Source organism: Vanessa cardui, chromosome 11 (genome assembly GCF_905220365.1).
Source record: "Vanessa cardui chromosome 11, ilVanCard2.1, whole genome shotgun sequence".
Taxonomy (NCBI): domain Eukaryota; kingdom Metazoa; phylum Arthropoda; class Insecta; order Lepidoptera; family Nymphalidae; genus Vanessa; species Vanessa cardui.
The window spans coordinates 9,571,872-9,716,050 of NC_061133.1; the positions used below are offsets into that span (position 1 = coordinate 9,571,872).

Here is a 144,179-nt window from a genome sequence, read left to right on the forward strand (position 1 = left end):
ATTGAAAAGATGATCATCGTAATGTGTTTCTTGTCGAGTATTTCTGTAAAAAAACCCGAGAGGTGTCGTGGGACAACCATTTGGAATGCTTGCTTTTGCTGTATATTATATATTACCAAGCAGACACAATGAAACAATTATATTATTAGACGAAAGCAATTGTTATTAAAATCCCATGTGAATTTAACTCATTTAAAGGATATTATATAAAACCGTGTATTATAGAAAGAGACAGACAGTAATACAATAAGTATATTTTTACACCAGCTGTGCCCGCAATTTTCTATCTTCATGCCTGTTTGAAGTAAAGAAAAAAACTATTGTTGTAGTCTTATTACATCAACTATCTGTCAGTGAAAGTAACGTCATAATCGGTTCAGCCATTACAGAGATTTACCGAAACAATCAAACAGGCAGAGAGACAGGCAAAAATTATAAAAAATGTTTTTTTGGTAACTTGTACAGAGTATGTACGATTACAATTGTACATAATTCAAACAGATATTCCAATTATATCACATAGGTATATAGAAGAAGATTTCAGCTAGTTTACTGTAGGTAGGCCAGCTACAAAATCTTTGTTTTGAACATTAATCGATAGCGATATATTCGAGTATTGGTTACAAATTCCGTGTATTAAAAAATAATAAGTAATTTATGTATCTTGTAGTAGTGAAATACTCCGTCATTTGGAAAGCATGTTAAGTGTAGTTCTACTTTAGATCTCTCTCTAGTCGCATCGTGATGTTATTACATCGATTTATGACTACTTAACCGACCTGGCTTCACACTGATACTTTAATCTTGAAAAGCAAACAAAATGTAACTATGTCAAAGGATTTTATTGTCGTAGTAACTTATTCGAGACCATTCTAGAATACAAGTAAACTGTGTCAAACGAAAAATAACAAAAATCTATATAGCCAGTAAACATTATTAAAGACCTAATTATTATTTTATTGTCATTTTGTAAGACCCAAGTTTATATTAGACAGCTCTAATATACCCGGCTACAATAAGGGACTAATACAACTTTTAGATTAATTGATAAATATAAAAAGAAAAGGTCTTATTCCTATCCGACCACTATTATAATATACATGTGTTATAAGTATTAGATATTAGATAATATATATAGATCTTCAATAGCTCTGTTTATTAGTGCCATTATTAAAATCCGTTGACTAATTTGAAAGATCCAAGAATACAAACAGCGGGAAATGACTTTATTATATACTACGAAGTGAAGATATATATAAATATAGCTCTACATATGCATTAACTCTCTTATGCCTCGAGAATGCTTATTTTTTTGTCCTTATCAACTGGGGAGCTACCACCCACTCATCAGTTATTCTACCGCCAAACTACAGTACTCAGTATTATTGTGTTCCAGTTTGAAGGGTGAGTGAGCCAGTGTAACTACAGGCACAAGGGACATAATATCTTAGTCCCAAGGAGGCGCATTGACGATTTAAGGAATAGTTAATATTTCTTCCAGCGTCATTGTCTATGGGTAATGGTGGCCACTTACCATCAGGTGGCCCATATTGTCCTCCGCCATATATAACCTATACCATAAAATAGTCACATAGAGCAACTTGATGTGTTTCGAAAAATTATATATTAATTAAATAACTTAAAAATATATTTTCCCTCCAATCTCGAGAGTCGTGACTACTTGATATAATAAAACTAATTCAAATTAAAAAGAAACGTTTTATAACAGATTTCAAAAAGGAGGAGTTTATCAAATCGTTTGTATTGTTTTTGGTAATTATATAATTTTGCTCGTTAATTAAATCATATCCAAACTCAAAATCGATTACCTAACCTTTGTCTTTGAAGGAATCTCCATACCTCAAACAAAATATAATTAAATATTAAATAATATAAAGAATATATAAAGTCTCACATTATCAATTTAATTTATATTTTATTAATTTTCCATTAATTAGTAACAAGTAGTACTACTAATATGTAAAGTTGCCACAGAGAAATGCTGGCGGGTTTTACGCGGAGCGAGATCGTGCTTCGTTCGGATTTTCCTTTACTTTCACTGTATACATTGCATATGCGTCACACTGCGCATGCGCTTGCAATGCGAATGATCTGGTAATACAGATTATTATAAAATAAAATATAAAAGAGGTTTTATATTTTTTTTTACGTATTGTCTTTTCATAAAGAGTACATTTGGATAACATGGCTTTGGAGCATTTAGATCTGAGATTAAGCGATGCATACGATGAAACTAACCGTACAATTGTAGCCTTATCGGTGACATCATTTAAAACCGCATTTCTTAATGGTCTGTGGTTTAATAAAAATAAGAAAACGTTACTTATACGTTGCAACCACTTGTATTTCGTAGAAAGATTAATATAATTACGCTATTAACTAAGATATCATAATATATGAAAGTAAGAAATTGCCGTTTCTATTTTAAAAATCGAATGTGAAAAAATGATGTCTAAAAATTTTGTAATTACATTTATAATCTGTATCTGTCCTGATAATTTGTAAAATACTTTTTACTAAATTTATTATTAGTATTGCCATTATATTGTAATTTATAATGTGTGTTGGAAGATTGACATTATAAGAAAGTTCTATACAATTTACAGCGATATTATATATCTATATTATAGGTCATTCGTTTATTATGATACGTGATTATCGTTCTCAATGTAAAGTTGGTCAAAACGCAAATAACAGAACCGCACATTACAATTTCATATTCCTCAAGATTAACATTACTGTGAGGTAAATGTATAAACTGTTTTGAAATGGATAGACGTTTTGTAGATGTCGTTAGCTGTCATAGTACCTACGATTAAATGTTTAAGATTTATGTAACAAAAAAAACTCAGGTCAAATTTGTTATAATACGTTTCAAAATTCAGCAATGTTGAATTCCACTGACATTAACATGTGATCATCTTGGCTGTATAAAAAGTTGTGTATAAGACGAATTGAAAAAATTCTCGTTCTAAAAATTAAAAAAAAAAACACAAATATTATGACGTCATCGAAATTTCGCACGAATATTTCGTTACAAAATTTCTTAAGCTGTGCGATGATTTTGTCGCTAGCATCCGCCTACTATACTCCGAAGACTATGATGTAACGTTATAATGTATAATAATCTTGGAATTATCATGTCAGATGCGCCCGGAAACCAGTAATAAGAGAATAACTAAACCAATGGGATACAACACGGAACATAGAATTGCTAGAAGAAGACAATTCTTTTACACAATATTATTTAAAATAATTAAAAGATATATATTTCCTAAAAGAGCCCAATAAAAGTAACTCAAACTGTCAATATCCCACTCTCCAAAAAAGATGTCCGTTTCTGTTTGAGGATAATTGAAAGATAAAGATCACTTGGTGTTAGGGCTTTGTGCAAGCCCGCCTGGGTAGGTACCACCCACTCATCAGATACTCTACCGCTAAACAACAGTACGCTGTATTGTCGTGTTCCGGTTTGAAGGGTGAGTAAGCCAGTGCAACTACGGGCACAACGGGACATAGCATCTTAGTTCCCAATGATGGTGGCGCAATGACGATGTTAGGAATAGTTAATATTTCTTACAGCATCCTTGTCTATAGGCGATGGTGACCACTTACCATCAGGTGGCCCATATGCTCGACAGCCAATCAATTCCATAAAAAAAAATGACAACTGGCATATTTACATCCGCTAGATACAGTTTTTCTTATGATGTCTTCTTTCACCACCGAGCATGGTATGAAATATTCTACATATATAATATAAGTAAATTACGAGAAAACACCCGTTGCTTGCCAGCGTCTCAAGTTTTGAACGCGTAACCATCGGTTAAGATTATAGTATGCAACCGATAGACCAACACGTTTAAATCAATTTCATATATGAATGAACTACTATTTTTTAAAGTAGAAACTAAAAAAAACAAGTGGCTAATCTGGATTAATGAATTTATGAACACCAGTATAGTTTTATGATTTAATTAAGTATGATAAATCATTAGTGTTAAGCTCGATTTCAACGACCGGTCTGTTCTTGAAATAGACCCGTATTCTATACAACAACCTTAGTTTCTATGTGATCCATCCCTATTCAGTGCGCTAAGTAATACAGAGGGCCTGGTCTAAATCTTCAAATTTATATCACACCCAATTCAATCTATTGCTATACGTGTACAGGAAACATCGTAAGTATCCATCAATGCTCGTAACTTTTACTCAAATATCACAAATAAAAAGATAATGCTTACAAGGTCCCAATAACACAATCGATCACGCAATCCGCGCTGCTGTCATCGAAAATGTGGAGCGGAAGCGTTCCGTTCGTTGCTCATCGAATATTAATATATTTTCTACAAATACAAATGTATTTTTACCAATATCTTTTCAAATATTACTACTACATATTTATTATAGCATATTTTTTCGAGTAGATTTTTTCTATTATTTTTGGGTTAATAAACTACAGACCTCTTCAGCTTTTACTACTATAAATATAATCTAGTTTTGTTTACGTGATATATTTTGGGGATAGATCTGAATCCAGTGGCGGATTTACAAATTTGCCGCTAGTAGGCTATTAAATTTTCGCCCCTGACTTTTCAAATTTATCCTGAAATTGCAACTTTTTTATTTGTGTTCTATGGTCCTCATTACATCGGCTATTTCCCGTTACTGGTATGATTATGAATTAGGTGATATTTCTATTAGTTCATAGATTATTTTTCCAACCCGCTATGTAGTGACGAAAATACGGATTACGTACGTAATGTGTATACATATAATTATAATTTTTTTTAGTTAACTTAGAGAAGTTATAAAAATGGGCTAAATTTGCCGCCCCTCTAAATCTGCCGCCCTAGGCTCCAGCCTACTTAGCCTATTGGTAAATCTGCCACTATCTAAACTACTATCTAATCATAAACTATTAAAGAAATTATGATTTCCTTATTGACAGGTTTTTATATTATATTCGAAACCTTATCGAAACCTATCCAAAATTATATATTTGTATTTATAATATTAAGTATCAGTATTGCACCCGTGCGAAGACTGGGCGGGTCGCTAGTATATAATAAAATAAATGTACGAATAATAAAGATATAAGTATCAATTATGGCCAATAATATAATTATACATTTATGTAGATTTTTAAATATAGTATTGTATGTGACCTCAGTATTTTTAAAGACTTACACATTACTTTATATTATGTCCATTTTTACGTTTAAAGTTCAAGCACATTAACCACATACAATGACATTTAAGAACATTTATTTTATCGTTAATAAAAACTGTCATTCAATTTTACTTACACACTATATTTTTTTGACAATCAAATATACTAATGTTGGAATAAACAAGCAACATCAGCGTCAAGTAACACAACTTCGCTTTAAAAAAAAAAAAAGGCGGGAAATTCGTAGTTGACACATTGAGAATTGCAGTTATAATTATTACGGTGTAATGTGATTATTGATGGTTATTTGTGTTGTAGACTAAATGTTTTTCTTTTGTGGTAGATTGATTGTAAATTAAAGATAATTGTTTAGTTATCGACGACCACTTTTTGCTGACATAATAGTATTACTTATTTTGCATCTCTCCAGCTTGTGACAATAAGTCAGTGTACAACATACATAAGATGCATCCTCGCTGGCGATGCTTTAAGACTGGCTAATACTTGCCAGTGGCTACGACGAAGATAAAGCTTTCAGAGTCCAAATAAAACAGAAGAACAGGGTGGAAATACACAATATTGCAAATGGAAAAGTCTATGCAATACGCAAAGGATAATCTTCTCTAAAATAGGTAGGTGTAAATTGTAGAATGTTTTAAATAGATACTCAACTAGAAAAATAAATATTTTAATTACTTATAAGGATTTTTGTTCGGTCATGGCAACCCAGCTTAAGACAAATCAGTCAACTAGGACATATCATAATGCAAAAGTGCGAGTAGGTACAGATGCACTCTTCACATCACTCTTATAAGCCGACGCGCCGGCAAATAGAACATGACTAGAAATAGTTCAGGCGCAGGAACAATGTCTTTGTATACTTTTCAAGGCAATAAATAAAATTTTAACAAAAAGAAAAACCGACTTCAAACAAAACAGTATTTTAAAACAAATTAAAATGCACTAAAAACAAATAAAAATAATTGCATATTTAACACATTTTTGAGAGTCCTCCTAGGTAAAATGAAATGAAAAATATTAGACTACTTAAAAGTCGATTTACGATTATATAACGTAGTTATAGTTATTGTTATATTTGGAGCCGGTGTCAGCCACAGGCACACGCTTCAACAATCAAAAGAAAGAAGCGATACGAGCCTCTTGATTGACCCAGTATAATATCGTATAAAAGGTAATTTGTAAGAAACATTTCTTAAAGTATTCTCGTATGGTTTTTTGATAGGTATAGTATAGGGTTGGCTGACACCGACTCCAAATATAGCAATAATTATAACTACATTATATAATCGTAAATCGACTTTTAAGTAGTCTAATATTTTTCATTTCATTTTACCTAGGAGGACTCTCAAAAATGTGTTAAATATGCAATTATTTTTATTTGTTTTTAGTGCATTTTAATTTGTTTTAAAATACTGTTTTGTTTGAAGTCGGTTTTTCTTTTTGTTAAAATTTTATTTATTTTTTGATTTTAAGTGAAGCTGATGTAGACTAACATTATTTTATTAATATGGATAGATTAAGCGTGCCTTTTATATGAATCAGAAACTACTTCAGAGACAATTTTAAAAGAAACTTTCGAATAAAGCAAAAATAGACTTTCGAAAATGCGGCTTTAAAACGTCATGCGGCATAAACTACAAGGTACCACCCTCGAATGAGCTGTAATCGACCTCAGTAAAAAAACTTTGCAAAAGAGCTATTTGTATGCTATGTCGTACATCATATGACATCACATCATATACACAAAATTTGATTAAAGACAGAAAGAAATTCTGCCCCAAATCGCACCCTAACTGTAAGCCGTTTAGGAGTTCCGTCAATACATAGTATAAAACAAAGTCGCTTTCTCTGTCCCTATATCTTTAAAACTACGCAACGGATTTTGATGTAGTTTTTTTTAATAGATAGTGTAATTCAAGGGGAAGGTTTCTGTATATAATAAATGAACAATATAGTAAAGAAACACTGACAATTTTAGAAGTTTGCAATGTGATGTCGTAAATAAACAAATTCTTTAGTATATTTAGTATCAGTATTGCACCCGTGAGAAGTCGGGGCGGGTCGCTAGTTGATTATAATATTCGATTATGACAATTACATGAACATAACCACCTTCCAGAAGGTGATTCAAATATCCAAGTAACCCATAAATAAAAGATTCGACCGAGTATTGCTAACGTGCTCCTCAGAATTGTTCCGTTCCCTCCCGTTCCCTTAATTTGTCATGGATCCTGTGCTCAGAACCTTACCAAACTTTCACCAAACTACCCTTAAAGTATATCCTTTATAATAAAAAAAGAATAATCAAAATTGGTTAACGTGATTTTGAGTTATTCACCTATTTGTCGCGCATATACATAATGCAAATTTAAGACTTATGTCGTTTTCATACGGATACCATCATCGGAAAAAAATAAAAAAAAATGGGACCCCACGGGAAGCACTACCTTTCAAACAAAAAAAAATTATCAAAATCGGTCCACCCAGTAAAAAGTTATGAGGTAACAAACATAAAAAAAAAAAAAAAAAAAAAAAAAAAAAAAAAAAAAAAAAAATACAGACGAATTGATAACCTCCTCCTTTTGGAAGTCGGTTGAAAATGACCAATTCCAAATTTTTTATCGGCTCCTTTTTGTACCTATGATCTTGGAATCCGTGACCTATCTTGCCACTAGATCAACTAGGCAGTCAAATTATATTAATTATGATAGATACATAAAAACAACCTACAAAGGAAAAAAATCTACTTTTTTTGTTAATACTAGCAATTAAAAATTAAAAAGAATATTAATTTATCAAATTACTCTACGACATAATTTTCATTATTCTGCATTTTTAATTTTAAAATATATAAAGTACATTTATTCATATTTTCTATCAAGTACCCAGATTTTTTTGTTCACTTTGACTCTGATCAAATGTGGGAGTGACCCCGCGTGCCGAATGCTGTAGGTAATCCTGCCCCTAACCACAGACAAGGACAGCGATCTTGTCTCCAAGCTGTTTGAACACATCTAAGGCCGAGAGTTAGTGCGACTAGGGATTGTTCCTGGGCTTGCTGAATCTTATGTTAATATTAGTGACAACCTTGTCAGAAAAAAAATCCCTTTTTGAGTGCAATTATCAGTAATATATAACAGATTTAAATTGCCATCATTATTATTTTATAGTCTAAATGCTTACTTCAATTGCTCCAGCTTGTTACAATAAGTATTGTTATGTTATATTATGTAATAAAATATTTCGTCTTCTATATCAGAAACAATGCAACCTTTTTCTTCGGATAAAGGTTTGTAATCAGTGATAGATTTAAACAATTTTTAATACCTACATTAAATATTTAGAAATAATAATCATTTTATACATACGAGTAGATGTGCGAACATTATCCGCAATAACAAATTAGGATATCATCTTATGAATGAAAGGAATTTAAATGGCTACCGGTCAGTAAGTGGAACGTCTCAGATTAGCGACAGCTCCATGACCTAACATTGGCAACATGGCCTATATAAATTTAAGTGAATTTGGCACTAATAGTAATTAATGTACAAAAAATTAAACATTTTTTTTTCGTTTCAACTGAATCATTTATGCAGAAAATATTTAACATTATTACTAGGCACATACTTATTAATATATTATCTGATTTATTATATATAAGCCTATGCCCAGGGTAGGGCGCATACATGGTGGTCTGACTCGATTAAGAAGGCAGCAAGCGGGAGCATGTACCGTGCGGTCCACTCCGCATATGACCGCACCAAATGGAAACGATTCATACGTGGTCAGCAGTGAGGGAACGATCAACAAGAAGAATCTGATTTAATTTAATAATTACGCAACGGATTTTGATGCTTTTTTTTTAATAGATAGAGAGATTCGAGAGAAAGGTTTTTGTATATATTACATGAACAATTCAGTAAAGAAACACTGATAAATTTTGAAGTTTCTACTGTGATATCATAGCAATCCATCCGTGCGTATCCGGGGAGGATCGAGTTAGTAAATATTAGTAATAATCCTAGAATCAGACTAAAAATATTTTTGAAAACTCGTAAAATAGAGTCAAGATAATTTACTAGAGTTTTGTGCATTATTTATTGATTTGGCGTTTACAGAAAAACGTTACTGTGCGTTACAAGGGCAGGTTAAAAAGTCTTCAAAAATTGCATAACATAATACTTGAACGCTCCCTTTGTAACGGTAACCCATTTTCACCCACAAGAACAATATCATTTTTTATGACATATGGCAAACGGACAGGAGGCTCATTTGATGGAAAGTGACTACCACCGCCCATGGACATCTGCAACACCAGAGGGCTTACCAGGGCAACGTTGCCGGCCTTTAATACGCTAATCATCAATTAACTATTTTCCCTTAATCCCATTGAATGCCTTACTGGTCTCCAAAGACATCTACGGCTTGAGATGGCGGCTATTGTACTCTAATATGGAGCAGTATAGTTTAGTCCTAAGTAGTAATTGAACTCCAAAAGCATTCAAAGATCAATATTATTAGCAGTTTTATAATTCCTTTATGCAACGACTTACGACAATAATGCTTAAAGAGTATACAAAAAAAATATTTAAAAAAAAATGTAACTTATTTTTATTCGTAACTATTTGTTTGTACCTTTTAACATTTTCTGGCGTATATTTGAATGTATTTTTAATCATTACGACATTTACTTTTTTACTTCGACATTGACAAGGCAATGAAATAATTTATTCAGCCTAACTTATAAACTTAACATATATTAAAAAAAATAGTAATAATATCATTCAATTTTCTCATAAACAAACTTACGTATGTATGTCGCAAGCTACTGAACTGGCTTACCTTGCTGTAATGAGGTAACTTTAAAATGGATCAATGTTCTTACTATCGTTATGGATTACTTGAAACAATTTAATACATTTCTGCTTTTATACAATAAATCTGAACACTATGATAGCGTGACTATTATCCATTTTTTTTTAATATAAAAAGTAATATAACGAGTCTACGTGCCAGTAGACAGCGTTAATAATTGCTATTTATATTTTAAAAAGTATCACAAAGAAAGATCTTTATCGTTTTATTTTAAACTATTTTTATTACTTACATAAAATCGTTCGACTCTTGTAAAAGTGCACCGTACTTTTTTCCATAGGGAAATCGTGAAGTGCATTTTAAGTAAATCATTGCGTGCCAGCTGTAATAACTTACTCATACCTTACTCCTAACTTGATACAATGTAAGTGTCCTTAAAAATTTTCTTATTGCATCTAAGTATACAAGTTATTTCACGTCGTATTCAATTTAAATATATAAGTACTTAGTATGTACTGAAAATATGTTTACAAATTAAATTATAAGGTACTAATCACACACTTATTGATAAATTATGTGATTTAATTTAATAATAAGTGTAATATTCATCGATATTTAACTAATACAATCGCGTTTTCTTAAGGCCTTCGTGTATTTGAAAGTACATTGTAAATAAATCGTAAAAAGAACAAAAACTCACATTTATGTATGTATGTATATTAAATTATATCATTAATAAATATTTACAATGACTGTACTAAGCAAGATTCGACGTCATGAAATCTTATCCTCATAAACAGCTGTTAAATGTTGGATATCCCCTTGATAGATGTTATTTTTGAAATCGCATCATAGATAAAACCTATAATGCCACAAATGTATTTTTCTTTCATATTTTCTAATAGCTTCTAACTACAGGTACCGGTGACTTAAAGATTTTTTACACCCGGTTTCATTTGTAAAGTTTTCAGCTAACATGCATAAAATCATAGTATTCAATAATAATAAATAACTATTAGACGTAATGTTATTTTAGCTCTTCCATGTACTTAAAACTATTTATTTGGTGGTAGGGCTTTGTGCAAACCGGCCTGGGTAGGTACCACCCACGCATCAGATATTCTACCGCTAAACAACAGTACGCAGTACTGTTGTGGTCCGGTTTGAAGGGTGAGTGAGCCAGTGTAACTAAAGGCACAAAGGGCATAGCATTTAAGTTCCCAAGGTTGGTGGCGCATTGACGATGTAAGGAATAGTTAATTTTTCTTACAGCGTCATTGTCTATGGGTGATGGTGACCTCTTACCATCAGGTGGCCCATATGCTCGTCCGACAACCAATTCCATAAAAAAAATCCTTTTTGATGTAATAAAATATGTTATACTAAGTCGTTTGTAAAAGTCCATAAATAAACGGACTACCTTTTTGAAGTGTATTCCTTAAGTTTAACTATTTATTATATTGTAACATATAAAATAAAATTGTTTGTATGTACTGTGCAACGATGCAGAATTATGTTCCATTATATGTTTTTAATTAATGTCATAATAAATGACTAATGCATTCAAGCTTACAGATATTTTAAGTAATTAACTCACAATATGTTTTTTTTTTTAATGACTCATAATACATTAGGCTTTTTAGTATCTTGGGACATATTAATTATATTGAGTTTTCTCAGTAATTGTAATTAATTTTATTTATTTTAGCAGTTAAATACATAAAAAAACTTGTAGAACATTTTATATTGTTTTACACAGGCATATTTAGGCGTTGCTAATGGCGAAATGGCTCTATGGATGGAATTTACGGATAGCCAAGGCCGTATTTAGGGGAGGGCAACCGGGGCAACTGCCCTGGGGCCTCCACATGAGAGGGGGCCACAGTTTTCAGCAAGTTAACAAATACTGAGATATAGTCAAATTATAATAATGTTACTATTTAATATTTTAAAAGTTACCGATACGAAACAATTCATAGCTTACTGATTGAAATAAAAAAAAACTACCTAATTAAATCATAATAATATAATTATTAGGGTGTTCACGCTTCTGTTTGTCTAGGGCCCTCACTGCTTTGTGGCCCCGGGGCCTCCACACCTTTAAGTCCGACTCTGCGGATAGCGAACTAAAATCAAGTACTTCTGAGTTTTCACATGCTTGTTTTACGTCTATATAGACTTCCGCAGCAGATATCTACACTAATACCAAGAAGAGTAGGATTGTTATAACACCCAAATCTTCTCTTTCAGAGGAGATAAACACAATGTGGGGTAAATTATTTAAACCAAAACTTCTATTACTCTGAACCACCGCCCACCCAGTTCACGTATCGAACAATACCGTATCTGGTAACCATCAACGACACTCTTAATCACGCTCCCTTTCGAGGGTCTTTGTCATGAAAACACATGCTTATAAGTATATAATATACACAATGCCAGAACACGTGTCTTATATACAAGTAAATGTACATAAATCCATTGAAATTTCTATAAACGCACATGCATGCATTGCAATTACGTCGACTGCGAAAATAGAAAATCTATTTCAATGTTGCCGCTCGTGAATAATCATTCATCTTGCACTGCGGTTGTTAAATAGTGTTTCTTTAGAAACTAAGTAGAATACCAAACAAAAATATCCACGGTAAACAGGTTATCTCAGAGATGTGACTACGCAGTGACAATAAACATTGTGTTGAAGATCGGAATCCAGTACTGTGACGCGACAAAAAGTCCATAGACTCGTAAGGATTAGGGTCTCGACGGGAAGCCACGAGTGGAGGTGGTCCTTATCAAAAGTTTCAACAGCGTTCGGAGTGGGGCAAGCGTACCAGTCGCACACTTCGCGCTCAACCGCAGCTGACTGGCCGCGCCGCGCACGCGCAACTCGTACCAAGTTCAAAATATGTTTACCGTTTCAGTGCTGAGGTGAAAACTATATTGTGACAGTGAGTTCTGTGTACGTTAAGGATACGAGGATTTATTCTGTGAAGTGATCGAGACCCATATGTCAAGGTATTTTTTAAAAATATATATAATTTTTTATATTTTTATAACTTATGCATTGACCTATTGCGACGTGCGGTTTCGTTTTGCGGGTATACATTTCAACACGCTCATGTCCGGCGTAAGTGTACTTTCACAGAGAATGGCTAACTACGTAATATTTAATTGTTGTGATTAAATAATACTGTTTATTAAAATATAATAAACAATTATATTGCATTCATAAAGAAAGGTAAAAGTTGCCGCACTCATTGGCGTTAAGTATCTACAAATAAACAAATTCGTCCATACTTAAAACCATCGTTAGAGTTATCTAAAAACTTACTATTATTTAATTTAGTAATTATTAATAATAATATTTATTTTGATGGCTAATAAAACAATTTTATAACTTAGATATGAAACTATAGAGTTCGAAATAATGTAATTTTAATAGCATATTACGTCCTTCGATATATTTTTAATAAACGCCATTTTATTCTTATTCTGTCATTAATAAATACAATTTAAATTTTATTATCCGATGTGATTACTCTGATACAGTTAATTCGCTGCGATTTTTTTTTTTGTAAACGACCTTTACCAGTAATATTTTAGCCGTTTCAAAGTCGAATTACATTCTATTTCAAGTTGAACAAGATTAAAAATATACAATTAATTTAAAATAATGAACATTCAATTATCGATTCAATGCATTAGACATTGAAATTCGATTTCATAATTTCAAAAAAAAAAAACAATACATTACGTTTTTGTAGGGTTAGCAGAACATATTTTTTTATAGAATTAATTATAGAGTAATTTTCTTGTCCTGTTATAATACGTTGTGTGAAGCCTCGTTATATCTCAGTGGTTATTAGTAACAGAGAAAGTACGTAACGTTTTCCATCCATAAAATAACTTGACATACAATGTATATACATATCGTGCAAAATTAATGGAATCCATCATAATGGACTGAATGAAAAGTCAAGACAGTTTGTTTTCAAAATAAAATTAAAAGTACAAGACAAGTATTTCATATTATTTTTTTAAACTGGCAACTATTTTTGTAAGCTTTCAAGATGTTTATTAGTAAAATTATCTAAGGTAATTATCAATTTTTTTTGTTATCTATATATATATATAATCGTATATCTTGTTCTGGCTGGTTTATTGAGGAAGGTTTTAGGCTAATCGCTTGTTACTTAACTTTCCGACCCTTATGTGTGCTGTAACCATAAATGTAAATCAATATGACAATCTGTAATCAATCATCACGTACTACATACGCAGACCAAAGCTCGTATAATTAATTATAATAGTACCACTTATTTTGATATACATATTTAATCTATCAAAAATATAACCATCCTTTTTTAAACTATCACACTAAAAAGAGATAGCATTTAAAATATGCACTAGTATTCGCATTACATTGATACTACATCGGATAGGCGAGTAATCGGAGCTTAGGAGTAATTTAGCTTCGAGCTATTAAAGATAATTTCGACCGGCACGCGACTCATTGCTAAACAAAGTTAAGTTTCACCCATAACATGTTAAAACATAATAATAATAATTTTTATTTAATTACAGTTCTTTATAAGGTTTTTTTTATTAAATATTAGTGAAAGGCTAGTTAAAGAAGATATATCATCAGGTATGATTGAAGTCAAGTATAAGACTATTGCAATAAAAAATGTACTTAACACAACGTTGATGTCCTTCTTCTAGATTATTCTGTTTATTATTATTATTTAGTGTAATATCAAAGTCGAAATTATAAAAAGTGTCAAAATATTTATATTCCTAAGTAGACATAAGTGATAGAAAATGCAAGCAAACAAAAAATAATTTAATATAGTTGCATCAAAGTTACGACGTACCTACATATTTGTGGAGATACTAATCTAACCAAAAAAAAGTACTAGAAAGAAGCGTCTTAATAATCTACGTATAAATATACGTTAATTTATCTGATCACTGATATTTGATTGAAATGTATGGGATTGTTCATTTAATCATCATCATTAACGTTTATAGATACAACCGTCAATACCCGCATTAAAACAAACAATATCATAACAATAAGGCATTTCTAGACTTTCATTTTATTCAACCGTTCTTGCGTACATAGCGTCTTTATATTAATGTCATCCTGACTTTCTTGGATGCAGAAATGACTTAACGCTGGTCGTAAAACTGTATGCAACACTTGAGTCAGGTAGTTTTGGGATAGTAGATGGTTTCCACTGGGTATAAAGTGACTCTTTGTTGGGAACAATAGCGGCAAAAGTCGATACCCATTCCGTGTCAGGTGTCCGATTCTTTTGTTAACAGATACACTTGCCAAAATCTCGAACAATGTACGTTACCACGTGTGCTTATAATTTATAAGATAATAAATCTTAATTCCTTTTTTATACGGCTCAAATTCTTTCTATTTCAAATTCGAAAATTTAAAATACGTCCTATAAAAAATATTTGTCGTGAGTACTAATTTTATACCACAAAGACAACGTAGTATATAATATATGGTAAAATATATTACAATTTCTACCTTTATATTGGATAAATCATAAATCGTTTCTACTAGCTGGATCAAAGTCAAAATATACTTTATTTAAGCAGTTATGAATCGTCATTTAACTATATAAAGGAAAGCCTCACAAGTCATCACGAGCTTTGTATAATTTAGCATAATTACTCCTGTCATGACGTAGCTGCTCACTAAGAAAGGATTATTGTAGTTGCAAACTTAAATGGAGAGGGCAATGTGGTAGGGTTGAAATTATATAACACACACCCACATATACACAATATACATGTTCACATAAACTAATTAGTAAAACTCAATTTTAAATTAGCTTATAATTAGCGTATAATTCTATAATTCGTTTAATGCCATTGGATATTCAATCAACGAATTATTGCGTAATTATATTACTCAGGTTGCTAATTAAAATATGCACAAATGATCCTACACATAGTTATCAAATTACAATAATATAATTTTGTTAATTAAACATGATTGACCAGAAGAGGATATTAAGTCCGATTCAGGATTCTCTAGACAAACTTACCTATTAATTTTAGAGAAATAAAAATATATACACTATTAACGAAAAATCCATTACCATAATATTTGAGATATGGTTTCAAAGTTTTATTAAGGTAGGCTGACTAGCAAATAGGCTACCTAATGGTAAGTAGTCATCATCGCCTATAGGCATTGGCAATATATGAAATATTAATCATCCCTTAAAGTGCATGCGCTATCAACCTTAGGAATTAAAATATTTCCCGTAGGTTACACTAGCTCACTCGTCCTTCAAACTACAAAACAAATAATAACACAAAAACTAAGTATTCCTGTTTTAAGGTAGAGCATGTGATGAGATGGTGCTTAGGAAGGCAAGACGGACGGAAAATCAACTAACTACTTGGTCTACCACCAAGTAGTTAGTTGATTTTCCGTCCGTGACTTTGTGCATATTTACAAGTTCGTTAAAATGAATTTATAATAAAACCTTATTTTGCTTCTCCTGACGTCAAATTGAATTATTTACCTTTTAATGTGTCAAGTGAAACTCAACGTCAAAGATTTACATTAGCGAAACCCTTGACACAAAAAATGAACCCTTGTCGTGTACCTGTTCAAAAAAAAACTTAAAAGCGTAGAACGGCAGGCAAGTAACGATTATACGATAATTCGTTAAATCAATATATATTATGATAATTTTAAAAGATATCCAAGTTGGACTTGGTCATTATTTTTAAGAAAATAAAAATTAAATGAGTAAAAATAATTAATTTACGATGAAAGTTTTGCAAATATCCTTAGTGAACTACTGCTACATACAACTTTATTTGATTAAGTACGATGAAAACGGCGAAAGAAAAATTATTTTTATGTACTGCGACATTAATAAATACGAAATGTGTGTGTTTTTTTAAGTTTGCTAAAAAAAGTGCAAAAGACAGTGAGTTATTTTTGCTTATAACTTAACAATATCGTTGGTTGTGGACAACTAAATAAAGTCATTAGCATAATAACTCTTATGTCCTTACGTAATTTGAAATGTGTCCGTAATACCATACCAACACTGGTATTATGCATTTTCTTACATTTTAATTTAGGAAATATCTTTTTTAAATATAAATACAAAGACCGAAATCTTCGAAAACTTTTGAAAGATCCATCCCGAAAAATCCCGGGGAAAGACATATTATCCTACTTATTGAATTTGGTTTCATAAATTTCGTGAGTTTAAATGCGCATGTTTAACTAGTATCGTCATAAATATATAAACGTAACTTGCACATATTTTAGTATTTTCTACAAAATAATTCATCCGTCGATAGGCCGTCGATAAGCAACATTTCTAGGCCCGTAGCACATACAAACATAATGGAAAATGTGTTTCTATACCATATACACTACTACATCGATAAATATATCTCTCCTAAATAGGGTGTGAAACAATACATTATATCAGAACTCGTGTCACGTATTTTATATTTTATTGACGTTACATAGTTAAGAATTAAAACACATCGATCGCGTGTCAATCTGATGGATTTATTTCGAAAACCAATGACTTAATCAAGGTTAAAATTTCGAGAGTCATTGACACGTTTTATTGCAAATTAGGGTTTAACGTCACCATTGAAATAGGTTTACTAATAATGAGTTGATTTATTGAGAAATTGAGCTGTTATGTTTAAACTATGTAACTAAAACGCACGTCAAAAAATAAGATTTCCCCTCTAGCATTTAATTAAATAAAATTACCCAAGGTTGATTCATTTTATATGTGTGAGAGTGTTAATTTTCTCTAGTCTTTTGGAAATTAAATTCACTTTTAAAATTCTGGCTACTTTTAAAAAGCTAAAAAGTCAACGGATGACATATGAAATAACTCTTTCTATTTACCATTGTCATATTTTAAATGAGTTGTATTTTTTTTTAAATATAATTTTTATAACAATTAAAAAAGACAGTAGGTATGTTTATTTATATTTTAAAATGTCAAACGTACAACATTCAAGTCTTGTCTTTCTGAACGATTTAAAATAATTATCACTTATAGACAAAAAGAAAAATTTTCTCTTATATTGATAGATAGATACCATATTTTAGGTAACTTTATTATGTTGGTCATAATAAAGTACACGGAGCTTCACATACAAATATCCCGTAGGATTACAAAGATATCTAGAAACGTATCATGATTGAATTTAGGTAATTTGTACAACATGCTAAATTTCCACATGCTGCCTAGCTGTGTCTAAATAGTAACATAATCGTAACATAATTTTTCTACCATTCAATTTTGAACAATCGTGACCTATATATGAGTTTATTGAAAAAAAAATTAAATTATAATTTTATCTGTACAAGACTTTTTTTTAATTTCAAATAAAGAATTATATCTTCATGACAACAGTCGTAATTGCGAGAAGACATGCTCGTATATAAAATACATACAATTACCATGCTTTACATATTTTGACCAAATATGAAAATGATAAATAAACAGTATATTCACCGACATGTTTTTGACGGAAGCTCTTGAACTAGGAAGTAGTTGAGATTATTGGGTTGGTTGGGTTTATACCATATTATACAAACTACCGTAGGTATACGAACTTTGAAGGATAACGCCTTTCAGTATTTGCGTAACAAAAAACGTGAAACTTTATTGGCACGTACGAATTAAATTCGGGTATAATTTCTTTTGTAATCAAATGCTATGTATATACTATCTTGTTTTATATAGAATAAATATTTCCATTTCATTTTATAATTATTTTCAACAATGCAAAATTTTAAATTATAATTAATACATTCTGGAAATGAAAATCAAAACAAAACATATTTAAAGTTATCCAAATAGATTTGTTTAAAGGTAAAAAAATGATTTGATCAAACATAATTTTTAATGAATTACCTTTCTCCATAATAAAGGATTTATAAATGGATTTATAAATAAATGCGGAACAACACTGACAACAATAAATGCCTTAATTATACGCTCGCCTGCACTGAAAGATCTGCGACGTACTCAGCATAGTGAACCACAGATTAGTAAAAAAAACATATATTGTATTTAAGCATTTATGTTCAATATAATAACAATGAGAACCATATCTACATATAGTTATTATTTTTTATCATTATCATTTTCCATTATATTTGCAAATAGATTTATCTAATTACATTGTAACGATAGTGCTTACTTTGTTTATTAATTTTATGGCGTCGTGCAATTTGTGAACGCATCCATTTCGAATGCTTTGACGTTTGTATATTCGCGCCAAGATTGTTTTCTTTTCGCGCCAATGACCGAGTGACGTATCTCGTAAGTACTTTCTGATTTTGTAATTCGTACGCACAGTTTGTATGAGTTCAATGTAAAGTGTCATTGAAGATGTATTTTGATATATATAGGTATACCATATATATATTAAATATACATATATATGTATATAAATTCATAAGTTGAATTTTTTTTATAATATGTGATATAAGTATGCCTTGTGTATTATTAAACACTGTATTTTATTCCTTATTAAAATTGTATATGGACGATACACCCATATATTGTAACACTTTACATTCAATAATAAAGAATATTTATTATTTTATTTATGATAATTAACAATTAAAATTTATTTTAGTATATGATAAATTTAATTTACAAATACATAATTATAAAAGTGATCTGACATAGCTCAAAAATAGTTTCTAGCCAGGGTAGCATAGTGTGCTTAATTGGGGTTAAAAAATCATCTAATGTTTGGTGGGGTAGGATAAGAATGAGCATATTGCACGTATTAGATAAAATTCCGCCTAACATATATTCCGCAACCTATATTTACGGTGTGGTGGATTAAACCTTAAACGCTCTCCACGGGATGTGTTAATAAGCAGCAGTATTACAGGTTATACTTTTATTAAAAAAAAGAAAATACACGAATTGAAAGAGGTTAACGAACCATGCAGTTTCTAGTATTGGAGACAGGAAAAATTCTCGCGCGTGCAAACCATCGAAATTGTAATCGATATTTGATTAAAGCCTTATTTCGTATCACAAAGGCCAAGTAAGGTGAATGGTGTAACGCTCCGCGCTTCCGGAACGATTACATGAATTAATTTACCGTAAAAATGTTTGTATCTAAATCTCCTGAAATTGTAATGAGTCTACATTATAATTTCAGCACGGTTTTCGGTTTGTTCTGATTTATTTTCCAAAGCGCTTGATCGATTACTTGAGAAGATTCTATTGTTATTTTTTTTTATAATAACGTTGATTTTGAAATTTATATAGAAAAGAAAACAAAGAATTTAAATAAACGGTCGCATATGTCTGTGGACTAAAAACAAATAAAAAATTCTTAAAATTTTATAAACACGACTCAATTCAATGAATTAATAAATTTATTTATATCCATTGTAACTCGAGATCGTGTAAGAATTCTAATGATATCTATGTTCAAATCAGTGCAGGCAGGCTAAAAGTCATGGTGGAACAAAAAACTCACATATATATATATATATATATATATATATATATATATATATATATATATATATATATATCTGTATAATAACTTGAAAACATTACACTTATTTTATTATTCAAACACTTACATTTATTTTTTGGGCAATTGTGTAAAAGGTTAACATTTATGTTAGTCACGGCGTAATTAAATTTTATATAAGCACTTGACACTATAAGTCAGCAGTTAAAAATTAAAACGACAATAAACTCGAACAGCCCAATTATACCGATGAGAATAAAAATCAATGTTAAATCGGGTGACGCAATATCAGTTTCACCGCGATTAATATACTTGAATTAAAGAACCTTGACAAAATAACCGTGAAACCACTTTGCAGGCAAGATCGAATTCTTGTAACATATGATAATAGTTTTATTATTTTTTATTACACAAGTGTAACTTCAGTAGTTCGGTATGGCAAAATAAAATTAAGTTTTACAATGATGCTCCAATCTCTCTATCTTTTGTTACAATGCCCCGCAGTCATCCAATTGTTTTATAATGACAGCTCATTCGTTTAAAATAAGAAATAGTGTTGCATACCAGTATTCAATGCTATGCCATATAAAATAATATTAATTACAGTTTTACAAATTATTGAACAATCAATTTCAATAATAATTGTATACAACAAAATAAATTCAATAGCCCCTGCTATATTCATAATACGCAACAACAATGTACAGTCAGAGTAAGAAAACCTTCGTCGGTTTTCAAATTAATTCCCTTATCAACCTTAAACGCTTAGTACCTTTTGAATCTAAACATCGAATCATTGCAACGCAATACGTCATTCTCGATCGGAAAAGCTGAATATCGCTCATACTGAGCACACGAAAATAGATCTTAAGGTGACGAACCTTTTCTTACCCCGACTGTTCAATATAATCAATAATACAGAACCAGATGACAACACCGTATTGGAGGCTAGGGTAACTCTCTGACCACATATTTCATATAGATTATCTGCACATAATTGAATGCACTAGCTTTGTTAACTAAGATGTCCCTTGTGTAGTTACAATATCTCACTCACTCAACTGACACACAATTAACAGTATTATTGTGTAGCAGCAAATTATCTAATTAGTGGATAAATCCGAAGCATTGACATTAAGCTTTGTTCTAAACTAGAGTCCCGCCCCGGCTTCGCATGGGAGCAATGATATAACATCACAGTAGAGACTTCTAAAATTGACAGTGTTTCTTTACTACAACAATCCGTGTATTATATAAAAACCTTCTTATCGAATATATCTATTAAAAAAAGCGATCATAATCCGCTGCGAAAGATCTAAGCATACATAGGGATATAGGGACAGAGAAAGTGACTTAGTTTTATACTATGTAGTGATGAGCTTTATCGTTCGAAAATTATAGTAAAAATTTCAACACAAGTTGACTTAATTTATTATTAATTAAGCGATGCATGTATCCGAATAGTTGGTTCGGACTGTGGCAACATTACTTTGGTTCAAGTGCTTAATGACCGTGGTGCCGTTTGTAATGGAATTTTTTTTACTAACACAATATAAAATATATTCCTGTATATTTAACCTTTACTCATTATCTACATATAATTATAAATGTGAAAGTAACTCTGTCTGAGTTTAAAACCGCTTAGACGAATTTGATGAAATTTGGTAAGTTAACTTGAACTCCAAGAAAGGCTAAAACATGACAACCAACTCCCTTAAACGCAACCGAAGCTGTGGGCGAATACTATATTAGAACAAGAAAAATATATTAACAATAATTTAATACATATAGAACATTTTGTTAACTAAGAATTAATACTCTAAACTATATTGCAAAAGCGAGTCTTCTGCAACTCTATTTAATTTCTTGGAAGACTTATTATTTACGAACTTACATCATATTGCTTACATCGCAACATAAAATAACAACATTATATAAATAGTTATAAAAATAAATAAAACAAAAAATGCTCAATGTTAAAATATTAATTCCCTAATGAAACGATTATTTATTAATTTTTATTAAATTAAAACAAAATTAAACCTTCAACACACTTTCCCGAGCAAGAAGCGATTAGCGATCAAGTAGTTACATCACGGAGTTGCAGAATCGGCCGCCTTGCGACACTGGTCGTTACCCCTGTATAAACGTAGACGGAAAAGAGATGTTATATGAGGTAAAAACTTCTAGAAACAGTCATATTTTATACTGGCCACCACGATTTAGTCTGTATCGTTTCACGTCAGTTCTGTCAAAACATTCCATTTTCAAATTTTGTTTTTGTTACGTTGGTACAGCATCCATTTTGAAATTTAGTTTATTTTGACAGATAGAAATGTTGCTGTTGTTTAGTGCTTGGCGATTGTCTAGTTAGTATATAATCTGGATTTAATTTTGTGTTTATAACATACGACTAAATTGTGTTTTCATTTTGTGACAAATATAATCAGGTGGGCTTCCCAGGGTGTATCATTTGGTTACAGCTTAAAATGATTTCTGAATCGATCAAAAACCCTTGTACTATAAGTGTCATCTTTAATAGTTATTGCATGTTGCTCACACAGAAACGAAGCTAGTTTTATTTACATACTAGCCGTATTCCGCTTTTTCAACGTAACTGAAACTTCGTACCATATTCGCGAAATCTTGAAAATCCACTTACTTGATACTCTATTATGATTCGCGTGTAGGGTTATTTAGTAATTTTAAGAGCCAATATCGCATAATTGTTTCTGAGACTTTACGATCTTCCGAGTTTGTTCTTACAAAGTAGGTTTTTTATGCCATGTGTGGATTATGTATGTCTATTTCATCACATAACGAATACATAACCATGTGCATTGTAATATGTATGTGTGCGTGTATTTGTGTGCATGTGTGGCAGTTCTTGAGATTCAAATATTAGAAAATAAAAACATAAACATTTTTGTATAACTATAAAGGAAAGACATTCCTTTACAGGGTACATTATAATAGACAAGCGCTTGCGCAATCAAAGGTGCGCTCACTTTTGAGAGAATAGAGAGCGCACCTTCATAACTCAAACTCAAATTTCATTATTCAATATGGAAATATTACACTTACTTACTGGTAGTCAAATTAAACACTACTACTGCTTCGGAAACACCCTAAGCTGAGAAGAACCAGCGAAAGAAAATCTGCGGGTCTTTTTTTATAATCCGATAGGATGGTAAATGCAATATGGACAAAAAGAGTTCAAGCAGAGAATATCCGTATTTACAAATTTTCCGAAGCATGGTACTGGCTTCTAACTTCCAAACTATAGATTGATAGCGAATTTTTTCGTCACAAAACCAATAAGTTCTTATACCCCGATGTTGTTTTCGAACCCAGATTCGAAATCAGTCCAGATCAGAACTTTATAATATTAATAGCGATGTATTAACCCAAAAAAAAAACAGAAATTGAAGAACCATAACGAATGTTCAAATAATTCGTACTTTATCATGAGTATATTGAATCAGGCTGTATTATTGACAAATCACGCTATTTTTGATCCATATATTACATATAATATTCGGATATTACGTGTCAATAAGGTTACTAGGTTAATTGTAGTAATAATAATAAATTAATATTCTTTGTAATCCATTATTATGTTCCATTTATTTAATATATAACGTCAACAACAGATTATGATAATACTGCATTAATATTTATTGTCTTTTAAATTTTGCAACTTCTATGGTTTCATTTTCTAGAAACATATTTCCGTATTGTCCTACATCATGAAAAATTAATGATCCCACTACACACAATAATAATATTATATTAAGCTTACTTTTAGCAATAATATTAAATATCACGGTATCATTAAAAAAGTTTATTTTTTAAATTTTTTGTTTGTTTTTTTTTTTCAATGTAAACGATAATATATTACCCGATATTTGCTATTATTATTGAGGAATTTTGCCTCGTAAATGAAAATAATAGTGTGGTCAGACTAAATAATTGGCTGCAAGTATAAAGAAAACGAGCGAATTTGTAAAAAGAATGACGATTTAATAGTCAATTATCTTAAAGAAATTCTATTATAGTGCACCAGTGATTGTATTTTCTATTCAAGAGTGTGGCAATCTAAAAAATTTAAATGCTTAATTTGTAAGTGTTGTATATTATTCCAATCTTAGCACTCACGTAAGAGTGTGTCGACATCGTTTTAGTTATATAAAATTATGTTGTATACGAACAGTAATTTTTGTTAAATATACTTCCTTCTCGAGTTGTCGCATTGCGTAGCAATTGTATGATTTGTATGTAACATTAAATTAGATGTTTGCAAAGGAACGGACGCGACTGTAGGAATCATCATAACAAACGGAAACACGATTGTGTCGTAAGATTTAACGCCACATGACACTCAGATGCTAAGCCAAGTGTAAACCTGTTTCGAATTCTTGACAAACGGCTCCGTAACGAATTGGGCTATTTACCTATATTTGAAGTTGTAAAACAAAAGCCTGCAAATGTCATAATAACACTGAAGACACCCTCCTTTCTAGTTAAGCAGAACATTGCTGATCTTAATGAACCATGCCTTTCTCCTGCGGTTTGACGGATTGTATCAGAGTTTATTTTTATGTTACATTTGTTAATATAATTTCATTGTATAATTTGAAGTTGTAATTATACTTATAAAAAGAGTCTGTATATCTGTATACGTATAAACAAATCTATGTAGGATAACTTTACTGCCAAAATTATTGAAATCATTTAAGTATAAAAATAAATTGTGAGAATTGAAAACGTTATAACATTATTAAATATTTGAATCGTTATAATCGGTAAAATGATATACTTCCTTTAAAATATTGGTGTATTATTAAAGCATACCTAAAAATTAAAAATAAATCGAAGCTAAAAAAATATTAAACAAAGGAAGTAGAAAATTACTTATTTAAAAAATCATAGTACTTTTGACCTTAGGCAACATTTACACCGTAAGAGCACATCCGTTGTTATATTCCAATAACCGTTATTAACATTTAAAGAATTAAAGATAGGTTACTAAACCAGTTAACAGAATTATCCTGCAAATTTTTATCACTTTTATTTCGTTTAAACGAGACGCAGGAAATTGTTAAATAACATTAAATATCCGAGTTATTTCGTGTAATCGTTGATGAACGTGGGCGTGTATTAAGTAATTTAAAAAATCCATGTGTACTTGAAGACGATTACATCTCTTTAATAGAATGTCACAATTGAATAATGTGACCGTAATTACGTGACGAATGATTGACGAAAGTAGGCCGGCGAGTACTTGTTCCTTTTAAATTAGTCTGAAATCTATATTGATATTATAAATGTGAAAGTAACTCTGTCTCTGTCGCTCTTTCACGACTAAACCGCTAAACCGAATTTGATAAAATTTGGTATGAAGCTAACTTGAACTCCAAGAAAGGGCCTAGGCTACTTTTTTGTCACAACACATGACAACCGACTCCGTTATACACGAGTACAGCGGCGGGCGACTACTATTTTATAATAATTGAAATTATTTTTAAGATATTATTTATTAATTTAGATAGGTAATCCTCATTAACAGGTTTAATTTGATATTTGATATCAATGTATCATACAGTTTTCTTCTCATCGTTTGAAACAAAGATTTTATAATAATCTGTCCAGCTAGGAAACGAATATATACTTTCGAATTTTATCTTAGTAGTTTCCAGCCGCAGCTTCAAATGAGTATTAGTGTTAAGAAGCATATATGTATGTATATGTTAAATAAGCTATCTTATCCATCGCTCCAGGATTTTTGCGTGATTAAATGTCAAAGCTCCAGAAGTTTCACATTAATCTTTTTATTAAGAACATGTACGTTCTCGGAGAGGAATCTTCTTTGTCAACCGTCATCTTCTGAATACAATTGACAAAACAAATGACTGCGGCGACTGAACACATAAAACAATGACAAATAACGAGAATCACGGTTGGTCGTAGGTCAAGAACGACTTTCACTTGCACGCAATGAGGCGTGCACCTGTTGATTGCACGTCGGGTACTTTATATGCCGCGCTCTCATTCTTTCATTCGGATCATAGGAAAGTGGAATCTTAAGGTGACGTCAGTAATAATAGGTTTTAAGAGTGGCGTTATTTTATTACCTAACAACAACATTAGTAACTAAATAAATGTAAATACGAAATACAGATGCACACAGAACAAAGAATACACTAAATTAATGAGTATACTCTTAATTTGAGGTAGAAATATCAGTCGTTGGGTGATTTTGCCGATGAGATCGTGAGACCTCATTGAGTATTTGAGGCGACCCAGAAGATCTCTTTAAATTCTGTTTGGTTATTCGGGATTCTTCTTGTGATGGTAAGTGGCCACCACTGTGATTAGACGCTTAACGCTGTAAGAAATAATAAACATTCCTAACATCACACCAATGTGACACCAATTTTGAGAGTTAAGATGCTATGTCCTTGTCACTGTATTGCTGTTTCGCGCTAGAATATCTGATGACTGGTAGTATGACCATCAGATGCGCATACAACCCGACTACCACATGCAAGACGTAAAGCCAAGTACTGAGGGGACTGTAAATTAGTATCAACATTCTATATTTTGACATACCTAAAAATGTATAACCTTTGTATTATTAGTCTTACGAGTAATTGTTCTGTATACCTCATATTCGGATCACGTTATTTTTTTATTGATATGGTCTTGGTTCTACCATTTCTGGCAACCGCAGGGTTGCATTCCGGTCAACCACCTCAGCTTTCCTCATGACACCTAATATATATTTAGTTTTTATGCTACATATATTCTTTACTTCTTGTGTATGATGCTACAGTAATAATCATCATAATATAATTTTGTATAAGTGGCTCACGTTAAAATTCCCAAATGAATTGAAACGCAACCTTCTGTTAAAACATTGTTAGCGTTTGAACCATATGTATTAGAGTTCAGGAAGTGTCATCATGAGGAAAGCCCTGTAACCTCGGCGCAACCTCCCTCGTTTGCCTTAACCCGACCACGATGATGCCTTGATGTGACCTCGAGGCACTTGTCACATCTCTATTCTTTTACTAATATTAGATACATATATTTTACATATGAACAAAAAAAAAAGAATTCAATGGTAAGTTTAGATGATACGAAAATTCCAAAAAAATCGGAAAATGTTTTGGTCATTCAATTCGATTAAGATGGATTACGCGTTGATAATGGCAGGGAATATTTTAGGTTTTACGAGAAATGTTAATTTATCTTCATGTACTCATTAAACGCAAACCAATGCGTTAGAAGTAATAGTAGTACCAGAAGTAGCTAAATACATGGATACTGGAGATTTGTTCAATGCTGGGACTGGCACCTCACATTAATTAATTATTAATGCATAAAATTTAAGTAAAAACGAACGTTGCAGCTAGAATAATCACGATACCTTCTTTTGTTGTAATGAAAATTTAAATAGTTTTATGTGAATATGGTAATAAGGAGTCGTTAAATTATGACCCTAATTCCCATTACGAATTGTCTCCGAATAATGAGTATTCTTAACTCAAGTTAGTTTATGTTCGCGGTTAAAGGTTCGAATAACATAACGTTTGCGGCTGTAATCGCATACAGTTTAAATATTTATGAGTTAAGCAAGAAGGTTTTATATACACAAAATATTTCGTACAATTCAATCGACTGTAGCATTGAAACCAGGATGTTTATTGTATTGCTTTCAACGATATGCTTAACCTCTCAAGTTAATTGAAATGACACTTGATTCTGAGAAATTCAATCCATTCAGTTATCTAATACAATCAACTATCCATCATTGTACCTTCATACAAATAATTTTGGGAATTGACATTTGTTCCTTTAAAAAAGTTGTCAAAAAAAAAGTAAAAAGTCCTCCATCGAGGTAATTTGTTCAGAATGTTTCACCCGTGTTGAAACACGTGCAAGTTTAACATAAGCCTTGATATAATAAATATACTGGTAAGTCCACGAGGACTGCGTTGAGGATGAAGAATTTCGATGCAAGTCAGGTGCGACCTTAACTTTTGACTCGGTAAATCTTTATATTCCTGGGTCATTTAAACTGTTACATTAATTTTGAATACTTGAAGATTTTAGGTTGAATAACGGTGCTCACCTATAATAACACTCTATCAATATATTGTTATTATTAATTTATCACAGATTTTGTCATGAAGACATGGTAAGAAAAGCTAAATTACGTTTCATGAAAATCTGACTCCTGTTTATCCACCAATTCTCTTTGGAGTATTTCATCTGCTCCATCTGAGAAGGCAAGCAGTGAGACATTTACTAGATACATTATATATAATTTAGATAAATAGATTTCTTAATATTCTTATCATATCGATTTTAAAGTTCAAGGTCAAAATTCCAATAAATATTTTAATGTCTTTGACAAACTACTATCTAATGGAGTAATATAGATTGAACGGTATTTTTATTGGTTTTAATTATGAACCATTACCATTAAGGTTAAGTTTCAATTCTTCAATCAGATGCATTGAAACGTTGACTACATGACATGCAAATGAATTAGTAACGATTAGGACATGGTGACTCGAGTCACCATTACGTGAATAAATGTTTCTTAATATTGCGTGGAAGCAATTAAAATATATAACTATATAGCATTTTGACCTTGTTTATTACTTGTGAGGTAATCAGTATGTAATATAAGAATTTGGAATAATGATTACATAGTGGTCACTATCTATAATAATATTATTTATGTAAGTCTATGTGTTACGCTTTCCCGGCTAAATCATTGTACTAATGACATGAAATTAGGTATCGAGTGAGTTTGAACCCCAAGGGCGGATATAGGAATAGAATAGAATAGAATAGAATATATTTATTTGAAACATAGGCTACTATTGTGGTTTATCAAGGAGGTTTTATGCAAGTTCTTGAAGGAATTTTGTCACAAACTGAATCTGCGGTAATGCCACTAGTCACCCACTATATTATATTTTTATTTTATTTTCAGTAGGACAACCAATGGTATATACAATATCAATTGATAAAAAAAAATACTTTTCAAAATAATCTTGGCAAATGTTATACTATTTACACCTGTAAGACTACCTAGTCTCATTATGCACAACCCGATTATTATATACATTATGAGATTGCACAATATAAATTAAACTTAAGAAATTATTAGTGATGAAAATTATAATTCATTTTTAATAAGTATGTAATAAATCATAATTAATAAAAACAATAGGATGTACCATAAAATTAGAAATGAGCCCAAATTCCAAAATGATCATATCTTGATAATAATTTTGATGGAAGAAAAAGGTTTAGAGCATCTGAAACGAAGATTGCGGATTCAGACTTGGGTAAGCTCCAATGATTTAAAATGTGTTGAATTTATGTTTCTAATTCATCTCATGCTCGCCGGTGCAAGAAAATATCGTTAGGAAACCTGCATACATCATGTTAAAGTTTGCCAAATATGAATTCGGAAATCTCAGCGTTATGAAATAAGAATAAGAAACATTCCAAAATTTTGAGGAGAGACCAGTACTCGGATATTTGTATGCTGGGTCTACTATGATGCTAATGGCTATACATACAGTCGAACAGTAATGGTTTATATGTTTCGCTTTTCGTAAATTTGACGTTACCTATAGTAAGTATACTTTATTTTTATCAAATCTGGTTAGTGAGTCAATAGTAGATGCAACATATTTAGGCTTAAGGTAAATGATAAATAAGTTATTGCTCACACACGTAATAAGGTAATACGCGACCAGTTAGAATGAGGATGGCATTGCGACGCAACAGAATATTGGAAACATCCTTTCAACTAGGGCGTTTAATACTTATCCGTTTGTCATTATGTTGGCCTCATTACCAGCTTAGGAAACTTTGGCGTTAAGGTTATTCAGTCATTCAATACGATTACTCTCACTCGTCTTCTCTCTTTGCAAAATGATAGATTATATTTAATTATTCATGTAAATTTATTGCCAAATAACCAAACAAAATGTAAACTTATAAAACGAAATTAAATTGTACGAAAGGTATGTAACGAAATTAATTCGTAAATTCTCTAGAGTTACTTTTTCAATAAGTATATAAATTAATAATGTCGAACCGCTCGGTTTCGTACGGTACAATGGATATTTTTTTTGCTTAGTCTGATTTTTTTTGGGACTTTTTAACGACAAAGCTACATGTCAGTCCCATGTAAGGGTATACTTACTAACATTCCACCACCACAAACAATAATAATTACCTTATAATCACAACTCAAACTCAAAGTCAACTCAAACTCAAATTGCTTTATTCAATATAGAAGTATTGCAGTTTCTTATTGATGGTCAATTGGTACAGTACCACCGGTTCGGAAGAGAAAATACCCTGACCCGAGAAGAACCGGCGAAAGAAACTCAGCGGGTTTTTTTGTCTCATATATGATATAAACAATTTAAATGAAATAAAATAGCCAGGAGGCGATTAACTTATGTGAACTTAAACTGATAAATCATTTTTGCAATATATGAGAATATAGACAGTGTGCTTTGAAAAACGCCGATATCCTTTAAATTTAAATGGAGACAAGTCAAGATAAAATTATAAAATAAGTATTTTACTTTATTTTATAACGTCTTATAACTGTCCACTGCTTATAAATTTAAGTTTGGGTATTTATATGTCAAGGCCAACATTATAGATATTATTTTTATTACAAGTAATTTGGAATCAGGAATCAATATTTTATAAAGTATCTAAAGATATATTTAATTAAATTTTATATTAATACCGTAAGCCGGTTTTTGTCCCAGTGATCATGGTTTTATTTTGAAATCTCCAGCCGTAGAATAGAAATAAATTAAAGAGGCCTCTTAATTGCAATTTACTAAATAATTATATATTATAACAGCTGTATATAAAAAAAAAAAACAAATGTGAAACGTGCGAACAGAACGTCAGTTTACAGTGAAATTAAATCAAAACAAAATCTGTTTTAGTTTTCGAAACTTGTGAAAATCTATTGAACAAATAATATAATAAATACTCTTTGCTAAAACATTTAAGGAGTAATATTGATCTATATAATACTCGTGAAAACTAAATTGTCTATACAAAAATTAATCACTTAAAAGAAAAATATAACACGGTATAATAAAGACATTACTGGATATCTCTCATGCTTTCTAGAATTTAGAAATTTATAAATGTAATTCATCTCATCATTGTTCTAAGTACGCTGTAAGCCAAGAACAATAAGTTTATATTGAACGCAGACAATGAGATATGAGTAAAGTTTTAAGTGAAGATCTGAATATGATACAGCAGCTATCATAACAATAAGTCGCGATGTTATCCCATTACGGTAATGTTAATTTAGTGGTAGCTGTTTATACTTGTCATCTTATTTTCTACCGTCAAGCAATATTTAGTATTTGTTTCGTTTCGTTTGGAAAGGTAAGTGGGACAGTTAAATTACAGGTAAAAGGGACATAACATCTCAGTTGTCAATATTGGGGGGATGCGATGTAAGAAATTGTCATAATTGAAATCGGCACCAATCGGCAGTTAGTCGAGTGAGCTCATAATTAGGTGGCTCATTGGTCCGTACGTTTATATATAATTTAAAAAAAGAACTCAATATAGTTTATGAAGCTCTAGAATTTGAAGGAATAAATGTTAATACATATGTGTTACATCAGTCAAAAGTATTCAAATTTTTTTCTTGTGGTATAGGTTGGCTGACGAGCATATGGGCCACCTGATGGTAAGTGGTCACCATCACCCACAGACAATGAAGCTGTAAGAAATTTTAATCATTCCTTACATCATCTGAACTAAGATGTTATGTCCCTTGTGCCTGTAGTTACACAAATTGATATTTTGGTAGTTGACAGTGTTTCATACATCCGATGTTCCTGTACTTGAAATCTCTATCTCGTGGAAATGCAATGACTCTATGAGAGTAATTAAATAGAAAGCGCTATATGAAAGAAGCGAATAAAGAAATAAGCATTTGGTCAATTGAAACAGTACCATTTGCACTTTAATAAAGCATTTTTTCTATTCGCTGGAAAAACGCAATAACGCGTTTCCCGCGCATGATCCATATGAGGAACTTACCGGCAATTGAGTGCCGGGATACCCACTAACAAACCAGCGGTATCCTACCGTCCCATTGAAGGGCGTCACGGTATTGCTTAGCTACAATTTGCCTACGCAGTGTCTGTTAAGGACGCCCGCTGTGCAATGGTCAAAGCATTTGAAAAGACATCGATTGAAAACAGTTTTTTATCGATTTTTTATCGAATGACACGCTCGGCCTCAACGAGTGTCTACTCTATCACGATCGATGTAACATGCTTACCGGATGAAAGGAAAAAAAGATGAAATCTTCTTACGAGAAGGAAGTTTCGAGAATGTCTTAAATTTTAATAGCGACTAGAATAAGTGGCGTGAAAGTAAACCTTTGCATAGGTGAACGACACATCGTCACGTGGCCAGGCAGACTATCGATAGACAATAATTACTTCATATTTGTATAAAACTACCGCTATATTTAACTAGGTAACACGGAACAATCATACTTTCATTTCAATATGCGTGGTATATAAATGTATTGTACCTTGTACTGTTTTTATCATATCATAAGTAACGCTAAAAAAACCCTTTTCGAACCGAAAGGCTACTTATGTATTGATTTATTTATACAGTTATTATTTTTAATTCACGTGTGTAAATAAAATCATTATTAATTTATTAAATTCATGATTTTCGTAGTTTCTAGATGGTATACTAGTTTACTTTTTATAAGTATTACAATATATGGATTAAAGGTTAATAAGAACAAAAAGTTTTGTATAAGTACTAAAACATTTATTAATTTAAAAATTATAAATACTAACAGTTAGCAATTTTACATAGCATAAGCATTAGGGTCACTGATAAAAAAGTAATTTAAGAAAGATTATTGCGCAATTCCTTTTTTTAACTGGCAACATTTTACGCCGTTTATGTAAACTGTGCTTATTAATTGTGTATTAGGAGCAAGTGTCATTGTCGATTTGCAACGAACCTTGACCTGGGTCGTTAGATCTTGTAAACTTGAACTACGATGCTGCAATCGGCTTAATACGGAGACTGCCTAATGACATAAGGGCATGGATATAATGACCCAACATGTCCTTAGATTAAATACTTACAACACTACCCCGCTGTTGTACACATCGCATATAAATTAACGTTACTTTGAAATATATATAAATATCGAACTTTAATTTACAATTTTTTTTTTTATTTATATGTTGGTAACATCTTCAGTGAGCAAACAGTAGTACAGTACAGTTTCTAAGAGGTAGCACGCATTGCGTGAGACTAATTGTACGTAATTAGTATCTCCATAAATATTAGGTAAATATCTCTTTAATAATACATAGAAGGTAATATTGCAACATATTGGATGTATTATATAATATTTTTTTAATTATTATTCTTTTATAATGTATTTTATTAATAATGTAATAATAATCGATTTTCAGTTTTCATCCACTTGTCGGGCTCATTTCTAATTTATGTAAAAGCTTATTGTCGCCCATGGCTTTGCTCACGTTGTAGGATCTGGTCATCAGGTTTAAGGTATATGAGGTCAAGCTTTTATAAAACTACAACAGACAGACTGACTTTATAATATTGGTAGTGTAATTACAATCCCACCAAAAACATTATAGTTTTGAGATCTCATAGAAGCCAAGTCCTATTCAAATTATTTTGTAGTTATAAATCAACATTTAGTAATTGTACGACACGGATAAACCAAAAGAAAATCAATTTTGTGATATCAATGCTTATTCTTGTTATTCTTCTTGTGCTCATTGCCAAGTCACTATAATTATTATATAAAGAAAACTATTGATACAATATCAAATATATAATTTATACATTAAACTAAAAGATATGAATGATAAAAGTATTGCATTAGAATTTAAAGAATTAATTAGTCAAGGCAAGTCCATTGTCGAGGTCGTCTGAACTTTAGGAAAGGAACGCCAGTGTGTTTATATTTATAAAAAAATACATACAAACTAATTAACAGTACTACTTAATAATAGTTACACTGATTAAATTATATAAAAAAAAAAAACATTTCATTACATATCAACAGTAAATGTTTCAAAATAAGCTTACTAAGAAACCTTAACTTAAGATTATATTTTTAGACCCGAAGGAGGAAGTAGCCTAACCTCTAAAACCAACCTACCACAAAAGAAAACCATTTAGTAAACAATACAAATAACCGTCAATAATCCATATTACACAGTAATAATCATAATGGCGATTCCAATATGTCAGCCGCAAATCTCCCGCCTTTTTTTAAGGGAATATATAGATACTTAAGATTAACCACTCTAATGGATGAATTATTATGTTCTTATATAGTCCAAAAAATTATCGAATATTTTCGTAGCATGCAACGGGCGGTGGATTTTTTTATTAGGTTATTATTTTAACATATATTTGATTTCGTTGTATTGTTTGGCTAACCTCGCGTAACTGAATGAGATTTAGAATGTAACTTGATTATAGGACTCCAGAGGTTCGAAGTTCAAACCCGAGTTAAGCCGTTAAATAGTTATCGAAGTGTTCTGTAGATAAATTCTCAGTAGCAGAGTGAAGACTGCAAAGTATCTGAGTTAACACTAATCAAGCTCGTTGATATTTTCCTATCCTTTATCGCGAAAAGCACGTAAAACGCTTAAACCTTTACCAGAACTGTTCTCGATCGGATTCAACAATTTGCTGTCCTTTTGAGTTATGAGAGTGACGCTACAAACTTCAAGTATAATGAGTACATAAGTATATGTATACTAAGGTACGGTCGACGCAGTTTTTAATATATATTGATATGTAGACAAACACGCACCCCGTTAAAACAGATTGAACGATGAATATTCTAAAATATAGTACAATAAAATGTTTTTTATGGTAAAGGTTGACGGACGAGCATATGGAACACCTAATGGTAAGTGGTCACTATTACCCATAGACAATGCCGCTGTAAGAAATATTAACTATTCCTTAAATCGTCAATGTGCCACCAACCTTGGGAACTAAGGCACAAGGGATAACATGTCCCTTGTGCCTGCAGTTACACTAGCTCACTCACCCTTCAATCGAGACGGGCTTGCACAAAGCCCTACCATCAAGTGAACTCTTTATATATTTATATATATTTCTTTATGAATGTACTCTTTATACCTGAATCCTATATTATAGAATATCTTCGTAAAGTACATAAGTGATGCATTGTAATTAAAAACTCATTGTTCTCATTATTTATCGCAATGATAAGAATTGTTTAGGTCGAGTAAATTTAACCATTACTAAGTCCATTCCAAGTACAAAGGATAAGTCCGTTTGAACTGATAATGCTTTTAAATGAAATAGGTACACCAATTGTTTGCTATAGATTACAAGCAAACATGATATTCGTGTTAACGTGTTACTTCTAAAATCGGGTGGCTTATATTTAGTGTTAAGATATGTAGTTACAATAGGTTTGTTTTTACAATAGTTCTTTATCTTGTGTATATGTATGTATAAAAGCTTAACGACTCACTAATAAACCACGAAATCTCAGAAACTATAATACTTCCGTACTTGAAAATTGCTAGGAAGATTCCTTATACGGTAGAGACATACCTATGTTAAGACAGAATTTTACGAAACTCCACCTCTAAAATGGGTAACAATAATCTCTGCATCTTTAAATTCTGCTCTGAATATATTTTTGCGTCGACTTACGAAGTATTTTTTTTAATTCAATTCGAACAAGCTGTAAGGCCATCAAAACTAGCAAACTTTAATTCAAGAACTCATTGAGCGTAAGAAAGAGACACGTTTTATTATATATGGTCACAACTAAAAAGATTTAGGTGGTAAGTTAATACATTGTACTTCATATTGCAAACGAGGATACATATATTTTATGATAAAGCGGTCTATCCTTAAGACAAATGGACTTACATAGTACGGATTAGTTAGCATACACTGTGGATTTGAAAAATTTATGCTTTATATTACGTTTCTGACACAGCATACGATCTTATACGAGAGAGTGACAAAAATGAAAAATGAAATATTTTTTTATGTAAATACGCGAGTTTTTGACGTAATGTGAATTTTAATCATATTCAATAGTCGCCCACGACTTCGGCCGAGATATAGGGTATGGTCGTCAGGTGTTAGAAATAAAAGGCCTTTGTCCTTCTTTCGGTTTCAAGGTTGGTAATGATAAACATAATGTTTTACGCATTTATATAATTAGTATGGAGTGTTAATGATATTGGTTCTAAAACAGGCTTATAAAGAATTGGAATGAATACAGGGTTGAAATTTTTTGCTCACTCATAATCGCCGTATTGAAATTGACGTTTAGTCTTATCAATAAGTCAACAGACTAGACCGTGGACCGGTGTGTTTAAGTTTTAGAATCGACTACACATTCTTCCAGCCGATTGAACGGCGATATATTAATTATTTAATAATAATAATAATAAACAGCATTATTGCACGCAGAAATTCTTATGATAGGACTTTGTGGAAGTCTGGGCATCTTCTACACATTCATTACTTTTTCTACCTCTTTGAAGGTAAAGTTAACCAGTGTACCCACAGGCCACGTATCAGGTTCGTGTTCTAAAACGCAATTGATTGGCATTTTGAGGAATCATTTATATTCCTTTTGGCACCAAAGCCTACGGGCAAAAGTGACCATTTATTAATAAGGTGACCTATTTACAGGTTTTCCGTCCTGTATAAATAATATAAAAAATTAACACTTTGAAATAGTTGATTTTTAATTACTTTATATTAACATATTAAATGTGCTGCGGAAATCGATTGCTTCCTGGTAGTATAAAATTTGAAGTTGCTCAATGCAATATATTTTGGTACCATTAGACTTGAATAAAGTGGTTTAGGCAAGGTCTCTTATTTATTTTGTCATACTTAAGGACGTTGAATGAATGCAAGGTTTTTTATGTGATTCTATATAAAACTCTTTGTGGATTTATTTGCTCGTAGATTTAATAGCTAGGTTATAAATCTGTAGATTCTGAGGTCTTAAGTTCGAATCCAAGATACAAAGAATTTTATAAGTTTCTATGCCGGGTTGTTTGTAGTAGTAAATCTGGGGTTAAAAAGTCGGCAGTGATAAGTTCCTGTGCCTCAAAATAGAAAGAAAGAAGTAAATAAATGTTTATTTGGACACAGTACATAATAAAAGAATAAGAAATATAAAAATTTAAAACAAAAGGAAGAAAAACAACATGGAAAGTAGTTGGTGCGCCTTCTCATATGTCTCATATTTCGTATAACTGTATTGATATCTTTGGTTTCGTGTCTTCCTTCCGAAATATGAGAGTTACATCAAGAGTGTCGGTAATTGTGAACTATAATAGCTAAGCATAGTAGTATTTTAGAGATAGATGTCTTCATGATCGAAATCTTGTCAGGATTTTTTCATGTTTGTTCAACATGAACTGACCGGCCTCACTCGTCATCCCAGCGTTCAATTGATCGCTTCGTATGGCTGATTTCTGATAAGACTGTGTGAGTTAATGTAGTAATGGCAATACGGAAGATCACAATTTAGATCCAATGGTTATGAGCAATTTACTGTGTTACGAATGGGTAATGTGTCTTATAATGAACTACTAGCAATCCTGACCTACCGTAGGAAGTCCTAGAGATAAGCTTCCTATGGTCTTATCATTTGCGTTCATCATATGTAAGTTGGGATAACAGTTAAGGATTTTCATCAAAAACTTTTGACCAATTACTATCAAATTTGGCACGTATGTGTATTTTTATGAAGAAGGTTTTTATGCGGTCAATTTTGTCGTAACTCGTCTAAACGGCACATTAACTTCTATTTCGTAAACCATTCCTATTATTGTGTTGTTGATGTTGTCAGCGCGTAAAAGCAATTGTCATAGACGTGAGGACATATGCCTATCAGTACTTATATAATTAATACTTCATATCACATCACATCATCAGCCCGTTTTTGTCCACTGCTGGACTTAGGCCTCTCCAAGCGCACGCCACTGTGGTCTTTCTCCGGCTACTCGCATCCAGCTCCTGCCAGCCGTCTTGCGTATATCGACACTCCACCGTGCCCGAGGACGTCCTACACTATTTAATACTAATTAATACTTAATATAACATATTTTTTTTTATATTATATTAAAGGTCTCGTAGTCATCCGCCTACTACATATATGCCTACTACAGAAGTTCAAATTACACATACATATTTTTATTGATGAATAAAAAAACCTATTTTATATACAATCTTACAGTCGCTATCTCCTACAGTAACGCGTAGCACACATTTACTTGTATTTGGAAATAAATTTCCAGAGCAATTATATTAATGATATTTTTAGTTTGCCTTATTTTCTTGTTATTTATTCAAAGTATTTTATAATTATTTAAACAGGAAATATTGCCCAACAACATTTTATGCATACGATTAAAAACATTTAATGTTAAAAATGCCTATACTACATTTTATTCTAATAAATGGGTTGCACGCGTTTTGCATGAATATAAACTGATTAATTATAATTACACCAAAAATTTAGATAAACTTCAATGATAACTTTATAATTCTGTTCTATTAATATACGTTTCATTTAAATAAAACTATAATATACTGAAAAAACAATGAGATAAATTTAACGATAATACTACTCTGATTTTAGTATTACCTATGTATTTTTAAAACGTTAAAAACATTCAAACTCATATTTGTAACTTTTTGAAAAACGACTTAGATGTACAGTCGGGGTAAGAAAAGGTTCGTCACCTTATAGATCGATTTTCGTGTGGTCAGCATGAGCGATAATCTGCTTTACCGATCGAGAATGACATATTGCGTCTCAATGATTTGATGTTTAGATTCAAAAGGTACTAAGAGTTTAAAACTTAATAAAGGAATGAATTTGAAAACTGACAGATATATCTCACTCTGACTGTACATCTTAGTAATAAATGTAAAAAAATGTGCTACATTTCTATAAAGTATTGCTGGTAAGTTGATACGTAATGTTGTATCTTAACACTAATGGCCCTAACAGCTTTGAAATGTCGTATATAACATACGAAATACGATGCAGATAACGAATTCAAAGTGCATTCGACTGATTACAACCGATTTTAATGTTATTTAAAACTCGTTAAATTAAATTATGTTTACACAAAGCGATCGATAAAAGAGACTCATAATGTTAAACTATTATGAAATACTAACCATAATTATGAGAAAATTGTTTCCATTCAGTAATATGAAATAATAGATATATTTCTTTTTCAATATATTAAAATATTACCTTTACGAGAATCTATTTTAAAAACATTCCTTCAAGTTATCCAAATGTTTATAATGTATATATATAACACTTACAAATGTGGAATGACGTTATGCTTATTAAAACATACAATAGCATTTTATTTTCAACAAGTATATATTCTTGAATATTTTATCACTTGTAATGAAAATTTAATGAAAACAGCTTTTGTTTTGTTTCATCTAAATGTATTGTATGTTATTGTAGTTAAAAAAAAAAACTTGGTGGCAGGGCAAGCCACCCTCTCATCAGATTTCAAAAGTACTTAATATTGTTGTGTAACGATTTGAAGGTTGAGTGAGCCGGTGTAACAACAAGCACAGAGAGATACCATCTTAGATCCCAAGGTTGGTAGCGCATTAGAAATGTAAGGAATTGTTAATATTTCTCACAGGGGCAATGTCTATGGGCGGTGATGACCACTTACCATCGGGTGGCCCATATGTTCGTCCGCAAACCTATAGTAATAAAAAAAACATGTTATGAATACCAAGAATTTACAATGGACATATATATAAGTACTTACAAACATAGGCACATAAAAATAAATGTAATACCTATATATATACATACAATGTAGTGTTTATATAAGATGCATATCGTTTTATACGACGTTTAAAATATTTATGGATTCGGATCGAAGTGTATGTTGGCAACGCGTTTCAAAGTACAGTTTTGGCGATGAAAGATTTTATTTCTTTTGTACAATGCTCACTTTGTGTTTCAATATATTTTGTGCAAGTTATAATTGGTACGAACAATTTAACTATGTAATTGGTAACGCAATATTACGTTGTGACCAAACGTGGAATCTATATATTATAAGTAAATAAAAAGCATTAAAATAGGGGCACCCCCGTTTTATATCGTTAAATTTTATATGCAGAAGGAGTACATGATGATGAAAAATGAATAATATGTAATACAAGTATCTTATTATGAATATGATTAAAAGTACGATGCATGTGTTGTCTAAGTTAGCTTTTCGCCGTTTCCTTGAACGACTTTTTCATTGCCATACCTTCCAATTTTCGTTATTATGAATGCATAAAAAATTGTTATGAGTTTATACCTCGAATTTCGACAAATGTGTGACCATCAATACCTAGTTTATTAATTGCCTACAATATATATACTATATTAGTGTATAATATAATTTGATTAATTACCGTATTTTTGCTTTTTGCGCAAAATATCATCAATATGCAAATGGTAAATCATATTGATAAACTACGTTGTCAAAACGAAAAAAATATTACTTTTAATCGGTGTCATAACCCAAATATAATTATAAATTGACCTTTAATTTTAATATAATTTATATATTAAAATTATATATATGTGCGGGTAAAATTTGAACTATTTTTTGGACCTGATAGGTCTACCGTTTCCTATTTAGAAACCCACTCAAGCACACACAAGATTGACCAGTAATTAAGTTCAGTGACTCATAGATGCTATGTAAAGTATTTTACTTATTCCAACTTAAGAAACTCCGGTTCTCATATATAATTTGTTAGCATTCTTGTCCGAGAATCTCTTTATATTTTTGAAAACGCTATCATGTCTAAGTGGCCAAAATATTTTTTTAAAAAAAATCTTTTTTTTTATGGAATAAGTTGGCGAACGAGCATATGGGCCACCTGATGGTAAGTGGTCACCATCACCCATAGACAATGACGCTGTAAGAAATATTAACTATTCCTTACACTGTCAATGTGCCACCAGCCTTGGTATCTAATCTATCTATCTTGTCCCTTGTGCCTGTAGTTACACTGGCTCACTCACCCTTCAAGCCGGAACACAACAATACTGAGTACTGTTATTTGGCTGTAGAATAACTGGTGAGTGGATGGTACCTACCCAGACGGGCTTTCACAAAGCCCTACCATAAAGTAAATCGTCCCAATAAATGTTCTATATAATATATATCCTATATATAGAGACGCGGCTCCAGAAAGTTCCACTCGTAGCTACTAAACCATCTGCGCAGAATCCTACGTTACCACCTTGACCCGATCTAGAACACGTTAGCCGGGTCGTAATAAAATGAATTTTACAAGGGTCAGAGCGTTTATGATTTTAATTTTCAATTTCCTTTGATAAATAATAAATAATATATACTCACATTATAAAGTTTTTAATTTGATTTATCGTACTTAATTAGGGAACTGACAATGTGATTATTTTAAATTTTGCTTGATAGCCTCTATTTAGGAAAGTTTTAGGCTACATAAAATACATACGTAAATAGTTTTCCTGTAATTAATTAATGTTTAAAACGTCAACCTGTGTAGTGAATGTGTTTAGCAAGATACAAATCTGATCATTTATTCTGTAAATGTAAATTCAGTTTTTACAGTTTCTGGGTAAAAGCCTCATCGACTGGTAAACGAGTTTTAGAGCTTAATCAGCCACGCTGCTTTAATAAACATTAGTATGTTTAAGTGACATACTGTAAACAGACACATGTAGGTTTCCTCACGAATCATTTATCGCTTAATACGAAGTGATTACTTGTAATAATAATACATGTAAACACAAAATAGGCCTATGAAAAAATATAGATTCTAGACCGGGTTTGATTCTGTAATCTTTGGGTAAAGATTCACGTGTCCTTTCCACTGGACCATATCAGCTAATAAACAGGCAGAACCAGTGACACAGTTTAAGTCGAATACAATCACATACAAACAACGAAGGAGCAAAAACCGTTACAAGAATACTTGACATTTGGCATACTTAATTACTTCAACAAAAGTTTAACTTGAATTGCCTTCGATTAAAAATTTTTGTTGAAATGATTTTCATTGATATTATTCATTACATATATAAGTGAAAGGTAGTGGTCAGCCGTCGGTCAAGGCACAACGCGCGGGTTTGCTACGATATCATAGAGTTACCTCGAAACATCATTACTTAATTATCCGTCTTGTAATTATATAATTAATAATCTGATACACTTTGTAATCAACAATTATGTATAATTGGAGGAAGCTTGATACAAATTTCCATGTATTGTTCGAAACATGCAAGTAACATGTGCGTGGGTTTGGGTCGTCCCAGGATGTTTAAGTGTGTCAAGCGCGAACAGTAAATAAGAATTACGAGAATAAATTGAAATAGAATAGCAATCTTAATATGACTAAGAGATTACCTAAGTATACAAACATACTTGGGTAATTCTACTAACAGTTATGATACATTCCCGATTTTTTTCTGTTCGAAATTGGACTGTTTTCTTCAATTTCATCGTAATTAAGGCCTACTTATCATATTTCGATCTATCTGATCAATTCGCAACTGTATCGTTGTGTTAGTTTATTAGATAAACAGCAGAACGATAAAGCTTCGGAATCGATTGCGATAATTCGTTAGTAGAATTAACCCCAGTATAAGCAACGTATACACATAAACACTTATTATATAACTTTTGGTTTAAAAATAGAAGGTCTTTTTATATCTTTTTTTGGGTATTTTCGTTGGACGTATTACGTTAAGCATACATTACGTACACTTAAGAGAAATCCATTAGGTCTTACGAATGACTAATAACAATGATTTTTAATGGTAAATAAACAAACGTATCTTTTAAAGAATGTTGCTCTAATTTAAATAGATAGTATATAATTTAATCCGAAATTGCTCTTTATAAAATTGACTAAAGTACTTTTAAAATAAAATGTGACGTTAACGACGTTTGACGACTACCTCCGTGGTCGAGTGGCGTGAACACCGGTTTTCATGGGTACGCCACTCTGAGATCCCGGGTTCGATTCCCGGCCGAGTCGATGCAGATTATCAAAATTTTTCTATGTTCTCTTGGGTCTGGGCATTCGTGGTATTGTCGTTACTTCTGATTTTCCATAACACAAGTGCGTTAGCTACTTACATTGGGATCAGAGTAAGAGTAATGTATGTGATGTTGTCTCATATTTATTTATTTTCAAGAAATCGAGAAGTTCAATTTGTAAACGAGTTTTTGGCTTTTCATTAGTAATAGTTTAAATAATTATATGTAATAGTTTTAATAATTATTTCTTGTCAAAGAACATATATCATATGAACATATATCGTAGTAATAATCATTACAGATTAAAAAATATTTTTATTGAATATATATTACAGGTATTTTAAAAAATATATATATTTATGTTCCTTCGTCAACAATCTGTCGATATTTAAAAGTGTTTCTTATCCCATATTGCAAATAATTGTTCCGGTTTACCTTAAAAAAATATCATCTTTGTGTGCTTAAAAACTTAAACAAGTATTTTTTTGTCGTTATTCGTAATGTAAAATACTTAAACGATATTTTGTGGTGGATTTCTCCTAAAGCATATTTTGATTCTTTTTTTTTTAAATAAAATAAATAATAAAATCGAGATAAAGAATACACATATAGCTACTTCTATTAAGCAAATCTTACTGATATTTTTTTTAATTTCTACAATACTTGACTAATAAATTATATATGAAGTTGATGAATTGAATTAAAACAATTTAAAAGGTATGTGACGATATAAAAATCTAATTAAAGTTTCAAACAAACCGAAAAAAAACAAACTTAAGTCATTAAAAGTTAAAATCTGATCTTTTGTTTTTGTATTATTTTCAGTTATGGATATCGTTTCCGTACAATTTGTTCCTCCAATATACCTTTGTGGATTTGAACGTATTATAAACGCTTTATCATAAAATTTATATAAGTATTTTACATAATAATTATTTTTTTTTATCCTACTTATGATGTCACGACATCAGCACATTGATTAAGTATATTTTTATTGATTATTATCACGAGTGATTTGAATTAACAAGCATTTATTTCTTAAAAATATTCAAATATTCATAGCATGATTAACTGAAAAATACAACCAGGTTTTGTTATGAAACGAGGGCACGCACGAGGGACATGCTACGTGGTTATACATACTTAAAAACAATGTGTAGAACGCTGATTATTACATTCATACAAATAAGGTTGCCAGTATTGTTAGGGACCTATTTTAACAACTTTAGGTCCACTTTTCTTCTTTAGCTATGACATTGACATATTTAATTTCTTTTAAACATAGAAATCTTTAAGATATAATACTTTTTAGTCTTGTTAAGTCCGCATAAAGATTTTATACCAAATTTTGGTGTTAAGCTAAGCTAAGCTGAGATGGTCCAGTGGTTAGAAAGCGTGCATCTTAGCCGATGATTTTGAGTTCAAGCCATATGTGCTTAATTGTTTATACTTCATCTCGTGCACGGTGGTGAAGGAAAAGATCGTGAGAAAACTTGCATGTATTCCATATGTGCATTCCGACAACTCGCATTGGAACAGCGTGGTGGAATATGTTCCAAACCCAAACTTAGCCGAGCAGTGGGAAATTTACAGGCTGTTACATTACTTTTTGGTGTTAAGGCATGATCCTTACTGAATAGACAAGCCATAGGCATAACATATTAACCTAATTCTATGGCCATTTATTTCATCGTGAGCAATGTTTATATAACAATGTTGCGGTTTGATGGAGTTAACTAGCGTAATTAATAATTATAATCACAACAGATGTAGAACCTTCGAAATGCATAAAAGCAAAACATTACATCAAACATGATTCTTATTATTTTAAATAATATTTGCTTAAAACGTTGCAATTCAATAGGTTTTGTATTCATGTTAAGTAACGCTAATTTTTTGTTCATGTAAACAAACGTTGTAGTAGTAATACATAAATATGTCTATTTGCAAAATTTCAACTTATTTATACCGACACTTCAAAACTTACTAATTTATCTAAGGCTATAATAATAATAATAACTTCTAAAAATAAAACCATTCATTGAATTTACCCAATTGCACGTAGCATTATCTTATGTCTTTAATCATAATCAAAAGAATCAACAATATGAAAGACATTTTCCAAAATAACTAATTAAGGTTTTTTTATTCCAGATGGGTTGTAAGCTGACATTTGTGGACGATGTCCTAAATAGATCATTCTACAAGCTTGGATTGATAGTCGGCAAGCAGCCAGGCTACTTCATAATCATACCAGTTCTTCTCACGCTGCTCATGATAACTGGCTACCAGCGAGTGCACTATGAAATGGACCCAGAATACCTATTCTCACCAGTCAGTGGTCAAGGGAAATTGGAGAGACGGATAGTCGAAGAGTATTTCAAAGTTAATTATACTCACAGATTCAATGTTGGAAGGATAACACGAGCAGGTGTGTATATTGAAACTGATATGTACATACTATTAATAGAAATTTGCATACGTTACAGAGAGTGTTTTAGGGCAGTGGTTTACACATATATAATTAGATATTTCGAAATATCGAAAGAATATTAAAATAATACTAGATCGGTAGAGATTTTTTAGCTTAAAATATATCTATAAATGCCAGTCATTGGCAAATAAAGATTTAATCACATAAATATATTACTTAATATTCGGAACGAATCATTCTTTCTTAATATTATTGACCAAGAATAATATCTAAAATATTCATCTTCAAGCGATAATTGCAATAGACAGGTAATACAAAAACATGCTTCGATTAGAACTATGAACGATACTTTCGAAAATAAACGATTACAAAAATTTCGTAACGTAATATAAATTTTATTGTTACCGACAGAAAATTTTACGAAACATTTCTTTAAAAAAATATACAGGCTAGGTTTATTTTCTATATGGATCATGTTACTCTTTTTGAAATTTTGAAATTGCAATATTTGAGCTGAACTTTTGTAAAAGCTGGTTATTTTGTGAATGAACATTATTCTCTTTCTCTTCTATTATTATATTTAAGTCAATAATTTTGCAAAAAAATGCCATATGAGCAAAAATTTTATTGCTAATATCTATAAACAAGTAATAAGTTGTAATATTTACGCTTTGGACGTTACTACTGTAATAAATCTGTTTAGGTAATTGATAATTAATATAATAATATATGGATTTATCTAATCGCGCAATTCAACAAGTGCATATAATTGCTGTATAGTTAATCGTTTGATTTATGTAGACCTTTAACAATACTTACTTATTTTATTAGTATCTTTAATACAACTAAATATATAAACATAAGTAAAGGAACTTATAACAAGAATTAATGATGAAATTAATGAATTTCTGTTTAAGTTCAAACTACAAGTAGAAGTTTAAATTACTAGTACCAACTAATGCTAGTAAAATTACGTGTATACTAAATACATATTAATCATAATAAAAATAATTAAATAAAAGAGAAATTTTCGTTTCTATTGAGATTCGTATTTAAAGGCAAAGTCAAAAATCTTTATTCATTATAGAATGATTGCAGTTGCTTATTGATACTCAAAATCTACCACCGGTTCGGAATTTAACACCTCGGATCTGAGAAAAACCGTCGAAAGAAACTCAGCGGGATATATTTTAATTTATTTTTTTAATGTCATGTTATTTATACAATTATATAAAATGTATTTATAAGTAATCATCATAATGATTATTAATTAGAAATGATTATTTTGCCAAAGATGCGCCATATAATCAACAAATAACAGAGCAATGTATTTCCGAAATAACTTAAAATTTTAATATATCCACAGGCAGATTCGGGCGCGTGATCATCGTTGCAAAAGACAATACAACAAACATGCTTCGAACAGAAATATGGAAGGAACTTCGGCAGCTCGACGAATACGTACAAAACATTACAGTGACTATGGACAACGGTGAAACATTTACTTACAGAGAGGAATGTGCGCGGTGGGAAGGGCAGTGCTTCGCGAATGATATCCTTAATTTGGACAAAATTATCGGCGAGGTAAGCTATCCTTCTTATGCTTAATATTAATAATTTATGTAATTGGTCCAGTGCAATTCACAAGTTTTTAACGAATAATGTCTGTATCCCGTCTAACAATACTGGGACTCCATGTGTTTAATTTGTGTTTATATTTATTTGTCCATGTCGTGATCGGCGGTTAAAGAAACCGTCGCAAGCAAACCTGTATATGACGAATGAAATTCTATCACATGAGAATTCACCAACCCTCATTGAGTTACTGGCCAGACAGTTATATATTAATATCGGAGTAATTTACCGTTTGTTTAATTATCAGATTGGCCTTTAATATTGAATACCATACTAATGAAAAAATCATTCTTATGCAGTCTTTTGTATATCATGTATACCATGTAATGTATACCATGAACATTTTTCAAATATAAGATATTCTTTGTATATTATCTGAATCGTCTCTGAATTTCCTGTTATAATAGTGATACCCTACAAATTACATTTATTTTTATTATTTTTTTACATAATATAGGCTGTGCTAACAATATTCAGAGACGAGGCGGGGGTTTCATATTTCTGACAGTTCTCTTTATTTACGTAATAGTTATCATCTAGAAGGTTCTACAGCTTTCATGGTATTTGTAAATTATGGACACGATTGATGCGCAAAGAAAAACTAGTACTTATCACAATATTTTTTTATTCTGTTCTGGACAGTACACGACAACCCATCGCTAGTTAAATATAAAAATCTCATCCAAATACCGCATCAGCGAGTATAAAAAACAAGGAAAATTTTCAACGAATGAAACCAGTTATATACATCTCTAAGCACATATATTTAGTCCTTATTACTCCATTCGTGTCGAATCGCCGCTTTGTCTGACTAAGAGTAAAGAGAAATGCACATACTTGACCAGTAAAACACAACCCGTGATGTTAAGGATGGATACCAAATTCATAATACCAATTTATCAAAGTTTAACGCGGAACCACAATTTAAACAATCGAACTGTAGTCATGCTTAAACAATAGATAGTTATTAGTCATGAGGAACACTAAAACCACTGATCGCTATCATAAAAAATGACGAGGCATAAGACTTAAGTTTCATTTGTCATTCATGAATAAACATATACGGTATGACAACTTCTAAGAAATCGGTTTTTGAAGGGAATATGTATAAGGAAAAGTCCATCGCAAAACGATGACATTTTCGTAATAAGTTATGTATAAAAAACCCTATAAACTCGTTTTTTGTAACGATGTTATTTAAAGCTTACGAGATAAACATTTATAATAAAAAATTTACCAATATATAAGATCTTTATGTCAAAAAATATGCAACATGACATTTTTCATTTGAAGCCTTACTTATGTTTTGTTCGGAATATGTCAAACTAGTAAGAAAGTAGTAAAATGTCTGGGGTAATCTTAATGAGATTGAAACATTTTACTTGGTGGTAAGGCTTTGTGCAAGCCCGTCTGGGTAGGTACCACCCACTCATCAGTTATTCTACCGCTAAATAACAGTACTCAGTATTGTTGTGTTCCGGTTTGAAGGGTGAGTGAGCCAGTGTAACTACAGACACAAGGGACATAACATCCTAGTTCCCAAGGTTCGTGACACATTGACGATGTAAGGAATAATTAATATTTCTTACAGCTTCATTGTCTATGAGTGATGGTGACCACTTACCATCAGGTGGCCTATATGTTTGTACACCAAACTATACCATAAAAAAGCACAATTGTTAGGACCATTCCAAAGATATACGAAATATAAATATATATACAAGGACTGATTCAATTGAGATTGAGATATATATTAAAATATATACGACACTAAATGTGATAATAATAACATATATTATGTAAATATATCATTTTAAATGTAATTAATAGTTATATAAATAATTTTATAAATTTTATTAAAAATTCTTTACAAACATGACATTTTATTAATGCATTCATGTGAAAATTACATAACAAAACTTAATATAGGCTGTGCTAACAATATTTTAAATTGAATGCGCTTTTATAACCATTCATTAACAACAATTGAAATAAATCGTTAGCGTTCATACCTATTGTTCAATTTTGTGTTCTTTTGTTAAACAGAATAAGTGTTTATTGGCTAAGCCGCGATTTGTATTCACAGCATTGCTAATCAATAAGACGGATCATTTGACCAAGGTTTTTTTTCTTTAACTTTATGTAAATTCCCTGTCCTTTAGGTAACTTTTTAATGACATGCTTAATCTTATTGTCAACATACCTAATTAACCAAACTATTATTCTGTTTAAATGTTTTAAGTTTTTTAATGGTAGGCTATTACATTATGTAATAGTTTCGTAAAAACAAATTATTTAAACAAACTTACTTCAAAGTTTGTTAAAAAGATAAAAAACATATGTTGGTAAAAAACTAAACCTAGCTTCACGAGGCATACTAAGTTAAAACCCTACTTTATAAAGATTTTCTTGATTTGCGCGACCTGGGAATCAAAGTGCATCTTTGTAAGAAACTAAAACTATCGTGGCAAATAAATCAGTACAACATCAGCACAATTATTACTTGCTTTACGAGGCACGACAGGTTAAAGAAGTAGTCTTTAGTTCTTAAAGAATTTTCTGTTAGTAATTCTCGACTAGGTAATCGAACTGCATTCTTATAAGCACCTAAAACAACCGAGCCAGTTATAAAGTGATCGATATAATATCAGACTAAAGGCATAAAACCCGCTTCTCGAATTGTCCACGTGTAGTATTTCAAATATTAACAGTTGTTTATAGCACATGCTTCGTATATTATTAATTTATCGCCTACTCAATACTATACGCTTGAACGACACTGAAATTCACTGAATCGTAACGGAGATTTACGTCTCGTATCGAGATACAGACGAGTGATTATTTGTCACAGAAACCACTTTGCACAACGACATTGTATTTGGAATTTATATTAGTAGTTTTTGAGATCAAACGTGCATATTTGTAAAATAAACGTAAAATTTCAATAGGAGAGTAACTGCGATTGTAAAAAGAAATACTGCAAAACATATTATATTGTATGATGCGTTTTAGGGATGTCATCAAATCCGATTCGGTTGTCAATGATGAACAGCCAGACAGGCAGTTATTTTCACGTGTATATTAATAAAGATAATTAAAATAGAGTTATAAATAGTGAATATGCTAATGAAATATGCAGTAAGTTTTATATGAGTGTACACATTTCAGTTAAATATACTTTGTGACACTCACTAAAAAACCCAAGTAAATAAATTATGCAGATCCAGGCATTTTGGCATCGATATATTAAGTACCTATGTATTTTACAAGTTTTTAATACTCGAATTGAAAATAATAATTAAACGTTAAAATTAATATACGAGTTTCCTTCTCCTATGGTAAATAGATAGATAATATAATTGGTCACGTTAAAAGAAAAGTCGTAGGAGTCGAATAATTACAGTCGGAAGAAAATGTGCTATTTAAGCCCATTTTATGCCGTTTCAGAATTATATATTTGCCAAGTGATTCGCAATAAAATTACACTTGATGGTAATGAATACCAACGGAATGTTGAAATATAAACTACATATTTAATTATGATACTTTTACACTTAAAATTTGCAAGTAAATATGGATTCTAACATTTTTGTTGCAGGTGGAACGAGGCGAATTAAATTTGACTTTTCCGATCATGTTCAATCCTGTTACGTGGGAGGCTCACGCTTTTCCCGTATTCTTCGGCGGTTCGAAGGTGGTTGATGATATTATTGAATCCGTTCCCGCCGTGCAACTCGTTTGGTTCATCAGGACCGATAATAAATTGCAGGAGAAACGGTAAGGACTATACTATATTTATTGAACTTAAAACTCTTGCAAACTTTAATGTGATGTAGGATGCCTTAACCCATCAGTCTTAAAAAGAGTTATATCGATCGATAATTACTAAGAATAAAAAACATCGATAAATATAAAGTATTATCCTATAGGTACTCTCGAAGAGACTAGTTCCCCAGTTATTAGAAACGAAGAATAGTTTTTGCAAGGAAATAAAAATGTATATTTGTTATGTTATCGGCGATTATGCCCATTCAGGTACTCTCCGATTTTTACGACTTGTTTTCAATTTCAATAGCATGGCACTTAACAAGCAGGCAACACTATAACTTAGATAATAGACATCGATCTTGACACGGTTTGAGAAACAGTTACGAATACAAAACGCTTTGTAATATTCGTCGAGAATACGAATAGAAAGGTTTAAGTGATAGTAAACTATTTCTCAGCTGAGATTTCTTAATCTTTGAAATAATAAAAATATACAATTGTAAGTTTATTTCTTATGCATTTTGAAACAATTTTGCATGTAGCGGGAAAGAAAGTAAGAAATAATGAGGTATTTCGTAATGACGGTAACAATATTTTTAATACTGCGTAATATATTATAGTACAATGAAACTTTAAACTTTAAGTATTGCGTTTAGGACACTAAGTTGATAATATTGCTTTTCCTAACTACGTAGATATTCGGGGAGGCGAAGATCGATACCATTTGAATCGAAATGGTCAAGTAAAATCTTTCAACAATTCTTGAAAAAAGAACTAGCGTCAAAGCCACATTTATGGGCAAAAGGCTACTACTTTAAAGTATAAACATGAGTCAACATTACATCCGACAGGCAATAAAATACACATGAATTTTCATCACGATGATTCTTTATTAAATTATTTTGATATATAGATACACTTATAAAACACGTTAATTAAAAAAGGAAGCTATTCTATTCTACTGATTTCGTAATTATTCATAATTATAAAAAAGTCTTATTAATGTCCAGATAAAGAATATCTAATTAAATTAATATCTTATTTACAGAGGTGCAGCATGGGAAGATGCGTTTCTAGACGCAGTCGGTGTAGCAGAAGACACAGGACGATTCAAACACATTTCCATATCACGATTTGCTTCACGTACACTAGATCACGAACTCGAAAAGAACACAAAGACCGTCATACCTTTCTTCAGCTCTACATTTATTCTAATGGGGATTTTCTCTATCGTCACTTGTATGATGGGTGATTGGGTTCGATCTAAACCCTGGCTGGGATTACTAGGGAATATATCAGCAGTGATGGCCACTTCAGCCGCCTTCGGTTGCGCGATATATTTAGGCATATCTTTCATTGGAATTAATCTTGCAGCGCCGTTCTTGATGATTGGTAAGTTGCATTATCAGCATTTATAGAAACTATTTTGAATTCAGAATAGTAACAATTATAAAACATTTTGTGGATACGATATTTGCTAACTGATGTTATTTTCAGGAATTGGTATTGACGATACGTTTGTAATGTTGGCGGCTTGGAGACGCACTTCGCCCACTTTACCAGTACCGGAACGAATGGCGATAATGCTCTCAGAAGCGGCTGTCTCTATTACAATAACTTCTGTGACGGATATGCTCTCTTTCTTCATTGGTATATTCTCCCCGTTCCCATCGGTGCAAATTTTCTGCATGTATTCAGGTAAGAACAGACATTACGTAGATTTATATTTAAATTTATAGGTGAAGGTATAAGTTTCGAATGACCTTCACTTAACACGGTGATTTATTTTAAAATGTCATAATTATTTTTAAATTTATGAAATATAATGTAATTTATTTAGCACTTCAAGGTTGATTATTTAGTTATTTTTTAAAATTCTTTATGATTTCTAGGTCTCGCAGTCTGTTTTACATTTGTATGGCACCTCACGTTCTTCGCTGGATGCGTCGCTGTGTCAGGATATCGAGAGAAACAAAATCGACATACGATCACTTGGTTAAAAGTACTACCTGAATCTAGAGCAAGGAAAGGTAAGATTTATTTACAAAACAATTTACAAGATAAAGTAAAGCTACGCTAGGCTTATAATCCAATTGGGATTTCCAATTAGTCCGGACAAGACCATACATAAAAAATAAATTGTTTTAATTCTATCGAGTAAGATAAAACATTGTAGCTCTAAGGATTCAACACTAAAATAATCGTTATGTATTTTTTTACACAGTACACTCACAAAAATAATAATTATACAATTTTTTTCAGAAGAAAAATCATGGCTGTATAGAGCATTTTGCAGCGGAGGTATAGACAATGCGGATCCAAACAATCCTATAGACAACAAAGAACACTGTATTATGGCATTTTTCCGAACTACCATGGCGAATTTGCTAAACAATAATTTAGTCAAGGCACTGGTTATAGTTGTATTCTTAGTGTATCTGGCTGGAGCTGGCTATGGTGTGACGAATTTAAAAGAAGGCTTGGAAAGAAGGAAACTGTCGAAAGTTGATTCGTATTCAGTCGAGTTCTTTGATCGTGAAGATCTTTATTACAGAGAATTCCCATACAGGATACAGGTAACATTGACTAAACAATATTTACTTTACTATAAATTTCCCATTATTGGAAAAAAATATGCAAATTTATTATTTACAGGTAGTCATTAGTGGAAACTACAATTATTCCGACCCGAAAATCCAAGACGAAGTGGAAATATTGACACAAAGATTAGAAAATACTTCGTATATATCGAATTCCCTTTACACCGAATCGTGGCTTCGAACATTCGTTAATTACGTAGAGAGAAATAACGACTATTTAAATGTATCCATCGACACCGAAGAAGACTTCATTCAAAATCTTAAAGAGGTAAATCTTTACTATTTTCCAATGACATTTTCTAATATCATCTGAGATAATTTGGTTTTTTCAACAAATTCAGAAATTTTGAATATTTTATTTCCAAAGGTTTTATAGTAGTCCGTTTGCGAAATGGGTATCCGAAAAGTTTAATCTGATATACACTATTAATACCTACAAAATGATAAAAATGAGTAATAACTAATTCGTAGACTCTAAAACAATATTAATTATCAGTATTAAATAGATTTTTTGCTAACAGTACACAATTTGATTGCTTTCAACTCTAATGTAGGTAAATTAATAAAATATAATTTTAATTACAGTTATGGCTGTTCCCTGCAAATCCCTTCTCACTCGATGTCAAATTCAATGAAGGTGGCAACGAAATCATTGCCTCGAGATTTTTAATTCAGGCCATAAATATAAGCGGAACTAACCATGAGAAAGAAATGGTTAAAGCTTTGAGGGAAGTCGTGGCTCAATCACCTTTAAATGCATCTGTATTCCATCCGTATTTCGTATTCTTTGATCAGGTATTTTTTTTAATTTATATTATATTTTAAATAATTTATCGATTATATCTAATACATTGTTTTATAAATCAATATTTTGTTTCTTTACAGTTCGAACTCGTGAGACCAACATCGATTCAAAATCTCTGCTACGGTGCATTAATGATGATGATAACATCCTTCATTTTCATCCCGAATATATTATGCTCATTATGGGTCGCCTTTAGTATAATATCTATAGAAATCGGAGTCGTAGGATACATGGCCTTATGGGACATAAATCTTGATTCAATATCTATGATTAATTTAATTATGTGTATAGGTTTCTCTGTAGATTTCACTGCTCACATCTGTTACGCGTACATGGCATCTAAGGCGAAATCTCCTAAACAGAGAGTCAGCGAATGTCTTTACTCTTTAGGATTACCGATCGTTCAAGGCTCATTCAGTACTATTCTTGGTGTTGTTGCATTACTGCTAGCTGACAGTTATATATTTTCTGTGTTCTTCAAAATGGTATTCATGGTAATTTTCTTCGGTGCAATGCACGGTCTCTTCCTATTGCCAGTACTATTATCACTCTTCGGTCCAGGTTCATGCACAAAACAAGAGGATGACTTCAAAATATCAAAAGTCGAAAAATTATTCCCAAATCCCTATTGCTTACCACACCCACAATTAGTTCTCAATGATCAAATATTCAGTGGAAAAAGTATAAATCCGAATGGCGTTTATAAAATATACGGTGACGATAAAGATTTGGGCATCGGTACATCGGGCGAGGACACCAGTGAAAGCAGTTCCAACCAATCGCAACGTCGTCAAATCGGAAACAGTGAGAATACCAGAAAGAAATATGAAGATGGATGGAAGAAATACAACAATTTCTGTCAGAGCACAAGCCAGTTCCAACCTTCGGGGGAACTGGATCTGTACGGACAGGAAAGTGATCGCGCATGGCAAAGACAAAGATATAGTAATAATCATCGTGCTTTCGAGAACTACAGAAATCAAGGGCATAGAGATGATGATGGAAGGGCACGAAAAACAAGTGACACGAGCCCACAACGTGAGGGCGCGTACAGGGTGATGCGAACGCACTCCCATCACAACCTGCACAGGCCAAGGGCTCCAAGACGTAGCAACTCCCATCACAATCTCGAACACTTAGATTATGTTGCGGAAATGCATTTCCCTTGACATTAACCGAATAACCTCTTTAAATTACAAATTATAATAAAATCGTGTGCTCAATTGTGGACCAAAGTAGTATTATTATTTCCACCTGAATTATAACTACGCGTAAAAACTGTATTTTGTGTGTAGTAGATATGAAGTTCTGGATCTGCAATGGTAAGTCAATTTGACAGTGTGGCTAAATTACAGTCGCCTTAGATATAATTATAAACCAGTAATACCTAAAGATAGCTGTATAAGGAGCTTAGAATGTAAGAATTAAAAGCAGTTTCGACTTTTATAAGAAAGGAAATATCAAAATAGTGTAAAGTATTAATGTATAATGCGTTATGTAATGTAATGTGCGTTTTGCCAAATATAATCCTATGAAAACAAGTTGGTTGCATACATTTTTGGGTATAAAATGAAACAGTGTGATTTTTTAAATAATTTATTAAAAGTTACGAGTTCCTAAGAAGTATGTAATGTATATTACACTATTTCAGTCGACATTGCTTATGCTATCATTAAATCTAATCTGGCAAAAAATACCTACTATTCATAAACATTTATCGAACGTAACTAATGTATGCCTTGTCTCTTTCTCCCACATTAAGTATGTCTTTAGAATAACAGAGACAAAGCATATATTAATCAAAATGCGTTTAATAAACGGCTATGATTACAAAGCCTTATTATTTAAGACATTTCTATAGTGTGATAATTATTAATAATTTTGGGTCGGGTGAGAAGTGCCTTAGAAATGTGTAAATATGGGTGTATTTAAAGTATATTATAAGTTTTCATTGTTTACGAAGCTTTAACGTTACCTGTATCTTATAGATTGCTGTAAATATTTTTATATGTGATACATTTCTGATGCCATGTACCGTTCACGTTTATAGGTACCTTGACTCTATTCTATGAGCAATAACTACCTACCTTACTCTATGTTACAAAAATAAAGGCTCATTCATACAATAACGATATTGCCTTGCATTTGTTGTGATTACAACCCATTGTTATGTATGAATGACGTATTATATTCGTGATCATTCACGATCATAGCTCATGACTGAATATTGTAAATATTTGAATTGTTTTATATTAAATAAAATTAGTTTTGATAACACTTGTATTTATTTTATTTTATATAATTCCCATACTTATTATTTCTTTAAAGATTCAACAAAGATTCTCATGTGATATAAAAAATAGTGTTAAAATCAATAAAACTTAAAAGGAATCAGTTTTAATAATTGTTTTGAACAAAACAATCAACACAGACCAGCCTCTTTACATGATTGTATTTGAAGCCGTTCTAAATGTGTCATAATATAAATCAATCGACTCCATCATAGAGCTACTAAATAATTCTAAGGCTTTTCATATACTTTTTTTAACAAATCACTACAGAATAATATCAAGTCCTTATAATCAAACCTTTCACAGAGATAATCTTGAACGATAGAGAGCCTTCTGTCCGTATTGTTTTTATTTGATGGTTCAAGTGTACTCTTTTGTTCTATCACTTTGTTCAAAAGGACATCAGAGTTGGATTTCGTCATTTTCTTCATTAACACTTCAGTTAAAGCATTGTAGGACAAATTGTCAACAATCTTTTTCTTAGAAGCTTCATCCATTTTCTCACATAGATTCGTAATGAAGTCTGTTCTCTGAAAAGTAAGCAAATAAATTACAGGTTTATTATTTTAATTGAAATAATTTGATACTAATTACCAAATTTATTAATCAATGAAATAGAAAATCTGTCAATATTCTTCCTACAATATTGAAACATTATACATTATAAAAATTATCATTAGTATAATTCTGCCACATGTGCATTCTACCAACCCGCATTGGAACAGCTTGGTGGAATATGTTCCAAACCCTCTCCTTAATGGAAGAGGAGGCCTTATCTCAGCAGTGGGAAATTTACAGGCTGTTAGTTTACTTTTATTTTACTTTACTTTCATTTGTAAGTATGAGTAATTAAAGTAAGATATGTGAACTTACCTCTGATAAGCATGTTGTTACAATTTCCGCCGTCGTTTTGTTTCCTGATTCATCTGTCTGAGAACTGGAATGGTTTGTTAATATGGAGTCAGTTTGTGTACTGTCTGATGATAAATCTAGTACATCCGTCTGCATTCCAATATTTTCGACAACAACATCATTTGTCTGCATAACAATGGGTAATTTATCTTCAACTATAGATGATTCGTTCATAGCGGCCTCAATAGTTGGCGACATTTCCTCCTCAGCCTGTATTATTTTTTTCAAGTAGTCATTTAATACTTTTTCGGCAACTTGAACTTTAGGTGCTTTTATACAAAGTCTATTAATTTCAAGTTCAGTTAGTTTCGCTAAATCTCCTACAGTATTAATCTTTCCCTCAAATTCTTTGATCAATAAAACCTTCATAGCCGGAGATGATAATTCGCTGGCAATATTTGAAATTGGGTCCTTACAATCTATTAATTTTGAACAAATTGGATCTGTGTCATTTAAATCGGTGGTTTTAATGACTTGAACGATCGGTGTTTGTTCTATGGAACTCATTTCCGAATCTTCATTAGTATTAACTATAACATTAGGCTCAGTAAAACTTTCCACAGCTTTTGTCAAAACTGAGTCTAATTTGAACACATTTTCGAGTCTCTTTGGTGATTTTGTGGCTAATTGAGATCGCAATTGTCTCTCTTGTCGCTTGATTGCAGAATTTTGTGGCGAACGAACACCGCCAGGTTCAATATACTTTTTGACGCAAATAGTTGTGGAAACAGGTGGATCGTGGAAGCTAACGCGTTTTCTCTGAAATTAGGTAAATAATTAACTATCACTACATAGTAAGTACAAAACAAAGTTGCTTACTGTTGTCTGTTCCTATGTATGCTTTGATCTTTTAAATTACTCAAGAGATTTTGATACGGGTTTTTGAGTGATTGGAAAGGAAGGTTTTTGTATATAATAAATGAACAGTATAGACAAGAAACACTGATAATTTTAAAAGTTTCTAATGTGAAGTCGTAAATAATCAAATTATGTAGTATGTTTAGTATCTGTATTGCACCCGTGCGTCGCAAGTTTATTATAAAGTCGAATTGAATGTATGATATAGTAATTCTAGATATGTAAAACACAGAACGAATTTTCAACTTTGTTTTTCTGTGTGTATGTATATAAAAAGTTTAAAATAAAACAAACATTTATACTCACTTTACTTGCCGGTGAAGCCGTAGTTTCATCCGTAATATCAATAAGCTTTCTTTTTAAAATAGGACCGGAAGGGCTGCAATCCGTTGATGGTAAATTTCTCTTAAACTTAAGAAAATTCTCGCTATCTTCCTGTTCATCTGAATTGTCATTTGTTTCTCCAGTTGAGCTATTGTAAAGAATTCTCAAGTTACGTCTTGCAGATGTATTAAGTGATGGACTCTTTTTAATCTCCTCACCATCCAATGATTTTTCTGACATCATTATTGTTTGGAGTCTGTCTGGGACACATAGGCCTAGCATTTGAGCCGCTCGACCACCCGAACGCACTTGCGGCCTATTCTTCTTCAACGATAGGCTTGAACTAGGACTTGTATTTGTCACGCTCACCTCTTCTCTGGGAGGCGATTGATCTCTTTTATCCGGGGATATTTTCTCTTCTGTAAAGAATTCAGGAGATTCCATTTTATCAAACGGTTCACCGTTACTTTGCACTGGTGATGATAGTTTTATGACGACATAATCGCTGCTAGTTTCAGGAGATGGAGATTTCTTATCTCTCACTGGACTCAGTGTCTTTATAGGCGAAATTTCTAATGTGTTGTTGAAAAAGTCTTGCTTCCTTTGTTCTTCGTCTTTAAGTTGCGCGTTCGAGTCTTCTTTTTCAATTGTAGCTAATACTGAATCGGTCATAGTTTTAGTTTCCTCACTAGAGGTTGCATTTAAAGATGCATTTGTAACATCATTGTCTATTACATTTTCTGCACTACTTTCTTTCAAAGCGGCCTCTTTATCATTAACTATATTTACTTTAGGCACATTGTTTTCTTCTTCGTTGATAAAGATAGATGGATCGAGTGATTGAGTCTCGGCTAGAGCTGTATTTTGTGTATTCTGTTCAACTGATTTGTCTTCGATACTAACTGGAATGGATTGATCATCATCATCGTTAATTATGATAACTTCGTCGTCGACATTTATCGGTTCTGTATCCATATTCTCTGTTAAATCTATTAAAGATTTTTCATCAACAGTTTTATTAAGAGGCAATTCTATATCATCCTTACTTTCTGCATGTGCTGAGAAACCAATATTTGGACTATCTTCTAATAAGTTTTGTGTTTCTGTTTCATTATCACATTTAGTGCTGTTCAAACTAGCATCAACTACCTTTTTTCCAATACTTTTACATGATTTTACCGATATAGTCGTAATTGTCGAATCTTGAGAACTTTCTATAACATCCTGTGATGCCATAGTATCTTCAGTATTTGTGTTTTGGGTTTCTTTAATTGAAATTGACCTTTCTTTATCTTTTGTTTTTTTGTCTGCTTTTGGAGTTTTCATTTCTAGTTTCTTTTTAGTACATTTTTCTGATAAACTTTTTCTTGTACGAGGAGAATTAGAAATTGCTTTTCTTGTCAATCGCTTTTCAGATTGAACTTTCAAAAATGGATGACCCTCTACCATATCAATTGCTAGTTCCTTTTCTATTCGAGATTTTTTCGTAACAGATTTTTTACTTGATTTTTGCACATCCGGTAATTTATTTTTATCAGCAGATGGAGTGTTAATTTGCGAGTTTTTATCTTTATCAACATCACCAGGTGATTCCATTAGCTTTTCATTGGAAATATCAACAGCTTTTTCTTCCTGTGCCTCTTCATTTTGTTTGTTATCTGATTCACTAGTTTTGTCATTAGCATCATTTTTATCTTCACAAATAGATATATTTGTCTGATTCAAAGTTTCTTCAGTATTAATTTCTTTATCAGATGCATTTGCTTCTTTGAGATTTATTTGAAGTTTTTTATCATTAATTTCTGTTGATTCTTTTTCATCTACTTTAGGAATTTCAGGTTCTTTTGTGGGATCATTTAAAATATTTGTTGGTGGAGTGTTACTCTCTATTAGCTCACTATCTGAAGGAGAATCGTTTTGTCCAGAAGAATGTCGTCTTTTCTTTAAACTAAACGCTTCTAAATCATCGAATTTTTTAGGTTTTCTTTTAACACGAGATGGCCTATCAACACAAATTAACGTTGGAGCAGAATTGGTTAGGTTTGCTGGGGGTTTTGCTTTCATCACAGGTGTTTTTGATCCATTTTCGGGGAGAATGGAATTTACTTCATTAGCCTCTTTTGATAAATTAGACTTTTCAATTAAATTTCGGACATTACGAAATACGCGGTCTTTTAAAGCTAATCGTGGTGATTTTGTATCTCTAACTGTTAATTGCTGTTTATTAGTTTCATCCTTCTTAACTTCTTGTTTATTAATATCAGTCCCAGTATCTGAAGGAGAATTTTCTTTAGTTAATGTACCCTTTTGATCATTTTCAACTTTATCCTTTCCCATTATATTTTCGAGAATTTTCGGTACGAATTCAGAGCTCGGCATATTTTTTAAAATTGATGAGACATCTTCCTTTCCTTGCTCACTTGTTGATTTACTTGTAGTAGTTGTTGTATCTTGTGAGTCAGTTTTCCAAGTTGTTAGTTTAAATTCGTCTTGAGATTGAGACAAGTCTTGATACAAGGCAGGTATATCTTCTCGTTTCCTTTGAAATTTCTCTTTTTGATTATCTGTTAATTTCCTTGGATTAAATTTCCAGCTCGATTTAACAACAATATATTCTTCTCCATTTTCCGTAACAGTATTTACACTATTAACTTCTTTTTTCTTTTGTTTTTTAGCAATAGTTTTACTACTAGGTGTAGTAAAATTAATTTTATCCACAGACTGTTTTAGTAAACCATTTTCTGTATCCTGATTTGGTATATTTTCATCCTCTTCGAAAACCTTAATAAGATCCTTTACAGTGATTTCAATATTCTCATCATTGCTAGCGACATTTTTAAATATAGTAAGGACATGACTTCTTAAGACTTGTCGATTTTTAAAGTATGATGCACAGTTCTTTAGTGGATCTACTAAAATAGATTTAAGTTTCGAGTAGGTTTCCTCTTTCAATACAGATTCTAGTGAATTGAAAATAGAATCTAGCTGGTTTAAGTAATCTTCCTCCTAAAACAAAAAATAAAACTTCTATTGAAAGTTAATCTTTTATATATTACTCATTAAAAAGAAATAGCACATAATAATTAATATCAGTAATCGGTTAAAGTTTAGTATAATAGTGATACTTACATTAACACAGTCATTGGATGTTTGTGGGCACATTTTTAAGATGATGGCAATTATTGATATAGCACTTTTAGCTGCTTTGATATTTGTATTTTGGCACAATTTTTTAAGCATAAGAACAATCACTTCTGCTAATGATGCAAATATTGATGTTATATTACTAAGTTCAAGTTTACCCATGATTTTCAATAAAAATTCTGCTTCCTTTATGAAATCTGAATCTGTAATGAATTTATTCCATTTCATATTCCATTGTGAAATAACAATGCTTTGCATATAAAAGTTTTGAGCAATATCATATTACTAAAGAAACATCAAAACTCTATCTAAGTGATAAGCTTTACCCAAGTTGCCTCGTTGTAATGTAAATTATAAAATATTTTATAAACATTATTCCATGTTTAATCTTAAAACTGGAATGATAGAACAAAATATTTTTGACTAAACTAAACTATTACATCATGCACATACACAATACTTAATAATATAAAATGAAAATTAATTTAAAGAAAAAGAACTTAATTACTGAGGTTCAATGTAAGAATTTAGTTAATGCTGTCATTATTGTCTCACTGAGTTTACAATGATCATTAGATAAGCTATTGCCACCAAGATTACAGTGAGTGGGTCTTGGGTAGAGTCTATAGCTCATTCTCCTTATGATAGATTGTTTTCAGCATGCCTTTCTAATCATTTATTGCTCAGTAATATATTAAAAACCAACAATCATCAATTAAAATGTACATACCATCACCTGCTTGTATTTTCTGATTTAACATCAGAATTGCTACATTCAGTATAGTCATAGTAGAGGATTTGTCACTGTTGTACACTTCAAGTGTTTTAATGATATCTTCATTTATATTTGTCATATTTAATGATGGATATACACATTTATACATTTTTAGCCATGCTGTTGTAGCCAATTGCTCCTGAATAATGAAGTAAAAATCATAAGTTTTTACACACACATATCATTTCAATTTTATATTGTAATACATAATAAATAATACATACATTGACAAATATATCCATGATCTGGAATGGCCATAGGAGCATTCGACACAACATACGAGGGCATGATGTGTAAAGTAGTTCACTCATAGTATCTGCTAAAGCTATCCATAGTAGAAATCCATTTGGTGGTAAATATTTTAAAATACATTCAATAGTATGACTGGATGTTTTAAATGCCTCTTCTACCAAAAATCTACATAATACTTTGAAGTTTTGAACAACCAAATGTCTGGAATAAAATAATATAATTTGAAAATTCATTCATAACAAAACTATCTCTTTTGAAATTAGTATCTAATTTTTTCCATTTAATTGGGCAATTTCCACCACACATAATAAAAATAACTTATATCTTTGGGGTTAAAATATTCATGGTAATCTTATTTTCTTTATCTTCCTCTTGTATGTCAATCTTTAGATATATTTTTAAATTGTTATCAAATTTATATTAAAAGATAATCCACAACTATTTACAATTTAGCCAATTATAAATGGTCTTGCAGATTAGATTTATAGATTAAATAATAATCATTCTTTTTAATCAGTAACATAAATCAATTTGACTAAATAGTGTAAAAAAATCTTACCTGTTTTCTAAATTAGATAGTGGCAATTTTAATATAATTGTAATTATCTTGTGAATCGGTGCATTTTGCTCGTCCTTAGATTTCAAAAGTGGTTTTATTTTATCATCCTTGTCAAAAAGAATAAGTATTAAATTGTTCAATATAATTTCAGCAAGACTGTCATGACAACCCTAGAAGGATAAATCATGATTAAAATTTAATATTTGCATATATTTAAAATTCTCAACTTATTAATTACACATAAACATATGACAAAGTTTTAATTGTTTAATAAGTTCTTACCACTGTTAGTTTTTTCATAAGGCCTAAAACTTCATTAAAAACATCTCGTCTGATATTGTTCTCAGCAAGCTCTCCAATAGTCATTATAAAAGACTTCCAAAAACATTTGATATGTTGCTCTGTAAATTCATTACTCTCTGCACAAAATGGAATAACAATGTTAAGAGCATGAATCCAATCTTTCCAGTGACTAACAAGCAGTTTAGTGCTTATCAGTTTCCCTTTTAATTTGGGTAAAGCAACACATCCATCACAATCTGCATGTCCAATTATATTAATAAATGCTTGTACAACTTGAACTTTTGTCGCTTCAGAAATCATTCCAGGTATAATCATAGGTTTATCCGAAGCCACTGGTTTCCCAAAGCAGAAATGTAAGAATGGAATGAGGATCATATCGGAGAATTTGTCCATCCTAGTGTAGAAGCGGGACATTAAATGCCACCAAGTTTTCAATTTGGCAATAGCTGTCTCTTCAACTTTTGCATTATTGGATGTTAATGGAATAATTAATAATTTGATCCTTTTATTTATGTAGACTTCATTTGTTTCTGTGGAGAAATTGTCTATGAGAACATTCCAGCATGAGAAAGCTCTGCATCTGTTTGTAACATCCATTTTAAAGGCCATTTCAACTACAGGCAGCATTGAATTGATTGGACTTCCGACTGTGTTAGTACTTTTTGTTATTTGATTCTTTAATAGTTTAATAAATACAATCCAAAGTCTATGCCAGTCATCATTGTCTATTTCCAGTAGATTCTTCATCAGAGCTGGGTATCTGTTAAAGAATATATTAATGAAGGTTTGGTAATGGTTAATGAAAATAGTTAAAATAATAAAATAAATATATCTCTTATTTCATCCATAGGATGATGAGACATTCAGTTAGTATATATACTATGAAACAAAATGACTCACTTTTGGGGTGTATAAATGCATTCTAAAACTACCCTCCATTGAGGATTATCTGCGTAATCAATGTGAACAAGTTCATCCGTCAACAACTCTAAAGCTTCCAATACATGAGGAGTTGAAGAAGTAACGCTAACTATGGTGGGTACAATTTTTGAAAACCAAATGCTGATTCCTTCCTTTACAAAAGCTGTCCTTTTTTCAGGTGGTAAAATTTTGAGTAACTTGATAATAATATTGATAGGCTGAAAATTGTACACACAAATGTAATCGATCATGTATTTGTTTAATGAAAAACTCTTGAACTGTTTACAAATATATATATGACTCTATTTGAATAACATTATGAAATTTCATACCTGCAACCTTATCTCAAGAGGAATTCGCTGATGACAATAGAGATTGAGCAGCTCCATTATTTCAGAAGAATGATTTACTGATATACAAATTAGGGTCTCATCTGGGTATGACATGATTATCTCAAAACATAGAGTTTTTAAAGCTTCAACCTTGTTAAATAGGGCTGTTGTTTTCAAAATATTTAACACTGCTATTGCTGAAGGCACAAGATCAGGCAGCGACTGCATTGTCTGAAAAAAGTATTGCACATTTTATCTGTGTGATCCTTAATAGCTAACTTTTGTTAGTTTTTTTTTTAACTATTTATGGTTCATGAATATTTCTTACCTTAATTTTTTTTAAAGTGGTTGCTAAAATGTTTAGCATATTCACTGAATTCTTCATGTCATCTTTCAAGTCACGCGCACATATCGAAAGCAGCTTCTCAAGCACAGGTATTTCAATGCTATTTTCTGCTTCCAAAGCATTTTGTATAGATTGGTAATTGTGCACGTTTAATGTGTAATCGTCCAAATGATCTAGAAGTCTTTCGAGATCGGTCCCAGATGATTCTTCTTCAGGCATGTCTATAATGGCAAATAACCAGACTCTTTAATAATCACCATAGCACTAAAGAGTAAAAAAAAGCTTGGTAGCTGTAACCGGTATTATCAGCTCCTATCGGCGAAACTTAATACCGCATATGGATAACTATAAAATTACACTTTGAGGACGGAAACTAGTAAAATATTGATTTGAAATAAAGGATTATACCTATTTTTCTATTAATAGCAGTGAAATACGATTTTAATCGTTAGAAATATTGTTTAATCGTCAACAATAAAATAACATTTTTGACAAGTATAACGATTCTGGCGCGAACGATGACAATATATTATTGCCATTAAAAATAATTTAAAGCATATTATTTTTTGTGGTTGCCCTATAAAAATACATACTATATACTTTTTTAATAAAAACAATACACATAGTAATTATTATTATAATTAAATAATATACATAATACATTTTACTATGCTCTTAACAAACTGAAGTAATTATAATTTATTTACAACATTAATATATCACCTTAGATTTACGATTTCATGCGATTTGCTAATATCTCAACTATATTGTGCACTACTAAGGGTTTATAATTAATATATCTTTATTTATAATACAACACTATTATCTTCACTTAACTACTTATATTAATTTTAATTTTACTTCCAAAATCCAATAACAGTTTCGTCGACATTCAAAATGGCATTTTTTCGCAAATCCATAGAGAATATTATAAATTATTCAAGCTCTCGACCAATCAATGCTATCGCGTCAATTTGTTCTCAAATGATGTTAATGTGTCTTTTTTATACTCTTATGATTGAAATAGAATAGAATAAATGAAGGTACCATATAATTATTAGTGTTGTAGAAAAGCATAGATAATTTGATTATAAATAGTGGTCCTCCCTAACTAATTAAAATATCGACAGTAATTCTATCGATCAATTTTGTATCAATATCGATAATACTGTCGATACTTATTTAAACATAATGTCGTTATTTGGCGTACATGTAAGAAAATAATACTGAACTAAAACGCACTGACTATCTGTAGTATAGAACCATTGAAACTATAACGAGTATCTATAGGTTTTGGTTAAAAATAATTTTGATTGCAATACTATTGATTCTATCGCTGATATCAATACCACTGGTCATGAGAAGCTATGAATAATATTGCTTACACGGTACACCTAAGCTATTGATATTCAGTCTATTATATCTACAAATACAATTTCCATATATGTATTGTTTGTAGTTAATAGTTTTTAATAAAAGTTTAGATGAGTTTTTAGAGGCCAATATTCAAGTGAGACACGGCGTGGGCGACACACAATGTTAGATTAGATCGCCTACGGCTTTGCTATCCGAAGGGCCTCTCATGGCAAAAATATTAGCTGCTTGCTTGCTATTGTGCTAATCAATCAAAAATACATTGGGAGTTAAATGTCGTAACCATGAGTAGGGAGATTAATTATAATCCAATAATGATTTTATTTAACAATAAATATGTGTTGTTGTTTCTTCTCGTCATTCAAAGACGTTCCACTGTCATTAAAAAATAATAAGGAATTAAACTACAGGCTCCAACTTCATGCATACAATTTTTGATCATAAGATTATTTATCCTATTGTACATCTGTGATTACGCCCAAATTCAAGGCCTTTATCGATGTCGGATTCAACTCGACCCTTTATACAACCAATGGGGCTAGCAATATTTATATTGTCAGCACCGTCATCAAAAAATTTTTCTTTATATTCAATAATTTCCGAAAAAGTAAAATCACAATATCAACTCATTAACTGTTAATGTTGTCCTAAGTCATTTATAATATACACTTTATAGATACAACTTATATCTAATGTTAGTTCTTTTTCATTACTTAACTAGTCCTTAATTATTTGTCTAGTCTATTAAATAAACGTACTCGTTCGATAATTAAAAGCTGACTTAAGAGAAATCTTGAAAGTTTTCAGAGCATATCGTGAAATCATTTCGGTTTTGTGTTATTATCGTAGCAGTAGAATAATAAAAATACAGAAGTCTTCACTGTTGTAAATTTTCTATTAGGACTGTAAGCTAATTTTAAAGTAAATTACACTGTAATTCAATTTAATTATATAAGGTGCCAAAGGGCAGGGAATTTTTCTTAAAATTAACAATTGGTGTGTCTCAATTGTTAATTTTCATGTTAATTCTAAGACAGATCCGAATTAAAAAACCCATAATGGTAAAAGATAATTTTTTAATCTTTAACCACCAATTTAATGTAACACGGTCAACAAACAAAATAAAATAGTTTTAATCAAATATAGAAAATAAGTTTACAATAATTTCCAAAATTACAATAATTTTTTAATTTTTATTTACAGAAACTTCGTCAAGATTGATAGAAATAAAAACAAATTATATTTGTTTAATTAATGTTAAATACATTAATAAATAACAAGATGGTTAACATTAATTGTATGAGTGTAATTAATTTAGCCTTTTTTACATATTTTACATTCTCTATGCAATATTTAAGCATAACCTACCCTAGGCGTATTACCCTGCGTAAAGTCATTTACTAGTTAGGCTTTTGGGCGCTTTGTCGTGTTAATTTGACCTGCATCTGGCTTGTCGAGTATTTCTTAGGCTTTTTACATTTGAATTTAAAACATTTGTAGTTTTACGTAGAGTTCAAATTTGAAAGAAAGTGAACTTTTAATTTTTGGGTAATTGATAAAATGCCCGGGATTACATCAATAAAGGTGCATTTTACACAAACGTACGGTAAATCCTGCTGGTCTATCGGCTGTCGGTTCTAAGATCTGAACTCTAATACATTTAGTATTCAAAATCTATTTGAAATTAAAACCGCTGAATAATATTAAACGAACTCAAGAGGTTCGTTTAATATTATTCAACGTGATTTGCATTTTATCGCATTTTATCGTGTGCATTCTTGGTTTTGTTTTTAATATGCCCGAGTTAGTCTTAGATGTCTCTTCTCTACCAATTTCAATTATGTAACACACTTAGCAACTAGCTTGTTTTACTCTTAATAATTTGATTTGCGGTCTCTTTATTTCAATTAGAATATTTGTTGATAAATATCATTCAATTTTGTTTAAATATTATCTTTGTACAAATTCGCATTATTAATAACTTCTAATAATATAAATTGGTCATCGTTTATCGAACCTACATATAAGCATTGTTGATTACTTGTCCTATTTTTAAATCTAATGTTTTTCCTGTAGTCTAGTTGTAGCTATCTACTACAGTTGCAATTATTAAAAAGTTATCGGATTTTCTGCCATGTAATTCTTCCAACAAAGCAGCTAATTCATATACATATACATATCATATGAATTAGAAAAATCCTAAAAGCAAGCCCGTCTGGGTAGGTACCACCCACTCATCAGTTATTCTACCGCCAAACAACAGTACTCGGTATTGTTGTGTTCCGGTTTCAAGGGTGAGAGCCAGTGTAACTACAGGCACAAGGGACATAATATCTTAGTTCCCAAGGATGGTGGCGCATTGACGATTTAAAGAATACTTAATATTTCTTACAGCGTCATTGTCTATGGGTAATGGTGACCACTTACCATCAGGTGGCCCATATGCTCGTCCGTCAACCTATACCATAAAAAAGCAGATCACTTTGTAGAAAAGTAAATCCAACTGACTATTAAATGAATGAATACATTGCAGTTTTATTTAGACACTTGTGTACTAAAATAATACCTGAATGTTTGACTTCAATACACATTATTATTTAATTAATTAAATGTGAATAGTATTCTTGTGCTATAAAAACGATTTAAGTTAATTCATTGCCATACGGAAATATGTAAACAAATCCCAAAATGTGCGGAAACAACACATTTCAGGTGCCCCTGAATTTTTATTATTACTTTTGAAGATTTTATGATTACAGCGATTTTAATAAATAATTTAGTTGTAATATAAACTAAGTAATTTGAAACAACTAAAAGTTTCAGATGTGATTTAAATTAAGTATCTACATAATAGTTTTATTTTTTTACATACTGTACCGAAATGTACATGAATTTTGAATGATTAAATTACGATATGCTGACGCATATTTTTTTTAATTTATTACGTACTTTGTATAATACCAAGAGAAGTAACATATAGATTAAATAAGTTTTTTCAGCAATTAAAAAAATACAGCTGATACTCGTATCTTATTAAGATAACTTAAGGAAAGCTTTGTTTATATGTATTGTACCTACCATGAAATGAAATGATTAACCCAGTCAGTTATGTTTTGAATATATGTATACAGCTAATGGAGATTGAAGCTATTTGAACATAAATAGACTTAGATTTCTGCATAGACTAGCTAGACTGTGGTAATAACTACATAAGTTTAAGTTAATTTTGTATTTTTTTGTGTTCTGTATATATAATAATCAAGTTGACATCGTTACTCGTTATTTTAATATTTTATAAATTAGTATCTATAATACCTACCTACAGGTCAGCAATAAGTCAATATAAAATAAATAATAGTTCATCCAGAATTTTGACCTGTGAGAATTGAGAATTTTATTATAATAAAACTTTACAACACTTCTTCATAAAAACTTATTATGTAAAATATCTTAAAGATATTTATTAAATCATAACTCATACGAAATAAAACATTTCCTGACACATTTATATTACAATGTTTATTAAATTTTCTCTAGCAGCTAAACATTTCCTTGCAAAACTAATATTTTATAAATTTAAATATTGGATTAAGTTATTTGCAATATAAAATACCAACTTCCTGATTCACTTGGATCAATAATACACATATGTACAAAGTTACATTAAAATGTATTGTTTAAAATGTTACGTAAAACTATGTGTATCTAGTATAAAATAGTAGATTATGTACACAAAAAGGTTATGTTACAAGCTGTTACGAGAACGACGTACGGGCGACACAAATTAATCGTCTTCAACACAAAACATTCGCTGTCATTACAGCCCAACGCGCACATATCAATGCCTCTGCGTCTGCTTATTTTAAAAGCAAGTGCCGTGGTGTGCACTCGCGTGTGTATCTTCGTTAATTTTGCCGCCAATTGCGCCGCATAGTCGAATATTATCGCGTGCTGTGCTTGGAATAAGAATAAGTGCTGCCAAACGAGGCATATAAATAACACGACCATGTCTGGATAGAACGTGCAAATTGTTGTAATTGTTATGTATCCAAATTTGGGAGCAATAGTTTCAAGTGTGGTTCGTTAAAGGTTGAGTTAATTTGTGTGCTAGTAATGCCAGGACACGCAAGTAGCCCGTACTGGGCGGCTGTTGACTTCGACAGTGAAGGGGATGAAGATAGGAGTCCACAGCCTACCAACCGAGTTTACCTCGATCCGTGGGATAACGAAGCCTTCGGTATGATACAAGGAGATTCTCCAGATTCCAGTCAAGAACAAAATATGAATTCCTTCGCTGGGGAACCAGTTAGTGCAAGTTTCTACTATGTCCCAACAAAAACTTATGACTCTGGAGAGGAACCAAAACCTAAAAGAGCCGTTTTCCCCGAGGATGTAGTTACACCTGACTATACGATTTACAGTAGGAGATCATCCAGAGTTATAATGCCTGACTACCATGACATGCCAATCTACGGTTACAGACGTAAGTTTTAACAGAATAGTTATTTAACTTTCTTAAGTTTAATTCACATTCTACTATCTACTTTCATTAGGAAATATGAAGATCTCAGTTAGCTAACAATTAATACCGAATGTAATCAAAAAGAAATTAAAATGTAATTATCAAAATATGTAATGAAATTATTATTGGTACGTAATTTGATATTGAACAAGTCTTAATTGATATGTAGGTAATAATGTTTCCTTAAGAAAGTTGTCCAGATATTACACATCCTCAATTTAAAAAAAAACAACATTCATTTTTATTTTTGTACTTAGAATTAGAATATATTCAAAAATAATTGGCGCAATTATCTTGTCAGAGAAAATTAACAAAATGTAACATGATTTCTTTAAATTTATCTTGCTTGCTTCTTGTTTTACTTACATAGAATTTAATCGCAGAAAATAAGTCGAGGGTAAATCATAATGTCGCATAGTTCATTTAGTCGAACGCACTTTATTGTGCTAAAAATTGGGGAAGACTACAAATTACAATACAAACATTTTAAAAACACGGATACATTACAAATTATGTTATTTATGTATTATTAATTAATATAAAATTTGTATGAAGACGGTAAATCAAGATTAACATTATTATGACCATAACATATACCACAACAGTAAGTAACATTTAATTAAGAAATGTAAATAGTATGCTTATGATTTTTTTCATATAATTATAGATAAATTAAAACAAATAATTAATTATTTTTAAAACGCACCGAGCTTAATCTGATACAATAATATGTGCGTGCGTGCACCTACGTTAATTATTCGTTTAAACATATGTTCATCGTGCATACAGCCGTCTATTCGACAACAATTATCTGTGACGTAGTTGAAGAAGCCGTAATTTGAGACCTTTATCACGATTCACCGTTTATATGACAATAGAAAAACAATTGATGAGTTTCTTTCCGATTATTTGCAATAGACTCCACACTATTCATCTAGTGATACTATAAAATTCTAAAAGCTTCAATAAGAGCTTTTCAAAATTAAGTATACTAGGTTCTGCTTGCGGCTCCCTCTGCATTTAAGGAGGGGAAGGGAGGTCAGGTTCACATACTTATCCTATATATAGCAGGCTGGATAATGTTTGTAAAATTTCATGATGATTGGTTCAATAGCTACAACGTAAAAGCGAAATAAAATGACTTTTGCAATTATAATATTAGTTAAGATCATGGTTCTAGTAAGCTATATTTAACAAGGTAATGGACACTACATCAATTAAATGCTCATTAAAATGAAATCCAAAAATAATTCATTCAAGAGGCAAGCCTAATTGAATAAGTACGAGCACATTTGAATAATCATTTTACATTAAATTTAAAGCTACCGTTTTATATTTGTGCTAATATTATAGGTAAATTATAATAACAAAAGAACAATAATATTAATATTTTTAAACATTCATTATTTACGTAATGTAATAAATGAATATTTTAGTAATAAATGAATAATTTCAGTAACATTTGCGAACCTCATCATTATCCTAACGGATGAAATTAATTTCCTGGCAGGTTCATCTTCCTGATATAAGTAGTATGCGTAACGATTAAGTAATCCAACACATATTTTTAACGTAGGCCGACGATGAAAAATGGCCTTTTGAGTAAGTGGCCATCTTTGTCTTCATCTACAAAATGTCCGATAGTTTCTGTCTATTCTAGAAATTTAAAACAATGCTTAGTAATAGTTATTGTAAGTAATATAACTGGCATCAATTACTGAAAAGGGTTCCACTTCAAATCACAACACATGAATTATAAGAATAATATGACATTTGCCAGTAAAATTTTACCAGAGGTACCCAGTAAGATTATTGTAATAAACACATTTCAAAACATACGTATCATCCAACTTGTATATTTATGTTGTAAATAATTGTGTTTATTTTATAGAGGAACGAAGAAGATCGATGTACATCGAAGAACCGGTATATGCACCACATCCTATGGTGTATGAAAGTCTTTACGCGCCTGTGCCAATGCAGCAACCATATATGCAACCAAGACCACGCATGTCTCTCCAGCATCAACCCGACCATTTGATAGCGAACGGCTACGGAAAACAGAGACGGCATTCACGGTAATATCAAGATCATTATATTATTCGAAAATATGTCTAACATAACAACAACAGCCTGTAAATTTCCCACTGCTAAGCTAAGGCCTCCTCTCCCTTTGAAGAGAAGATTTGGACCATATGGAACACCACGCTGTTCCAATGCGGGTTGGTGGAATACACATGTGGCAGAATATCTATGAAATTAGACACATGTATATATCATAACGATGTTTTCCTTTACCGCTGAGCACGAGGTGCATTATAAACTCAAATTATGCACATGAATATTCATGGGTGCTTACCTGGGTTTGGACTTGCAATCATCGGTTAATATGCTCGTGTTCTAACCACTCGGCCATCTCAGCCCAATATGTTTAAACGTACTATCTTTTTCTGATATATCTTATCCATCGTAGGTATTCATATGTATACAGAAATGAACTTAATGAATACCTGTATTTCCACTTTGCCTTGGTTAAAACTATAATCATAGACGGTACACATAATTGAATGTTGATTCACGTGGATTCACGGATTGATAAGAAACAAATGTTACAATTTATGCCGTCGGTATAACTTATAAAAATACGACTTTAATGAAAAAAGAAATAAACTTACAAAAATATTTTTACAAAATGAAAATCTTAATTTTTTTTTAATAGCTGACTGCTCACTTTATATGTACCTAACTTCGAATGAATTCGTTTCATAATTATGTAACATAGATTAATTACTATAGTGATAGTTTTGTGTTTTCATAAAAATCTAAATTTAAAAAAGAAGCATTACACAATGTGTTATGAACTAAAAATATTAGTAGTCTCTCGAAGTAATTGTCTAAATTTTCCACTAGTAATATTTATGTACTTATTGAATGTATAGGGATATAAGATCCAAGCGAAAAACCGTATTTAAAACGATAAAGTCAAATGAACTATGAATGAATGAACTATTATTATTAAAATTAATATACTAACGCCAATTGTATTTATTGCAATTAAATATTGTGTGTAGGTACAGATAGACAACAAGATCTGTAGAGATACCTGCGTTACGCATAACGATTCTTATGATTAATCCTTACGCGATCTCTCTAAAACACGCGATCATTTTCACGCAAACGATATATGCAATTATTTTAAAACTTTATGCCAATTTCTACACGGAATGTAATTTATTAGTAACGTAGTAAAGTAACAGCCTGTAAATTACCCACTGCTGGGCTAAGGCCTCCTATTCCATTAAGGAGAGGGTTTGGAACATATTCCACCACGCTGTTCCAATGCGGGTTGGACGAATGCACATGTGGCAGAATTTCGATTAAATTAGCACATGCAGTTTCCTCACGATGTTTTCCTTCACCGCCGAGCGATGAATTATAAACACAAATTAAGCTCATATATATTGTGGTGCTTGCCTGGGTCTGAACCCGAAATCATCGGATAAGATGCACGCGTTCTAACCACTGGGCCATCTCAGCTCTCTGTAATTTATTATGATTAATTTATTCACAGAAAATCAACGGAGAAATTTGTTTAAATATAATAATAAAAATACAAATTTAAAACTGTAAGTTAATATTACGAGATGCTTATTACTTCAAGTACAGATTTTAAAAAAAAGTTTCTGATGCATAAGTTTTTATTAACTCTTACTCGCGTCGGATTATTGAATGCCAGTTCCCATTCCCATCACAACCACGTGACGTCGAGTTCAACGGAAAGTGTACATAGGAAGAAAAACATCGTCAGGGGCTCGCAACTACTCGTGTTTCATTGTATTACAACGATCCTCTATCCATCGTGTGAACATGGGCCAGTTTTTGCTTACTACAAATGAAAGTTGCATTTGTGAGAATATAGCTCGTTTCTTGCCTACACAGAGAAACTTGTTCCTAGCATTGACCTCTAGATCATTGCATAATTTGTGTGAACACGATCGGTCAAGAAAACGGTTAAGAAAATTATGACAGGACATTTGTTTTATTGTTTTTTTTTATGTAACACATGGAACGTTAAATTTGTTTCTATTGCCTAAAATGAAAGTTAATCTTTATTAACTTATGGTTACAATTTAAAATTTAGATAATAGGTTATTAGCTTTACATAATATTGTACAATGTACAATTAGTATGGCAATAAAAATAATAAATATCATCTATAACAATAATAAAGCTTATCGATAAAAAAATGGTTATTGGTATAATTATGTGCGGAATATGTAATGTAGTAGATGATAAAACATCCAAGATTCGCCAAATTTGGGGGATACTGAGATTTAAAGTCACCTTCCTCCCGTATCTTTATTCTGTTCTCTACGACTACCTATCTTTCCACATTCGGCATATATTGTCGCTAATTGCCCCCTGGGTCCAAAATAGTCTTAAAATCACCTGAGCTCTTGTTACCAAGTCTAACCCTGGTTGAATATAAAAGAGCGCCGTATAACTGTCCAGCCCGGGGCGAAGAGATGGTTAAGGTCGGCCTTGCCGGTATAATTATAGATGTATTTTTAAACTGTTTTATATGTACATAAGTTTATATAACAGTGTTCGTGATAAGCTAACGATATTTTATTCTGTAACTGGTGTAGTTAATATTAATAATTAATGTGCTGATACGCATAATTTTGCATAATATTAGATTTTTACAAACTATTATTAAACTTCACTTTTTCGTATGAGTGGATTGAATTTTGCAACTAAAGTTTAATCCAATTCCTCTTAAAGCTGTGCAAAATAACTAATCACTTGGATTTGATGTTTTGGCCATAATTTTGATGCTGGTGACAAATCTTATTCTACTTTTTTATAGGTGTTGTTTTTTTTTTATTTTTACGTTATTCTGTTTTACAATGACTATTAATTATTTACAATATTACCTATGTTAATAGACGATTAATTTTAAAGTTTTTATAAAAAATCTTTTAATGTTTCTTAAATAAACTTGGGTGACAAAGAAATTTGCAAATCATTATAACACCTAAAAGCTAATCTTATATAAACGATCGGTTTAATCGTTCGAATTACATAAATTCATTAACAAGTCGTAAGAAAGTAATACAGGGCATGAACCTCTACTGTCATAATGTTCGCAAATTAATGCGAAGTCGCAACACGAAGAATACACCCGTTTATTATCTAATACGTGATCATGTATTGACACGGATGAGAGCTTAAACAATTGCAAAAGTAATGAATATATCGCTGTAATTACTAACATTATGTGTGTAGCCAAAATGTTAATATGTATGACCATAAGTCGGACGTGTTATTAGAATTGCATAATCTTAACTAGTTGGAACAATTCCATTTCAAATTCACCTGTTAAACAAATTAAGTAGATTAATGATAGGTATTTACATATACGTTATGTAATTTTACATTACTGATATAGCTCGTGGTTTAATTCGGTTATTTTTTTGTACGAAAGTTGAACATTATTTTCGTTTTCGTTATTTCACAGTTTCGAGTGAGAATTTATTAAATGTTTGTAATAAATAATATATCTGAAATAACTACTTTCCTTCAATTGCGACATAACGATATGTTATCGTACAATAGGTAAGACGAGATATTCAGATTCCATTAATTATAAAATTATGAGTGCTGACATAAATAGAGTTATATATTATTTTTCTATTTTTAATTTAAATCAAGCCTAGCTAAGCAAATAAGTAAGAGCTAGTAAATTTATAATAAGTAAATGAATTAACAATGGCAGAATGTCCACATACATTTTTGAGTAAAGTACCTTTTTGGCAGCGGGCCACAGAATTATATACATTTGAAAGTTTTTATCAAGTTCAAAAAAGGAGGTTATCGGTTTTATTAAGTTTTCAAATTCCTTCATTTATGTTCCATATTTTATTAAACTTACCGTTATTTTTATTGTCATAGGTTGACTGAAGCATACGAGCAATATGCGTACGAATCTCTGCCTCCCGAATATGAAGACTGGGCCCGGCCGATGCCTAAGACGGTTCCTGACAATTTCCACCTCTCCAGATACGGTCATCTTGAAATCGACTATTCGTGCAGTTGGAACTCTCTTGACCGAATCATTCGGAATCAGTAAATATGAATGAAAGAACGGTGAACGAAACGAATGGTCTCTAATGTTATTCATACGACGTTTAATAATGTACTTATTTTTAATAAATATAAGATAAAAAGAAAGTCTAAAGATCGTCACACAAGATGAAGATTCACGATTCAAATATCTCTCGCCATATAATTCGATAGAACATCGCACATGGCGAAGATAATACATATATTTTCATCTTACAGTATTGTAAAATACTGAGCTAAATGGAAATTATATGACATACGAAATATATCGTCAATGCGAATACATTGAAAAATAAAACAAGTTTTGTATTTGTATTAGAAGTTTTCGTAAATTTTCGTATCTTAACCTATGTGTGTGGTGCCTTAAGATATATATAATATTTTGTCTTAAGATATCGTAAAATATTATAAACTAAGCCTAACTTGTTCATGTGTGTCGCGCTTTAGTTTGGCAGCGTTTGTTCAACATATAGTTATAAAATGTTTTTTTTTTTCTTATAGCAATTTTTGAGGCTCATGATATTTTCAATCGTACCATCAAATTCAGTTTTGATACATTGTTAATAGGAGATTCTTTCATTAAGTAATTACTATCCACTCAACAAGTACGCTGAAAGGAATGTCATTTTTTTCGTAATTTTTTTAAGTTGGTATACAATCGTACTCATTTATAATAGTAGTTTAAAAAATGAAATAGTTAATTGCAATAAAAAATTGTAAATTAAATAAATAATATCATTTTTTAATAAAATGAATTGTGTATTATATAATTTTTTTAATTAAAATTAATTATGCTGTTACACAATTTATCAGTGGTGGTTAAATATTTTGGTAATTGTTATATACAACTTTTAATAAACATATTTAATAATGAATTTTGTGAAATTTAAAACTTTTATTATTAACAATTAATAAAAAAAATGGTATCGATTAATGAATGCACTCGCCAAAGAAATTAAATAAACTATAATTGTTGATTCAGTTTGTTGTTTTCTTTTCCTATATATATCAAAAAGTATTAACAGCTATTTGTATTTAATAATTTTTATCATTAACTGCAACATAATATAGATACATGAGGTTGACAGCATTGTATGTACGTATATCTATTCATAGTGTGCATTTAAAAGTACCATATGTCTTAATGTGTGTGAGATGATTAATTTAAAAATTAAAAAAAGTAAAAAAAGGTTTTGGTGCTCGCCGATAATTTTATGAGGAGGGGAACGCCTTCGTGGGTGAACAAATCTACACATCATTATTCAGTTGAGGCGTGTCAATATAATTAACACTATTTAGTTGAATCTTGACTTTTTTTAAGTAGTTTCTATTTACACTACAAACATTACATTACTTGATGTCCGAAAATCCACAACAGCGCGATTTCGTAGACATTTTCTGCCTTGCACAACCACTTTGTGGAACCAGCTTTCGCCGGCGGTTTTTCCGAACCGATACGTCATGGGAACCTTCAAGAAAAGAGCGTACTCCTTTCTTAAAAGCCGGCAACGCACCTGCCAGCCCCCTGGTGTTGCAGATGTCCATGGGCGGTGGTAGTCACTTTCCATCAGGTGAGCCTCCTGCTCGTTTGCTACCTATGTCATAACAAAAAAAAACATAGGGATGAATTATTTGTATAAAGTAACCCAGTACAATACAAATATACAAGTACCCGAATTCATCAAAGACAATTGGACATAGACAATATTACTTCTTATTAATGATAAGCTGTATTCCTAATAGTTTATGTAGTCATTCAAAAACATATTTTGATGGAAGGAAAATAATAATTTAGGTCCAACGCGAAGTAAATATGGTAAGCAGTGGTTTTATTACATAGGTACATTCATTGTCTTAGTAATTTGCTTATATATTGTCGTAAATTATTACTTAAAAATAACTTTAAATTAAAACTCGAGATATTATTTCATAGACTATTTAATATAGTTGTACAACCCTGCCATACTATGTAGGTATGTACATAGTAAAGAAAGTTGGGTTCTCTTTAAGAGATTTAATGAACATGCCGACTTGATTTTCTCGCTTTGAGTCACGTCAGTGTTTATGTTACTTATGATGAATTAAAAACAAATATATGTTGGGAATATATGTAAGTAATAAAAAGATAGTAACTGTCTATTGTTAGTTGTTACGTATATGCTTATATTATTTGTACTATGAGCACAGTACCTTATAGTAATTTTAAGTAGGTATAGTGTAGTATATAGTGTAGTAGCCGCTTCTTTAGGTATAACCTAAATTATAAATTAGGTTTGATATAATATTCAAAAATAACTTGCTTCACATGAAATGTCATCAGTTTCGATTCAGTGATTTGTATGTGGATGAGCAACATATACATTCACACTAATCATATTAATAAAGGTGAAAAGACACACAAAACGAAATATTAAATACGTTGATAACAATTAAATATTCAAGAGTAGAGTTCAGTAATTTACGTTTTTCAAATACACATTTAATTCATTGAAACTTATCAAAATCCAATATTATATTAACTATTACAATCAAGTACGCTCTTAAAACAACATTGGTAACGTCACAAGTTTAATTTTAATTTGTATAGATATATATTGTAACGTAAAAAGTGTATTGACAGAGTCTTATTAATCTTTAACTAAAGTTGTATTAGTATGTATAAATTATCATTACAATTAAGATCGTAATAAAGTTTGTTTACGCTGTCAATTTCTAACACCTTCAAATGAAATGAAGTAAAATGAGAAAACCATACGAAAATTTATATCACAAACTATTTCTATCATCATTATAGGACAAGGTTACGTCATTTATTTAAGTTTCAACATAACAACGAATTCGCTTATTAGTGATTGATGAGCCTATTTACCATCGGCGGCTTCATCTGCGTGTTGGTAGGTGTGCTAGGTGATCTATAGTCATCGAATTAAGATATTCGATAGCTTAAACCTTATCCATTATGGAATTTCGATAATTTTTATGTGATATTCTGATGTTGATGAAGCTGCTATCGAAAACTTGGAAGTAAAAATAAAGTGTCTTGTAGTAGATCAAAGGAATCGTGTTATTTATGATGTATTAATCAAAAATCGTAAGTGGAGCACAAAATAACTGAACTATTATCAAATATAAAAGTAATCTTTGCTTATATAACCTTTTTCTTGGATTAGATTAGGGTATAAGTTATTTTCTACACCCTTGATAAATACGCATGAAAAATCTGTATTTATAACAATAGTTAGGGTTATGGATTTTTAATCTGGTGTCAACAAAATCAATTTAAATATCCATACTATATTATAGAGATTTACATGAGTATTAAAAACGCATTCTTAGCATAGTATCCGTACGATCTTTCTTAATTTGTTTTTTGGACAGTTGAACAGTTTATGTGGTTAAATAATTCGAATAATGTTTGTAGAAATCTAGAAAGTGGATTTAAATCAATTAATTATCCCATGATTGTCACTCATCAGGTGGTTTCATGGTTATACAGCCAAAGACCGGTAAATAATCATTTATATATATAGTGTGGTTGACTTTCCAAGCATATTACGGCGAAAGTCGATAATATTATTATCATGGAAATTACTTATTTTCCCTCATTAGATTTGCTTCCTAGTATTTTATAACATTTATGAGATCTGCTCGTCATCTATATTATAGCATATTCCAATCAATTTAGGAATAAAGATAAACAAAACCATAGATTCACGTATTTCATGCAATATTCTGCAATACTAAATAAATAAATAAATATGAGACAGCATCACATACATTACTCTGATCACAATGTAAGCAGCTAAAGCACTTGTGTTATGGAAATCAGAAGTAACGACTCGGCCAGGAATCGTCGAACCCGGGACCTCAGAGTGGCGTACCCATGAAAACCGGTGTACACACCACTCGACCATGGAGGTCGTCGATACTAAGAGTTTGATAATAAATATAATATCTTTATTTACATTACAACACTTACACTAAACTACTTATCCTCTTTTAATTTTACTTCCAAAAATTTCGGTATCAGTTTCATCAACGTTCAAAATAAAAAAAAATCGCAAATACTTAGTGAATCCATGATGGATAAATCAAGCTCTCGACCAATTATATCGCGTCAATTTGCATTCAAATCTAGTTTCTTTAGCTTTTCTTCTTATGCGTAGAATAGAGTATACCTACGTACATATTTCTACTACTATCATACTAGAATGCATATAAGTAACAAGTTTTTTTGACTGAATTACCAAATGCAATTACTGTTCTGCCTGTTCCAGTTACTGCCACACTTTACTGAACAACAGTGCTTCTGTACTCTGTAAGAGTTCCTTTCAAGAATCAGTCAGAAACCCGACTTACTATCAATAACTTCTTTTTAACTTCCAAATTATTAGTATGAATTACAAAATCCTCTGTAATATCAGGCTATCTGAATCAATATATTATGTAAACAGTTTAACTAATTGCATAGCAATCGCTTATGTACGAAGACAGTGCCTACCTACACTACAAACATCAAGCGTTTCACGAAGTCTACCTACATTACATTTTTTTTTTTTTTTTTTTTTTTTTTTTTTTTTATGGTATAGATTGGCGGACGAGCATATGGGCCACCTGATGGAAAGTGGTCACCATCGCCCATAGACATTAACGCTGTAAGAATTATTAACTATTCCTTACATCGTCAATGTGCCACCAACCTTGGGAACTAAGATGTTATGTCCCTTGTGCCTGTAGTTACACTGGCTCACTCACCCTTCAGACCGGAACACAACAATACTGAGTACTGTTGTTTGGCGGTAGAATAACTGATGAGTGGGTGGTACCTACCCAGACGGGCTTGCACAAAGCCCTACCACCAAGTATACATTATATATTCGTACATCGTGACGTAACTGATGAATAGTCATGAACATAATTACAAATATGTTTTCATAACGATGAATTTGTACATACAAATTATTATTTATCTCGAATTACAGAATTTAAACGAGTAATAGATACACAAAATATAGATAATCAAATCGGCAAAACCATAAATAATAGTTACTATTTTATTATTATTACTTTAGTTATTTTTAAGTTTAATGATGAAATAGTGATGAGTTTTTTTTTTTTACGTAATAATGACATTAGTATTCATATCGTATCGTTTTGCAGCCTAATGACGAATGAACTCGTTTATATGCAAAGCATATTCCTTCTCGCTTTTGAAATTATGTAGACGATATTGAGTTTCTATTTCGATACTGATATAGTTTATGCATCATAATCGCTGGTTACCGGCAAGTTATTTAAATGCAAAATTTACTTGCAATATAAATATTTATACATACATATATGTAAATTAAATTTTAATTAAAAATGTTTCATAATGCACTATTTATTATTTAAATTATAGCAAGCCTATCGAGGGTTACAATTAATTATGTAAAAACAATGTAGATTGTTTTAGCATAGTTTTTAATCCTTTGTTAAACTTTGAATTCAGCTTTACGAGCGATAACAAATGTTAAATTATATTTCAAAATTTTCATTAATTAATCACAATTGTAAATGGCGTACTAAAAGTAATTATATTTACGTTTATAATACTATAGTTCGTGTTATGATTATAATTACAATTGGTGTATTGACTCTCAATGTGCAAGTACGTTTATTCGTACAACAATATGAAATAAAGATGCAAAAGTTGGAGAAGTGAAAGCGGAGGAAATGAAAACACTGCCAAGATATCTCAGAACGTGCAGTTTATTTTAAAAGGTAACATTAATCGCTCAATTAGACAAAGTCATACAAGAGTTACGCATGAGACGAAGTCATAATAAGATTTTACTACTGGTTTAGAAAGTCTTTCTCGCTGTATAACTTCCTCTTTTTAGTTATATTGAAATGCCCTCTCTTATCATTTTTAGCCGAATTAGATGTTTTAGCATCAGTATACATGACTTGTAACGCTGGTGCCTTTGAAGATTTCGTGTACATTTGGTGACGACTTTGAGTTGGCTTCGGACTATCCGTCATAGAGTTATACTCAGTTGAATACGAATTAAAAGGATTTGCATTTACAGAGTACGGATGTTCAACTTTGTTTTCGTATTGACTTTGCGAACAGCTTTGGGCCAAATATTCTTTAAATTGACTCTGTTTTAATTTCTCTTCTAATTCTTCGAGTTTCTAAAATATAAGGTTTGTAAAAATAAGTAAGTATTGTGATTAAAAAGTGTTAACGAATTTCAAAAAGTGTCAATCTTGTCATTTTATATTATGAATGAATGTAATTTAAAACTAAAGGCTCGGAAGGTTCACTTGAGACGTAGTAACTATTTTTAATTTTTAGTCTACGAGCATATTAACGGAGTATCCGGTCAATGGCCTGTTCGCTTGCATTGCAGTGTAAGAATAGCACGTATGAGGTTATACTAGAATTTGTTTTCCTATTTTTTTATACATTTTCAATATTTGTATCATTACTTATTTTATTGAATTAATTCTGATATAAAAAATATAAAAATAATGCATTTTTATACACACATTTAATAACCAAGGGCAACTATTAATGTGTTAATAATTTCCGCAAAACTTAATAAAAAAAATCTGTTTAATTTTAACTTACATTGAGGTAAACATAATAAAATTATGTTTGAGATAACATCACTCAAGCAAATGCGTTCACTTTGAAGACAAGCAAATAAATATTTGAAGAAATACCAAATAGGGTGAATATTTTTAATAATACGATTACATAGGTTCTTTTTGTTGACAGCATGACAAATTCGCTATATGATGGTGAGTCACCACCTCCCACATCACAGTATACCTACATATTAACGCCGTAAGAATTTTCAATCACATATTAGGTACATCGCCAAAACGCCACCATGGATACTAAAATTTTATGTCCTTTGTGCCTGAAGTAACACTAGCTAACTCACCTTTCAAAATGTAACACGAAAATATTAATTACATATATACAATACAACTGATTATTTATTTTGATTATTAATTTTACATATATGTTTTCTTTACTTTTATTTGTAGAAGACTACTACAAATCTTATACCATAGTTTAAACATGTTTCACGATTATTCTAGCACATACAGGTTTCCTCGTAATATCTACTGACGGTTATACGGTCTTGATTATTTTTACTTACCCTACGATAGGCATCAATGTTGGCGTCAGTGCGGGCAGTTTGCATCGAGAGTTGTTCTTGAAGTTGTGCGACTTCAGCAACACTTCGCTGTATCTTCTCTTCATAATCCAATACTACTAAGTTCATCTTTGCGAGAGAGAGAGGGAGATAGAGAGAGAGAGAGAGAGAGAGAGAGATACAAGAACGGTACATTTTATTCTTACTAATGTTAAATAGACTTGAATCTAGATAGAATCGAATATTTTTATGCAAAACATTTGCATCGGATTGTAAATCATGCCTTTTTAAAGGCTTCAATTAGCCTAGGATCCATATAGTCTATTCGAACCTCAATCGCAAAATAAATATATAACAGAAACGAATTATTCGCAAATGCGCGTCAACGCAAATTCGATTTAAAATTTTGTACTGTTGTTGTACTCGACAAAGTAAATCCAATTCTATTGGGATTCAATATGGATGGTCACAAGACATTAAACAATATACATAACATTGTTTAACTATAATGTTAATTCATTAGTCTAACAAATGGGTAGAAATTCTGAAATTGGGACATCAGACTCAGTACGGATTCCAGGTTCTCTAAATGAAAATAATTGAATTTCGAACACGAATTTGAAAACGAACACGATCCTTCAATCTCCTCCAATCGGTAGTGTTTTTATTGGACAATAATCTCAAATAACTAGGTATAGTACGACACAAATTATATGTAGCATCGGAAAATGCAATGGAATGAAAATAAAACCGATTACTGCCGATTTAAACAACCAATAGAAATAGCTCCCTATCGCGCCATTCGACGCTATTTGTCGCTATAGATTCACGCGTCAGAGAAAGCAAGTGCATGTAAATCGACGCGTCAAATTGACGAATATATTAGGTCATATGATATTACAAGTTATTACATTTGTGCAAAGATCATATTCGCATGAGGAATAAATATTGATAATTTGGTATAGAGTACTCAATTCGGATGTGATCGGTTTTACGAATTTTGCCGATGCGACATCTAAGTTGTGTCGTACTATAGGTAAATGTCCCGGCTGTCTTTCTCAAGGTTCCACTAATACTTCGTTCGTTACACAAAACTATTGTAGTTAGGGAGGCGAGGTAGCTAAATGGCGTAATTCAACGGCGCCGTCGAGACCTATCAAAATCGAAAGTTAAAATAATTTCGAAAAGAAAAGCTCGTATGGTAAAAACCATTTTAGCGGTGGGTTTGTCGTGTACGGTTTTTCAAAAATGTTAAAAAAAAAACAGTTACTTGGGCATTCTCGAGCGCGTCAGATATTCATACTACGTATGCCCCAAGTGCCTCTGATTACAACGGTACACTAATCTGCCGGTTTGCGTGGTGGGGGTAGGCATATAAAGTAGTCAAAAATGCAAAAAAGGAAAATTTACTCGAGCGCGTCAGATTTTCGGAAGGGGTGTTAAGTAGGCCCCAAGGAAGCTCCCTTTAAAAAAACTGACGATTTCGGCGTGACGATAAGTTACGATGAATTTTTGAAAATGCAAAAAAAAAAAAGTTTTTATGAAATACTCGAGCGCGTCAGATTTTCATAGGGGAGGTTTATCTCGGTATCCTGAAAGCATATTTTCTTAATCTGACAAAAATGTGGTTGGTTCTCTTAATCTGACCGAAAAAGGTTTTTTGGTTTCTTTATTTTCCTTTCTTTCTCCTCTTTTCTCTTAATTCCCTCTTTTTTGCTTCAATTCTTCACTTCGTTTTGCTTACGGTACGTCCGAAAAACAATTTAAGGATCAACAGGCTATTGAATAATATACATACATGAAAATGGACATTTTAATAATATTTTTGTATACAGATACGCGTAACTTTTTCTGAGTCCACGAAAATTGTCGAGAAGCTTTAGAAAAAAAAATTGTGATATAGTAAAAGTCACATAATTTAATCATCGTTATTTCATATCCATTTTTTTAACACACTCTCAGTTTTCGAGATATACTCAAAATACCGGGAGTTTGAGTTTTTATGATGCTTCAAGTCAAAAAGTTTTAACTTTGGATAAAAATGTAAAGAGAGCTTTTTTGTGTAAAATAAAATTACCTTTTATTGTTTATTTAAACTTTTTTTTTGCAAAATGTATCGTTCATTGCGACTTATATGCCGCAACGCTTTTTTCGGAAGACGAAATGGCTCCTCCACACTTCCGGTCATGCGGAAACCGGCAGATATTGTATTTTTAGTAAGTTTTAGATTATATTCTTCAAAATAATAAAAATAAAAATCGCGCTCGAGAATGCCGGATTAATGTGTTTTTTTACAAGTTCGCGACCCTATAACTCGGCGGCGTCAAGGACTTATCGTCAGAATAGTTAAATTTAGTCTTAAAACACTAAAATCAACCCCCAATATCTTATCTGACGCGCTCGAGTATTTCAGACTATCGTTTTTTTTTTTACTAATCTGATCGTCTATCATAGGCGCGCGTCACTACATATAAGTAGAGCTCATACTTTACAAGGTTGTTCTATTAGGTCTAAGGTATCTCCTATATCTTAAACTGCCACGCTCGAGTATTACCGAAAATTCCCCTATTCGCCTCCCTAACTATGTAGAACTGTATAAAGGGTATATCGGGCATACCTTATCTCTATGTTCTTCTTCAACTTCTTTCAATTTCTCACGTAATTCTTCAATGACGCAAGTGTATTGAGCTATTTGTGTATCGGAATCGTATTGAACCTGTTGAACTAATAAATAAGCATTTTTTTCTATTAATAAATTGATTTACACCAAAACTAATAAAATGTTTTTTAATGAAAGTATTTTTTAAAAGTAAAATACTTATTATAATTTAAGATGTACTATTATTATGTTTTTTTCAGGGTAGCTAGCATCGAAAATCAAATATTCTTTTTTATACCAATATCCAAAAGCTTTCAATAAAAATGCATAAAAATAAGTACCTCCTTTGAATTATAACCTCAAAAGAACGTACCTATATAAGAAGTTTTAAAGGAATATAGTACATTTATCAAGTTAAAATATATTAACAAAAAATTGACACATTACGTTTTTTGTCGTTAATCGATATTAACTCATCGATGTGCTTTTCGTGACTTTTCCTTAAGTCTATAATAATTTCGTCATGCTTTTGTTGTAGGTTGTCTTTATCCTTGAAACAGACAATGCGCAAGTCAAAGGCATAATAATATCAGTAACATCCAACGAAATCGGTTTTTAAAATAATTCATACTGTTGGGCAAAAATCTACCGGTACAGAAGTTCTAACAAAAGTCACTAAGATTTAATAGATAATACTACTTTTAATATGTCAGTTAACTACTTGCATTAATCTTCTGTGGGATGTTTTACATTTCTGCACAACAAAATTCAAATAACCTTTTGCATTGATGTCAGGGTCATTTCCTTTGAAACAATCTCGTCTTTTAATTTTTTTACATCACGTTTGAGATAAACCAACTGCGTTACGGTTTCCTGTAGATTACCCATCATTTCGCGGGAAGCTTGCAAGTGATACCGGTGTGATTTCTCGAGTTCGCGCGTCTCCTTCAATTCTAATTCAAGTTTCACATTTGCCTCTCGAAGACTTTTGCATTCTTCCGTTACATTAACAAAATCCTTTTAAAATTAAATTATAGATAGTTTTAATTTGAATTAATTGTATATACAAGATGCAAAAGTTTACTTATATTAATTTCTTACGATTTTACACTTTGATAAGCCTGCTATCATATTTTGTAAAGTATCGCCTAGATTATTTATATCAGCCATTTAATTTGTTATAGAAAATATTGTTAAAAAAAACTTCAAGAGTGTATTAACAGATATTTAAAAAAAAAGCTGTATTAAGTAACGAAATTACTATTACTTAGATGTATTTACGACCAAAATAAAAACAAATGTCAACTTTGTGAGTAATTTTTTTTATTAATTTTGGGCTTAGAACCAAATATGTAAATCCAGATTTCATCCCTTTGTACAGATTGTTATTTTGTATTATAAAATTAATTCAATTAAAATACAATAAAAAGTGTTTTTTTTTTTAAATACATGTTTACAATTTCTTTGTGATAATTCTTTAATAGATAATTGGAAAATGTATACCAAGTCACAACTTTTCTATGAGATTAGGAAAATTAAGGCACTTAGGCAATATAAAAATTCCTAGTATACATATTATATTAAAAAGTATAAAGTGATCTTTTAAGGTTTTGCATTAACTTTAAATAAGAATTAACATTTGTTCTGTTTGATGCTTATTAATTTCACTCAGTAAACAAGCAATTAATTGTACTTGCATTTTTTTTAATAAAAGTATTTATTTTATACTTTGTTCAAATAAAAAAAAAATATTATTGTCCAGGTGTCATATTAATTTTGTAGGGTTGATTAAAATTCTCAATGCAGTATACCAAAACATAAATTAGACAATCCTTATATGATGTTAAGATACAAATGAAAATGTTTGTCTCCTTATTTAGACACATATAAAAATATACAATTTTAAAGTATGGGTGCAAAAATTAAAAAAGATTTAATAAATTACACAAAAACTGCTGTGTTGGAGTATTTAAATAAGAAATAAAATTTAACGTCATTAAAATAAGTATATATTCAAATTTTATTTTACAAAATTATTCAACTTGTAATAGGACATTAGATGGTTGCAATGTTGCTTTTAATTTGAATGGTTTATTTAAACTTTCAACATTGAATGTTTCCTTTGCAAATTGCTCATTTTCTGGATTGTCATGTAGAGTGAAACTGATATCCTTAACCTCTTTATCGGTCTCAATTTTACAAACATTCTGTGCAAAAGGCGGTGTTCCTTCTTTGAATAACTTAACTGTTTGATCTAAATATTTAAGGTATATATCTTTACCCAAGAATTCAATTTCAGTACTAGTGTTAGAAAGAGACAATTCAGGTAAATCTAATATCATTCCAGCTTGTTTAGCACATCCCACAGCTATAACTTCATCAGGATTGATTCCAGAATATACTTCTGCTTCCGGCAGTAAGCTTGCAACTGCTGATTGCAGTTTTGGTATTTTCATACTGCCCCCACATAATACAATTTTACTTATTTTTCCATCAAAGCTATCAATCACTTTCTTGGCGGGCTCGATATATGAAGATATCTTTGATGAAATAATATTTTCAAATCTTGCTCGAGTTACATTCTGACTCCAGTCCACACCATCTAACAATGACTCAATGAAAACATGCGCAGAGCTTAAGGTCGAGAGTATGTGTTTGCAGTTGTCTGCATGGTTTAATAATTTAGACATGGCTCTGCGGCTTTCAAGAGGGTCTAATTTCCATTTTTGTCTAAATTCCTGAGCCACATAATCAGCCAAGTCCTTGGTAAGGCACTGTCCTCCCAAATCTGTTCTAAATATGTTTTTTTCTACTGACATAAAACCACTGGATACTTTTATAACTGACGCATCACATGTTGAGCCTCCAAGTCTATATACAAGAACATTTACATCTTCAGCCGAATCCTCAATATTGTAAGCCAATAGTGCTGCAGCTGGTTCACTTATTACTTGCAAGACATCAAAGCCAGCGAGCTCTGCACATTTTACTAATCTCTCTCTGCTTGCATTAGACCAATGTAATGGTGCAGCTAATACTAGTTTTAAGTCTCCCTCATTTTGAACCGAATGACTAGCAATGGTATAAAGTTTTGAATATATCTTCGTGGCTATGTGATCTGGATTAGAATACTGTTTAGTTTCACTTGTTTCAAATTCGTACACCAGTTTGTCATCATTCTGAATACGGCATGATGATGCATTTTCCACAAAAGCCACATCATCTTCGTTAAAATCACAGTTCATAAGACGTTTATTGTTCTTAATTATAGCTTTAGAAGAGGCTTGACCAGATTTTGCTGGTAGACCAATTTCCCATTCAACGCCATTCAGAGCAACAACAGCGGGCGTTACCCTATCTCCTGCATCATTTGCTAAAACAGCCGCGGTACCATTAGTGAATGCGGCTAAACACCCTGAATTATTACCCAAATGTATACCATACGCAGTTGCCATTTTTGAATTGGTTGCAATTAATAACGATGCTCTGACTTGAAAATAAAAATGTAGAACGATACTTCGATATATTAACACAATTTTATTATAACTTATTTAAAACATAAGTTTTATAACCTCAAATTGAAGAGCTCCGACAGTAAACATGGACAATGGCAAATGGCAATTGAAAGTATTGAATGACATCGTTAAATGTCAATTAATTGTCAGAAATGTTAATTGTGACTTGTGATTCGTATTTTGTAGATTATGCTAAAATCTAACAGGAGCACTTCATAATACACAATATATAGCATTTGTAAAAATAAAATTATATTAAATGAGAAATATGAAACATAAAATTTTTTACAAATTTTTTTTTTTACAAATATGACAAGTTTAAAACAAATATATTGTCTGATGGCAACATTTCGTTACTAAAAGTTTAGATTCTAAATCGGAATAATATCGAAAAAAAAGATTTGAAATTGACAATTTGACTATATAAATATTTGACATTTTAATTTAGACAAAATAAACAAACCTAAATTATTTAAGTTTTTGTTTTCTGTATATAATGAAAACCCACACTATGCAATGTCTTGTAGCCATAATTTATTTTTTTACTTTAAGTATTGTAATAGTTTTGAGTGATAACTTACACGCGACAACTCTGAAACCGAAGGATATTCGAAATTTTTTAGGAACTCGAACTCCATATCGATTTAAAAATAACAAAAATGATACCAGAATAAGTTTTCCTAGTTAGTATTACATTATTAATGTTGTTATTTGGAATAGTGCTTCTTTTTTGATAAGTTATATTTTATTTTAGGTTGTAAGGAAACAAAAATATGGATGATTTTAAGGCATGGAACACGGCTTCCCAGTGCTAAAGATATTCTGGGAATGAACACTAAATTAAAAGATTTAAAATTTGAAATTTTAATGAAAAATAATCAAGGGAAAGGTATATAAAGTTAACATAAAACACTAAATTTCATTTCACTCTTTTCGCATCTGATGTAAATATTTATGAACAATTTTATTATTGATATCTTTTATTAAAGGTGCCCTCAAAGAAGATAATTTAAATCTCTTTAAAAAGTGGTCTACTGACATAGAAATAGAACAAGAGAAATATCTGACACTAGAAGGACAATATGAAATGATACAACTTGCTGAGAGGATGCAGAAAAGATTTCCGAATGCTATCAAAAACAAATACAACAGTAAACACTTCAAGGTATTATACTAAAATTATTATAATTTATTTCAACTTCACTTAATTTTTAAAATGACTAAAATGACATATGCTTTAATTAGTTGGATCATATAATGAGATAGTTACTTTCCCATATATATAATAATAGCATAAATTATTGTCTCAACATTAATTTTACAGTTCAAATACACAGCAACACAAAGAGCTCAACAAAGTGCAAGATATTTTACAGTAGGATTATTTGACAAAAACAATTCACAGAGTGTTGTATTTGAGCCAGCACTCAAAGTTGATACGACTTTGCGAGTAAGCATTAATTTTCTATTTTAATTCGTTAATTTACTTATATATTTTTTGGTGGTAGAGTTTTCTCAAGCACTATATAACAAGATAACTATCTTTTGTTCTGAAATCTTTATCTTAAAATATTTTATATAGCTGTTTTAGTTGGAAGGGTTTCTGTATTCTTTTTGCCTATTATTTTGACTTATTATGATATATCTGTGGGAGGAACATAGAACTTTGTCTAATTATTATTTTAATTATTAAAAACTTGCCTTTATTTTGTATTTTTTTTAAATGCATGAAATGAACTTTTTCAGTTTTACAAACACTGTGACAAGTGGCTAAAGCAAGTTAAGAGAAATCCAAATACTTATAAGGAGCAAATATTGTATGGCAATAGTAATGAAATGAATGCGACACTACAGTCTATCTCTGAAAGATTCGGTCTTGATAGAGTATTGCGATTGGGTTCGTAGCTCAGACATCTTTGCAGCTTGCTTTGCTATTTGCTACAACAAACCAACATTATTTCACGAGTTCTTTATGTTGTACAGATTTGAAACTATTCATGGAACTATGCTTTTATTTTACTTCACCTGCTGTAGATCTATTCACACAAAAAGGTGTGCATTAATTTGAGTGACACTCGTATTTGCAAGATATTTACATCTGCATCAGGTGTCAGAGTGAAAGACAGCAAAAAAAGATACCAATTAAATTGTGTTTTTTAAATATAATGTTACCACCTTTGTGAGTAAATATGTCTATAGTATTTGTGGATCAAATTGTGTAAGAGAATATTAAATGACTTTAACCTGGTGGTGGCAATATAGAATATTTCATTCATTCATTCATTCATTTCGGTTCATCTTAGTTCATGAATGTGGTTTCTTTTTTGATGCATTATACAAAAAAAAAAAGATTTGTTGGGTAGTTGTTTTTTAATTCATCTATTAATTGAAGATTGTTCAATTACATGTTTGATATAAAACTAAGGATGAAAGAACTAACTATTGAATATTGTGGAATGAAAATAGTTTATTTAAGACAAGACTAGGAAGAACTTTCTATGTGATCATGGAGAACTACTCCGTAAAGTTATCATGTTAAATTAACTATCACTAGGTGGATATATGAATCCTTGAAATTTGATGAATTTACAATGACTAATTTAAATAAAACTAGTTGTAACAGGTTTGAATAGCGTATATTAATTATTTTTGACATCGCGACGTTTCGAGCACTTTACAGATAGACTACCCGTCTACTCGTGACCACGAACGCTGTTAAAACTAGTTTTATTTAAATGTGTAATAATCGCGAAAATTTAAGACAACTTTACAATGACTAAATTTTATTTTCAGACTTATTAATGACAATTTTTAATTGATAAAATTTTGACTTCGAGTTAAATTTTGTTTGTTAACACCACAATAATAATATTACATAAGCTATTGTGAAAGTAATATGATATCATGATATTCGTTTCTCTTCAGATTGTACAAGTTCTATATAAATGGGTTATACATGCAGATGTCATAAACATTTTGCCTTATATCACATATCATCATTTATTATTTAACAATAACAAATTATTAATCAGTATTATTAATTTTGATTTACATAATTTCAGATACTGTGAGTTTAATTTATAAGATCTGTGGCTATGAGACATCGTGGCATAAGTATTATTCATCGCCCTGGTGCCTTGGTTTTGACGATGTCAGTATTAAAGTAAGTTGTGTTACTTTTGTAATAGGAAATATCTTTGTTATGCCAACTATTTACTATCTTCTTTCTCAATTGTCTGATTTTTAATAGGTTTAATTCTTTTCTATGGACTAAATGATTTAGACACATACATATTTTGTTAAAAAAAGTCTTAATAAACAAACATTTGATTTAACCATGGAATTTTATCTATTTTAGATAGATAGATAGATATCTATGTGTCTAAATCTATCTATATAAATAGAGATCTGATTGTAAAAGAGTTATTTGTATTAATCCTATTATGCTTCATATAAAAAAACTAGAAAGTACTTTCTGTTTTGAAATTTAAAATCTTAATATATTGTGTAGTATATAATGTTATGTATACATTTTGCTAACCATCTCTTAAATATAACTATGTTTTAATATCGTTTGCACTTTTTTAGATTCTGGAGTATTATCATGATCTAAAACACTATTGGTTGGACGGTTATGGGTTCGATCTGACATATAGACAGGCGTGTATGTTATTAAAGAATATGTTTCAAAGTTTCAGGCAAGAATTTTTTATTGTTTACATTTTTCTTGATTACTATTGGCGCGACAAGCTCCAATTATTTTGAATAAACGGGAAGTTTCGCGGGAGGGTTTATTAATAACGAGTAGCTGTGCCCGCGACATTGTACGCGTTTTAATATAACAAACAAAAAAAATATTGTAGCCTATGTTACTCACTATTATATAAGTTATCTGCCGTGGAAAGTCCCGTCAAAATTGGTCCAGCCGTTCCATAGATTACCCGGAACAAACAGAAAGACAGACAGACAAAAATTGAAAAAAATGTTATTTTGGTATATGTACTGTACATACACACATATGCATTGATTAAAATATTGCATGCTATTTTAATATTACAAACAGACTCGCCAATGTTATTATATGTATAGATTATAAATACATAATATATTTTTTTACAGTAAAAAAGGTCCTAACGCGACATTCCTCTTTGCTCACTCGGGTACATTGCTAAAGTTGTTAACGCACTTGAAACTCTACAAGCCAGACTCACACTTGAGAGGAGACACCATCGTCGAAGACAGGGCGTGGAGAGTGTCAGACATCGACTGCTTCGCTTCTAACTTAGCTTTTGTTTTATACAAGTGAGTATATAAACTAATGTTGTCGCTACGATTTTTAAGGATGGCAACATTGGAAAAAAAATCAACAACAAACAACAACAGCCTGTAAATTCCCACTGCTGGGCTAAAGGCCTCCTCTCCCTTAGAGGAGATGGTTTGGAACATATTCCACCACGCTGTTCCAATGCGGGTTGGTGGAATACACATGTGGCAGAATGTCTATGAAATTTGTCACATGCAGGTTTCCTCACGATGATTTCCTTCACCGCTGAGCACGAGATGAATTATAAAGACGAATTAAGCACATGAATCAGCGGTGCTTGCCTGGGTTTGAACCCGCAATCATCGGTTAAGATGCACGCGTTCTAACCACTGGGCCATCTTGACTCAAAAAAAATCATTTGCGGGAAATTTAACGCTCTTTTCTTAATATTCTGAAATCCGGAGCAATGTTAGAACTATATCTTACAACTTTATTTTTTTAAATTAATTGCTTAACTTAACTTATAAAGAAAAACGCAATTAATTATTTTCGAGAGTGAAAAATATAACTCGTATTAACTGTACAATAAATTATTAAAAATTATAAAACTTACTTTAACTAACGTTAAGTACGTTATAAGTTACTATATTTTAATTAAGATTATAAAATATTTTTTTATTTAGGTGTGCTTTGTTGCACACCTAGTCCGATACTAAAATTATATGCAAAAATATAAGTTATAACTTAACTAGTCAAAATTATTCAAATCTTATTCGTTACTTTTAAAAGTGAATAGCTGATATTATGTCATTTCGAAATTTAAATCAATGTCTATTATCGTTAGATTAAATAATATAATACAATACAATTTTAGATCGTCTGATATAAAGGCGATGAGAAAATTCGTCCTGACCACCTTTAATCTCAGTGTGCAAACATAGATACAGACACACACACTGGACAGGAAAAAGCAAGACTAACGTCTATATAACGCCGAACCTTCACAATACCAACTTCAAGTTGTCAACCTCGTGATTTGCTGCTTCATATGTAACCTATAGACTAACGATACATTCAATGGAGTAATTCCTACGTTGGTTTATTATTCAATTGAATATTCATTTTAATTCTACTTTAATAATTTAATTAATTTCAGGTGCAAAGATGGAGATAAAGTATTATCGTTGCATCAGGAGAGAATAATAAAACTTCCGATGTGTAACGAAGAACTCTGTCCGCTTGAACATTTAAAGGAATATTTCTTTGACTCGATTCATAATTGTGATCATTCTGATATGTGCAGGCTTGATTAGTATTATTTTAATAAATAGCTGCAATAATAACTCAATGTATGCTATGCCTTACCTTATCAAATATATGTTTTTGTATAAGATATACGACCAGTTAAAAGCTTTTATTACGTTTTTAAATAAAAAATGAATTATTGTAAAAATATTAATGTGGTTTTTATTACCTATTTCATTATTGATGTCAGATGTATGATACTACTTAGATGTAGCTTCGGCAAAATTCGTAAAACCGTTCGCATCCGAATTAAGTACGCTACCCCAAATTATTAATATTTGTTTACTATGTGAATATGATCTTTACACAAACGTAATAACTTGTAATATCGTATGACCTAATATTCGTCAATTTGACACGTCGCTGACGCGAGAATCTATAACGACGAATAGCGTCGAATGGCGCAATAGGCAGATATTGGTTTTATTGAATTTGCCGATGATACATCTAAGTTGTGTCGTACTATGCGCAAATAATTGTAGTCCATCAATCAAATCAAAATATATTTTTAACCCCTCACGCAAAAACGACGGGGTGTTATAAGTTTGACGTCTCTGTGTAAATGTGTATGTGTCTGTCTGTGGCATCGTAGCTTCCAAACGAATGATCCGATTTTAATGCATTTTTTTGTTTGAAAGGTATATCAGTCGAGAGTGTTCTTAGCTATGTTTGGTGGAAATCGGTTCAGGTCTTCAAGGTCATAAGGTCGCTTCTTAGGTGTGATAGGAATGTTACACTCAGTTTGCTTGCAAGCATAATATGTGGTATCTGACATTTGAAACACTAATGTCTTCTGGAACCACTGAGCTGGTCTGCTGTTATTGCTCGAAGATAGGAGACGTAACCCTGGACTGCCATCCCAGTAAACCCATCCAGTTTGGGCTCGTTGGATTAGTCTTAACTAGTTCTCTTTATGTTTCTAATTGATGAGGACCTGATGCTGGAAATCTGGAATCTCTGAGCTGGTCTGATGATAGGGCTCGAAGGTAGGAGACGTAACCCTGATCTACCTTTCAGTAATCCCATCGAGTTTGGGCTCATTGAATTTGTCTTCTTTGGTCGGGGTATTTTTTTTTTATTTTAAATTTAATTTTCTTGTATTCAGGTAGGCTTTTATTGTCCTTTGAATTGTCATTTTACAAACTATATTAAGAGAAGCTACCACCGTTTTGGAATGTAGTTTCTACAGTGAAGAACCGGCAAGAAACTAAGAATTTACTCAATTTTAAATATTGAAAGTATTAAATAATGTTAGTCAAATACTGATTGAATATGTAGAAAATAATTATATCCTGCCAGGAAGTCACCTGGTACATTGAAATAATTAGATTTAAAATTAATTGCAAATCAGTAAATGAAACCGATTCTGAAATGTAGACTCTATTGAGAAAAACATACAAGAATAACAGTAGCTACTAATAATAAGTCAATTATTTTGAATTAAAGTTTTATACTTCGTGTATAAAAATCCCTGAAAAATGTATTACATATCGTGGGTTCACGGGCCATTTGCGTTGAGTGATATCCTGGCGGATGTTTAATTATATATGTCGGCGCGAAACCACGAATTTAAGAAAAACAAGTGTCTAGAAATGATTATTTTAATAATTTAAATCTGTTTGATTGTGAACTTAATATTTTTTAGTGAATTGTGAAATGTTAATTTAGTCTGAAATATTTTAGTATTTTTAAACAGGTGTTATGTTGAGTGAGAGACCAAGCGCCCGCCGGTGTTGACAGGCTTGGTCGAGTTGTCGGAACGATCGGACTGCCTTATGTTGGAATAAATCAGAGAAGATTATTTCCTGAATTTAATTTCATACCACCGATGATGGTTAAAAATCGAAACCCTGACACTCGAAAATGACGTCATTTGTTTTAAAAACGGGCTCGGGCATGCTTCTCCATTATATAGGTACATTACATAATCGGATTCGCAAGTTTTTTCAGAGTTTGATTTCCATTCGATCTAAGTGGGTGTTTTTGTCACTTGAAATATTTAGCTATGATTTGATTTTAATGTGATGGATGTTACACAAATTTGATACAATTTGAGAACAGTTGGAAACGTAATTTACAGCTGAAATTACGTAAAATTAGATGTTTGAATCGTTACGCCCGCATCTGAAATCCAGTTTTGATGTTGTTTAAAACATTTAGGCTGCACCAGTCTATACTTTAATTTCGCTTTAATCTTTCACCCTGCATCTAGAATTAATTCGCAAACAATTTGATCTTTAATCCTCTGAATATTGGGCCATGCATATGCATAATTATCAGTCATGACTAGTTAGCGCCGGCTTAGCGACGCGGTTTTAAGTCGAGGACTGCGACTCGGAAGGGATAGTTAAATTTTCACTTATAATGCAAAAATAATTAGTCATTTAGGGAATTGTAATCTTACTCTACTGAATTAAATGTTTTGTTTATCATTTTATGAATTAAAAAATAAAACCTATTTTTAAAAGTAACCAATTCTCTTTAATAATAAAACGGTCACTACAAAATACCATGAAACTTTACGAGCATCGTAGTCACCTGCTTTTAGCCGCATAAAGGTGCTCGTGAAAAATTTAATAAACAGTAAGTAGTTACAATGTTTCATACGAGAAATGGGTTGCAAGGCTTTTGCTAGCTTCAACCATACGTATACCATGAAGCATGAAATCATGCCTAGTCCACGTACGATTATATTCCTTGCTACGTTTTAATAAAAATCATTATCGGGTAACACTTTATTGAAAGACATGATTAATATGTTTTAATACCAAAATAGTGTACGAGGTTATTATGAAAATGTGGAACCAAAGTCAACGATATTATCTATCTTAAAGTAATAATACTAAGGGGTGATAGCTTCATTAAAATTTTCGTCCCCAGTTTACGTTAATCATGCTCAAATTTCTTCAAAAATAAGGACAATATTTACTATTGGACTAAAAACTCAATCAAAATTATACTATACTTTATTCAAGTAGGCTTTCAAGCACTTTTGAATCGTCATATAATAACTATATTAAGTGAAGCTACCACCTGTTCGTAATATAGATTCTGCCGAGAAGATTCGGCAAGAAAATCAGTACGTACTTAGTTATTCTTTTTCTACATTTAAAAATAGTCATGTTAGTTAAATACGTATGAATGTATGTAAGTATATATCCAGTCTGGAAGTCTACGAGTATTAATTCCACTGTCTGTTTACAAAATAATCTATATAATATGTCTGTATAATCTTATATTGAATAATATGCCTTCTTTACTAATGTATTTTTGGAAATGATTTGATTTTATTAAAACGGCATTGTTAAAAATAAAAACTAAGATTATGCTGTGATCATAATTGTGTAAATGCTAAAATGGTCGCAAATTATTTTTGGGTGCCTCTAAAATTACTAACAGTTGTAATGGCCTCAGTTATCATTATCAATGGAGATTAGCCAATTGTTAAAGTAATTGTTTTGAACAAGTGTATGCGAAACAGGTGGTCTCTACATTTCTCTTATTTAACTGTCGATACAACAGACAGGCTTATAAAAAGACTTGAATTCATGTTACAGTATTGAATTAAATGTAAAGCTTCCAACAGAAAGTGCAATCTTCTCAGAAGAGCTGGCAAGAAATTCAGTAGTAGACTTTAATTACGGAACTTATGTCAATACTGTACCTAATTTTACATATACATCTATATATGAATCTTAATTGGAGTGAAAAGAAGTACTAAGTCTAATAATCTATCTTTAATATTAATTTCATTGGATAACAAGATTTTATGCATTGTTAATCATTGTTTTTTGTGAATACGAATTTAAATTTATTAATAGAATAAGTTAAAAATAGCTGTGGAATCTTATTATAACGAACACCGCGCCCCGGACGGATGTATTGACTTTGCAAAGTTAGAAACTAAGTGTTATAAGTTTATCTTTTCTCCTCGTGTCTATAGAATAATTGTTACTGTCTTTCGAAAGTTCTAGATAGTTTCATATAGATATATATTTTTATATATTGTAAGACTTGATTTATTATGTTTTATTTTAACCGACTACTAACGACTAACGTATAGTACGACACAACTTAGATGATCGTAAAACCGATCACATCCGAATTGAGTGCGTTATCCCAAATTATCAATATTTATTTCTCATGCGAATATGACCTTTGCACAAACGTAATAAATTGTAATATCATATGACCTAATATATTCGTCAATTTGGCGCGTCGATTTACATACACTTGCTTTTTCTGACGCGTGAATCTATAGCGACGAATAGCGTCGAACGGCGCGATAGGGAGCTTTTTCTATAGGTTGTGTAAATCGGCAGTAATCGGTTTTATTTTCATTCCATTGCATTTTCCGATGCTACATCTAAATTGTGTCCTACTATATATCTAATAAAATGTTTTGATTGCGAAACTTTTCGATTCAGGTGTCTTCTTGTTCAGTTTGTTAATGTCTCTCATCTTCTGTCCGAGTTGTAATGATCGAGACAGATTACCTCAATACTTTAAATAAAGTAAAATAAAATTTGACAATTTTAAATTCAGTCCCCTCAAATTCACGAATTTTCATAATTTCTGTAACTTTTGTGGAAGTCGAAAGATCTTTCCCCTGTAACGTGAATGCTGTAAAACAGTACGAGACATACTCTTTTTTTGTATGTAATAAATACTTTTACTGGATATGTTTATCGTCGATTATATGTTCTTATTTTTTTATTAATGTTATTTATTTTACAAAAAAATCCTTACAAGATATAAGTTCAAGATTATGACTGTTGCTATACATAAAAAATATCTTCTATATTCTAAGTATATTAACTGATACAAAAATAGAAATAAACTTTAGAATCTCTGTATTATGTACACGTAATTATATACAGTTCAATAATTAAACGTACAATGTATCCTGAAACAGCGCAAGTATTGGTTGTAAAACAGCTATAACGGCGAGCGTTACAGAGAAACGCATGCATAAAATTTTTGAGATCGATAAACATTACCCCTTGAACCGGACATTACTTACACAAACAGGAAACTTAAAATTTATGTGAAGGTTCGCGGGATTTGGGCTGTGAGTTCGTAATTGTATCCATTAATCTTTTTCAAACTTTTCGTTCATTTTATGTCCTATAGATAAAGTCATTTGCAGGGAATAAATTTTCTTTTCGTTATAATTTTTATGAATATTTTATGAATTCATAATTCATGTTGAACGAATTCGTAGAAATCATTATAGGATCATTCCTATCTCTTCCTTACAATTTCACCAGTTACATTTCTTATCTGAGTTTCTTGGCGGTTCTTCCCGGTAGAATCTACATTCCAAACCTGTGGTAATTTGTAAAATGACGATTTAATAGTGCTTGTAAAAGCCTACTTGAATAAAGCGTATTTTGATTTAATTTGAATCAAATGGTTTTTTATAGATAAAATTAGGATATAATGTATTTTTGGGGATGTTTTCTGTAGTACTCACTCTCCTGTAACTTCCGTCTTCATGGCATATGAACGTTTATTCTTCTTAATTGACTACCTTGATAACTGGTAAACATGGCATAGTTTTCGTTACACGATCGTCGTGTCGATGCCGAATGTGACTTTACGTCTTAGCTGGTGTTATTCGACTTTTGACTCTTACATATGCAAAGATAAATTATAATTTTTTAATATCATTACGTAATTGAGAGTAGAATAATATCGTTTTATATTACTTAATGTTAATCTTTGATGTAATTTTTTTACCGTTCCCTTAAATAAGATTTTTAGTACAACCTTCGTATTAACGTACAAATAACATAATTAGGTTAAAGGGGTCATGTGCAATTTTAAACGTTTATGAACTCCTTTCATAAAGCTTTTTGGAACATTACGAGTCTGAAATACTTTACGACTCATTAAAATAATACACTGTTTAGAATTAACGGAGCTTGCGTCTAAAATACAAAGAGTGATCGTTACATAAAAGAATGTACGAGTATGTAGCGTTAAGATATCTCAAGTAATTCGGGAGCTGATTACACGGCACATTTAATATTAAACGGGTGAAGAAAATCTTACATTTGTGTTTCCAATGTTTCTTTGTAGTCTATACTAAGTATTGCTTTTCTGGTGATATATTTTCGTAATTTATTCTCTGTGAGACTTCTAGAGTAAATGACTAAACCGTCAATTTACTTAAAGAATAAATATATCTTGTTTGTCATAAGTAACTGGTGTACGTGTGGTTATAAAATATGTGTTACTAGCTAATAGACTGAGAGCCAGTGATCGGCAGCTTTACGGTATAGTAGCAAGCTCCATATTACTATCAGGTATACTGCTTCAACTGTTGTTGGTGAAATGGAGGTTCACTATCCCATCAAGGGATTTCTTTTTGAGTGTGCCATGGAGTCGAAAGGCATAAAAATTGACTTTCAAAACTTGGTCGCAGCAAGTCTGCCCTTTTGATATCTTAAAATATATAGATGAATTCAAGCAGGTGTGTGCAGGTGCAATACCGTATGTCTGCCGATCGCTGGCTCTTTGATTATAACGGTTGACATGCGTCGCAAATTATAATGCCTCATTAATTTAGAGCTATTATTTGATCTACTTACGCGACGCCATATTATATGTTGATAATATTACTGAAACCTTCACGAACGTGCCAACAAAAACTATATAAAGTTACAATAGTATCATATTAACGTATGATATGCAAATACGAAAATACAAGCTATACACATAAAAGCAATTATTCATTCATACATACTAACAACCCGGCCCGGCTTCGCACGGGTGCTCATACTAAATAGTAAATATACTACAGAATGTCTTATAATAATAATTGTAAGACATTGTAACTTTGTAACGTTCACAGATTTTCAGTCGGTATCGGTTTGTATGAACTAATAATGCAAACAATGTTTTTTTTACGACATCACATTAGAAACTTCTAAAATTAACAGATTTTTTTAACTATATTGTTCATGTATTATATACAAAGTCTTCCTCACAAATTAATCTGTCTATTTAAAAAAACGCATCACAATCCGTCGCGTAATTTTAAAGATCTAAGTAAACAAAGGGAGAGACAGCGGTAAGCGACTTAGTTTTTTTGATAAGATATAAAAAAAAGTAATGACTTTTTATCTCAATTAAATTATGACATATAAGTAAATGCCGTTAAGAGTACAAATATTTTCAAATTGTTTATTACATTATTGTCAATACGGGTTGGTGGAGTGCACATGTGGCAGAATTTCAATGAAATTAGACACAAGTAGGTTTCCTCACGATGTTTTTCTTCACCGCCGAGCACGAGATGAATTATAAACACAAAGTGGTGCTTGCCTGGGTTCGTAAACGAAATCATCAGTTAAGATGCACGCGTTCTAACCACTGGGCCATATCAGCGTGCGCAATGCTGATACTAAATATACGACAGATTTATTCTAGTTTCTTTACAATATTGTCCATGTATTATATACAAAAACCTTCCTCTCGAATCACCCTATTTACTAAAAAACCGCATTAAATTCCGTTGTGTAATTTTAAACATAAGCATACATTGGGATGGACACTGAAAAGCGACTTTGTTTTATACTGTTTTAGATTATACATATCAAATTTTAGTTCCCGTGAAGCATGATTATTACAGCTAATTTACAGCTTAATCATAAAATTGTTGCTAAAATAAAAATCTAAGGTTGAAGCACACTGCTGTTAATACTGTAGCCACGTGAGCATTAGGTTGTAAGCAAATACTATTCTCACGTCGATGAGCAAGCATGTCTAAAAATGAGCACCGCTTGACGCTATTTTTAAGTGTGTTGTTATTGTCTAACTTACCTTAATAGTACAGATGTGAATAGATTAATAAATATATGAGTTATTACAATTTTTATAATTTACATATTTTCGATTTGTTTTGTTATGACCATGAAACATTATAAATAGATAATGCAGATTTATTATGTTTTTAGTTCGTATATAGCATACTTTTGGAGCTACTCGAGAATTGATGTTTATACCACTTTAAGTAACTCAAGGTGGGTAGTTAGGGGAAATTTTTTTCAAATGGGATTATAGAAACTCGATGCCCACTCTTCCAGCTGCCCACTCACAACCCACGTGTTCCGTACAATAGATCATAGTGATTTTTAGCATATGATTAAATAATTTAAAATTTTAAAAGAAAATACCAGTAATTAAAGTGATAATGTAGATAGATCAAAGGTTCTTTGATCGTTTAAAAAACAAGCAAAGCTTTTACATTATGAAACTAAAGTTTCGTGAATGTTTGGAACAATATAATGTCGATTCTTAATGAATTATTTTAACCTGAAATAACAGAGATTTAAATGTCAACGCTTACTATAAAACGAAAAGAAATAAACTTAATAATATATAATATGTATCCCATATCTGGGAATCATAATTCATAATTTCTTTCTATACCACACTGTCCTAAAGTAGTTTAGTGGATATAAATGTGGCGGATTTTCATCAGGTAGATTTCCTTAAGATGCTTCTCTTCACCACTAAGAGATTATAAACGCAATGCTACTAGAAAATGCAGCTGTGCATGTCAGAACTTATAATAAATTGGCTCTTTTTTCGCGCTAATTTACATTTAGTAAAGTAATATTTTAATTTTCTTTTACAGAAGAGATTAAATCACGACGGCGCTGCGGAAACGCCAGAAAAAAACTGTAGTAGAATTTTAGCTTAAGTTATTTTAAGTGAGCTGCATCGTTCTAGCCAGAAATTGTTTTCTAAGGAACGCAATCTGAACTTTAGTAATAAGTTCATCAGATCCTAGTTATCATCTAAAGTTAGTCTTTGGCAACTGTCGATTGCTAGACAAGAGTTATGGTGTCACGGTGTTGGCAGCTGCATTGGGCAGCATGCCACGGTTCAATGACCTATACGTACACTTAGCCTAGTTCTGTCAATGCTTTTTTGCTTGTAAACAAATTAATTAATTGTGCTATGAATAATTATTATCTAACGCTAAGGGTTATTGTATAATGTGTTATATCTGTTCTCGTAAGCATAATTTGATGTACGCATCTTGCTAGTCCTTGTCTGCGGATATACCTTGACGATAATTACATTTTTATTTTGACTTTTGAAATATGACATTTTTTTACTTGGTGGTAGGGCTTTGTGCAAGCCCGTCTGGTTAGGTACCACCCACTCATCAGTTATTCTAATGTACTCAGTATTGTTGTGTTCCGGTTTGAAGGGTGAGTGAGCCAGTGTAACTACAGGCACAAGGTACATAATATCTTAGTTCCCAAGGTTAGTGGCGCATTGACGATTTAAGAAATAGTTAATATTTCTGACAGCGTCATTGTCTATGGATAATGGTGACCACTTACCATCAGGTCAGGCCCATATGCTCGTCCGCTAACCTATACCATAAAAAAAAGTAAAAAAAGAAAAATTTAATTAGCTGAGTAAGAATATGACATTTAGTTTTGCAGTATACTAAAAATAAAGAGCATGTCAATAATAATTTTATTATTCGGAGATTAGGAGAAAATAAAAAAAAAATGAACAGTATATTTTAAAACAATTGTTAAAGGTGAAATTAAAGCTATATGTATACATAAAGAATGTTCCTGACATGTAATTACTAATGGCAAAATGACAAAAAAAATTGTGTGTGATGAAAAGTTTAGTATGATTGACAGTAATTTGTTGATTCTTTAAGTGTTATTACGTTGATGAGAAACTGTTTTTGTACAGCACGTTTACGTTTCCGTTCCGTAAACCGTCGTCGTTAAATTGTGCAGAGACCAATTAAATTTAATAAAATAAGTACCTAATCTTGCACCCACAATGTTTATTTGTTTAAAAAGCGTGTATTTTTCTTTTATTTAAGACACAAGCTACAATTATAGTAGATATACTGCTCATTCATTCGAACCAGAAAGTGACAATACTCTGCTGCTGTTGGCAGTAGAATTTCTGATTAGTGGTATGGGTGAAATGGGGATATATAGCCTATCCGAAAGGGAGTAGGAAAAAAGATAAACACACCTCAGATTCCCATATTTCATGCGATTTATTAATAAATCCAGAGATGGATAGAGTCGAGATGGCCCAGTGGTTAGAACACGTGCATCTTATCCGATGATTGCGGGTTCAAACCCAGGCAAGCACCGCTGTTTCATTTGCTTAATTTGTCTTTATAATTCATCTCGTGCTCTGCGGTGAAGGGAAACATCGTGAGGAAACCTGCATGTGACAAATTTCATAGAAATTCTGCCACATGTGTATTCCACCAACCCGCATTGGAACAGCGTGGTGGAATATGTTCCAAACCTTCTCCTCAAAGGGAGAGGAGGCCTTTAGCCCAGCAGTGGGAATTTACAGGCTGTTGTTGTTGTTGTTGATATCTTTATTTATAATACAACACTATAACACTTAACCACATATTTCCTTTATGTACTTTCATTTCACTTCCAAAATTCCGATGAAAGTTTCGTCCACGTTCAAAACGCCATTTTTTCACAAATCCGCATTGAATATCACAGATAAATCAAGCTTTCGACCAATGATAATGCGTCAATTTGCTGTCAAATGTTGTTTATTTGGCTTTTTTCCTGTTATGGTTTGAATAGCGTATAGGTATATGAATGGACGATACTAAGAACTAGCGCGCACTGGTAACTTTTGTCACGGTGACTGTTTCGTCACTCTTGTCGAGTCCATGAATATGTATAGAGGTGCGCGCACATTACGACATTTGTGTCTGCATCTGTACATATTCACGGACTTGACAAGAGTGACGAAACAGTCACCGTGACAAAAGCTACCAGTGCGCGCTAGTTCTTACTCAGGGGGGCTATCAATAAAGCATCATCTTTAAATTCTCAAGCATCTGTGTGACTGTTGACTTGGTTTAATATATTCAATTAGGAAAACGCAACGCAATGCAATTTGAATTGTGTTTTTTTTCAGTTTTACTACCAGACAGGTATATTATTTTAAAATAACATAAATGCACGTCCAAAAAGAGAATTAATAGAAATGAATAAAATATAAACCTGTGTAAGCATAAAGTTATTAAAATAATAATAAATTTCTATAAATCATGCTTAAACCGACGAAACAACCTAAAACCTAGTTTACCTTAGGCGGAAAGCAATGGACGAATAATGGAAAAGTTTGAAACGCCCCTGGTAAATGGAGCGTTATATTTACAAGTCATTGACTTTCATGATAATACGGAATATAATTATGAAATGAAAAATCTTGAGTGTTTATTCGTAATAAATAAGTTTTTATTACGTGTAAGGATCACTTGATTGGAACATTTATGATAATATTATTGAAACTAAGTATGGACCGCTTGCTTCTCTGTTATTAAAAAAGAGGTAATATCGGAATTAAAAAAAAAATAATATGACTGTTTTGCATTACAACAAAACAGGTATTATATGTTGGAGAAAACACAGCAATGAAATGAAGAAGCAGTCCTTATGATTCTGTACTCTTTTCTTACTACCATAGATAATTAATCTAAAATACCTTCTATTTCTGGCACCAGAGGGCGCCATAAGTACTTTACCGCCATTGTAGCTGTTGAGCGTCATTGCAGTCTTCATCATCAGCAAGCTCCTTGTATCATTGCTGTGTTTTCTCCAACGTATAATACCTGTTTTGTTGTAATGCAAAACAGTCATATTATATGCCTCCGAAAACACAGCAATGAAATGAAGACCTGTTTGATAGATATCAAACAGGTTTGATAGATATCAAACATCTGATCACCAGCAGATGCTGGTGATCAGAAATAACAAACCACAAGAATGCAATGTGAAAGCAAATTGTTAAAATAATAAGATTTTTTTTTTTTTTTTAAAAACTTTTAATTATAAATCTTATTAACTTCTAATTAAGAGAAATCAATTTTACAAATGTCCTTATGTATCTAAAAGTTAGGAACCAAAATCATTTGTATCTTGTAGATACTACTGTTATATTAATAAACTAATAAAAGAAATATAAAATAACAATCAAACTTATGATTAAGTTAACAAAAATAATATGAAAGCTTTGTGAAACCAAAAATATAAGTATAGTTCAGTCTTAATCTTGAGATCAAATCATTAATCACTAAAATCAATAGGTATTGTAATTAAACTGTTTTAAAATTATTGTAAAGTGAACCTACTGCAGCTTCACTAGTCTGAGATCTGTCTACATTTTTGCAGTAATATCTTGAAAACGTCTTTATACTCCTCCAATTACCTCTCTCTAGTATCTCTTGAACTGGTCTATTGTCCAAGCATCCCCGAGAAGCTACTGCTGATCTTATGCTACCTGGAGAAGAAATCTTGGCTAATCTAAATCCTGACCTTACCCATCCTGCAATCATTGTCTTAGATGCAGGTCTAACAACTCCAGATAATGAGATAAAAAGTGATTCTACTTTTTTATCTTGGTCCCGTCTTGACTTTGAGATCTCAATCAATTTTTTTATATGAGTAACGGGGCAAATCTTTGGGTCTTGATGCCTTATTAGAAGCCAGCCTGATTGCCTATGAATGCTTGTATCCGTTTTTGAACCAAATCTAGGCCAGAATGTAATAGTATGGTCAGTTTCTACAAACCCTTGGTCACTGAGTTCTAGCAGGGTCAGATCATGGAGCCTTCGACCCGAGGCAAGTAAAAGGATAAGTGCTGTTCGTCTGCTTTGTTCAAACAAAGAGTTGGTAACCTTAGATGTCTTTAACCACTCCAACAGAATATTAACGTCCCACACAGGGGATTTAGGTGAATGTGGTTGGGAGAGGCTTATAGCCTTTAAAACTTGATTAATAAAGAAGTTCTTTGATAAGATTTCTGTTGCTGCACAGTATGTTGCCACAGCGGACTTATGTAATAAAATTGTACTGTATGCAAACTTTTCTTGTAAATACAAATTAGCTAGAAATCTGGCTACCTCCTTACCCTCAGGTCTCTTACTTTGCACATTATGTATTCTACTCCAACGTAGCCACCTCTTTAACGGTGCACTGTAGGTATTTAAAGTAGCTGGACGCCAGCTCTTCCTTAACAAAAGTCGTTCCTCATTACTCCATTCGGTTATCTGATCCTCCCACCCATAATCTTCCAAGCCTGAAGCTTTAATCGGTCCACTTGAGGTGGGCTGATCCCTGTTGTCCAGTCTATTAAAACTCTCTGGAGATTCTCTATTTGCAGAGGAGGAACCACTGCGCGGGACTGCAGGTCCGGGAACCAAAAGCATTGGGTCCACTGGGGCACTACTACATAGTATATCCCCACTGCGCTGTTGAGATGTGCTAAGACTCTGGGTATCATGCTTGGAGGTGGGAATATCCATGCTGTTTGAAAGATCCACTTTTGGCTGAAGGCGTCGCAAAAAAGAGCCGAGCCATCTCTTGAGTTTAGAGTCACATACCTTGGTACAACAGCGGTCTCTTTTGATGCAAACAGATCTACTTCTGGAATCCCCCAAATGTCGAATATTCTCTTTGTGGCTGGTGGCAGCAGATGCCACTCTGGTATTGGTCTTCCTCTTGACAAGCGATCTGCAATGCCGTTTAGGTTTCCTGGCAAGTAGAATGCTGTCATCTGTATATTGAGCTGACAAGTCAGTTCCAGCAACCTGGTTGTTAGTCCTAATAGGTTTATTGATCGGGTTCCGCCCTGGTTCCGGATGTACGCTACTAGGGTTTTGTTGTCCGATTGTACCAGAATGTGTGCATTTTGTAACCGTGAATTCTGAGACTTGATCACTGCAAAGACGGCATACATCTCCTTCATATTGGAGTGCCAGTTTCTTTGGTTTGGAGCCCACCTTCCTGACAGATACTGATCGTTTAGACTCGCTCCCCAGCCCGCATCCGCTGCGTCTGTGGTTAAGAAAAGAGTTACCTGTCTCTTTTCTAGTGGAGTTGAACTGCTCTCTACTGCATTAAACCACCACCTCAAGTCTTCTCGCATACTGGGAGTCAATACTCTCTTTGGGCCTTTCCCAATAAACTTTTTTAGGAAGAGTTGTAACCTCCGGCAGTGGAGCCGGCCCTGAGGATTCGCGTGGTTGGCAAAGTTTAACATGCCCAACATCCTCTGAAGCTCTCTTAACGAGCAGCTGTCTCGGCGCAACATGCCTCTCAGGCAGTCTTTTATACTTACAACTTTTTGAGTTGGTAAGGCTATTGTCCGATTTTGAGTGTCCCAGATTAGACCTAAGTACTCCAGCCTTTGTGTGGGATTGGTAATGGATTTCTTGTAATTTATCCACCATCCCAAGGACTCCAAGATAGCCAGTGTTTCCGCAACCTGTGCCAATAGCTTGGTTCTGTCCTGACAGGCCAGTAAAAAATCGTCCAGGTACACAATGAGACGTATACCTCGACCTCTGAGGACCTCGGCCACCCAGTTTGAGACTGCTGCAAACGTACGGGGCGCTGAGGACAGGCCGAAAGGTAATGCTGTCAACTGGAGGATCTCGTCCTTGTATATGACACGCAAAAATCTTCTGTGTGTCTCCGCGATACACAGATGAAAATACGCCTGGTGGATATCGATCTTGGCTAACCAGTCGTTCCCCTGAAGGAATTCTATCACATCTACTTGTGCTATTAAATGGAAATGTCTCGTTGCTACATATGAGTTCAGACCCCTGAGGTCGAAAATTGGGCGCAGGCCACATCTGATTTCCTGACTAGGAACATCTTTGAAAAGAAACCCGGGTCTATAGTTGAAGGTTTTTCTAACACACCCTTGCTCTTCAATTCTTCTATCATTTGAGTCATTTCTGGGGAAACTTTGGTTGCTAGACATTCCAAAAAATGACTGGTAGGGTATTTCAGAGGAGGCTTCTTCCTGAAAGGTAAGCGGTGATTTGCTATTGACCTTAAAATAAACTGGGTTCCCCTAGTTCCGACCATTTCTCTATGGAAAATCTTAGGCAACCTCCTCTGAACCCGTGCAGTGAGTCAATTTTCTTTAGATTTAGGGTTTGATCCCTCTGTATTAGGTCGACGTTGACGAAAGGACCGACTCTTCTGTTGCACTGAATGTTTGAATTTCCTATCAAACTTCTTGTTTTTATATTTATTACTAACCTTCTTATTCTGAAAAATATGTTCTCCCCGCTCTGGGTTCTTCCTCTCCTTTAAATAGGCTGGTGTATTCAACCAGACTTGAGACCCTCCGAGGGATTGTATTATAGGCTGTAAAGCCTCTCTACTGAATAAGTATTCAGAGCTGGGAGGGACATTCCTTAGAGTATTTTTAAGGTTGTCATTACCTATTTCTTTAAGAATGCGTTCACGCCTAACCTCTATACATTCAGAACGCATTCCACAAATAATTTGCATAGTGGTCTCTGAATTTTTATGACATAAAGATCCAGGTCCAAAAGTGTCAGAAATTTTCTGAAACAAGTTATTTGGATTTAAGTTCTGAGAATTAGTACAAGCCCAGTCAACAATAGTTTGTAAACCTGTTTTTAATAATTGACGTTGTTCCAATACTTGATTGGATAGCCCGGCTAAAAGTAACTCAGTTGAAGCAAGGTAGTCCTTGCTTTTATTAAAGTGACATAATTCATCGTTAACTTGAAGCCCAGTGAACCCTGGTGTTGCTAAGCAACTCTGTAAAACTTGCTTATACCTAATGCCTTTCCAAGCCTGAGAATCAAATTGTTGTAACTTATTTAATTCTAAATATCTCTCTTTATCACTAGTTGGCATAATCTTTTTTCTATCAACATCTGTATTTAGGGAACCCCAATTAAGCGACATTGATTCGGGTTGGCTAGGTAATGTTAGAAATTGTTCTGAATTATTATTAGGAAATTGTAAATTTTTATTAGGAAACTGTTGTAAATTGTTATTACTACTAGTACTAGGAACAGCTTTATTATAATTCTGTTGATCCGATGAATTATAATACATAGGGCTACATTGACTAAAATAATTAGAAATGTACGCCATTTGTGACATTAAAACATCAACCCGCGGATCGGTAAAAACTTTTTTTGACCTGTACTTACGTGCTGTTGTACGAGATCGTTTATTTGGTAAGGGTGATGCAGTACCATCCTCAAACTCCGAGGACGAGGATGAACTGTTCCCTGACGATCTAGACACAGAGCTCGTAGACGGTATTTGTTCTCCATCCGAAGCAACAGTACCGACACGCTCGTTTTCCTTACCACTACTTACCGGATCCATCTCTGTAGTGAGATACACTGCTGTGTTTTCAAAAGGCACTAAATCCTACACTTAGTACACTTTTTAACAAACTTTTTAAGACTTTGTATTTTAAGAAAAAAATTTCGAAGCAATTCGAACGAATCACAAGAATGCAATGACGCTCAACAGCTACAATGGCGGTAAAGCACTTATGGCGCCCTCTGGTGCCAGAAATAGAAGGTATTTTAGATTAATTATCTATGGTAGTAAGAAAAGAGTACAGAATCATAAGGACTGCTTCTTCATTTCATTGCTGTGTTTTCGGAGGCATATAATAGGTCATTATCATATTCGAATGATTCTGCGATTATTGGTCATACTGTTATAAAGAGCGTAGGCTTGTGTAAAAATATAGAAATCTTCTGTGTGTGTGTGTTACTGAGTGTCTCCTAATACTTTACTGATTTAGATGATTTTTCTTGTGAATTAAATGCACTTAATTATATTAAGCGCTGATTTATCCTCTCCTTTTATCATTATTGCTTCGACAATCGGAAGAAGATGACAAATGTTTTAACTTACCACACCCGTAAAAACATTTATTGGATGTTTTTTTTAAATGATATTACTACAATCAGTCGAAATCATAAAATCTAAATTGTTATTCATTTGGCTACTTATTTTCTACTAGCTATACCCGCCCGCTTCGCTGAGCATTAGTCGCAGAAAAACAATTTTAATTTTTCATTTTGTAATTAATTACTGATCATCAACAATGTACAAATTATAAAGGAACAAATAAAGAGAAAAAAACATGCGAGATCTAGTCAAATTCTTAAAAAAAAATCCTATCGAATATCAATGTTATTACATTTACAACCTTGTCAATACTTGCGAACATACGTCAAAGCATCCTGAGTATATTCGTGCATATGTCTTGGACTTCCACTGTACGAAGATCTTTGTTCAATATCAGCAGATACTTTATCATTCGATATTGTATCTCGTAAATAAATGTACTCTTTGGCTCAGAGTTTTGATTGGTTGTATCGAATGTAGTTTAATCGTTCGTTCTCGACCATAGCGTACATGTCAACAATGAATTGTTAAAACAGTTGACGACACTTCAGAATATGGTTAGATTGATTATCTCTAATCATTATACGATACGCAAAAAAAACCATACAACTAACTCTTCGATGTCACAGAAGTTCGTGAGAATATTTTGATACAGTCCGAGATTATATCCATCATCTGCTCGCATAAACATAATTGGATAATCGTAATAATTGTCATACTATTGATATGTTTCAGCGACACCTTGATTTTTTTTGTGTCGCTTAGTGATAACAATACCTCGTTTTGTAATTTCTGTACCGACAACTACAGCTGTGACTTCAGGAGCTACGGCAGCATTAAAACGCCTTTCATGATCTGCATTCAATGGCGTTCTATCTGCATTGATAATGACTTTGAATCATTTGTTGTTTCACCTTCTAGAGCAGTTTTAAAATCTTCTAACTAAACATTTATTATCATAAAGCATAATCCTAAATTTAGCGATGATTTCTCGATTAGTTGTGGTACTAAACATGCATCGAAAATCAATATTTTCTACGGTGTCCATGGAATAAATGTCCAGAATCTGGATTTTATTTAGATACTGTAAGAAGTGAACCAATCATATGATACACTTTAAACGTAGACGCGAAATTATTGTATTGTACAATATTTGTTGCTCCAAATGATGTTATTTCAAAGCAAGAATTGTAATTTCTAATATGTTGAAGGAAATATTCAGACTCCTCAGTAGTTCCCCTAACGTAGATAAGAAGAGGTTCTTGTGGTTCAACCAGTTGTGGTAAATACATTTTGTCAGTGGAGTAGCACTATATCAGCAGTTTATTTTAAACATCATAGCGTGACAATATGGGCATACTATATTCATTGAACCAATGATCACGTCGGGATTTATTGAGATTGGTTCTAGTCCTTGACTTAGTCTATTTTAATTGTTGATCATCCAGTCGTTGGGCTCGCTCGTCAGGTTTTTCAGTATCTCTTGATAAAGATTCTTGTTCGAAGATCTGAAAGTTGATCATTACGTTGACTAACTGCTTTGGCAACTCTCAAAGTAGAAATTCGGATTCTATTTGTTTCTAAACGTATTTCTTGTTGATATGTTGTTTCCGTAGCTCTTTTGGATGACGCATATATTGTTGATGTTCCGATCTTTTGTTTCTTCATTGTCATGGTAGTTTCTATTTATATAAATTATTTTATTCAATGATGATCAATGATTTGCATTTTTTTATTTCATATTTTATACTTATCAGTTGATCGCCGTATAAATGCATCGTAATAGTCGTAAGGGCCATCTGTTGGTTATTTTTAATGATACGGATGAAATAATCACTTTCTCAATTTTTATGGAATAGTTAATACTGTTATTTTTTTTTAATTTGGGATGATTGAGAGTGTTATAAACGCAGGAGTAGACAAATATAATCAGAAAGCTTCGAACTACTAAGCTATTGGGAGTGACACGTGTTATTGTGAGTCAACCATAAAAGATAGGCAAAGGCTGTCATGTGATATTTTTTATATAATTTTAAGGAGAACATTTCCGTTATACACAATTTCTATGTAGCTTTAACCATTAAGGTTGTTCACGCGACGGAAGCTTAAAATATGGAGTAATTTCTCCCGTTTTCCCGACATTTCCCTTCACTGCTCTGCTCCTATTGACTGTAGTGTGATGAAAAGTATACTATAACCAGCTCAGGAGTATGAAAAATAATTTTACCAAGTTTCGTTAAAATCCGTCGAGTAGTTTTTGTTTCTATAACGGTTATACGGACAGACAGACAGACAGACAAAAATTTTATTGATTGCATTTTTGCCATCAGTATCGACCCCTGATCACCCCCTGATAGTTATTTTGGAAAAATATTTCATGTACAGAATTGACAACTCTACAGATTTATTATAAGTATAGATAAAGTAATAAAAAGTCATGTAAATCGTAATGACAACGTCACTTTCTCTCATTGTTAATTACATAACATAAAGTGATAAACATATACCATTGCATTTCATATAATATGAGAGGCATGTTACGGGCTGACATGGCGAGGACTACTAGTGCAGCTCATTCTTCATGACTATATTAGCTGTCTTCGCATTCCTATATCATTTACCATCAGGTGGATTAAAGTCATCTGCCTACCTGGTTAATTTAAAAAGCTGACGAAATTGATGATACGATTTTACTCATATTTGCTTAAACTAAATACAGAGTAACGCTTAGTTAAATATACTGAGAGAAAATGCTTAAATGAAAAAGAATGTACATTACACTTATCACAATATTTTGGTTACATTTATAATTACTCTGTACTGTTTCAAGGAAAATAAGCCTTAATAAATGCAAGGCTGACAAAACGTTTTACAGAGAATTATTACGGTAATTAATTTTAACGCAAGGAGTTTTTTCTTTGTCTGAAACTCCTTGGTTCAGTCATTTATTTTAGAATAATATTTAAAAAAAAAAAGTTAGGTTACTTATTAAGAAAAAAATCTTGTCCTAAGTTAAAAAATGGTGGTAAAATTATTGGTAATGGTATTAAGTACCAACCCTAATGAAACTTCAATATTACAACTTTATTAAATTATTTACAATAATTAGAATTAGTGGAAGTAATGCTGTTTGCTACAAAATTATTCTTATAATTATTGAATTTAAAGCGTTTTAAAATTCTATTAAAAATTTACTCCATCACTTGAAAAACTAAAAATGTTGGTTTTCCATTAGTAGTAAACACGACCCTGAGATTACCTTCGCCACTTGTGTTAATAGGAAGCGAATCTAACACGGCTCTTACACCTAAAACGTAACAGGCGTCCGAACGAGGAAACCGCCAGCCATCACTCACCGGCCATCGCTGCGAACTCGCAATTTTCAATTGTGGTTTTATGTGTCGTAAATTCTGAATTTTAGCAAAAATTGTTTACACGTAGTGGCTCGTTTAACATTGTGCAGTTAATAAAAAAACTGATCTGGTAAGTTTCAGTTGTCGATATTTACGTTTTAAATGATTAATTGCACTATTGTTTCGAGAAGGAAATCGGGAATCGGCATTAAAACGGGTTCGGTGTCTGAGTGATACAGCGCTCAGTGAGTTTAACGCGTTTTTAACGGCCGATGTAAATACGTCGTAAGATAATTATGCATTGATGTTAGTGCTTGCAGTGTGCCGGCGCCCCCATCGGTGACTACGCGCGTACGCAGATATCACTGCGGAAGATTACACGATAAATTGAAAAAGTTTCGCGTTTATGAGTGAATTAAGTGACAGGTGTGTTCATATGAAATAAATAAAAATATATATTGTACTTAAGTACGAGATGATACATATTATGGTAACGAAATGTTGCAAGTTTGAAAAAAAAGTGTTCGTTTTTTAATTGGAATTTAATTGCAGCACAATGAATCTGAAACTGAACAACGAGGTAAGAAGCTCTGTCAACTTGCATAAAGCGCCTTCTACTGTAAAGGTAATTCTAATACTTGTATATTCTTCTGGTAACACACTAACGTACCATCAGCATAAAAAGTTAATGCATGTTATGTATACTAATTGTAGTAAGAGTTTAATTTATTGATTTGGATCATTGTATAGAACCTGTTACATTATATTGTTCACCGATTTTTTTAATATACAAAAAGATATTAAATTATCTCTCTTAATTTTTTATAAAAATATCTAAATAGAAAAAAAATTTGGCAAAATTATATTACAAAAATTTGCATATTTATATTCAATGCAAGCATGTGTTTAATAAAACCGGAAAATATCTGTTTTAATATGTTTCATTAAAATTATTATTGTAATAGCTTTTATAATTATTTCTATTTCAAATTAAAATCTTTCCTTAACTTAATTAAACACAATAATACTTAGTAATACACTTAACTAAACGCCTTTTACTATGTTTTAACAACATAAATATTACTTGGTTGTTACTTATATATCTATTGTTATATGTTCGTGATATTTGACACACGTACACTTTAGATCCTGAAACAGATGATGTTGATTATAAACTTTTAAAAATAATTACATGAACGTATATGTACATTACATTAATAATTTTTAACAAATTTTACTTCTACGACACTAAATTTCATCAGTACACTACAATAACATAATGATACACTAATTAAATTTCAAATTTCGAATATAAAAAACAATACATCCATATTGTCAATACACCCCACTCCTTCTTTACAATATATAATACCAAAGGTATATTAATAATTAAGTAGTTATAATAGTAATAAACTATAAATATTAATAAGGGTATATTAAGAGACATAGTCTTACAGCTAACAGAATGTTACAAGATAAGAGTTTATATAGTTAACGGTACATGTTGCCTGGATAGAAAAGTATGCACGCACCAAAGAGCTGGATTACATTTTAGTAAAAATTTGATAACACAAAAAGTATCTACTTGTGTGTTTTTATTACATGCTGGCCATTGATATTTGTTAATAAAAATCATTATCGGGTAACACTTTATTGAAAGACATGATTAATATGTTTTAATACCAAAATAGTGTACGAGGTTATTATGAAAATGTGGAACCAAAGTCAACGATATTATCTATCTTAAAGTAATAATACTAAGGGGTGATAGCTTCATTAAAATTTTCGTCCCCAGTTTACGTTAATCATGCTCAAATTTCTTCAAAAATAAGGACAATATTTACTATTGGACTAAAAACTCAATCAAAATTATACTATACTTTATTCAAGTAGGCTTTCAAGCACTTTTGAATCGTCATATAATAACTATATTAAGTGAAGCTACCACCTGTTCGTAATATAGATTCTGCCGAGAAGATTCGGCAAGAAAATCAGTACGTACTTAGTTATTCTTTTTCTACATTTAAAAATAGTCATGTTAGTTAAATACGTATGAATGTATGTAAGTATATATCCAGTCTGGAAGTCTACGAGTATTAATTCCACTGTCTGTTTACAAAATAATCTATATAATATGTCTGTATAATCTTATATTGAATAATATGCCTTCTTTACTAATGTATTTTTGGAAATGATTTGATTTTATTAAAACGGCATTGTTAAAAATAAAAACTAAGATTATGCTGTGATCATAATTGTGTAAATGCTAAAATGGTCGCAAATTATTTTTGGGTGCCTCTAAAATTACTAACAGTTGTAATGGCCTCAGTTATCATTATCAATGGAGATTAGCCAATTGTTAAAGTAATTGTTTTGAACAAGTGTATGCGAAACAGGTGGTCTCTACATTTCTCTTATTTAACTGTCGATACAACAGACAGGCTTATAAAAAGACTTGAATTCATGTTACAGTATTGAATTAAATGTAAAGCTTCCAACAGAAAGTGCAATCTTCTCAGAAGAGCTGGCAAGAAATTCAGTAGTAGACTTTAATTACGGAACTTATGTCAATACTGTACCTAATTTTACATATACATCTATATATGAATCTTAATTGGAGTGAAAAGAAGTACTAAGTCTAATAATCTATCTTTAATATTAATTTCATTGGATAACAAGATTTTATGCATTGTTAATCATTGTTTTTTGTGAATACGAATTTAAATTTATTAATAGAATAAGTTAAAAATAGCTGTGGAATCTTATTATAACGAACACCGCGCCCCGGACGGATGTATTGACTTTGCAAAGTTAGAAACTAAGTGTTATAAGTTTATCTTTTCTCCTCGTGTCTATAGAATAATTGTTACTGTCTTTCGAAAGTTCTAGATAGTTTCATATAGATATATATTTTTATATATTGTAAGACTTGATTTATTATGTTTTATTTTAACCGACTACTAACGACTAACGTATAGTACGACACAACTTAGATGATCGTAAAACCGATCACATCCGAATTGAGTGCGTTATCCCAAATTATCAATATTTATTTCTCATGCGAATATGACCTTTGCACAAACGTAATAAATTGTAATATCATATGACCTAATATATTCGTCAATTTGGCGCGTCGATTTACATACACTTGCTTTTTCTGACGCGTGAATCTATAGCGACGAATAGCGTCGAACGGCGCGATAGGGAGCTTTTTCTATAGGTTGTGTAAATCGGCAGTAATCGGTTTTATTTTCATTCCATTGCATTTTCCGATGCTACATCTAAATTGTGTCCTACTATATATCTAATAAAATGTTTTGATTGCGAAACTTTTCGATTCAGGTGTCTTCTTGTTCAGTTTGTTAATGTCTCTCATCTTCTGTCCGAGTTGTAATGATCGAGACAGATTACCTCAATACTTTAAATAAAGTAAAATAAAATTTGACAATTTTAAATTCAGTCCCCTCAAATTCACGAATTTTCATAATTTCTGTAACTTTTGTGGAAGTCGAAAGATCTTTCCCCTGTAACGTGAATGCTGTAAAACAGTACGAGACATACTCTTTTTTTGTATGTAATAAATACTTTTACTGGATATGTTTATCGTCGATTATATGTTCTTATTTTTTTATTAATGTTATTTATTTTACAAAAAAATCCTTACAAGATATAAGTTCAAGATTATGACTGTTGCTATACATAAAAAATATCTTCTATATTCTAAGTATATTAACTGATACAAAAATAGAAATAAACTTTAGAATCTCTGTATTATGTACACGTAATTATATACAGTTCAATAATTAAACGTACAATGTATCCTGAAACAGCGCAAGTATTGGTTGTAAAACAGCTATAACGGCGAGCGTTACAGAGAAACGCATGCATAAAATTTTTGAGATCGATAAACATTACCCCTTGAACCGGACATTACTTACACAAACAGGAAACTTAAAATTTATGTGAAGGTTCGCGGGATTTGGGCTGTGAGTTCGTAATTGTATCCATTAATCTTTTTCAAACTTTTCGTTCATTTTATGTCCTATAGATAAAGTCATTTGCAGGGAATAAATTTTCTTTTCGTTATAATTTTTATGAATATTTTATGAATTCATAATTCATGTTGAACGAATTCGTAGAAATCATTATAGGATCATTCCTATCTCTTCCTTACAATTTCACCAGTTACATTTCTTATCTGAGTTTCTTGGCGGTTCTTCCCGGTAGAATCTACATTCCAAACCTGTGGTAATTTGTAAAATGACGATTTAATAGTGCTTGTAAAAGCCTACTTGAATAAAGCGTATTTTGATTTAATTTGAATCAAATGGTTTTTTATAGATAAAATTAGGATATAATGTATTTTTGGGGATGTTTTCTGTAGTACTCACTCTCCTGTAACTTCCGTCTTCATGGCATATGAACGTTTATTCTTCTTAATTGACTACCTTGATAACTGGTAAACATGGCATAGTTTTCGTTACACGATCGTCGTGTCGATGCCGAATGTGACTTTACGTCTTAGCTGGTGTTATTCGACTTTTGACTCTTACATATGCAAAGATAAATTATAATTTTTTAATATCATTACGTAATTGAGAGTAGAATAATATCGTTTTATATTACTTAATGTTAATCTTTGATGTAATTTTTTTACCGTTCCCTTAAATAAGATTTTTAGTACAACCTTCGTATTAACGTACAAATAACATAATTAGGTTAAAGGGGTCATGTGCAATTTTAAACGTTTATGAACTCCTTTCATAAAGCTTTTTGGAACATTACGAGTCTGAAATACTTTACGACTCATTAAAATAATACACTGTTTAGAATTAACGGAGCTTGCGTCTAAAATACAAAGAGTGATCGTTACATAAAAGAATGTACGAGTATGTAGCGTTAAGATATCTCAAGTAATTCGGGAGCTGATTACACGGCACATTTAATATTAAACGGGTGAAGAAAATCTTACATTTGTGTTTCCAATGTTTCTTTGTAGTCTATACTAAGTATTGCTTTTCTGGTGATATATTTTCGTAATTTATTCTCTGTGAGACTTCTAGAGTAAATGACTAAACCGTCAATTTACTTAAAGAATAAATATATCTTGTTTGTCATAAGTAACTGGTGTACGTGTGGTTATAAAATATGTGTTACTAGCTAATAGACTGAGAGCCAGTGATCGGCAGCTTTACGGTATAGTAGCAAGCTCCATATTACTATCAGGTATACTGCTTCAACTGTTGTTGGTGAAATGGAGGTTCACTATCCCATCAAGGGATTTCTTTTTGAGTGTGCCATGGAGTCGAAAGGCATAAAAATTGACTTTCAAAACTTGGTCGCAGCAAGTCTGCCCTTTTGATATCTTAAAATATATAGATGAATTCAAGCAGGTGTATGCAGGTGCAATACCGTATGTCTGCCGATCGCTGGCTCTTTGATTATAACGGTTGACATGCGTCGCAAATTATAATGCCTCATTAATTTAGAGCTATTATTTGATCTACTTACGCGACGCCATATTATATGTTGATAATATTACTGAAACCTTCACGAACGTGCCAACAAAAACTATATAAAGTTACAATAGTATCATATTAACGTATGATATGCAAATACGAAAATACAAGCTATACACATAAAAGCAATTATTCATTCATACATACTAACAACCCGGCCCGGCTTCGCACGGGTGCTCATACTAAATAGTAAATATACTACAGAATGTCTTATAATAATAATTGTAAGACATTGTAACTTTGTAACGTTCACAGATTTTCAGTCGGTATCGGTTTGTATGAACTAATAATGCAAACAATGTTTTTTTTACGACATCACATTAGAAACTTCTAAAATTAACAGATTTTTTTAACTATATTGTTCATGTATTATATACAAAGTCTTCCTCACAAATTAATCTGTCTATTTAAAAAAACGCATCACAATCCGTCGCGTAATTTTAAAGATCTAAGTAAACAAAGGGAGAGACAGCGGTAAGCGACTTAGTTTTTTTGATAAGATATAAAAAAAAGTAATGACTTTTTATCTCAATTAAATTATGACATATAAGTAAATGCCGTTAAGAGTACAAATATTTTCAAATTGTTTATTACATTATTGTCAATACGGGTTGGTGGAGTGCACATGTGGCAGAATTTCAATGAAATTAGACACAAGTAGGTTTCCTCACGATGTTTTTCTTCACCGCCGAGCACGAGATGAATTATAAACACAAAGTGGTGCTTGCCTGGGTTCGTAAACGAAATCATCAGTTAAGATGCACGCGTTCTAACCACTGGGCCATATCAGCGTGCGCAATGCTGATACTAAATATACGACAGATTTATTCTAGTTTCTTTACAATATTGTCCATGTATTATATACAAAAACCTTCCTCTCGAATCACCCTATTTACTAAAAAACCGCATTAAATTCCGTTGTGTAATTTTAAACATAAGCATACATTGGGATGGACACTGAAAAGCGACTTTGTTTTATACTGTTTTAGATTATACATATCAAATTTTAGTTCCCGTGAAGCATGATTATTACAGCTAATTTACAGCTTAATCATAAAATTGTTGCTAAAATAAAAATCTAAGGTTGAAGCACACTGCTGTTAATACTGTAGCCACGTGAGCATTAGGTTGTAAGCAAATACTATTCTCACGTCGATGAGCAAGCATGTCTAAAAATGAGCACCGCTTGACGCTATTTTTAAGTGTGTTGTTATTGTCTAACTTACCTTAATAGTACAGATGTGAATAGATTAATAAATATATGAGTTATTACAATTTTTATAATTTACATATTTTCGATTTGTTTTGTTATGACCATGAAACATTATAAATAGATAATGCAGATTTATTATGTTTTTAGTTCGTATATAGCATACTTTTGGAGCTACTCGAGAATTGATGTTTATACCACTTTAAGTAACTCAAGGTGGGTAGTTAGGGGAAATTTTTTTCAAATGGGATTATAGAAACTCGATGCCCACTCTTCCAGCTGCCCACTCACAACCCACGTGTTCCGTACAATAGATCATAGTGATTTTTAGCATATGATTAAATAATTTAAAATTTTAAAAGAAAATACCAGTAATTAAAGTGATAATGTAGATAGATCAAAGGTTCTTTGATCGTTTAAAAAACAAGCAAAGCTTTTACATTATGAAACTAAAGTTTCGTGAATGTTTGGAACAATATAATGTCGATTCTTAATGAATTATTTTAACCTGAAATAACAGAGATTTAAATGTCAACGCTTACTATAAAACGAAAAGAAATAAACTTAATAATATATAATATGTATCCCATATCTGGGAATCATAATTCATAATTTCTTTCTATACCACACTGTCCTAAAGTAGTTTAGTGGATATAAATGTGGCGGATTTTCATCAGGTAGATTTCCTTAAGATGCTTCTCTTCACCACTAAGAGATTATAAACGCAATGCTACTAGAAAATGCAGCTGTGCATGTCAGAACTTATAATAAATTGGCTCTTTTTTCGCGCTAATTTACATTTAGTAAAGTAATATTTTAATTTTCTTTTACAGAAGAGATTAAATCACGACGGCGCTGCGGAAACGCCAGAAAAAAACTGTAGTAGAATTTTAGCTTAAGTTATTTTAAGTGAGCTGCATCGTTCTAGCCAGAAATTGTTTTCTAAGGAACGCAATCTGAACTTTAGTAATAAGTTCATCAGATCCTAGTTATCATCTAAAGTTAGTCTTTGGCAACTGTCGATTGCTAGACAAGAGTTATGGTGTCACGGTGTTGGCAGCTGCATTGGGCAGCATGCCACGGTTCAATGACCTATACGTACACTTAGCCTAGTTCTGTCAATGCTTTTTTGCTTGTAAACAAATTAATTAATTGTGCTATGAATAATTATTATCTAACGCTAAGGGTTATTGTATAATGTGTTATATCTGTTCTCGTAAGCATAATTTGATGTACGCATCTTGCTAGTCCTTGTCTGCGGATATACCTTGACGATAATTACATTTTTATTTTGACTTTTGAAATATGACATTTTTTTACTTGGTGGTAGGGCTTTGTGCAAGCCCGTCTGGTTAGGTACCACCCACTCATCAGTTATTCTAATGTACTCAGTATTGTTGTGTTCCGGTTTGAAGGGTGAGTGAGCCAGTGTAACTACAGGCACAAGGTACATAATATCTTAGTTCCCAAGGTTAGTGGCGCATTGACGATTTAAGAAATAGTTAATATTTCTGACAGCGTCATTGTCTATGGATAATGGTGACCACTTACCATCAGGTCAGGCCCATATGCTCGTCCGCTAACCTATACCATAAAAAAAAGTAAAAAAAGAAAAATTTAATTAGCTGAGTAAGAATATGACATTTAGTTTTGCAGTATACTAAAAATAAAGAGCATGTCAATAATAATTTTATTATTCGGAGATTAGGAGAAAATAAAAAAAAAATGAACAGTATATTTTAAAACAATTGTTAAAGGTGAAATTAAAGCTATATGTATACATAAAGAATGTTCCTGACATGTAATTACTAATGGCAAAATGACAAAAAAAATTGTGTGTGATGAAAAGTTTAGTATGATTGACAGTAATTTGTTGATTCTTTAAGTGTTATTACGTTGATGAGAAACTGTTTTTGTACAGCACGTTTACGTTTCCGTTCCGTAAACCGTCGTCGTTAAATTGTGCAGAGACCAATTAAATTTAATAAAATAAGTACCTAATCTTGCACCCACAATGTTTATTTGTTTAAAAAGCGTGTATTTTTCTTTTATTTAAGACACAAGCTACAATTATAGTAGATATACTGCTCATTCATTCGAACCAGAAAGTGACAATACTCTGCTGCTGTTGGCAGTAGAATTTCTGATTAGTGGTATGGGTGAAATGGGGATATATAGCCTATCCGAAAGGGAGTAGGAAAAAAGATAAACACACCTCAGATTCCCATATTTCATGCGATTTATTAATAAATCCAGAGATGGATAGAGTCGAGATGGCCCAGTGGTTAGAACACGTGCATCTTATCCGATGATTGCGGGTTCAAACCCAGGCAAGCACCGCTGTTTCATTTGCTTAATTTGTCTTTATAATTCATCTCGTGCTCTGCGGTGAAGGGAAACATCGTGAGGAAACCTGCATGTGACAAATTTCATAGAAATTCTGCCACATGTGTATTCCACCAACCCGCATTGGAACAGCGTGGTGGAATATGTTCCAAACCTTCTCCTCAAAGGGAGAGGAGGCCTTTAGCCCAGCAGTGGGAATTTACAGGCTGTTGTTGTTGTTGTTGATATCTTTATTTATAATACAACACTATAACACTTAACCACATATTTCCTTTATGTACTTTCATTTCACTTCCAAAATTCCGATGAAAGTTTCGTCCACGTTCAAAACGCCATTTTTTCACAAATCCGCATTGAATATCACAGATAAATCAAGCTTTCGACCAATGATAATGCGTCAATTTGCTGTCAAATGTTGTTTATTTGGCTTTTTTCCTGTTATGGTTTGAATAGCGTATAGGTATATGAATGGACGATACTAAGAACTAGCGCGCACTGGTAACTTTTGTCACGGTGACTGTTTCGTCACTCTTGTCGAGTCCATGAATATGTATAGAGGTGCGCGCACATTACGACATTTGTGTCTGCATCTGTACATATTCACGGACTTGACAAGAGTGACGAAACAGTCACCGTGACAAAAGCTACCAGTGCGCGCTAGTTCTTACTCAGGGGGGCTATCAATAAAGCATCATCTTTAAATTCTCAAGCATCTGTGTGACTGTTGACTTGGTTTAATATATTCAATTAGGAAAACGCAACGCAATGCAATTTGAATTGTGTTTTTTTTCAGTTTTACTACCAGACAGGTATATTATTTTAAAATAACATAAATGCACGTCCAAAAAGAGAATTAATAGAAATGAATAAAATATAAACCTGTGTAAGCATAAAGTTATTAAAATAATAATAAATTTCTATAAATCATGCTTAAACCGACGAAACAACCTAAAACCTAGTTTACCTTAGGCGGAAAGCAATGGACGAATAATGGAAAAGTTTGAAACGCCCCTGGTAAATGGAGCGTTATATTTACAAGTCATTGACTTTCATGATAATACGGAATATAATTATGAAATGAAAAATCTTGAGTGTTTATTCGTAATAAATAAGTTTTTATTACGTGTAAGGATCACTTGATTGGAACATTTATGATAATATTATTGAAACTAAGTATGGACCGCTTGCTTCTCTGTTATTAAAAAAGAGGTAATATCGGAATTAAAAAAAAAATAATATGACTGTTTTGCATTACAACAAAACAGGTATTATATGTTGGAGAAAACACAGCAATGAAATGAAGAAGCAGTCCTTATGATTCTGTACTCTTTTCTTACTACCATAGATAATTAATCTAAAATACCTTCTATTTCTGGCACCAGAGGGCGCCATAAGTACTTTACCGCCATTGTAGCTGTTGAGCGTCATTGCAGTCTTCATCATCAGCAAGCTCCTTGTATCATTGCTGTGTTTTCTCCAACGTATAATACCTGTTTTGTTGTAATGCAAAACAGTCATATTATATGCCTCCGAAAACACAGCAATGAAATGAAGACCTGTTTGATAGATATCAAACAGGTTTGATAGATATCAAACATCTGATCACCAGCAGATGCTGGTGATCAGAAATAACAAACCACAAGAATGCAATGTGAAAGCAAATTGTTAAAATAATAAGATTTTTTTTTTTTTTTTAAAAACTTTTAATTATAAATCTTATTAACTTCTAATTAAGAGAAATCAATTTTACAAATGTCCTTATGTATCTAAAAGTTAGGAACCAAAATCATTTGTATCTTGTAGATACTACTGTTATATTAATAAACTAATAAAAGAAATATAAAATAACAATCAAACTTATGATTAAGTTAACAAAAATAATATGAAAGCTTTGTGAAACCAAAAATATAAGTATAGTTCAGTCTTAATCTTGAGATCAAATCATTAATCACTAAAATCAATAGGTATTGTAATTAAACTGTTTTAAAATTATTGTAAAGTGAACCTACTGCAGCTTCACTAGTCTGAGATCTGTCTACATTTTTGCAGTAATATCTTGAAAACGTCTTTATACTCCTCCAATTACCTCTCTCTAGTATCTCTTGAACTGGTCTATTGTCCAAGCATCCCCGAGAAGCTACTGCTGATCTTATGCTACCTGGAGAAGAAATCTTGGCTAATCTAAATCCTGACCTTACCCATCCTGCAATCATTGTCTTAGATGCAGGTCTAACAACTCCAGATAATGAGATAAAAAGTGATTCTACTTTTTTATCTTGGTCCCGTCTTGACTTTGAGATCTCAATCAATTTTTTTATATGAGTAACGGGGCAAATCTTTGGGTCTTGATGCCTTATTAGAAGCCAGCCTGATTGCCTATGAATGCTTGTATCCGTTTTTGAACCAAATCTAGGCCAGAATGTAATAGTATGGTCAGTTTCTACAAACCCTTGGTCACTGAGTTCTAGCAGGGTCAGATCATGGAGCCTTCGACCCGAGGCAAGTAAAAGGATAAGTGCTGTTCGTCTGCTTTGTTCAAACAAAGAGTTGGTAACCTTAGATGTCTTTAACCACTCCAACAGAATATTAACGTCCCACACAGGGGATTTAGGTGAATGTGGTTGGGAGAGGCTTATAGCCTTTAAAACTTGATTAATAAAGAAGTTCTTTGATAAGATTTCTGTTGCTGCACAGTATGTTGCCACAGCGGACTTATGTAATAAAATTGTACTGTATGCAAACTTTTCTTGTAAATACAAATTAGCTAGAAATCTGGCTACCTCCTTACCCTCAGGTCTCTTACTTTGCACATTATGTATTCTACTCCAACGTAGCCACCTCTTTAACGGTGCACTGTAGGTATTTAAAGTAGCTGGACGCCAGCTCTTCCTTAACAAAAGTCGTTCCTCATTACTCCATTCGGTTATCTGATCCTCCCACCCATAATCTTCCAAGCCTGAAGCTTTAATCGGTCCACTTGAGGTGGGCTGATCCCTGTTGTCCAGTCTATTAAAACTCTCTGGAGATTCTCTATTTGCAGAGGAGGAACCACTGCGCGGGACTGCAGGTCCGGGAACCAAAAGCATTGGGTCCACTGGGGCACTACTACATAGTATATCCCCACTGCGCTGTTGAGATGTGCTAAGACTCTGGGTATCATGCTTGGAGGTGGGAATATCCATGCTGTTTGAAAGATCCACTTTTGGCTGAAGGCGTCGCAAAAAAGAGCCGAGCCATCTCTTGAGTTTAGAGTCACATACCTTGGTACAACAGCGGTCTCTTTTGATGCAAACAGATCTACTTCTGGAATCCCCCAAATGTCGAATATTCTCTTTGTGGCTGGTGGCAGCAGATGCCACTCTGGTATTGGTCTTCCTCTTGACAAGCGATCTGCAATGCCGTTTAGGTTTCCTGGCAAGTAGAATGCTGTCATCTGTATATTGAGCTGACAAGTCAGTTCCAGCAACCTGGTTGTTAGTCCTAATAGGTTTATTGATCGGGTTCCGCCCTGGTTCCGGATGTACGCTACTAGGGTTTTGTTGTCCGATTGTACCAGAATGTGTGCATTTTGTAACCGTGAATTCTGAGACTTGATCACTGCAAAGACGGCATACATCTCCTTCATATTGGAGTGCCAGTTTCTTTGGTTTGGAGCCCACCTTCCTGACAGATACTGATCGTTTAGACTCGCTCCCCAGCCCGCATCCGCTGCGTCTGTGGTTAAGAAAAGAGTTACCTGTCTCTTTTCTAGTGGAGTTGAACTGCTCTCTACTGCATTAAACCACCACCTCAAGTCTTCTCGCATACTGGGAGTCAATACTCTCTTTGGGCCTTTCCCAATAAACTTTTTTAGGAAGAGTTGTAACCTCCGGCAGTGGAGCCGGCCCTGAGGATTCGCGTGGTTGGCAAAGTTTAACATGCCCAACATCCTCTGAAGCTCTCTTAACGAGCAGCTGTCTCGGCGCAACATGCCTCTCAGGCAGTCTTTTATACTTACAACTTTTTGAGTTGGTAAGGCTATTGTCCGATTTTGAGTGTCCCAGATTAGACCTAAGTACTCCAGCCTTTGTGTGGGATTGGTAATGGATTTCTTGTAATTTATCCACCATCCCAAGGACTCCAAGATAGCCAGTGTTTCCGCAACCTGTGCCAATAGCTTGGTTCTGTCCTGACAGGCCAGTAAAAAATCGTCCAGGTACACAATGAGACGTATACCTCGACCTCTGAGGACCTCGGCCACCCAGTTTGAGACTGCTGCAAACGTACGGGGCGCTGAGGACAGGCCGAAAGGTAATGCTGTCAACTGGAGGATCTCGTCCTTGTATATGACACGCAAAAATCTTCTGTGTGTCTCCGCGATACACAGATGAAAATACGCCTGGTGGATATCGATCTTGGCTAACCAGTCGTTCCCCTGAAGGAATTCTATCACATCTACTTGTGCTATTAAATGGAAATGTCTCGTTGCTACATATGAGTTCAGACCCCTGAGGTCGAAAATTGGGCGCAGGCCACATCTGATTTCCTGACTAGGAACATCTTTGAAAAGAAACCCGGGTCTATAGTTGAAGGTTTTTCTAACACACCCTTGCTCTTCAATTCTTCTATCATTTGAGTCATTTCTGGGGAAACTTTGGTTGCTAGACATTCCAAAAAATGACTGGTAGGGTATTTCAGAGGAGGCTTCTTCCTGAAAGGTAAGCGGTGATTTGCTATTGACCTTAAAATAAACTGGGTTCCCCTAGTTCCGACCATTTCTCTATGGAAAATCTTAGGCAACCTCCTCTGAACCCGTGCAGTGAGTCAATTTTCTTTAGATTTAGGGTTTGATCCCTCTGTATTAGGTCGACGTTGACGAAAGGACCGACTCTTCTGTTGCACTGAATGTTTGAATTTCCTATCAAACTTCTTGTTTTTATATTTATTACTAACCTTCTTATTCTGAAAAATATGTTCTCCCCGCTCTGGGTTCTTCCTCTCCTTTAAATAGGCTGGTGTATTCAACCAGACTTGAGACCCTCCGAGGGATTGTATTATAGGCTGTAAAGCCTCTCTACTGAATAAGTATTCAGAGCTGGGAGGGACATTCCTTAGAGTATTTTTAAGGTTGTCATTACCTATTTCTTTAAGAATGCGTTCACGCCTAACCTCTATACATTCAGAACGCATTCCACAAATAATTTGCATAGTGGTCTCTGAATTTTTATGACATAAAGATCCAGGTCCAAAAGTGTCAGAAATTTTCTGAAACAAGTTATTTGGATTTAAGTTCTGAGAATTAGTACAAGCCCAGTCAACAATAGTTTGTAAACCTGTTTTTAATAATTGACGTTGTTCCAATACTTGATTGGATAGCCCGGCTAAAAGTAACTCAGTTGAAGCAAGGTAGTCCTTGCTTTTATTAAAGTGACATAATTCATCGTTAACTTGAAGCCCAGTGAACCCTGGTGTTGCTAAGCAACTCTGTAAAACTTGCTTATACCTAATGCCTTTCCAAGCCTGAGAATCAAATTGTTGTAACTTATTTAATTCTAAATATCTCTCTTTATCACTAGTTGGCATAATCTTTTTTCTATCAACATCTGTATTTAGGGAACCCCAATTAAGCGACATTGATTCGGGTTGGCTAGGTAATGTTAGAAATTGTTCTGAATTATTATTAGGAAATTGTAAATTTTTATTAGGAAACTGTTGTAAATTGTTATTACTACTAGTACTAGGAACAGCTTTATTATAATTCTGTTGATCCGATGAATTATAATACATAGGGCTACATTGACTAAAATAATTAGAAATGTACGCCATTTGTGACATTAAAACATCAACCCGCGGATCGGTAAAAACTTTTTTTGACCTGTACTTACGTGCTGTTGTACGAGATCGTTTATTTGGTAAGGGTGATGCAGTACCATCCTCAAACTCCGAGGACGAGGATGAACTGTTCCCTGACGATCTAGACACAGAGCTCGTAGACGGTATTTGTTCTCCATCCGAAGCAACAGTACCGACACGCTCGTTTTCCTTACCACTACTTACCGGATCCATCTCTGTAGTGAGATACACTGCTGTGTTTTCAAAAGGCACTAAATCCTACACTTAGTACACTTTTTAACAAACTTTTTAAGACTTTGTATTTTAAGAAAAAAATTTCGAAGCAATTCGAACGAATCACAAGAATGCAATGACGCTCAACAGCTACAATGGCGGTAAAGCACTTATGGCGCCCTCTGGTGCCAGAAATAGAAGGTATTTTAGATTAATTATCTATGGTAGTAAGAAAAGAGTACAGAATCATAAGGACTGCTTCTTCATTTCATTGCTGTGTTTTCGGAGGCATATAATAGGTCATTATCATATTCGAATGATTCTGCGATTATTGGTCATACTGTTATAAAGAGCGTAGGCTTGTGTAAAAATATAGAAATCTTCTGTGTGTGTGTGTTACTGAGTGTCTCCTAATACTTTACTGATTTAGATGATTTTTCTTGTGAATTAAATGCACTTAATTATATTAAGCGCTGATTTATCCTCTCCTTTTATCATTATTGCTTCGACAATCGGAAGAAGATGACAAATGTTTTAACTTACCACACCCGTAAAAACATTTATTGGATGTTTTTTTTAAATGATATTACTACAATCAGTCGAAATCATAAAATCTAAATTGTTATTCATTTGGCTACTTATTTTCTACTAGCTATACCCGCCCGCTTCGCTGAGCATTAGTCGCAGAAAAACAATTTTAATTTTTCATTTTGTAATTAATTACTGATCATCAACAATGTACAAATTATAAAGGAACAAATAAAGAGAAAAAAACATGCGAGATCTAGTCAAATTCTTAAAAAAAAATCCTATCGAATATCAATGTTATTACATTTACAACCTTGTCAATACTTGCGAACATACGTCAAAGCATCCTGAGTATATTCGTGCATATGTCTTGGACTTCCACTGTACGAAGATCTTTGTTCAATATCAGCAGATACTTTATCATTCGATATTGTATCTCGTAAATAAATGTACTCTTTGGCTCAGAGTTTTGATTGGTTGTATCGAATGTAGTTTAATCGTTCGTTCTCGACCATAGCGTACATGTCAACAATGAATTGTTAAAACAGTTGACGACACTTCAGAATATGGTTAGATTGATTATCTCTAATCATTATACGATACGCAAAAAAAACCATACAACTAACTCTTCGATGTCACAGAAGTTCGTGAGAATATTTTGATACAGTCCGAGATTATATCCATCATCTGCTCGCATAAACATAATTGGATAATCGTAATAATTGTCATACTATTGATATGTTTCAGCGACACCTTGATTTTTTTTGTGTCGCTTAGTGATAACAATACCTCGTTTTGTAATTTCTGTACCGACAACTACAGCTGTGACTTCAGGAGCTACGGCAGCATTAAAACGCCTTTCATGATCTGCATTCAATGGCGTTCTATCTGCATTGATAATGACTTTGAATCATTTGTTGTTTCACCTTCTAGAGCAGTTTTAAAATCTTCTAACTAAACATTTATTATCATAAAGCATAATCCTAAATTTAGCGATGATTTCTCGATTAGTTGTGGTACTAAACATGCATCGAAAATCAATATTTTCTACGGTGTCCATGGAATAAATGTCCAGAATCTGGATTTTATTTAGATACTGTAAGAAGTGAACCAATCATATGATACACTTTAAACGTAGACGCGAAATTATTGTATTGTACAATATTTGTTGCTCCAAATGATGTTATTTCAAAGCAAGAATTGTAATTTCTAATATGTTGAAGGAAATATTCAGACTCCTCAGTAGTTCCCCTAACGTAGATAAGAAGAGGTTCTTGTGGTTCAACCAGTTGTGGTAAATACATTTTGTCAGTGGAGTAGCACTATATCAGCAGTTTATTTTAAACATCATAGCGTGACAATATGGGCATACTATATTCATTGAACCAATGATCACGTCGGGATTTATTGAGATTGGTTCTAGTCCTTGACTTAGTCTATTTTAATTGTTGATCATCCAGTCGTTGGGCTCGCTCGTCAGGTTTTTCAGTATCTCTTGATAAAGATTCTTGTTCGAAGATCTGAAAGTTGATCATTACGTTGACTAACTGCTTTGGCAACTCTCAAAGTAGAAATTCGGATTCTATTTGTTTCTAAACGTATTTCTTGTTGATATGTTGTTTCCGTAGCTCTTTTGGATGACGCATATATTGTTGATGTTCCGATCTTTTGTTTCTTCATTGTCATGGTAGTTTCTATTTATATAAATTATTTTATTCAATGATGATCAATGATTTGCATTTTTTTATTTCATATTTTATACTTATCAGTTGATCGACGTATAAATGCATCGTAATAGTCGTAAGGGCCATCTGTTGGTTATTTTTAATGATACGGATGAAATAATCACTTTCTCAATTTTTATGGAATAGTTAATACTGTTATTTTTTTTTAATTTGGGATGATTGAGAGTGTTATAAACGCAGGAGTAGACAAATATAATCAGAAAGCTTCGAACTACTAAGCTATTGGGAGTGACACGTGTTATTGTGAGTCAACCATAAAAGATAGGCAAAGGCTGTCATGTGATATTTTTTATATAATTTTAAGGAGAACATTTCCGTTATACACAATTTCTATGTAGCTTTAACCATTAAGGTTGTTCACGCGACGGAAGCTTAAAATATGGAGTAATTTCTCCCGTTTTCCCGACATTTCCCTTCACTGCTCTGCTCCTATTGACTGTAGTGTGATGAAAAGTATACTATAACCAGCTCAGGAGTATGAAAAATAATTTTACCAAGTTTCGTTAAAATCCGTCGAGTAGTTTTTGTTTCTATAACGGTTATACGGACAGACAGACAGACAGACAAAAATTTTATTGATTGCATTTTTGCCATCAGTATCGACCCCTGATCACCCCCTGATAGTTATTTTGGAAAAATATTTCATGTACAGAATTGACAACTCTACAGATTTATTATAAGTATAGATAAAGTAATAAAAAGTCATGTAAATCGTAATGACAACGTCACTTTCTCTCATTGTTAATTACATAACATAAAGTGATAAACATATACCATTGCATTTCATATAATATGAGAGGCATGTTACGGGCTGACATGGCGAGGACTACTAGTGCAGCTCATTCTTCATGACTATATTAGCTGTCTTCGCATTCCTATATCATTTACCATCAGGTGGATTAAAGTCATCTGCCTACCTGGTTAATTTAAAAAGCTGACGAAATTGATGATACGATTTTACTCATATTTGCTTAAACTAAATACAGAGTAACGCTTAGTTAAATATACTGAGAGAAAATGCTTAAATGAAAAAGAATGTACATTACACTTATCACAATATTTTGGTTACATTTATAATTACTCTGTACTGTTTCAAGGAAAATAAGCCTTAATAAATGCAAGGCTGACAAAACGTTTTACAGAGAATTATTACGGTAATTAATTTTAACGCAAGGAGTTTTTTCTTTGTCTGAAACTCCTTGGTTCAGTCATTTATTTTAGAATAATATTTAAAAAAAAAAAGTTAGGTTACTTATTAAGAAAAAAATCTTGTCCTAAGTTAAAAAATGGTGGTAAAATTATTGGTAATGGTATTAAGTACCAACCCTAATGAAACTTCAATATTACAACTTTATTAAATTATTTACAATAATTAGAATTAGTGGAAGTAATGCTGTTTGCTACAAAATTATTCTTATAATTATTGAATTTAAAGCGTTTTAAAATTCTATTAAAAATTTACTCCATCACTTGAAAAACTAAAAATGTTGGTTTTCCATTAGTAGTAAACACGACCCTGAGATTACCTTCGCCACTTGTGTTAATAGGAAGCGAATCTAACACGGCTCTTACACCTAAAACGTAACAGGCGTCCGAACGAGGAAACCGCCAGCCATCACTCACCGGCCATCGCTGCGAACTCGCAATTTTCAATTGTGGTTTTATGTGTCGTAAATTCTGAATTTTAGCAAAAATTGTTTACACGTAGTGGCTCGTTTAACATTGTGCAGTTAATAAAAAAACTGATCTGGTAAGTTTCAGTTGTCGATATTTACGTTTTAAATGATTAATTGCACTATTGTTTCGAGAAGGAAATCGGGAATCGGCATTAAAACGGGTTCGGTGTCTGAGTGATACAGCGCTCAGTGAGTTTAACGCGTTTTTAACGGCCGATGTAAATACGTCGTAAGATAATTATGCATTGATGTTAGTGCTTGCAGTGTGCCGGCGCCCCCATCGGTGACTACGCGCGTACGCAGATATCACTGCGGAAGATTACACGATAAATTGAAAAAGTTTCGCGTTTATGAGTGAATTAAGTGACAGGTGTGTTCATATGAAATAAATAAAAATATATATTGTACTTAAGTACGAGATGATACATATTATGGTAACGAAATGTTGCAAGTTTGAAAAAAAAGTGTTCGTTTTTTAATTGGAATTTAATTGCAGCACAATGAATCTGAAACTGAACAACGAGGTAAGAAGCTCTGTCAACTTGCATAAAGCGCCTTCTACTGTAAAGGTAATTCTAATACTTGTATATTCTTCTGGTAACACACTAACGTACCATCAGCATAAAAAGTTAATGCATGTTATGTATACTAATTGTAGTAAGAGTTTAATTTATTGATTTGGATCATTGTATAGAACCTGTTACATTATATTGTTCACCGATTTTTTTAATATACAAAAAGATATTAAATTATCTCTCTTAATTTTTTATAAAAATATCTAAATAGAAAAAAAATTTGGCAAAATTATATTACAAAAATTTGCATATTTATATTCAATGCAAGCATGTGTTTAATAAAACCGGAAAATATCTGTTTTAATATGTTTCATTAAAATTATTATTGTAATAGCTTTTATAATTATTTCTATTTCAAATTAAAATCTTTCCTTAACTTAATTAAACACAATAATACTTAGTAATACACTTAACTAAACGCCTTTTACTATGTTTTAACAACATAAATATTACTTGGTTGTTACTTATATATCTATTGTTATATGTTCGTGATATTTGACACACGTACACTTTAGATCCTGAAACAGATGATGTTGATTATAAACTTTTAAAAATAATTACATGAACGTATATGTACATTACATTAATAATTTTTAACAAATTTTACTTCTACGACACTAAATTTCATCAGTACACTACAATAACATAATGATACACTAATTAAATTTCAAATTTCGAATATAAAAAATAATACATCCATATTGTCAATACACCCCACTCCTTCTTTACAATATATAATACCAAAGGTATATTAATAATTAAGTAGTTATAATAGTAATAAACTATAAATATTAATAAGGGTATATTAAGAGACATAGTCTTACAGCTAACAGAATGTTACAAGATAAGAGTTTATATAGTTAACGGTACATGTTGCCTGGATAGAAAAGTATGCACGCACCAAAGAGCTGGATTACATTTTAGTAAAAATTTGATAACACAAAAAGTATCTACTTGTGTGTTTTTATTACATGCTGGCCATTGATATTTGTTAAATCATTTTGAAAAAAAAAGAAATGTGTTTGACAGTATTTTTCATTGCATTTTAATATAGGCGAGTTGTTAATTATTTAGTTCGTATTGATACAATGTAAATTTTTGAAATTTACTCAATTATTATTTGTCAAATTTTATATAATAGTAGGCTGGTAAGAATAAAAAAATAAAAAAAGTCCTAGAAAAATAACAAATGTCAAAGAACAGTACAGAGATGTCAGTATTGTCATCACTATGCTTAGACATACTAGTTGACTTCTTCTGAAGTGAGGCCAATGATTCATCTATACATGCGAGAGTAACACTAACGTTTTTTATTTTATCACAAGCGAGTAGGATACAATTATGAATATAATCATTTAGTCCAACTTATGTTGAACTTTATAAGCAAGGATATTTATTTATTTATTTATTTATTCTTTATTGCACCCAATCTTACAACTAAAAAATAACATTTTAGTTACATAAAAGTTGCATGAGGTGCAACAGGCGGCCTTATCGCTAAGCAGCGATCTCTTCCAGGCAACCTTTGGGTAAAGGATCATGATATTGATATTAATGGGAAGGGTACAATAACTTTTTACATATATATATATATAGTATAAATTCTTAATAGAATAGTATACAATACACAAATAACAATAAATATATATAATATAAATATATACTATATTAAATACATACATACATAGATAAATAAATACAATAGATAAAGGATAGTTACTGATATTAGAGGCTTTCGTATATAAGAGAAGCTAATCCCGACTGCGGAAACGTAGGCAATCCGTATTTAAAAGGCAGATTGATATGTCTTTTAACATAGTCTGTATATATTTGAATGATTAATAATACAAGGCTCCACCCTGCAACAATAGCTCCGATACCCTACATAGTTACGTTGAAGTCGAAGTATTAAAGTGATCAATGCGTTCGCCAGACGCCACATAAAGTATTGGCAGCGAATTTATTTTGTCTACCGTCCGAGTTTATCTCATACATTTTACAAGTTAAACAAAGATATCCAGTAACAGATAAGTGCAAATAACTTTCGATGTGTCAGACTTTAACAACAACTACAGTCTAATTTTCCCACTGCTGGGCTAGGGATTCCTGTCCCATTGATGAGAAGGATTGGAACATATTCTACCACGCTATAGATAAGTTTGAACCCCCGATTATCGGTTATGCACGCGCTCTAATCATTGGGCCATCATGATATGTATGCCTCAAAATGTTATTGATAAATTAATTTAATTAAAAAATTTAATGCATTCGATGCAGAGATATTCGACGGCACGAACACTAAAAATTAGTATATATTAGCCAAAGTTTCTCTCAATTCAATTTTCTATATAAAAATGATGCAAAGCAGTGTTATTGTAAAGAGTTTTTTTCCACATGTTTTGGTCATTTTTTAATCATACGAAAGTGTTTTTTTACATATATTTGTTCGTTCCTTTTTTAATTGGAATGCTGGCGAATGGTTACAATCACTCAGTATAAATTGGCACTTAAATATATTTAATAAACAACGAATAAATGTTAGGTTACGCGTTAACCTATTTATTGTAATTAAACGGAGTAACTCACTCTTTAAACCGTTACCATGAATTTCTGCTAATGACTAGACTTATTGATAAATACCAACAACCTTGCGCTTCCCTATTATCACGTTTAATTTATTCATTTTTATCCATATGTTTTTAATATAAGTTTTACACTATGTTTATGAGTGTCATAGTATTACGACAGAAATAAACATTGAAATATTTATTAGATAAATAGGAACCGAGATGTTCCAGTGATTAGTAATATTCATGTGTTTAATTTGTGTTTATAATTCATCTCGTGCTCGTCAGTGACGGAATACCTCGCGAGGAAACCTGCATGTGCCTTATTTCAACGAAATACTGTCACATACGTATTCTCCAATTTTGGAGCATCGTGGTGGAATTTGCTCAAACATTCTCCACAAAGGAAGAGTAGGCTTCAGCCTTGCTGTATGAAATTTACAGGTTTATATACCATATAAATATTTTGTTTATTGTATAGTTTGGCAGACGAGCCATGGGCCACCTGATGGTAAGTAGTCACTATCACTCATATACAATGAAGCTGTAAGAAAAAATAACTATTCCTTACAACGTCACTGCGCCACCAACCTTGGTAACTAAGATGTTATGTCCCTTGTGCCTGTAGTTACACTGGCTCACTCACCTGTCAAACCGGAACACAACAATACTGAATACTGTTATTTGGCGGTAGAATAACTGATGAGTGGGTGGTACCTACCCAGACGGGCTTGCACAAAGCCCTACCACCAAGAAAAGAACATATTCGTAATATGGATAAAATAAATCTATTGATAGTGGACACTGCTTATAATAAAGGTGTTATTAATATCAGCTACATTCCGATGTGATTTTTAATCGAATTGTCGGATTATAGAGGATTAATTAAATTAAATATTCTCGCCGGTCTTTTTTAGTATATTCAACATTATGAACAGATAACGTAGGTAGATAAGGTAGGTTTTTAATTTAATAATGAAAATTATGATACAAAAGTGTGTGTAAGTGCTTATTGATATGTTGATTTCAGAGAATTTATACTTAGAATATAAATATATGATCTTTTGAACTAATGATGGACAAATTACTATGATCGATAGCAAAATAGCATATAGTATGTAGCATGTCGATGGCTGCTTCTAGATATATTCATAATAATATAATGTTTATACGGAAGTATATTCAAAAGTATTTCATAAAAGCTGCTATAAATGTTAATAATCCTATAAATAAAAACAAGCATGTAATCCCTGCTTTCGATCGCATACGTACGTATATGTAAAATTCTAAAAAATACAATCATAAATGCTACCACTGCGGACGCATTAGCGATAATTACATCCGGTTGATAATTTAAGACGTCTTGATATTTGCAACTTGTTAAAAGTAAAATTCGACAGCTACGTATAAACAATTTCATCCAATATTTTATTCCCTGATAAAAAAAATACTGTGGTCTTTGAACGCGAAGAGATAATAAAAATTTGAAATTAAAACATAATATTTTGAAAACGATTTCGCGGCGAGCCTGTGGTAAAAAAAAATTATATTGAATATCATTTCGAGTATTACATAAAACCACGTTACATTAAAATTTAATATTTTCCTTGAATTTACCAAAACATTACTTCCAGAATTATAGTATAGTTTATCATACATAGTAACTATTTATTTTTTTATAATTAAATCATTCAAATATCCAATGGTATTTCAGGTTCTATCAAAACCGATCCTGACAGTTCCTTCACTATTTTTTAACATTTCCTCATAGTTTCGGACTTGACCATCAACATCCGATAAAAAATCTCTCTGTATATTGTCTATTTATATCATAATTCATTTATTGAATCCATCAAAATATCTTATTGATTTGGACAGTACACATTGAATTTCATATTTGGAACAATAACGTAATTCCTTTATTAAGTAGGTAATGACGTTTAAAACGTTACTGTAACGTTCTTGTACGTCAAAGCGTTATTTTATAGAACCTTTAAATTTTCCTTATAAATGCGCTATCCAGAGCATAATTTTTTTTTAATGAGATTTATCTGAGATTATCACGACACAAACTTGATAATATTAGTAAAGATTTTACTTAATGGTACCTTTCAAAACGTTCCGTGTAAATTTGTAATGTATGGGTTTATTATAAATAAATAAATTGTTTGAATGATGGTTCAAACCCTCCCACAACCCTTTAAGATTCGAATCCCGAATACACAGATGTACACAACCATTTTGTTTATATTAACGTCATCTTAATTCTCTAAGCAAGACAGAACTAAATAAATATACGAATCTATATATAAATTCACTAAGAGCTGAATAATTTTACATTACACTTACATTGTACGTTTTTTTTACAAAGCTTTTAATTTACAGCCGGTAATAAAATATGTTTCATTTTAAAATTTAAAAAACGTTTATTCGAAGCTTTTAGCATTTGTTCGTCAATTATGATATCATGTCGCTTATGATTTTTTTGCTAACAATTTAAATTTTTATATAATAATATAATTTTGTTATAAGTTGCTCCAGTTGATGAAACTCCTAAGCGTTTCACGTTCTGTAGCTGTCAGTTAAATTTACTTAGAATATGCGAAAGGAATAAATAAAGTTGGAGTATGATGATAATGTTCTAATTGAATTTTAAATATTATGATCCTTTACCCAAAGGTTGCCTGGAAGAGATCGCTGCTTGGCGATAAGGCCGCCTGTTGCACCTCATGCAACTTTTATGTAACTAAAATGTTATTTTTTAGTTGTAAGATTGGGTGCAATAATGAATAAATAAATAAAAAAAAAATAATTGATGTTGGTCACGGTGGCAAGTCTCGAGTGGGATGTATTATAGTGAACAGCTCTGTGCAAAAACACAGAGATTTACAGTTTTATTAGAAAAGAAAGAGTTGAAGTGCAAGACTATCGTCTTCATTTTCTCTTTATCTTTCATATGCGTTCCGAGGCACGGGTGTGTTAACACGCTTGTGTGACCATACACTTACATGATCGGGATTTGCAGCCTTGTTCTACTAAACTCTATTTTTCTTTTTGGAATTATTAGAAATATTAAAAGAAACAATTTTAATCAATCCAAGAGCATACCTTACTTTAAAATTGTATCGACTATAATTGGCAAGAAATTGCAGTTATATATTTTTTTAAAAAATATTATAGTGTAGCAAATTTCTACACGTAATTCAAAAATTAATGATTATATACAGATTCTGTTAAATTTATGTGATACAGAAAAAACTGACTCATCTCACAGCAAATTACTCACCAAGTATAACGTGACTCAGATAATGCAAAAATATTAACTTAAAATTATTTACATACATTTTTGTACAAATTACGACCTTTTTCAAAATAGTAATAATGTATAAAGACCGTACTTGTTACGTCCGTAATTATGAGCCTGTCGAGTTAAAACGATTCCTAAACGGTTAAACAAATCAACACTCATGACCTCGGTCAACATTCATAGAAAATGAATCAGTATTTATATAAAAAGAAAGATTTTTTATACAAAATATAAATCGTTAAATTATTGTTTGAATAAAAATAAACAAACTCATCGATGCAGGGTATCGTGCCTGAATATTCAGCGTATTTCCATACATGCGTAATTCAATCACTGGCGTTGATTGACTAGTGGATGTGGTTGAGGCGAGAAATTCCGACAGGTGCCCAGGGAACGTTATTAATCCAATCACACTAATATTATCATGTACCCACATTCAAATATGTTAAATTGCACGCGATTTTGAACCATACGACACATTGTCCCGCTACGAATATATTAAAATATCAGACAACACCATTGATTTTGTTGAGAACTGTACCGTTTGTATAAAACTCATTAACACACAAAGCACGTAACGTTTCGTACCTCTGAAGTTGTATTGAAACTATAAGGATAGATAAGCTTCGAAATTCTGAAACTTAACAATATCGTATGAGACAATTTCGCTTCAGCTGGCTTTAATAAAATTCAAACGCGCTTTGCTGTATGTTACTTGCTCTTATTTTGTCGTACGCTCCAATTAATATGAAAAAGTAATCTTTGAATAAATAATCGTATTTATCGAAAGTGATTTTATTACAACAAAAATGAGTATCTGAATCACGTGGTTTAATCTTTAATTTCGATTTGGTTTCTAAGGGACATTTTAAGTAGTTTCGCCCAAGGTACAGTTCAGCGCGGACAACATTATAAACAAGGTATTTAATTTTACGCATAGATATATCATAAATATACATGTGAGAAAATATTACAAAAATACGAGTGTGGTGTTATTCTATTAATAAGAGAAATTGAATTTTTAAATGTATCAAATTATATTAATGATTACACGGTTAATTTCGAAATTACGCCTTATTTGAAAAGTTCGTGACTGAGGCGGTTTATTGCTTTGTTATTTTGAACGATAAAAATAAGGTGTGATAGCGATTTTACCCGCGTAAAATATAATAAGTCTGATAATCGAAAAAGTTTTCAATGTTTAAATTTTCATCCATTTAGTTGAGTATCGCAATAGGCTATTTGACAATGCGAAAAATAAATTGTGAATTATTGTAATCAGTGTATATTATGAGTTTAAAAATGCTTATTTACTAACGAAAGTTGAAAATAATACTTAATATATTCAAAATCAATAAATAAGAATGCATTTTTTCAAACATTTGTCACGTGACAAAAAACGCTCCCGATTGGCCGGACTTATGATGAAGTCACTTTCTTGTTAACCTTGCTTTTCTACTATATGTACCACAGATTAAAATACAAGAAAGTGACGTCACTGACCCCATTGCAGCGCCATATTGTCCAAGTTGCATTTTTGCGTGCTATTTAAATATGGAATTTTTAATATTATATTTTTCGGGAAATATGTTCTAGAAATAAAAAAGCAATTTACTGGCTTCCTTAACCTCTACTAAATAATATAAAATGGATTTTGAAAACC

General features: G+C 31.9%; 7 protein-coding genes across 9 annotated transcripts in view; 4 read left to right on the plus strand and 3 right to left on the minus strand.

Moving 5' to 3' along the window:
- Window positions 1-12,850: 12,850 nt before the first annotated feature.
- LOC124533810 (patched domain-containing protein 3) lies at window positions 12,851-57,301 on the plus strand. 2 transcript variants are annotated; one of them, XM_047109328.1, is made up of 11 exons: window positions 12,851-13,051; window positions 45,937-46,213; window positions 47,583-47,800; window positions 51,450-51,628; window positions 52,668-53,011; window positions 53,117-53,317; window positions 53,512-53,649; window positions 53,882-54,195; window positions 54,275-54,487; window positions 54,805-55,014; window positions 55,105-57,301. In XM_047109328.1, the coding sequence occupies exons 2-11, from the start codon at window positions 45,937-45,939 to the stop codon at window positions 56,191-56,193; spliced, it is 3,183 nt and encodes a 1,060-aa protein (XP_046965284.1). In that variant the 5' UTR covers window positions 12,851-13,051; the 3' UTR covers window positions 56,194-57,301. The 2 variants fall into 2 exon arrangements, with proteins under 2 accessions (XP_046965284.1, XP_046965285.1); XM_047109329.1 differs by having other exon boundaries at window positions 53,885-54,195.
- On the minus strand, window positions 57,021-66,564 carry LOC124533811 (telomere-associated protein RIF1). The gene is made up of 12 exons (XM_047109330.1): window positions 66,450-66,564; window positions 66,024-66,262; window positions 65,696-65,926; window positions 65,343-65,581; window positions 64,422-65,202; window positions 64,140-64,309; window positions 63,553-63,781; window positions 63,284-63,467; window positions 62,539-62,756; window positions 59,392-62,415; window positions 58,189-58,986; window positions 57,021-57,845 (listed from the first exon to the last, which is right to left on the minus strand). Exons 2-12 carry the CDS (start codon window positions 66,258-66,260, stop codon window positions 57,546-57,548), a joined length of 6,411 nt encoding a protein of 2,136 aa, XP_046965286.1. The 5' UTR covers window positions 66,261-66,262; window positions 66,450-66,564; the 3' UTR covers window positions 57,021-57,545.
- Window positions 66,565-71,262: 4,698 nt separating this feature from the next.
- Window positions 71,263-78,348, plus strand: LOC124533786. The gene is made up of 3 exons (XM_047109300.1): window positions 71,263-71,898; window positions 73,829-74,015; window positions 77,893-78,348. Exons 1-3 carry the CDS (start codon window positions 71,529-71,531, stop codon window positions 78,068-78,070), a joined length of 735 nt encoding a protein of 244 aa, XP_046965256.1. The 5' UTR covers window positions 71,263-71,528; the 3' UTR covers window positions 78,071-78,348.
- A 5,457-nt stretch (window positions 78,349-83,805) lies between these two features.
- LOC124533391 (centrosomal protein of 290 kDa-like) lies at window positions 83,806-88,986 on the minus strand. Its single transcript, XM_047108621.1, has 6 exons — window positions 88,918-88,986; window positions 88,594-88,833; window positions 88,264-88,366; window positions 87,835-87,941; window positions 85,221-85,346; window positions 83,806-84,240 (listed from the first exon to the last, which is right to left on the minus strand). The coding sequence occupies exons 1-6, from the start codon at window positions 88,984-88,986 to the stop codon at window positions 83,899-83,901; spliced, it is 987 nt and encodes a 328-aa protein (XP_046964577.1). The 3' UTR covers window positions 83,806-83,898.
- An 823-nt stretch (window positions 88,987-89,809) lies between these two features.
- LOC124533668 (heat shock 70 kDa protein 14) lies at window positions 89,810-91,446 on the minus strand. Its single transcript, XM_047109087.1, has one exon. The coding sequence runs from the start codon at window positions 91,269-91,271 to the stop codon at window positions 89,850-89,852; it is 1,422 nt and encodes a 473-aa protein (XP_046965043.1). The 5' UTR covers window positions 91,272-91,446; the 3' UTR covers window positions 89,810-89,849.
- A 316-nt stretch (window positions 91,447-91,762) lies between these two features.
- Window positions 91,763-97,044, plus strand: LOC124533828 (multiple inositol polyphosphate phosphatase 1-like). Its single transcript, XM_047109360.1, has 9 exons — window positions 91,763-92,014; window positions 92,086-92,220; window positions 92,321-92,496; window positions 92,656-92,781; window positions 93,078-93,228; window positions 94,394-94,494; window positions 94,920-95,029; window positions 95,451-95,633; window positions 96,752-97,044. Exons 1-9 carry the CDS (start codon window positions 91,828-91,830, stop codon window positions 96,906-96,908), a joined length of 1,326 nt encoding a protein of 441 aa, XP_046965316.1. The 5' UTR covers window positions 91,763-91,827; the 3' UTR covers window positions 96,909-97,044.
- Window positions 97,045-136,252: 39,208 nt separating this feature from the next.
- LOC124533719 overlaps window positions 136,253-144,179 on the plus strand; it is a 19,689-nt gene continuing 11,762 nt past the window's right edge. Inside the window, exons 1-2 of one of the 2 annotated variants that reach the window (XM_047109171.1) lie at window positions 136,253-136,437; window positions 136,564-136,636. In XM_047109171.1, coding sequence (XP_046965127.1) covers window positions 136,418-136,437; window positions 136,564-136,636 — 93 coding nt within the window. In that variant the 5' untranslated portion in view covers window positions 136,253-136,417. The remainder of the gene's footprint in view (window positions 136,438-136,563; window positions 136,637-144,179) is intronic. The other variant, XM_047109172.1, reaches the window with a different exon arrangement.

What these genes read in the sequence shown, in the direction of transcription:
- LOC124533810 (XM_047109328.1), top strand. Translation starts at nt 45,937, where the DNA reads ATGGGTTGTAAGCTGACATTTGTGGACGATGTCCTAAATAGATCATTC. An exon ending in TGGACAAAATTATCGGCGAG is followed by an intron (nt 47,801 to 51,449) that starts GTAAGCTATCCT and finishes TTTTTGTTGCAG; the next exon opens with GTGGAACGAGGCGAATTAAA. An exon ending in AATTTTCTGCATGTATTCAG is followed by an intron (nt 53,318 to 53,511) that starts GTAAGAACAGAC and finishes TATGATTTCTAG; the next exon opens with GTCTCGCAGTCTGTTTTACA.
- LOC124533811 (XM_047109330.1), bottom strand. Translation starts at nt 66,260, where the DNA reads ATGCCTGAAGAAGAATCATCTGGGACCGATCTCGAAAGACTTCTAGAT. An exon ending in TCATGGATATATTTGTCAAT is followed by an intron (nt 63,468 to 63,552) that starts GTATGTATTATT and finishes TTCATTATTCAG; the next exon opens with GAGCAATTGGCTACAACAGC. An exon ending in TAACAACATGCTTATCAGAG is followed by an intron (nt 57,846 to 58,188) that starts GTAAGTTCACAT and finishes CTTACTTTTCAG; the next exon opens with AGAACAGACTTCATTACGAA.
- LOC124533786 (XM_047109300.1), top strand. Translation starts at nt 71,529, where the DNA reads ATGCCAGGACACGCAAGTAGCCCGTACTGGGCGGCTGTTGACTTCGAC. An exon ending in GCCAATCTACGGTTACAGAC is followed by an intron (nt 71,899 to 73,828) that starts GTAAGTTTTAAC and finishes TTTATTTTATAG; the next exon opens with AGGAACGAAGAAGATCGATG. An exon ending in AAACAGAGACGGCATTCACG is followed by an intron (nt 74,016 to 77,892) that starts GTAATATCAAGA and finishes TTATTGTCATAG; the next exon opens with GTTGACTGAAGCATACGAGC.
- LOC124533391 (XM_047108621.1), bottom strand. Translation starts at nt 88,986, where the DNA reads ATGGCTGATATAAATAATCTAGGCGATACTTTACAAAATATGATAGCA. An exon ending in ATCGATTAACGACAAAAAAC is followed by an intron (nt 87,942 to 88,263) that starts GTAATGTGTCAA and finishes CTTATTTATTAG; the next exon opens with TTCAACAGGTTCAATACGAT. An exon ending in AAGAAGAACATAGAGATAAG is followed by an intron (nt 85,347 to 87,834) that starts GTATGCCCGATA and finishes TCTCTCGCAAAG; the next exon opens with ATGAACTTAGTAGTATTGGA.
- LOC124533668 (XM_047109087.1), bottom strand. Translation starts at nt 91,271, where the DNA reads ATGGCAACTGCGTATGGTATACATTTGGGTAATAATTCAGGGTGTTTA.
- LOC124533828 (XM_047109360.1), top strand. Translation starts at nt 91,828, where the DNA reads ATGAAAACCCACACTATGCAATGTCTTGTAGCCATAATTTATTTTTTT. An exon ending in ACAACAGTAAACACTTCAAG is followed by an intron (nt 92,497 to 92,655) that starts GTATTATACTAA and finishes TTAATTTTACAG; the next exon opens with TTCAAATACACAGCAACACA. An exon ending in TTGACGATGTCAGTATTAAA is followed by an intron (nt 94,495 to 94,919) that starts GTAAGTTGTGTT and finishes GCACTTTTTTAG; the next exon opens with ATTCTGGAGTATTATCATGA.